The sequence below is a fragment of the Peromyscus eremicus genome, chromosome 13, assembly GCF_949786415.1.
Source record: "Peromyscus eremicus chromosome 13, PerEre_H2_v1, whole genome shotgun sequence".
In the NCBI taxonomy this organism is placed as follows: Eukaryota; Metazoa; Chordata; class Mammalia; order Rodentia; family Cricetidae; genus Peromyscus; species Peromyscus eremicus.
The window spans coordinates 63,596,099-63,740,277 of NC_081429.1; the positions used below are offsets into that span (position 1 = coordinate 63,596,099).

At 38.2% G+C, this 144,179-nt stretch overlaps 2 protein-coding genes across 4 annotated transcripts; one reads left to right on the top strand and one right to left on the bottom strand.

The window, feature by feature from the left end:
- The first annotated feature begins 6,755 nt into the window (after nt 1-6,755).
- Nucleotides 6,756-14,062, top strand: Mettl21c (methyltransferase 21C, AARS1 lysine). The gene is made up of 4 exons (XM_059278142.1): nt 6,756-6,828; nt 9,208-9,359; nt 12,670-12,787; nt 13,243-14,062. The coding sequence occupies exons 1-4, from the start codon at nt 6,756-6,758 to the stop codon at nt 13,635-13,637; spliced, it is 738 nt and encodes a 245-aa protein (XP_059134125.1). The 3' UTR covers nt 13,638-14,062.
- A 10,678-nt stretch (nt 14,063-24,740) lies between these two features.
- Nucleotides 24,741-97,712, bottom strand: Tpp2 (tripeptidyl peptidase 2). Of its 3 annotated transcripts, XM_059278839.1 has the most exons (30): nt 97,474-97,710; nt 88,314-88,442; nt 78,374-78,469; nt 76,619-76,723; nt 74,089-74,213; nt 72,642-72,805; nt 70,762-70,916; nt 70,074-70,150; nt 67,075-67,202; nt 66,302-66,401; nt 61,929-62,077; nt 60,592-60,707; nt 59,952-60,120; nt 58,895-59,052; nt 58,152-58,228; nt 55,772-55,878; nt 53,988-54,142; nt 52,439-52,555; nt 52,128-52,228; nt 50,858-50,954; nt 49,749-49,886; nt 48,188-48,432; nt 47,892-47,970; nt 45,888-45,926; nt 40,552-40,703; nt 33,843-33,939; nt 32,892-33,022; nt 27,260-27,467; nt 26,325-26,444; nt 24,741-25,645 (listed from the first exon to the last, which is right to left on the bottom strand). In XM_059278839.1, exons 1-30 carry the CDS (start codon nt 97,636-97,638, stop codon nt 25,556-25,558), a joined length of 3,789 nt encoding a protein of 1,262 aa, XP_059134822.1. In that variant the 5' UTR covers nt 97,639-97,710; the 3' UTR covers nt 24,741-25,555. The 3 variants fall into 3 exon arrangements, with proteins under 3 accessions (XP_059134822.1, XP_059134823.1, XP_059134824.1); XM_059278840.1 differs by lacking the exon at nt 45,888-45,926; XM_059278841.1 differs by lacking the exons at nt 24,741-25,645; nt 26,325-26,444 and having other exon boundaries at nt 27,321-27,467; nt 32,881-33,022; nt 97,474-97,712.
- Between the last annotated feature and the right edge of the window lie 46,467 nt (nt 97,713-144,179).

A 144,179-nucleotide genomic window follows, 5' to 3' on the forward strand; every position in this document is an offset into this window, starting at 1 on the left:
AACATCCAGGGAGTCTGGATCCTGTATATTAATGTCTTGTCTTTGAATTTTTCCGTTGCTGATGAACAAATGATAGCTGCTGAGAGACATTGGATTATGGAAACTGCTAAATTAAACCAACATATATTTTAAAAATGTCTTAACTTCAAAATGGCACTCAAAAAATATATTGCTCTGGGGAAAATGTTATGCTTTTGTTTCCACAGAAAACAAAAGGCTGTGGATTCATTCAAGGTTAAAGAGGATCAGGTTTGATTGGGGAAGACCCCCTGAAAATCCTGGCAAGAGAAATAAAGAAACAAACCTAGAAAAACTACATGACAGGTAACATATTTTATCTGCTCAAACATAAAACAAAAAAAATCATCTTTGGCTGGCTTGAGCACAACATGTAGCACATACTTGTGTTAATGCAGATAAGTATGTTACCTTTGAAAGTTTGTATGTTTTCAGAAAAAGAGGACCAGACACCAATGAAAAAGGTAACGCAGGTGATTCAGCCTCTCAGAGTGCCTCTGTTTCAGTTTCCTCAGAGTTTTACATCCAGAATAGTTTCAAGGCTTCTGGCTGAGATGGTCCAGCCTCACAGAATACTCTAGCCAAGACTTGACCATTATCCTAATTTTTCAGGGCCCCTTAAATATTCCAGCACCCCCAAACAGTAGGAACCAGTCTGGAGAACAAAATACCCACATCCCCAAGAGATGGGGTGAGTGGTTTTTGATTATTCACTGGGTTATGGATGTTTGTCATTGTTTAAGGGGATATAGAAATATAATATAGGATAAAAAGACAACAATTAACCTCAAATATTTTACATTGGTATGGATTTTGCTATATTGATACAAATTTAAAGTTATTTTTGTTATACTAAATGTTTGTTTCTACTCTTGTTTAAGGTATTGTACCTATGCAGCTCATTGAACAATTTAATGTAAATTTCTAGTCCTTGAAAGTTATTATTAAAAACTATTGAGGATAATAAAGAAATACAGGTTAGTAGTTAAATCACCTATAATAACCAAACTTGTAGTCATGTTAAGTATGTTTTTAAGGTCAAACAGATATATTTTAGATAGATGGATGACCTTAAAACACTTCAAAGATCTACAGAATATGGCATTTAAAATGTTTTGTTAAAATAGGGCTTTTCATGACAATGAGACACATCTGCTCTTGGCAGCACCAATTTACTTCAGAAAAGATAATGGGCATCAAAGAAACTCCATATGGAGTTTGCTTTCAATATGACAAAACTAGCCATTGGATAAGAAACTTCTCTTGCCTTGACTGCTGACAGTATGCCGTACAAACTGGACAATTAGGACACAAAGGAAAAATACTGCTGAATTTTGCTAAGACAAGGTGGGACAGTCTTTCAAAATTCCTGCTTCATAGAAAAGTCTGCCAGACATTCTGCAGGACACACAGGAAAGTGACTGCTGAACTTTGCCAAAACAAGGTGGAACAGTCCTTCAAAATTCCTGCTTCAAAGAAGAGTCTGCCAGACCTGTAAGCCAAAGATTGGATGCCCCAATATTGTAGAGAAACCTTGGGTGACTGTCCAGGCAGCCAGATATCTGTCATTTCTATAGGTTTGGAGGTGGCTTACACTGCACTTCCTGTTTACTCAGATAACATTATATCTTTCCGGGGTCTTTGATGGAGTTGAAGACTAAATAGTTACAGTTACAGTTTCCCTTTGTCATGATAACTAAAACTTTGGACTCATCAAGAAAGGATAGCTAATAGAATATTTTCTCTAAATTTACCAAATACTAATGGACTGGACATTATATATGTAATCCTTACTTGATAATTATTATTGTATACAGTTTTACTATGTTAGAGTTAAAGTCTTTCCTTTTTATTTAGACAAAAAGGGGAAAATGTGGAATAATCTTTTTGTATACTTTGAATATGTGTCACACTGACTTGTTAAAGTGAAATGGCCAATAGCTAGTCAGCATATTTCTGGACAGAGAGAATACTGGGAAGAAAGCAGAGTCTTCAGGCAGAGACAGAGGAAGCAGGAAAGCTATAGGGGCAGTACAGAGTAATGGTAATAAAGCCATGAGGCAAAAAAGTAAATTAATAGAAATGGGTTAATTTAAGTTATAAGAGCTAGTCAGGAACAAGCCCAAGCTATCGGCCAAAATTTCATAACTAATAATAAGTCTCCATGTCATGTTTTGTGAGTTAGCAGCCCAAAGAAAAATCCATCTATACCTGTCCACTGATGTGACAACCAAACATGCTTCTGCAAATTGTTCAACATCCTCTGTGGGATTGGAGGATGGAGTTTTATGAGTACCAAGGGTGGCAGAGTCATGTTCAGTCAGAAAAATCAGTGAAAATCAGATATTTGTTCTGAGGGAGAGAGTCAACCCTGTCTAAGCCTGTCATCCTCAGTGTCTTCTGACTCCAGATCTGGTCCACTTTCCATTTTGTTGGGCTTCCTAGGAACAGCTCTTCTGAGCAATGCTTGTTAGAAAGTTCTTTCTTATTGAGCCCAAACCCGACTCTGTGACCTTACCTCATCAGTGCACCCTGAAGAGTCCTAATCCTTCATGGGATGGCACTTGAAACCACAGGTGTCCCTCTTATCTTTCTGAGACCCCGTGGACCCCTGGCACACCAAGGTTCAAGCTCAAAAACAGCAACTGCATCTTCCAGGAGGTCAGTGGATGATTCTTGATCTGAGAATTCAAACCTCTGGGCTTCTTTTCAAGCCTCTGAGCAGAGTTGCCAGGGATTTTAAAGCCTCTAGAGATTTCTGACATAGTTTCCTTTGGTCCTGTGTTTAGGAGCCTCTGATCTAAGTCAGTCAAGATCCAGGAAACAGTTGTGATTTACTTCTTAAAACAGCTACAGTGGCTTTAGAAAAAACTATTACAAACAAACCCTGAGATAACAGATGTGCTCCCATTCAGATCCTTTTTGTACAATTAAAAGAAAAAAGAAAAAACAAACAAACCCCTACTCTTTCTATGTAGTTTCAAAAGCTTAAACAAAAAAGTATAGAAGATAATATAGACGCAAAATGCTTGCTAGCATTGATTAAGAACATTTAATTTTCCTCGTTCTATGTTGAAGTTTTTAGAATGACTATGTTTTATTATATGCACTACAGTCAGTTTTAAAATTTATAAACTAGGCAAGTGCTCTACTACTGACCAACACTTCTAACCCTTTATTTTTATTTTGAAATAAAATGTCCTTAATTGCTCAGGTTAGCTTCTGACTTTTGATCCTCTTTCCTTCAACTAGATTACAGGTGTGTGATACCATGTAATCTATTTTCCAAAGTTTCCTATATATTTTAAAACAAATTGTGATGATCATGTTGATATTGTTCTCATAGAGATGAAGGAAACTGGTAGAAATAAGTGTAAGAAACAATGGTGCAGTCAGAGAACTGGACTCACTGGGAGGAAGAGAACATCCAACTGATAGAGATAGAAAAACATAGCACACTGACCCTCAAATCATGAGAAAGAAGATCCAGCATACATGGGACCCCAGCAATCCAGTGAAAGATCCCAAGTCCAGAGAATGTAACAAAGTACAATAGTGATTATGTTGGCAGAGTAGTGAGTACAGAGGTTGGATAGAAAAGAAAGCATTGGTTTTTCTGTGCACCCAAGTTAAATCACTGTTTACTTTGGATAATTCATTAAGTCCAATCTGCTTTCAGCTTTACTTTTCATGACATGGATTCTATTTTAAGAGTTACTGAGCTTCCTCTCTGAGCAGAATTCCCTCTCCACTCCATAGATTTTTTTCCAGGAGGAGTCTTTCTAAAGTTCTATTCCCTCTGTCCTCACCCCAAACACCTTGTATACAGGCTTAAACCTTTAACCGTCATCCCTTCTTTTGGGTAGATGTTCTTTCTTCCCGGAAAACACTTTCTTTTCTTCTGGGCAGTGGCTCCCGTTGTTCTTGGCTGCTAGGATCAGCATCTTGGGCAGCCCTGCAGCAGGAGTGCCTCTTTAACCACAAGGAGTGTTTGCAGAACTGTGTAAAACCCCAACCCCCAAGCTACACTTCTTTTTTATTTTTAATTAAATTTCTTTTAGGTTAGCTACAAAGTATTGAGTTTCATTATGGAATTTTCCTACATATGTGCTGCACTTTGCTCCCATTCATTCCCTCCTTCACTGACCTCCCATTTCTTTCCAGAATTGCAACAGAAGTCTCCATTTCACCCTGCCCTCAGCAACAGGACACCACAGAGCTGGTCTCTTGTTTAGACATTATCGATCTTTGGGGGACATTCCATTTCATGTTGCAAGGGTTCTTCTATGTGTGCTCGATGGGGCAGGAGTGGGGTGTCTAGCAATGTGTCTGTGAGTACTCTAGGTAATGATACCATAAATAACTTGAACTCCCACTGGCTGGCTTTTGGTCATAAAGAGCTCACCATTTCAAGTGCAGTCCTATATAAAAAACACTGAAGACTGGAGGCCACACAAACTGAGATCTCTGCTACATAAGGTAAAGGCATGTTTAAACTGATAGTTTGAAAAGGTTTTGAGGGTTTTGAAGGCACTAATCAGGGATTTCTTTAAGAAAGATAAAATTCTTTAATAATATATACTAATATATGTCAAATTAATATCAGACTAAGTAAATAATAGTAGTTGTACAAGCTTGTTTTGTTTTTTTAATTCATAGCTGTCTTTGGGGAAAATCAATTTTTCATATCAACAACAGTGGCGGGAAGGGTCTCTTAATTTTGGAAGAACTGTCACCAGGTACTTATCTGAAACATGTTCTCCCTCCCCTGAGTGTGCAATAAAGAAGTGTCTTAGATTACATGTGTGGCATCCTATGGTGGCAGACAGGCACTTTGTTACAGGGGCATACTGTATTCTCATTCCATAGCCCTGGAAGTGGTTATACAGTGAGTCCACTCCATAGCGCTGGGAGTAGTAATATTGAATGTCCACTCTATCACCCTGGAGGTGGTAACAGCAGTGGGAACTGCATGTGTGAGGGGCTTTGCTGGATTATGGCTCTCGGTCCTCCAACCCCATGTGGTAGATGTCACAATTAACTGCATTTTCAAAGTACTTGTGCACAACAGGGCCAACATTCTAATACAGGCTTTTCACAACACCAAAGACCCTTTTAAACCACACAATAAGCAGTCTGCTACTTTTTAAAGGTGAAACCATTAACTTCCTGAAGTCATTGCAAAGCTGAAAAATTCAAAACAAAGATAGTAAGTGTCTACAAGGGGAAAGATACTCCTGTGAGGCACAAGGGTGGAACAGTCTTGGCTAGCTTGTTAAACTTGAGGATTGAGGTAATTACTTGATGACTTGGCACTAGAGTTGATGAAAACGCCACATTACACCCACCCACTGCAGTCTAGTTTCTTAGACACTCCTTTTACTATAGATGCCAAGGACATGCTGCCACACCACACTCCTGTGATCTCATTTGTTTGACATCCTTTTGCATAGAGACCTCAGGGTCATACAACCTCTTCAGATATAGAGTTATAAATGCTGTATGGCTGGAGCACCTCTGGAATTCACTGCTCACTCATGAGCTAGAGTGATTGAATGTCAGCAATATCAGTAGTGGTGCCTGGTCACCACCCTTGGTAGCTGAAACAGCAGGATGGGGCAGTTCTTGGGCATGACAATAAACTCAGGATGGTAAACGCAGATAATGAAAACCACAAAAGCTTGTTAGAAAGATTACAGTGTGGACTTAACATACACTAAGCACTGGGTATCGTTTTAGGAAAGCCACAGGGATCTAGGCAGCCTCCTGGACACAGTGTGGACTGCAGCTGGATGTCCACTCATACTTCTGGCTCTGTCACTGACCAACTTCACCTTTATCTTGGATTCTCTCCCCTAATCACCACTTTAACTGGACTGAACACTGGCTTGGTGCATGCGAGCCAACTGTTCTACAACTCAGCTACATCTCAAACTCTTTTTATTTTGAGGTAGAGCCTCTCTATGTTGCCAAGATTGGCCTTGAACTTGTGATCCTTTTGCCTCAGCCCCTCAGGTACCAATGGGAGTATTGTGATTTTGAAGCTATTGAATGGATACACACTGCTAGTGCTGGTTCTGTTTCTATTTTATCCCACTAACCTCCAAATGGCAGTGTCTGCTTTGCCACTTAGCAAACATCAAGTGCCCTGGATCCTCCAGGTCCAACAGGCCTGTGGCTTTTGTGCCTATAAGTGCAACAATAATTCTCTTGCTGCAAATCAGTCTTCCTGTATGTGAGTGAGGGGATTAAAGAGATGCCAAAAGGGGAATCAGATCAGTCTCTTAGCTAGAGTGCTGTGTTCCAACACAGCCTCAGAGTCTGATTCAAGCTGGGTTTCTCATCCATAGTTCCATTAACCCACAGTCCACGAGTGTCCCCAATGGTACCCAATGTTGGACAGGCTTTCTTCACTGAAATTCTGTTCCAAAAGTTATTTGAAATAATTAAAACCAGAACTTAGTAATGAGCTTCATAGCACTGGGTCATGACAGGGAACAACAGCATTTGCTCCCAGGTCCACTTGCTCTGGTTTGCATTTCTTCTTGAACATAGGGGGCCTCATTTCATTCCATAAGACCAGTTCCTTGGGTGGCTGCCTTATTCACCCCAAGGAACCAAGCTGAAAAGCAAAGGTTCTTTTCGATTCAGCAGATGATAAGGTGATAAGCAGTGCTTTCTGGAACTCTGCAAGGCTGAGTCTGAAGTGTTTTTTTCCCTCTCCTCAGGTTCTGGCTATGGACCAGTGTCTCAACACAGCACAGAAGCCCCTGTGTCCACAGGAAGATGGCTTCTCAGGACATTCAGTAGGTAAGCCCTTACAGCATTTACCAGCCACAAGAATTTATATTCCTTCTAAAGCCTAGGTTTTAAAACTGTAATAGAGAGTAGCAGAGAAATATCTTCATATAAGCAATTACCGTCTATTTTTCATTGTTAATTTACCACTTCCACAACGTTTTATTATTTGTACAGGGCTGAGAGTATTTTATGTTTGAAACAAGAACTTTAAAAACATCAAAAGACAATTCAGATGTTTTTGCTTTTTGCTCAGATGCATTTTTGGCAAATTTCTCCTATGGTGGATCCTTGTCAGGGGTATTTTCTCCTTAGAGCCATGTGGAAGTTTAGAAATATACCTGGGCATGGATTCAGAAGCAAATAAGAATAGACATAATCAAGGATGTCCTGAGAGCCATTTAAAACTTAAAGTGGTAAAAATGTTTCACCTCTGCTAAAGAGGGTGTCATTTTTTCATAAAATATAACTGTCCCTAAAAATGTTTACTATAACTATAATAAATGAAAATATTCAAAGTTTAATACAGATATTTTTCTTTTTATAGAACTTCAAGTGGTCTTATGTAAAACTATATATATGCTCATAACCATCTTAACTCTAGTTCTAGATCTGATGCCTTCTATGGCCTCTGCAGATACTGTACCATACATACCCTGTACCCACATGGTATACAGATATACCTGCACACACAAAAGCAAAATAACCATATATATGAAATAATGAAATTTAAAAACTACTTAAGTGTCACTACTTTTAAATTTTAAATAAAATTTAAAACTACTTTACACATTTCACTGTGACCTATGCTTTCCATGTTACTTCCATCTCCTCTGTTGTTGGAACACACACCACCCATGGTGTGTTTTTATACATGATCGTTGTCAAGTCCCTTGAATCCCTGTCTCTTCCTCTCTGTAGGGACTGGGAGTGCAACATTCCCCATTGTGTTCCTTGGCCTGCTATTTGTCTGAACTAGATTCAGCACCAGCTCAAGGCCCTGAGGTAGGAGTCTAGGACCTTATCAATTATTCATAAAGATGGGGCTTATTTGTCAGGTCACTGTGAGGGCTGTAGGTTTGCCTCTTGCAGCTCTACAGTGGAGAGGATGTCCCCAGGACTGAGCTGGCTCTTTATGAGCAGGTCCTGACAGCTCAGTTGAAGCTCAGCTTTTTTTTTTTTCATTGCATTCATTTTTCTTTTGAATGGTGGACATCAGAACTGTCTGCTTGTTAAAAACCATGAGATCATCTGAGGAACCAAAGGCTTCCCCTAGGTTAATTTATAAATGACTCAATCACCCTCACTGTGGTCAGAACCTGTCCCCGATATATCCTACACTGACACCATCATAAAATACAATAAACTTTGAGGAAATAAAATGAAAACATATATAGACACATAACCTGTAAAGCCCTAGTTTATTTTTAAAATTCTATGCAACAATCACTATCACCTGAAGTCACTGTAGGTCCTGCCCTGAAGGAAGCTGTCACTGAGTAGGGCTCTTTCCAAACTCACATCCTTCTTCTTCCACCTTGAGTGGCTGCTCTGACAGACATCAAATGTTCACTGATTGTTTTCCCATCAATTTCCTAGAGCCCAGATTCTATTCCTGTCAAAACCTAGTCATTTCCTAGGACACAAAGACAAGGGCCACATGTCCCTTTTGCTTCAAGACAGAATCCCCATTGTTGGTTCCACTTTAGTCTTTGGCCAACAGTGACTGGTAGGTTGTGAGCTCAGCATCCTCATCCTCCTCCTTCCTTTTGCCTCACTGCTTTTCTTAAACTCTGGAAAACCTGTGAAGATTTGTGACTGCATGATACCAGCCCCGTCAGGTGCTCTCTTCCTCATTTTATATGACATTTGAGAACTGCTATCATGGCTCATGGGGCTAAAAGAGTATTTAAAGCAGTTGTAATTTAATATCTGGAGTTCGGCCAACAGCCTCCCCAGGCTTAGAGAACTGGTTCAACTGTGGGTAGCCTGGGGGGGGGTTGTTGTTGTGGATTTAAGAGAACGTGCTCCTGCCAACATGTGGGAATATTACCTCACCCCAAGAGCTAAAAATAGGCAGATGTGTGTTTATCTAGCTCCTCCAAGTTCAGAGAGCTCACGCAGGCCACTTTGCATATAACCAGATAACAATGCTTTCCTTTGGTGGCAAAAGACAGTGGGACAAGTATTCTGTTCTCCTAAGGAAAGATCAGGGGCATCCTTTGTCATTTTGCCATATATAAAATGTCACATGTGAATTCCAGTCTCCATCAACCCCATGTAACTCAGGTTTGTGTTTTATCTAGTCAATGTTGATGGTGGCCCTCCCGTTAGAGAAAATTTCATCTATTTTCATCTTACTGAGGTCCATCTGATTTTTCTGCTTCACAGAGTCTGACAGGATAGAGTCATCTCTTCGTAGTATCCAGAAATTTGTTCCTACAGACTATGCCAGCTACACACAAGAGCATTATTGGTTTGCAGGCAAGAAGATCATCATCCAAGAATCTATTGAGAGCTATGGCACGGTGGTGTGGCCAGGGGTGAGAACTGCTACATTTATTTGTGGTCAGGCTTTCTGAAGAAAAAAAAATGTTTCATACATCTGTGTTGTCTAGGACAACTGGCCATGTGCCTTCTCATCTCTGTGCTTTTCTGATTGATGAATAATAGCCTGGTCTCCCAGGGGCTTGGGTTGTGTTTGGGCTCTGCAGACATAATAGCAATTCTTCTAGCAGCACTGGCTTTGAAGCAAAATCCTCTCCCTTTCCTGTACCTCCCTCCTCCTCTTGCTCCTTGCTGATCCTTTCTCTTCCTTCTCATCATGACAGACAAGTGTGCCATCACTGAGCTACACACACCCCTAACCCTAAACAATATTTACTGAAATACTTTCAAGTGACATATAAGTAGACCACATTGGAAATGAGATGTAAAACTGATACAACTATTACATGAAAAAAGTTAAGAATTTATAGTGTAGAATTTGCAATAGGCACCTTTGGGATCCCCCTCATTCTCAGCCACTCATTAACTTCAGACTTATTTCACATGGTAAATGGCATTTAGTTCAGAGAAAACATTCAGTAGTCATTTCTCTACCTCTCACTTCCCATGCTTGTGAGGATGGTACTGAAATAGACAAAAAAGTCCATTATTTTCAGATGTGTGGTCATGGGCAGTTTTTGTCCATTTTTCTGTATTTCAAATGTGAATTAATGGTGTAACAATGAGTTGCTGACATGCTTGTCAAGATTAATGAGCCACTACATCTAGGACCACATTAGTTTTAGTTATTGATGCAACATTATTCCTACACCTCATAGCTGAGAATACAAAGGCTCAGTAAGGTTCATAGGCTTGATAAACCTTAACCCTGGGGTGCTCTGGGTCCCAGTATTATCAGTCTTCCTAAAGCAAGCCTGTCCAGAATTAAGGATCCACAGCAGAAATTTCAGACCTTTGGAGTTATATTGAGATCTTATTGAAATGTAGATTTTGATTGAAGACTGGCTAGGGGAAGGAAGAAGGTTGTGACTATATTTCTTAAAATCTGTCTTAATAACACAGATGACATAGTGCAGGGACTCTGATCTGGGAAGCCATGATGGTGGTTCTGTGGAGCACTGAACAGTCATGAAGAGGGTCCCACAATACTCTCCAGGTGGTCCTAGGGATTGGTAGTAAATGGGAGGAGCCAGGGCTTCTGGTCTGGGGGCTCTTTTAGTATTTATACATGGGTATGATTTCCTTCCAGCAAAAGTCTTTTCTCTAACCCTAAGTTTGACAATACCACACCTCCCTGTTCCTTTCCTATTATATTAGGCAAATAGGTAACTATAGTGATGGTAAATATTAGGAAAAGGCCTCAGTCTGTTGTGCACCAAATTGGCCTCTCTTGGGATCTGTAAATGGGAAAATGGTACTACTTCCTGTGTGATTTATGGTGCAGCTGTCCATGAAAAGAGGTTACTGTTAGAGGTTTTTTGTTTTGTTTTTAAGGGATAGAGTTTGGGGTTTGAAATGTCAAAATGACACTTCAGATGACACTTATTGGAGGGCAGGGTGTCCTCAGAGGGAGGCTGGCCTTAGCCATCTTCACAAGATTGTACAGAGAATTTTTTCTGGGCCACTCTAGGTGATACTCAATACTGAAGGTCCACACAAGAACTTCTTGCCAACCCAAACCCCCTTCCTTGCCTTGGTGCTGTCTGACATCTACTACTCTCACCTGGAAGGCCACCTGCATCTTTCCTCAGCTGGCACTTCTCTCCCTGCATGAGGAAGACTGTACTGACTTCTCAGCCTCTATTCTGCTCTGTTCCACTTGTATGCTTTGCTGATGCCATGTAAACCACAGTATTTTGTAACTGGTTTACATGTCTTAGCCCTGCCACCAGAGTACCTTGACAGCATAGATAACTGCTATTATCCTTGCAGGTATCTGTTCAACAGGAACACAGGATGCAATGGGGTGAATAGGGTTACTTCGCTATTCACCTTATGGCCTGCAATGATGAAAGCATGTGTCCAGGAATTCTCTGGCCAATCATTTCTGAATAGGAAGTAGAGTGCAAACTATAGAGCTCAACTGCTTTTCATCTCCATGTCCACACTGCAATCCTGGCCTAGTAGGGTTTGCTAGTCTCTTGCACATACTTACCTTTTTAGTCTTTCCCAGGGTATTGCTAATATTTCTCTCTCTCTCTCTCTCTCTCTCTCTCTCTCTCTCTCTCACACACACACACACACACACACACACACACACACACACACACACGAGAGAGAGAGAGAGAGAGAGAGAGAGAGAGAGAGAGAGAGAGAGAGAGAGAGAGAGAGAGAGAGAGAGAGAGAGGGAGAGAGAGAGAGATGGTCCTAGCTGTCCTGGTGCTCACTACACTACATAGGCCAGGCTGGCCTTAAGCTGACATGGATCCTCCTGCCTCTGCCTCCTGAGTGCTGGGAATAAAGGTGTGCGCCACCATGCCCAGCTGATGCAAATAACACTTATTTTTGGTGAATCAATGAGGTATTATCTCATTATAGAAAAGTTTGGGGAGTAGAAACAAAGAATGAATAAACAATGAAAAGGACATTTGCTGTCATGCACAAAAACTAATTTGCTAACTCATATTGTAGTCCAGACTGGCATCATAGGGTTGATCTAAACATGCAGACCCAGACCTACAGAAGCGAAAGATCTGCATCTTTAAGAAGCTACTCTGAACACTTTGAGAAGTACTATTCTGACAGTATTTATCAGCCAAGAGGAAGGGGAGGGATGGTGCCACTTGTCCAATTAACAGTCTTAGTTAATCTGAATTTTGATGAAACAACTGGGAGAAAGGTGTTCAAATTTGTAACTTACTTGAAGCATTTAAACACTCAATATGACAAAGCTGGTAGGAATTGCTATTTTTCAGTGCACATTCCCCATTTATTCTAAGAGTGGAACTAATCTCCTTTTCCTTCTTTCTGCTTTGAGATCAGTCAGGTCTGACTCAGATGAGACTAATCTGTTTCTCCAGTTCTGTAGGTAGAATTATAACATTCATAGCAGAGATGGGTATGACATTTAATTTTTCTTTTTCTTTTCTTTTTTCTTTCTTTTTTTTTTTTTTTTTTTGGATGGGGGAAAGAGACAGAATCATAGGGTAGCTTAGGCTGGCTCAAGTTCCTCAGTGCTGTGCTTACAGGTCTGAGCATCAGTATCTGGCTATTTTGGTTCTTACAAAACACAAGCTGAAAATATTTAGGGTTACACCTTAACGTTCAACTACAAGCTTACAGTGGTTTGCTCCTGGCGTCTAATAATCCAATTCCAAAATGGAAATTGTTGTTAATGTTTTTTAGGCTACAGCTTTGTGCCAATATTTGGAAGAGAATACAGAGGAATTAAATCTCCAAGATGCTAAAATACTTGAAATTGGTGCTGGCCCAGGCCTTGTTTCCATTGTGTCCAGTCTTTTAGGTTTGTTTCTTCTTGTTCTCATTTCAAAAAGATCTCCTGTGACAATACTGATTTCTTACTACTGACAGGGTATGCATAGCTTGGCCACAATTTCATTGAGTCACTCCCAAATGTCACATGGCAGAAATCATTAGTTATTCAGAGATAACAGTCTTGGAGGAGCTAGTCAACTAATTCAATTCATTTAATTTTTATGCAAGGAAGTTGAAAGTCCAAAGGTATGAAACTGAATTCCTTTGACATTCATGAATGGGGATGGAGGTTCAAGTTGGGGTGCTGGTGACATCTAATGTGGTACACAAAGAGGAAACTGTACAGTTTAAATAATATCAGTTTGCTCAGCCTATACCAACAAAGGCAGGGTTTAGAGATGCAGATGTTAACTGTCTTCTAATAAAGGAAATTGTGGCTACTTACATGTCTCCATGAAGCATTACCATTTCTCTTTCTTTTAGGAGCTCAAGTCACGGCAACAGATCTGCCTGATGTTCTAGGAAATCTTCAATACAATCTTTTAAAAAACACACTGGAATGCACAGCTCATCTACCTGAAGTGAAAGAACTGATATGGGGGGAAGACTTGGACCAGAAATTCCCTAAGTCAAACTTTTATTACGATTATGTCCTGGCCTCTGATGTGGTCTACCACCACTACTTTCTGGATAAGCTACTCGCTACCATGGTGTACCTTTCCCAGCCAGGCACTGTGGTGCTTTGGGCAAACAAATTCAGATTCAGCACTGATTATGACTTTTTAGATAAGTTCAAGCAAGTTTTTGATACCACTCTCGTGGCTGAACATTCAGAGTCATCAGTCAAACTTTTTAAAGGTATACTAAAATGGGACTGATACGTAAAGAGCCTTTCAAAGTATTGGTGTCTTGTGAGCTATTAGAAGGTACACTGTTCCATACTGGTATAGCTAGAATTCAAGTGTAACTCAATACCACAACTTTCTAGGATGATAAGATTACATGGTCAGTCTAAGTATCTACAGAGAACACAGAAACATGAAAGCTGACTTGCAAACTTCCCAAGAATCTTACTTAGTTAAGTGCTTAACACATTTTACATAAAGAATGTAATGAACAAGTGGGTTCCTCCTTGTTTCTGCTGTAACTGCCTGAATTTTACATGTGCCAATATGCTTTTGCCATAATTATTGACACAGAACTTGACAAGGTCTTTGTAGCCCAGGGCAGCTTTGAAATAGATATGCACCTGCCTCAGCCTCCAGATTACAGGTGTGTGCCACGGTGATTGGCATACTGTGATTAGGACATTAATATGGACTGTGGCAGGGGGAGGGTAACAATGACTAAGGGTGCAAAACATGGAAACTGCTAGAATGAGGAAATAGATGTCTTAAGAACCTCTTTCGAGGTGTTAGAGATATGGCTTGGCAGTTAAGAGTACTTGCTATGCAATCATGGGGACTGGACTGCAGATCTCAGCACCCATATAACAAGTTAGTGTTCAGCAAACAACAGCTCTCAGGGATCTGATGCCCTCTTCTGGACACACTAACACATCCATGTTACTAACACACTCAGACACATACGTATCTTAACAAAAACTTCTCTAGAGAATTTATAAGTACTTTATCTCAATTACATGTGACAATTTCCCATTAGACTTCTACATTGCCTGTTTTTTTTCTCTCCACAAATTTCTGATTAAAGTTCTTGCAACATTAGAAAAGAATGGAATTACTTGTTCTCATAAAACATCATAAAAATAAAAAATAAGTATCACAGGGCTGGGCGGGGGATCAGTCAATAATGTGCTTGCCATATAAGTGTGAAGGCCTGGATTCAATCCTTCAGAACCATATAAAAAACTGGGCACAGCAGTATACTCCTGCAATACTGGTGCTGGGAAGGTAGAGACAGGAGGATCCCTAGTCTTGCTGGATAGCCAGTCTTATCCGAATTGGTGAGCTTCAAGTTCAGAGACCTCATCTCAAGAGTAAGGTAGACAGTGATTGAAGAAGATATCCAGTATTCACCTCCGGCTTCCACACAAATGTGAACATAAATAAACATGCATACTCCCCCCCATACACTAGAGTTAAGTTTTTCTTTTGAGAAAGGAAAAACAAAATTCTGACAACCATTGTTACACACACATATGAAATTATGTATCCTTTCACTAAATAAATAAAAACAACTAATCTTGACAAACACATTAGCTATACTTTCCTAAAAAAAGAGCTTTTCTGCAATACTCTGCTTTAGGATACAGAAATTACAGGATCAAGTCTCACAGGTGAAACAGTGTAGGAAAGGACAGAGTGTTTTTGGTAACTGTACAATGTATGTCAAAAACAGGGTATTTGTCTGGGAACTCTACAGTATTATTTTATTTGCTGTTATTCCCTGTTGAGTATGGGTGAGAGAACTCAATCTGGAAATCATTCGTTCTCAGTGTTAATTTCAGTAACTGAGTATGACAAAGACATGATGGCCATGATGGTGGTGGGGGTCAACGGAACAAAATACAGTTCAGAAAGACACTCCCACACACTGTCAACCAATTCCGACAAAGGTGCCATGGTCACTCAATGGGAAAGTAGTCTTTTTTGTTGTTGTTGTTTTTTGTTTTTTTCAAGACAGGGTTTCTCTGTGTAGCTTTGTGCCTTTCCTGGAACTCGCTTTGGAGACCAGGCTGGCCTCGAACTCACGCCTGCCTCTGCCTCCCGAGTGCTGGGATTAAAGGCATGCACCACCACTGCCTGGTGAAAGTAGTCTTTTAAGTCATAGATTCAAGAATAAAAAACCTGTACACAGCCATATAACACACCCTTGACTCTTATCTAATTTCATAATAAAAATTATAAAACACAACAGGGCAAAATCTTTGTAACCTTGGATCAAAGAAAGATGTCTCAGAAATCATATCTAAAATACAACTTATCAATTTAAAACTACTCTGTGGCAGGTGTGGCAACTCACACCTTTAATATTAGCACTTAGCAGGCAGAGGTAGGGGGAATCTCTAGCTAGCCTGGTCTACATAATGAGTTCCAGGCCAGTCAGGATTACATAGTGAGACCCTGCCTAAAAAAATTAAATAAAAATTGTGCAACTGGATCATACCAACCACAAAAACCTTTGCTTTTTAAAATTTACTAGCAGAAAATTTACAAAATTTACACCAACATAATACAGGGCTAGTATAAAAATACATAAAGAACTAAAATAACATCACAGTCCAAATGAAAAAGAGTGGACAAACTTTGAAAAAGGCTTCACCAAAGAAGCGACTCATGTCTAATAAGCGTATTATTTACTGTGGAAATGCAGATTAAAACCACTAGCACAACCACTACCCAGTTTAAAAGTAATAGAGAAAGATGAAAAACAAAACCACCACAACAACAAAAAAAAAATCCCCCCAAAACTCATGACCCTTACTTTATGAACAATACATTAAATTAGTATCGTCATGTTAGAAAACAATTTGAAGGGTTCTTACATTAAAAAAAAGTCCAATAAACATCAATTTTGGTCTCTGACCCAGAGTCCTGTCTCTAGGACCTAGACCCTGCAACACAGCCAGTTCCCGGGAACCCCCAACCAACTCTGTCCCAGTTGCAGGCCAGCAGGGTAAACTCCTGCAGGCAGGCTCTCCCACCAAAACCCCCCATCGGACCCTGCAATCTACAAGACCCAAGCCCTACTCCAATACCCATCCGCCTGTGACCCCAGTAACTTCCTGAGACACGGAATCTGCCAGTTCTCATTGGACCAAGAGGTGAGTGACTCTTCTCCTACTCAGAGTCCTGCCTCTAGGACCCAGGCCCTGGGACACAGCCAGTCCCCAGGAACCCCCACCCATCTCTGCCCCAGTTGCTGGCCAGCAGGGAAGATTCCTGTGGGCAGGCTCCCCCACCAAATCCCCCATTGGACCCAGCAATCTACAAGACTCACACCCTACCCCAATACCCATTGCCCTGCAACACCCACCAGTGACTTCCTGAGACACAGAATCTGCCAGCTCTGACTAGACCAAGAGCCCTGATAAGACCAAGAGAGGCTCCCTGAGTCACAGAGTCAGCTAGCTTGGATTGGACCAAGAGCAGCTCCCTGAGATACAGAATCTGCTAGCTCCAATTAGACCAAGAGCTAAGACTGGACCCAGAGGGGCCCCCTGAGACATAGACACAGCAAGCACAGAGTGGACTAATAGTTGCTCACTCAGACACAGGCACCTCTTGCACGTATTAGAGGAAGAGATGGGTAGATGTCAGTGCAAAAATACATACAACAACATAAAGAGCAATATGGCATCACCAGAACCTAGCCCTCCTACAACAGCAAGACCTGAACATCACAATGTAGAAGAAGCAGAAAGTGACCTTAAAAGTAACTGCATGAAGATGCTTAGAGGCCATTAAGGAGAAAATAAAAAATTCCCTTAAAGACAAACAAAAAATTGGAAGAAATCAATAAATTCCTTTAAAAAAAGCCAAGAAAACCATGAAAAAGCAATCAAACATATGAAGGAAACAGTTCAAGACCTGAAAAGTGAAATAGAAACAATGAAGAAGACACAAACAGAGGGAATGCTGGAAATAGAAAATTTGAGTAAATGAACAGTAAACACAGATGCAAGCATAACCAACAGAATATAAGAGATGGAAGAGAGAATCTCTGGTGTAGAGGATACAATAGAGGAAAAACATTTATCAGTCAAAGAAAATACCAAAGCCAAAAAAGTCATAATACAAAATTTCCAAGACATCTGGTACACCATGAAAAGGCCAAACCTAAGAATAATAGGGATAGAAGGAAAAGAATACCAATTCAAAGGCACAGAAAATATATTCAACAAAATCATGGAAGAAAACTTTCTCAACTTAAAGAAGGAAATACCTATGAAGATACAAGAAGATTATAGAACACCAAATAGACTAGACCCCCCCTCCCCAAAGTCCCCTTGCCACATAATAATTAAACCACTAAACATACAGAATAAAGAATATTTAAGAGCAGCAAAGGAAAAAGGCCAAGTGACTTATAAAAGCATACGCATCAGAATAACACCCGACTTCTCAATGGAGACTTTGAAAGCCAGAAAGTCCTGGACAGATATAATGCAAACACTAAGAGACCATGGATGCTGGCTTAGATTAATATACCCAGCAAAACTTTCAATCACCATAGATGGCGTGAACAAGACATTCCAGACAAAACCAGATTTAAACAAAACCTATCCACAAATCCAGCCCTACAGAAATTAGAAGGAAAATTCCAAACTAAGGAAGTCAGATACACCCACAAAAACACAGGCAATAGATAACCCCACAGCAGTAAATCCCAAAGAAGAGAAATACACACACATTACCATCAAAAGATAACAGGAATTAACAATCACTGGTCATTAATATACCTTAATATCAATGGATTTAATTCATCTATAAAAAGACATAGGCTAACAGATCATATACAAAATCAGGACCCATCCTTCTGTATATAAGAAACACACCTCAACTTCAAAGACAGACACTAACTCAAGAGTAAAAGGCTGGGAAAAGACTTTCCAATCAAATGGACTTAAGAAGCAAGCTGGTGTAGCTATCCTAATATCTAACAAAATGGACTTCAAACTAAAATCAATCAAAAGAGATCGAGAAGGACATTACATACTCATCACAGGAAAGATCTACCAAGATGAAGTTTCAATTCTGAACATTTATGCCCCAAATACAAGGGTACCCACATTATGTAAAAGAAACATTACTAAAGCTTAAATCACACATCAAACCCCACACATTAATAGTGGAAGACTTCAACACCCCACTCTCACCACTGGACAGATCTGCCACATCAAAACTTAACAGAGAAATAAGGGACCTAACATGTTATGACTCAAATGACTACAGAACATTCCACCCTAACAAAAAAGAATATACTTTCTTCTCAGCACCCCATGGAACCTTCTCTAAAATTGACCACATACTTGGTCACAAATCAAATCTCAACAGATACAAAAAAATTGGAATAACCTCCTGTATTCTATTGGACTACCATGGCTTAAAGTTAGATGTGGACCAATGGAATCGAATTGAAGACCCTGACATTAATCCACACACCTATGAAACACTTGATTTTTGACAAAGAAGCCAAAACTGTACCATGGAAAAAAGAAAGCATCTTCAACAAATGGTGCTGGCATAACTGGACATCAACATGTAGAAGATTGCAAATAGATCCATATCTATCACCATGCACAAAACTCAAGTCCAAGTGGATCAATGACCTCAATATAAAATCAGTTACACTGAACATGATAGAACAGAAAGTAGGAAGTAGTCTTGAATGCATTGGCACAGGAGACCACTTCCTAAATATAACACCAGTAGCACAGACACTGAGAGTAACAATTAATAAATGGGAACCTCCTAAAACTGAGAAGCTTCTGTAAGGCAAAGGACACAGTAAATAAGACAAAATGATAGCCTACAGAATGGGAAAAGATCTTCACCAACCCCACATCTGACAGAGGGCTGATCTCCAAAATATATAAAGAACTCAAGAAACAAGACATCAAAATAATGAACAATCCAACTAAAAAATGGGCTATAGAGCTATACAGAGAATTCTCAAAGTAAGAATTTCAAATGACTAAAAGACATTTAAGGAATTGCTCAGCATCCTTAGTCACCAGGCAGATGCAAATCAAAATGACTGAGAAATCATCTTACACCTGTCAGAATGGCTAAGATCAAAAGCACTGCAGACAACTTATGTTGGAGATGATGTGGAGCAAGGGGAACACTCCTACACTGTTGGTGGGAGTGCAAACTGGTATAGCCACTTTGGAAATCAGTATGGCTGTTTCTCAGAAAATTGGGAATCAATCTTCCTCAAGACCCAGCTATACCACTCTTGGGCATATACCCAAGGAATGCTCAATTATACCACAGGGACACATGCTTAACTATGTTCATAGCAGCATTATTTGTAATAGCTAGAAACTGGAAAACAACCTAGATGCCCCTCAACTGAAGAATGGATTAAGAAAATGTGGTACATATACACAATGGAGTACTACTCAGCAGAGAAAAACAATGACATCATGAAATTTGCAGGCAAATGGATAGAACTAGAAAATATCATCCTGAGTGAGGTAACCCAGACTCAGGACAAACATGGTATGTACCCACTCACAAGTGGATACTAGATGTAAAGCAAAGGATAACCAGACAACCCACAACTCTAGAGAAGCTAGCTAACAAGACCCAGAGGGATACATGGATTGCCCTGGGAAGGGGAAATAGATGAGATCTCCATGAGTAAACTGGGGATGAGGGATGGGCAATGGAGGGTAGGGGATAGGGGATGAGAACATAAGGGAATTGGATGGTCGAGCTGGAACGGGGATGGAGTGGGAAAGCAATGATAGAGATACATGGAGATAGAGAAATCCGGTGCTAGGGAAGTTGCCAGGAGTCCCCAAGGGTGACCTCAGCTTGGACTACTAGAAATAGGAGAGGGTGCCTGAACTGAACTGGCTTACCCCAGTGATCAGACTGGTGAATACCCTAACTGTCATCACAGAGGTTTTCTCCAATGACTGATGGAAGCAGATGCAGTAATCCACAGCCAAACACCAGACAGAGCTCCAGGAGTCCAGTCAAAGAGAGAGAAGAGGGATTCTATGAGCAAGTGCATCAGAATCATGATGGGGAAACCAAACCAAACTAGTGGGAACTCATAAAAGTTGGATCAATGGCTGTGGAGCCTGAATGGGACTGGACTAGGCCTTCTGCATGGCGAGACAATTGCGTAGCTTGATCTGCTTGGGGGGCCCCCTGGCGGTAGGATCAGAATCCATCCCTGGTGAATGAGCAGACTTTTTGGAGCCCACTACCTATGATGGGACACCTTGAGTGGTCTTGAGGTAGGGGGAAGGGCTTGGACTTGCCTCTACTGGATGTGCCTCCCCATGAGAGGCCTTGACTTCTTGTGTGTGGGGGGGAGTGAGTTGGGAGGGGGAGGCTGATGGGGCAGGAGGAGGGAAGAGGGAGATCTTTGATTGGTGCATAAAATGAATAAAAAGTTTTAAGTTGTTCTGTTTTTTATTAAGAAATTTTCCACTCACCCTACATACCACCCACAGATCCCACCTCCTCCCCCCCCCAGCCCTCCCTCCCAAGCCATCTGCCATCCCCACATTCTCCAAATCAAGGTCTCCAATGGGGAGTCAGCAGAGCCCCACACACCAAGCCAAGACAGGTCCAAGCCCCTCCCAGTCTTGCCAAGGCTGCCCAAGGTGCCACAAGGCAGGAACCGGGCTCCCAAAAGCTTGCCCATGCACCAGGGATGGATCCTGATCCCCCTGCCCAGGTGTCCCCCAAACAGTTCAGGCTAAACAACTGTCTCCCGGATCCAGAGGGCCTAGTCCAGTTCCATGGGGGCTCCACAGCCACTAGTCCACAGTTTATGGGTCTCCACCAGTGTGGCCAGTCATCTCTGCAGTCTTCCCTTCATGATCTTGACATCCCCTGCCCGCAGAATCCCTCTTCTCTCCCATCGGCTGGATTCCCAGATTATTCATCCCAAAGTAAATACAAACACCCATCAATGGGTGAGCAGATGAACAGAATGAAATATATCATGTAATAGTGTCCAAAGTGTATTAATCAGCCATGACATGCACCACAGAGCCAGCCTACAGTGTGCATTAAACTCAAGAATATTGCACTAAGGAAGAATGAAGAGATTTTGAATTTTGTCATTCCACTCTGAGAAATGGTGGAAAACTCAAAAGGGTAGTGATAAGCAGTCCATGGCTTGTTAGGGACAGGGTAGAAATGGAAATGATGATAAATGGGCAAATGATTTGTTTTAAAAACAGGTTGTGCAAGGGGGCTGGTGACATAGCTCAGGGTATAAACAAGCTTGCCTCTAAGCCTGATGACCTGAGTTCAATCTCCAGAAACCACAGGTGGATGAGAATTAACTCCCACAAGTTGCCCTTTGACCTCTGTGTATGTGATGCACATGCCACACAAATACAAAAAAAAAATTCAAATGCAGCCCAATTTCTTCTCATATGTTCTACCTTTGAAGTATATAATTTAGAAAAATAAAATTATAGCAATGAGATTCTGTCTTCTAAATATCTTCTTGGACTTACAAATGTATCTTATTTTTATTTCCAGAGTAGGACTCCAATTCCATGCTACTGTGTAAATGGACAAATATTTTTAGAAAGTCTGGATTGACTACAGTTAAGAGTAAGTAGACAAACTGCTGCCTGGTGTCCAGTACAGTTCATTACAAAGCCACTATAGCTCAACCAGGACACCAGAAACAGAACAGCCTCTTAGACCCCCATCCCTACAGGATTTCAACTCATTGAAAATCTTTTTTCTTTTCCTTTAAACTTCCACTCACTTTTCCGCTGCTGCAAATTTGAAGCAAATTACCGGAATATCATTTCTTCTGCAAGTTCAGTTTGTCTCAAAGTATGAGCCGTACCTGTATCAATGCATCTGAAACACATTTTTTTGTTTGTTTTCATCTTTCAAGACAGTGTTTCCCCATGTAGTCTTGGCTGTCTTGAAACTCACTCTGTAGATCAGGCTGGTCACGAACTCACAGAGCTCTGCCTGACTGTACCTTCCAAGTGCTGGAATTAAATGCGTGTACCACCACTGCCCAGCTTTAAAATAGAATTTTTAAAAATCAAGTAACTAAGCAATATATATGCAGTGTATAAATGTCATTGTCTCATTACATGACATTTCTAGTATCTCCACAGAGACCCTCAAAAGTTTCGTTTATTTATTTTTTTGGTCTATTTCCATCTTCTGCTCCCATACTGCTTGTCTTCTTGTAAATCATACATTCTGATGCCTCTGATTTGGAATCAGCTAGGGCAAGCCTAGACGAGATCAGCCAAGTTACAGTTATAAGCTAACACAAATTGATGCTAGAAGCTGAGTTTTGAGGCAGCTAGCTTAAGGAATCATTGCCAGCATGTGCTAGGTAAGCCCACACATGAAACCAAATGGAATTATTATAGCTCCTCTGTATCCTGTGCACATGTTTGTTAAGAGCTAACACTCTATTCTTCACTACCCCTGGTGTATGTGGCTGAAATGCACATATACTACACTAACTGCAGGACTGGCATTTCATGATTAATTACTGTATGGCCAAAGAGTGAAAAAACCATACAGCTGCTCAAGCTCATCTCACACAAGTGGGGGTTCTAGATGAAATTAAACCAGCACCTTTGTATGCCAGCAAGCAGCTAGTACTTTGTAAGAGCAAAGCTCCCATCATACCCCAACTGATGGATCTAGCAGGTCAGGAGAGCAGTTGGAAATTCTGTCAGGGAGAGTGCTGTCTCCCTTTCTTTGGTTTATATGTTCAGACTCAAGTCTAGTTTATTTACTACTTTCTTATTCTTCAAAAAGAAATTCCATTCGAGAGATTTGGGGGATGCTCTCTCACTCACCTCCTTACATGTAGGCTTCTTACTTTACATCCTACATGTAGAGGAAGAAGACACAAATCCTGGCTTATTGAAAGAACAGAGAAGAAAACATGACACAAAAACTGCAGTTAATTCAAATAAGCAATTTTTGAATGCAAGTAGCATACTGCATGGGACACAGCCATCAACTGAAGGGCTTTTGAGTGCCTGCAGGAAGATTAGACAGCAAGGGCATGTTATCCAGCTTCTGGCCAAATCATTAGGGTAATGGGCACCACAAGGGAGGTTTGAGTTTGTTTGTCTAAGGGCAGGGCTGACCTCTTCAAAGGTAAAGAATATGTAATTCTTGGATTCAGGTAAAAGTATTAAGAAGGAATAGGAAATCCCAGGATGACAAACTGTTTATAATTGGAAAGAGGATCAGGAAGTAATCCCTAGTACACTCTGCAGCTCTAATGTTTCTTTAGGACATTGCCTGTCCCTTGTTCCTCAGTTGTTTCAGTGAGAAGAGTGTAACGTAGTTACTTTCAGTCACAACCTCATCCTTGCATCTTCTTTTACATTTTCTTTTCTTTTTCTTGGTTTGAGGACATGTTCTAGTCTAGAGATTACTTGAGTTCATCTGTTCTCAAGAAGCACAGTATAATCCAGACAAAAATAGTGGGTGACATGGTAGCACCTTGACTGACCCAGCTACAGAACTGTACCAAAAAAATATTTACAAGAACAGGCTCAATGGCCAGAGTTTACTGACCCCTGTCTGAGGAACTTCAGAGGTAGGGGCAAGACCTGCTGATAAAACAGATTCTGAAATTAATAAAAGGTCACTCTGCAGAACCTTTGGGAGCTGCCCTCATCTTTCTGGGCCTTTCAATTCTGTTACTGAGCTAAGACTGGATGCAAGTGCTTGTATGTGTACAGGTGAAACTACATGTAATGATGTGAGAAGTCATGAACATGGCTATCCATGCATGGATGTTAGACTCTAGACCCTGCAGAAACTGCATGCAAAATATTTTAAAACATATTATTTGTATTTTTTTCATAAGGCTCTCTAACGTTTTTATCAGATAAAAGAAAAACAATTACAAATGACAGACAGGATTAACTAGTAGATCTTTTATAGCAGTAAACCAAGGGATGAAACACACACACACACACACACACACACACACACACACACACACACACTCACACACACATGCATGTGCATGTGTGTACGTGCATACACGCTTTGCTATTAGATTAACTATAGACTTTTTAATATTATCTCTATCTGTTTATTTTATGGAACCAGAGATACTAGACAAAAAAATAAAAGTAAAATAGTTAAACATACACAGGACTTAAACACAAGATAAGCATTGGAAATGTATTCGAATAACTGCAAACCTATAAGAAACATTATAAAATACATTATACCTCATTTTTTGGCCAATAGATTTAATAAACTGTTTGTTCTAACGCCAAGTTTAATTTATAAAAAATTAAGACCAACTTTAAGGAGCTTCAATATTTACTTTTATTATTTATAAAAAATTAAGGTATCAGAGTGCATATGGTGTACTGTGCCTGTGGTTTTGCACATTTATTCATGTGTTTTACATGATTTCAACGTTATGAACATACTGTTTTTATCTTTACAATACCTGATAGATTCAGCTGTCTGGCACTGACACATGAAATGTTAACGCATTCTGATGGACATACTTGAAGGACGCTGTAAAAACAACTTGTCTGTTACGACTCCTTGTTGAAGATCTCTGTAACAGCTGTCCTCCCTCAGTTGTCATGTGTTAATGCTACCCCACCTCCCGTTAATTGAATTTCTTTTTAGAAAAAAAAAGTCTGAAAATGAAGTTCTCTTAATTTTTAGTTAAATATATAATTTAGCTACCCCTAATGTAGCTTTTTTAAGGCCTTTATATAATTGGAAAAAGAAAAAGTTGAGCATGTTTTAACCCTTTTGATTTATAAAATAAAAAACAGGATTTGACAGTTTTACAGTTAAAATTCACAGATGAAAACCTCTCATGCATGTGAGCTGCTGCACCCAACTCATAGTGCTGGGGCTGGCAGATAGAATATGCCCTGCCCTCGCAGTGTGGGAGGCAGTAGGAAAACAGCATGATGTCAGAGGTCTAGATTTACATGTATTAAGCCACACGCCAGTGAGTTCTCTGATAAATACACATAGTTTTAATTATCAGTATTGGATAGTGGATGAAAACATGCATTAGTTAAGACTAAAAATGCCACACATTTGTTCACTATAAAATTTTTTTTTGGAAATTTAAAGTCTTGGTTCTTATTTTAGAATACACAATAATCAGGAGGATACATGATGGGGAGCCAGTTTTCAGTAAAAGATGCACAATGGGTCCATCCAAGTAATTTCATCAGCTATAATAAAACAGAGCATTAGTAAAGGAGATGGCAGTTCCAAGCCCAAAATTCAGAATATGTAGTAATATTACAGTAGTAACACACAGATAGAACCTTCCTTTTATCAGTCCATTTTCCATTAATCCATCCACCCACTGCTGTCCTTCCTTAAAACCAATCCTTTTCAGGAGCACAAGAACATAGAAACAATGACAAGAACTCCATAAAGAGTTCTCCTAACCTAGTCAAGATCCAAAGAACTTAAAATGTCTTACCATTTGGACTGACTGATGAAGGCAGACATAAAAAAAGATGACATTAAAATAATTTCTCTTTATATAGTTTCCTCTTTGACCATCTTAGAACCAAGTCAACACACATTGAGAAGAAATGCTTCCTTCAAAAAGGAAAACATTGTCTTCTAACTAAAGAAAGTAATTAATTCACTTTTGGCCTTGCTGAAAACATTCAAGGCTAATATGGGTCTCTGAATAGCAGTGAGAATGTTTTAGAAATTTGGATGGCTACATGTGATCTCTCATGCATTTATTAGACAGTTCATATTGCTGTAGTAATGGTAACAACTGGCTACAATAAAACACGTAATGTTTTATAATGAGCACAGGTGTTTTTCCCCAGTGTTCTTGTCACTATGCAGTATGGAAATGATGTACAGTATAATTCAGACACCACTTACTTGAATACAATTTTTCCAGTTTTCTTTTGTTGGTTTTTCTTCTACAAGTTTAGTTGCAAACTTAAGGCCTCTCCCATACATCTTATTTACTAATGCATGCTTGTATGCAAATGTCAAAACCTATGATATAAAACAAAGTAAAGATTACCTATAGAACATGTATATTCTAAGGCATATAGCTTCAATAATGAAATAATTAAAGCTTTCACAGAAGTATAGCTTTTTGTATGTGTAGGTATACATGTGCATGTAGAGGTCAGAGGTCAACACAGGGTATCTTTCAACTTCTCTACATCTTATTAAGGTTGATTTGGCTAGAAAGCTGGACCCATAGATCATTCTACTTCTGTCACCCCAGCTCTGGAATTAAGAGTGCATGTCATGGTGCTTAGTTTTTTTTTACATTGGTGCAGGAAATTGAACTCAATTCCTCATACTGGTGTGGCAGGCAATTTATTGACTGAGCTGTCTTCCCAGCACCTGGAATCTATAGCTTTTAAGCTGAATAGGTTGTATCAGGGAAATAAAAAAAAAAGTGTCTTTTACAAGTAATTACATAAAAAAGTATAGGAAGTAACTGATGAGAAGTCATAAGCTACTAAAATCCACTTTAAATCATTTCTTTGTGCAAAGTAAACCACAATTAACATAATTACATAAAAAGATGCAGGGAGGAAGAAGGAAGATTTCTAGAAGATAACGTTTGGGCTTCATATTTAACTGTCTTAAAAGGCTATTATGTATGTCCCCAAAATGTTTTCAAAATTATTGTTAAACACTTTAAAACAGGCAGGACAAATGCAAGGTACTTGGGGTAAATGCATCTTCTTCAGAGTGGAGCCTTATTTTCTTCCTCTTTGCAGGCAGAGCACAAGCAGGCCTGAGAGACCACCACCAAGAGCTGTACCAAGACCAACAGCAGAAGGGTAAGTTACCTTAGTGTCAAAAAGATCTGTCCACTTTGTAGTTTCCCAAAAGGTTTCTGACAGAGAGTCCAAGGTACTTTCTCCTTCCTCTTCCTTCCCTTCTGCATCTCCAGCTGCTGCCCCATCATGAGGCTGTGTGTGAAGAAGGTGGTCTGCCAGAGCACATCCTTTCCTGCAGAGGGCATCTACCAGTGTGGATTTCTGCTTGTCCATATCACTGGAGAGGAAATAAAAGAAATTTTTTTTTCATGTCAGCTAAAGGTTTTCCAAGGGGATGGTCTTATTTGAAGTACATGCATTCTTCTTCTCTAAGACTGAGCATGCATAAATTTTGTATATCCATGTGCATACATTTGTATTACATATCAAATGAGATTCTTATTCGTAAGCATCATAAGATACTGTAGTACACACAGATGAAATCAGTTAGGGCAACTATACTTGGTTGAAGCAGAATGCCATAGCAACAGAATTGAAAGACTATTCAGTTCTGTCAGCTACACAACTTTTAATAAGGAGAGTATCGTTTAAGCCTTTACATTAGGAAATATAGTAATTATATATTCAACTATATGTAATGTACAGAAAGACAAGGTTTTTGTAGTCATGAACATGATATTATGTATAAATCAAGCAAACAAATATCATGTTTACTCTGAATACACTAATAATTGCTTTAGCATTTCAGCATATGAATTCCTTCATAGTCAAAACAATTCTATGGGGCCAGTAAGGTGCTCAGTGAATAACAGTGGTTGCCACCAAATCTGATGACCCGAATCCATTATGGGAACCAACATGGTGGAGAGAAAACTGATTCCTTTAAGTGCTCCTCTGACCTCCAAGGGTACATCATGACACGTGTACACCCATACACAACACAAAATAAGCAAACTCAAAACCAGTTCTATGTATAAGACACTCCTATGGGCTGGGCGATAGTGGCACACGCCTTTAATACCAGCACTCAGGAGGCAGAGACAGGTGGATCTCTGTGAGTTCAAGGCCAGCCTGGTCTATAGAGTGAGATCCAGGACAGGCACCAAAATGACACAGAGAAACCCTGTCTCCAAAAAACAAAAACAAAATGAAAACAACAAAAAAGACACTCCCATTTTGCATAGGAGGAAACTGAAGCTCAAAGCAATTCAGGACTTGATCATGGCCTCCAATTAGGAGTAGTAGGCATAGGATTCTAAGCTTAGCAGTCTGGCTCTGCAATCTATGCTCAGTCTCTGGAGTAAATTGTCTTGTTCTGGAAAGGCATCTTGGTTTTTTTCTAAAGAAGTTTTACAGGTGCTAACATACTGTTCCAGACTAGGATATTCTCAGAGGCTTCCAAGACTATTTGATTGTGTGAGGTCATCTAAAAAGATACCTTCAACATCAAATGCACTGAAAATGAAAATATACCCATAAGACCCCTTAGTTTATTACCAAACAATATAGTTTCCTTTTTTATTTCTGAACTGACTGCTTACAATCATAAGTCAGGGGGTTCACAAACCTATGTCTAGTTGTCCTATGGTATCAGCAGACTGGTTTGATACCTACCTGCATTCCACAGAGCTCAAGAATGGAAAGGGAGTGCTTGACATGGACCAGAGTGCTCATTCTCCACATTTCCCATCTAATCCTTTTACCATTTTCAATTGTCAGCCTGAACCATGAAGTGGTAGAAGTGCTATACGCTCCTCCCACCCCTCAAGTTCAGGTCACTTGCTTATTTTATATTCCTGTGGCAACAGCCTTATTCACCAGGGTAGTTCAGTACTTGGCCTGAACCTTAACAGATAAATGCATACAGAATTTGATGGGCCACAGGACACCTCATTTATCTGTTCATTTAATCATATAATGCTTGGCAAGACTCATTAACTTGGTATCCTACATATCTGCCTCCCTCAGTAGATTAGGCTAAAACACAAATATGATTCTTCCAGGTCTCAGTTTTAAATATTTTAAGGAGTTTTTCAAAATAAACTCCACATTCCAGGCTTTGTGGTCCTTCTCAATTTAATTCTAATCTTTGTAATCTGACTCCAGAGAGAGTGTCACTACCGTCCTGTCTGGGCTCTAAGTTGACCTGAATTCTACCAGTCATCAACAGCATCGACGTTTTGAAGAACTAACCATCTTTCTCTATGTGGAAGTGCCTGGATTCTACTTTAGCTACTCGAGATTAAGAATAGCAGACTTTTGAGTCCCCTCTTGAGGCATCTACTTTCCTGCTCACTTACTGCACTGTTCTCTCATCACTTTTCAGATGCCTGGTACCATTTTTTTCTGCATTAGGGCAGCTCTAGGAGTCAGGAACAAGCATTAACCCAGCTTTTGAAGGAGACAAGTGTTTTGGAACAGACTCAATCATGAGGGCAGTTATCATCACCCACGCCAAACCCAAATGACTAGTTCCAACTATTCAGGAAGGTTTGGGGAATTCAGAAGGAAGCTGGTATTGACACAGGTGCTCTACGCTTGCCAGGAATGGATTAAGTTACCAGCAGGATTCTTTTCTGAAAGTTTTGACATCCTCTGATGCAATAATCTAAATCTCAAGTATATGGAAATATTCTGTTCCTCTCTGCCACCTTAGTACTGGATCTATTCAGGTTGAACACCTTGTTAAACTATGAAGCTTTGTCCATTCAGAATAGAGTCAAAGCTTTCTTCTTATAGGCTTTTAAAATATTAAAAATATTTACTATATTTTATCCTATCTGCCAATTTTTGTTTTTGTTGTTATTATTTTGTTTTTCTGAGACAGGGTCTCACTATATAGACCAGGCTTGCCCTGAACTCACAGAGATCCAACTGGCTTTGCCTCCTGAGTGCTGGGACTAAAGATGATATATACCCAGCTTTATCTTCCAATTTAATTTTCAGCATTAGATTAAGTTCCTTTAATTGGAAAGTCTTATTAATTTCTTAAAGTGCTTCTTAACAATAACTTACATATACTTGCTCATATCTTCTGAATTAAAACTGGTTGTTCCATTGTGGTTATCATAGCTACATTTTAGAAATTATTTGAATCCTATATTTTTTTTGAATCCTATATTTTAATGCCTAAGCAAGAAACTATTAATTCTTATCAGATTACCTAGAAAACACCAGTGTCATTTTCAAGATCATAAAATAGCAATCCTGTCTCCATTTTTCTCTCTCTCTCTCTTTCAAGATGGTCTCACTAAGTAGACCTGGCTAGCCTTAACTTACAGAGGGCTAGGAATAAAGGCATGTGCCAATACATCTGCCAAGTAATCTTGCCATTTTTTTACAAAAATGATTTAAACAAAAGCAACTTTGCATGGAAAAGAGACATCCAAGGAGGTACGCTCTGTGTGTGTGTGTGTATGTGTATGTGTTGTTCTTTTATAGACTTAACCTAATTATTTCAATGTCTCTAGAAATATAGTCTTCTTATATATTATAAATATATAAAAACAGAGTAGTTATTATTTTTGGTAGCCATTAAAAGTCAATTTCAGGTGCTTTTCAAAGCATAGAAATTCTCAACTAAAGAAAATAAGAGGCCAATACATGCCCGACTCCCTTTAACTTGGGATTATTTCTTCTATAGATGGTAAAATTTAGAAAGCATAGGGAAGGTAAATGGACCTTAATACTTACTGAAATCTCAAAATGAATCCTATATTTTTTCATATATACTTGAATTTGAGAAGATTCTATTATTATTTTAAAAGATATATATATATGTATATATGCGCGCAGTGCCCCAAAAGTCCAAAAGAGGGTGTTGGATAGCCCTAGAATAGTTACAGATGGCTATGAGCTGCCATATGGGTACTGGGAACTGAACCTGGGTCCTCTCCAAGAGCAGCAAGTGCATGAAACAGTTGCACCATCCCTCCAGCCCAGAGATTCTATTATTTTTCACAAACTATATGATGTAACACGTTTAGAAGGCACAAAGAAAAGGGAAAGTCATATAAAGCCAAGGAAGACAGCTTAACATAGTCACTGTCAGTCTCCTCCTATGTCAAGACAAACACTGGCTTTAAGGAAGTAGAACTGCAATGCAAACTAGCCTGAAAACAAGCCAGGAGCTAGGCAAAAGCAGCAATATGCAAAAGGCTATGTTTTTTCACTGAGTATGGTTATGAAGGCCAGAGACAGATAAAGTAGTTTTTTCAGAAAGGTCAGCCCCAGAGAAGGAAGTTTCCTGATACTCAAGGGGCACAGAGGCAAGCAACACACCTAGGTAGCTTATATGTTTCCCTTTGAGATAAAAATAGTTCTGCTCATATTCTCAAGAAAGGGCATTGGGCTGTGGTGGCACACCTTTAATCCCAGCACTCAGGAGACAGGGGCAGGCCTGTCAGTTCGAGGCCAGCCTGGTCTACAAAGCAAGTTCCATTCCAGGACAGCCTGGGCTACATAAAAAAGCCCTGTCTAAAAAAACCAAAACCAAAACAAAGCAAAAAGCAGAGGCTTTGGAGGCGGACCTTGGGAATCCTGATTTTCCCACTTCCTAGCACAGCACTATAGGCAAGCCAGTCATCCTCTGTAAGCTTCATTTTCCTCTCTTCTAAGAGCTGGGCAGAAATGATTCTATTTTACAGTGTCTGGAAGACTAAAGATAAATGAGACCATGCATTTAAAGTGCTCAAAATTCCCTGTACACAATCATCATTTAATGAATACCAATACACTTTCTAATATTATTAAAATTACAAAATAGCAGCCAAATGCCAATGTTTTAAAAATCATACTACTGGAAAATATGAAAGGGAACTACCAACTTCTTTTAATAAATTTTATTCTACTTGAAAACTGCTTTGATGTCAAGTCTTAAAACTCTATAATGAAACTATAACTAAAATGTAATGCCAAAAGCTCTAGCAGTTTTGCATCCAGTATTTTATGTAGAAATACATAGTGACTGATGAAAATTTTAAAGAAAACTGTAGTTCTTTTAGGTAGTCAAAATAGTCCTGGTTTATTAGCTACAACTATAAAACAATTAGGATATTTATAATCTTATAAGTCAATGAGTCCATTGTGTTGAAATAAAACCATACAATATAAGAAAAGAGTGATTTTGGGAGAATTAGTACAGGGTGATGGTAGAAGTTCACAGAAGAGTGAAGGGACTGAATCACAACAGCCATTGAAGCTCCTCCATGCACACAGAGCACCAAGCTTTATAAAAGCCAAACTATAAATGCTCCTCTGCACTTCTTTCCAATATTAATGACAAACGTCTTCCATAAAACTAACGTTGCCAAAAACTTTAACCTCATTTTATTTATTTCACAAGACATTATGAACTAGACTCTATGTTTTCCATATTATTGGTCAATAAGTAACTTAGAATTTCATGAGGTGATATATTATCTACCTAGTTCATATAACCCCAAGAGGTGGCACTGTTTGATCAAAACTATGCAGATATTCCACCTGGACAGTGATGAAGGCAAACTATTTTTGATGGGCTGTGTTTTAAAAGCCTGAAGAAAATTATTACAAAATTTCTGAGGGAGTATGAAAAAAACTGTCAATCTTGAATGTTATGTATGTTACAACAACAACAACAAAATCCTCAACACTAGTCCCTAATTTTTAAACAAGTAACTAAGAAATGAGATGCAAGAAAGATTATTTACTGGTTAGGTACTTTTTTATAGTAGCTGCATCAGGCCTGGGGTCAGTCTTCATTGCAATGTAAACTGCTAGAGCAGTTTGATCGATGTGAGAAATAACAGCATTGGCAGCATCAACGATTTCATTAAGTCTTTTCATTCGTTCCTGGGTAGGAAATAAAGGGGTGTATCAATCAGTGCATTAAAGCCTTTTCATTTCTACTGTCCCAGCCATAGACTGTCAGGGCATATGTCACTTCCTTCTAGTGCTAGAGCTCTGTGCTATCTTTTAATCTGACTTTTACAATTCCAGTATCCCTAGAAAAAGGGTTCAGATGTGACAATACCTAACTTACAGTCTGTAGTTCAAAACTTAAAACAAACATATAAAGTTTACCAAAATGTGGATTTTTTAAACAAGAGAATTTCCTTTCTATTATACCATTGATTTTAGAGATAACAATCTCTACTTTATCCTATGCCACATGAAAAAACAGAAATAAAACAAAATTCCCAAGCTTTCATTCTCAAGCAAATTCTTTCTAAACAGTCACCAAAATAAGAAAGATAAGAGTAAAAAAAGATTATAATCAAGACTCTAACTATGACTATCATGGATGGTCTACTTAGCAGTTGTTTTCTCTTCTGTCAAACTGTTTTTGAGAAGCCTCCTTTAAATACTCTATTCTAGTTTACTCCAAACCTTTGTGACTTTTAACTGATCATGGCTGGCATGCTCCTACTCACTAACCAATCAAGCACCAGTTTCATGGTTTCAACATATCCATACTGCACATCATTACTACTACTGATCTCAGTAGTGGCCAGCTCTATATTAAGGACATACATATCCAATTGCAGGAGACTCATTTTCAGTAGTCAGGAAGAAAAGACAGAGAGAGATGCACCTTTACTCAAAAATACAAACTTTAGCTACTCTTACACAAAAAATTACACAAATTATTAAAAAAATGCATATATCTAACCTTTTCAGCATCCAATTGGTGAAGCCGTGCAACATACAGAGGAAGGTAAGCAGGATATGTTTCTTTCAATTCATTGTAAATGTCACTAGAATCGAGCCTAAGAGAGACAAATTAGTGATTTTTAATTAAAAGCAAACTTTTGTTAAAAAGAAACTTAAACATTGCTTCAGTCCTAGTCATTAAAATATTTTATAATTATTAATAAAGACTAGTTACAGATAATATACCTATCTGAAAATTACTTTAGTTAAGAATTCTATAAAATGTCCAGATTAAAGTAGACATCAACATGGGTTGGAGGATATGGCTTGTTATATATATCCTTGGAGTTGTTAAGAACTCACACTGCTTTTGCAGAGGACCTGAGTTCAGTTTCTAACACCCATGTCAGGCAGCTCACAACTGCCTGCAATATCAGCTCACAGATACACATTTCATGGGCAGCACTACACTCATGCACAAATCCATATCCACACTTAAATATACACATAACTAAATATAAAGTCTTTAAAATAAGACCTCAATGGCTTGCTTACATACTAGCTATACCTAGATTTACTAAAAACAAGAACAAGATTTCTCTTAAAAAAAAAAACAACACACACACACACTTCATAAAAAAAGCTCTAGATCCATCTAGAAAATTCTAAACTTTTCTGAAAATTCTAAAGTCTTATTTTAAAATACTTCTTTTTTTTTTCTTTAAAGATTTATTTATTATGTATACAATGTTCTGCCTGCACATATGCCTATAGGCCAGAAGAGGGCACCAGATCTCACTACAGATGGTTGTGAGCCACCATGTGGTTGTTGGGAATTGAACTCAGGACCTCTGGAAGAACAGCCAGTGCTCTTAACCTCTGAGCCTAAATGAAGAGATAAACTAATGTTCCTAAATGGAGAAGCTGCATAAAACTATGCCAATTCTTCCTGATTATATTTATCAAGATAAAAATAACCCAAATTAACACCCAAGTGGTAAATAAGTAATTAGCACTACAGACAGGTCACATCAGGAAATTCACTTAAAATATTCAGAATTTCACAGAATATGAAAATAAGACTGATAAGTATTTTTTACAGAGAAATATCTCATTAAAGTACATTTAATTCTCTATAACAAAACTTAAGCCCTCCAATTTAGTACAAAGAACAAATTAGAGTCTGTTTTCTTTTTTTCCCCCAGCAATTATCCAAAAGGAAAACCAGTATTTACACCTTTTTTGAAAGTCAATTACAGGGCTGGAGAGATAGCTCAGCGATTAAGAGCACTGGGTGCTCTTCCAGAGGTCCTGAGTTCAATTTCCAGTAACTCAACCATCAATAGTGGAATCTGATGCCCTCTTCTGGAATAAAGGCATACATACATACACATACATACATACATACATACACACATACATACATACATACATAAAATAAGTAAAATCTAAATAAAAAGTAAAAAGCACAAAAAAATGAATACATGTAATAAATTTTAAAAAGTCAATTACAGTTTAATTATAGAGTTGTTCCCCACCCCCTCCCCAAGAATTATTTCAAGTTTCCATAAAGAGAACAAGAGAACTCTACTAATTCTTTGGGTTTCTTCTAAAACATATTCTGAATCAACATCCTTTTCAATTATTTTCTCCTTTTGTTTCTGAACAGTCATGCTCATCTTGGCTTTGTAAATGTTATGATTAGTTCTCTAATACCATTTGCATCAGCTACATTAAATCTTATATATTTCACTAGATTGCAAATTCATATTTTAAAAACAAAACTAAGAGGCTAGAGAGACAGATCAGTGGTTAAAGTGTATACCACTTTTGCAGAGGACCCGAGTACAGTTTCTAGCACCCATGTCCTCTGCCCTCTTCACTTATGTACATACCATATAACTAATCTATCTTTGCTGTACATTTCAAATGGATTTAGAAAACATCACACACACACACACACACAGACCAGTTAACTTAAAAAACATTTCCAAAACAAAAAGAAACTCCTAAACCATCTAGTTATCAAAACCTTCTCAAAAACTCCATATTCTAGCCCTAAGCAATCACTAATCAACTTCTGTCACTATAGCGCTCTCTAGACTGGACATTACAATGACAATCATTTAAGAGGGCTCTTTTGTGACTAGCTACTTTTGTTTAGCACAATGTTTTTAAGTTGTAACAAGTACCAGTTCTTTTCTTTCTTTCTTTCTTTTTTTTTAATGTCTGAATAGTGTTCTTATATGGATGGATATAACTTTCATTTATCAGCTAATAAGCACTTGGGTTACTTCCTTTCTTTTGGTTTTTCAAGACAAGGTTACTCTTGTCTCGCCCAGCCTGTACTTGGGTTATTTCTAAACTTCAACAATAATACTTCTGAAAACTCCTATGTGCAAGTTTCTATATGCATATATTTTTTTTTCTTCAGTATGTACATTAGTTAAATTACTGGATAATATAACAACTTGCCATTGTGTTACCTTACTGCTTTCAGGATATTATCTTTGACTGTCACCATTTTTACCATGAAAACTAATGTATGGATTAATGATGGAAACAATTTCAGAAAAATCTGTTGTCAAGGGGTTTTATCATTGTGTAGACATACATGAATCTAGAAAGAATTGGCTAATCAATGTGTCCTCTGAGGCACTCCTAAGACATTATAAAGAGGAGATGGTTGGGTGGTGGTGGCCCCAGCACTTGGGAGGCAGAGCGAGGCAGATCTCTGTGAGTTCGAGGCCAGCCTGGTCTACAGAGCAAGATCCAAGACAGGCACCAAAACTACACAGAGAAACCTGTCTCAAAAAAAAAAAAAAAAAAAAAGGATGTGTAATGCTTCTGACTGTGTTACAGAAAACTTGTTTAAGTTCAAGAACTCTCTAAAATGGGAAGCGTAGTATAGTATATATACATAATAGTACATAAACTGGTAACATGGTCACTTGCTAAGTTATATGTGGTGTACATAACTTATTTATTCTACTTTTACAGTGGTAATACTGCAACTTTATAACAGCACCACCATAAACACTTCAACATTATGGAGACTCTGAACATTATCAGATTTCAGACCTAAAAATCTCATGGAATCACTGTTATGGACACAGTCTGTGGTTGATTGAAATCCTTCCTATGTGGTGGACCAGTGACAGCTCTGTTATAATATTTCTTTGCACTTACTGTTTTTATTATTTATTTGTTTTTGTTTTTTCGAGACAGGGTTTCTCTGTGTAGCTTTAGAGTCTTTCCTGGAACTCACTCTGTAGCCCAGGCTGGCCTCGAACTCAGAGATCCACTTGCTCTGCCTCCTGAGTGCTGGGATGAAAGATGTGCACCACCACTGCCTGGCTGCATTTACTGTTTTTAGAGTTCACTAAGCAACCTGGATGAATAAATTAATGTTTTTCAATAAATATGGAGGAGTTTTAGCCATTATTTCTTCAACCATTTTCTCAGCTTTGTTTCTTTCTCCCAGTACACCACTATTTGTACTTTAGAACACTCCGAGATCCCGTATTTCTCTGAGGATCTGTTGCATTTTTTTTAACCCCACTTTCAATCTAGAGGTCTTGAGTTTAAATTTACAAATACTTTGGCTCAAATGAAGTGAGTTCTTTCGATGCCGTCATTTTTTAAAACTTTTCCCTGTCTCACCAACATAATTTCTAAGCCTGGGCTCTGGAACAGGTGGCAGGAAAACAGCATGCTTTTCTCTAAGTGACACCCACACCACCTGTAGGGATGAGAACTTTTTAATTTTTAGATTTTTATTTATGGGTAAGTATGTGTTTGTGTGAATGCCTGTCATTTGTACTTGGGTGCCCATAGAGACCAGGAGAGGGTGTTAAAAAGAAAAATCCTACGGTTGGAGTTCCAGGTAGTTGTGAGCTGTCCAATATGGATGTTGGGATCCAAATTTGAGTCCTTTGGAAGAGCAGCACATGCTCTTAACTCCTGTGCTCTCTCTCCAGTCCATGAGCTAAGTACTTTTGATGGAGGGAGAGCACATGGGGTCTTTAAGGTGGAACTAAGCCTGCAACAACCAATAAGAGTATGTGTAGACTTTGTCCAGTGACTGATGGGGGCAGATGCAGAGATCCACGGCCGGGCACCAGGCTGAGCTCAATTCTGCAGCCAAGGGACGTCGAGATCATGATGGGAGGACGTGCAGAGATGACCGGCCACACTAGTGGAAGCCCATGAACTGTGGACTGGGACTGGACTAGGCCCTCTGGATATGGAAGACGGTTGTTTGGCTTGAACTATTTGGGGGGCACCCAGGCAGGGGGATCGGGATCTGTCCCTGGTGCATGGGCAGGCTTCTGGGAATCTAGTGCCTGTGGTGTGACACCTTGCACAGCCTTGGTGCAGTGGGAAGGGGCTTGGACCTGCCTAGGTTCAGTGTGCTGGGCTCTGCTGACTCCCCATGGGAGACTTTGATTTGGGGGATGTGGGGTGGCTTGGGAGAGGGGGCTGGGGGGTGGGAGGAGGGAGGTGGGGGGAGGGGGGAATCTGTGGGTGGTATGTGGAGTGAGTAAAAAATTTCTTTATAAAGAAAAATGAAAAAAAAAAAGAATATGTGCAGAATAAGGAATGGTACAGTGATTTTTCTCTTACCGAAAGGTAAGGTACAAGGAAGACTGTGTCCTGGTGGTACCAGTCTAAATCAAAAGTTGGGAGGGAAAAGGCAGCAGTCTGTAATACTTTTACTTTTCTTAAAAAAATGTGTGAGTGTACATGTGTGTGAAGAGACATAGTTCAATTTTAGAGTTATTTCTCAGGTACCCTATACCTTTTGAGACAAGGTCTCTCACTGAATTTGAAACTTGCTGATTAGGCTAGGTCAACTGGCTGGCAAGCCCCACGAATACATGTATTACCTCCTCAGTGCTAGGATTATAAGCATGTGCCACCATGCCTGTCCTGTTTATTTTTAAAATATGGGTTCTGAGGACTGAATTTGGGTTTCTCATGCTTGTGAGATAAGTACTTTATTGAACTATCATTCTTACCCACCATATTTTACAAATATTGTTGATTAGAAGCTTCTCTGGTTTGCAGTTTGCTTTCAGAACCACTTCCAGAGGTTTTGAGAGTTCTTTTTTTTTTTTTTTTTAAACAAATTTTTTCACCACTTTCCCTGGATGGCAGACTAAGGAAGGGGCTTCTCAGGCTCTCATGAGAGAAGCCAATCTTTGCAACTCTGAAGAAATTGTATTGTCTGCTAGCTATAACATCCTAAGTGAGCCAAAGGCAGATATGGTTGACTGACACCTGGAAAGATACACTCAGGACAGCATATATGAATATGGACTGACATCATAATGGTCTAATCCTTGGGAATTCTATTCATATTATAAAGGCTTTTTTTTTGTTGTTGGTTTTTTTTGTTGTTGTTGTTTTTTGTTTTTCGAGACAGGGTTTCTCTGTGTAGCTTTGCGCCTCTCCTGGAACTCACTTGGTAGCCCAGGCTGGTCTCGAACTCACAGAGATCCGCCTGGCTCTGCCTCCCAAGTGCTGGGATTAAAGGTGTGCACCACCAACGCCCGGCTTATAAAGGCTTTTGTTCCCCCTCAGGGAACAAAAAATTCTACAAGGATTTATACAGAGAGTCTGCTAATGAGGACTCCAGAAAACCAGCAGTCAAATAAAGCAACAATTAGGAAAAAAAACAAAAAACAAAAAAATCTGATATAACCACACAGAATAAAGTTTTAAGTGGTAAAATATTTTAAGTTTTAAATGGTAATCTAAAAGCCCAAGAATAAACTGGGGAAAACAGTGATAAGTAAGAACTCATGTTAAAAAGTTTAAACTGATAACAAAAGCTTAACATTCTAATGAAGAATGGGCAAAGTACATGTTAAACTGAAACAATAGCTTGTATCTAAACAGCCCAACTGCCAACAACAGTGGCTTTTCCATCATGTCTGGATATGGATCTTACATTCACAGCAGAAAGCAATTTGAGAAACATATCAAGATAACTTTTAAAGACATCTAAACTAACAATTAGACTATACTATCTGACAGAAGTTTTAAAAATATCTTCATTAGGCTGGGTGTGCTGGTATAAGACTGTTATTGTAGCCTTTGAGCAGTGGAGGCAGGATGATCAGAAATTCAAGGTCATTCTTGTCCAACTAGAGAATTGAGACCAGCCTGGGATAAATGAAACACTATCTCAAAAAATTAAAACCAAACAGATAAGAAAACAAAGTTAAAACTATATATATAAAAAGAGTCATCATAAAATTATAGAGACAAGCTATAAACATATATTCTAAATAAATTATTAAATATATTATATTCATGCACTCATAGGACAATAAATTACACAGTCACTAAAAATGGAACTTTTAAACTATTAAATGACACAGGAAGTACCCAACACCAAAATTAACTGGAAAAGTAGGATACATAATCACTCACACTGCTACATGCTCAAACAGACAGAAAAGATAACAAAGGCAATGGTGATTTTTGGAGAGAAGAAAAAAGTTATTATTTTTTTTTCTTTTTTTTTATGCCCTCCAATAAAATTCTCTTCAGCAGCAAGTTATAAAAAAATTATAAAAGTCATAAAGTATAAATCTAAGAAAAGTTTAAAAACCTGCAATTCTATAATCCAGTCAACAGTTTAGAGTAAGGCTAATATACATACAAAAGCATTAGTTGAGAGAGACTAAGAGGGCTGAAATCCATTAAAAACAACCTACTTTGTCATCCACTGAATTTTAAGATCTCTTAATGCTTCAGTAAACTCTTCTTTCAAATCTTTCTCTTTTTCTGAATCCTTTTCTTTATCTTTGCTGCCATTCTTCATCTTTGTTGGTGGAGGTATTAGATAGTAATGAACAGGGATCACATCCTACGAAGGTGGAAGAAAGCCTTAGGTTCATACACTTCATTTCACACACTTTAAAATCATTGTCAACAGCTGAGAATATTGCAATATGGGTTGTGCCTGAGTTCTATTACACCGTATTCCAGATCTGAAGGGTCAAAAAACAGCAAAAATACCAATGCACAATTACCGAAGTTCTTCACCCCTCCACTTTTAAAAGTACTGAAGCTTTTATCCATCCCTTTAAAAGAGGTAGGAACTTTTCTCTTTGAGTGTCTTTAGTATTCTTAGTTGCACTTGACACAATAAAGACAGTGTATCCTGTCCTTTCATAATTAAATCTGAATAGAGGAGTAAAAAAAGTTAAAACTCAAAAGAGAAAACGTTTTTTTCTTCTAGCAAGAGGGCAGAGTAGACAAATATCATTCCTGCACTTATAAACACACGCTCTACCTAGAGTTAGTCAGACAATAAATACAGAAGTAAATAATTGCTGATAATGACATATGACACACACAAAAATGAAATAATATAAGGATAGCATGACTGTTGCGTAAGACAGGGAAACCATGGAAACAAAGGTCAATGAATCTAAATGACAAACATGAATGAATCTGAATAACCTAACTGAAGAGAGGAAGAAGTACCTTCCACCCCATGAATTAGCATTTGGAGTGGAGTTGAACAAATATAAAAATCTGAACCAGTATATGAAAGCAATTGTGTAAACTGATAAAGTGGAGTACATATATAGCGAGTACAGCTTGGTAGAACATGGTAAAAAATGTAAATCCCATTTTAATATATAAAAAAGTTTATCAAATATCTTATGCAAGGCAGTGGTTAAAGGCTTTTTGCTTTTTAATGACTTGATCTTGTATATATTAAAATTTGAGCTTATATTTTCATTTTTGTAACTCTTGATGATATAAGTCTTGGGAACAGACCATGAAAGGGAAAACCAGAGGTAAGAAAACAAGTCTAAGAATCCCTACATTCTGTGGAAATAAATAATAGGCTGTGGAAACAAGAGAAAATGAATAGATTTGAGATATTCTTTGAAGGCAGAACCAATAATGTTTGCCAATGGTGCTTAAAGCCAGGACATGATCAACAGGGATAAGAGACTGGAAGAGAGTAGATCTGGTATTCCTGCTTTGCCCAAAGATGCTCTAAGTCTGGGACAAAACAAAAGGAATTTGGGTTTTGAAAACCTTGAGGAAGACCATGAAGAGTGAAAGAGCAGGGATGGCAAGATGACCCGAATCTGATTCCTGAACCCATACTGCGGAAGGAGAGAACTGACTGCTGCTAGATATCTACACACACACACAGACACACACCCTGTGGAAGGAGAGAACTGACTGTAGCTAGATGTACACACACATACACACACACACACCACTCCCTACACAGAATAAATACATGAATTAAAAAAAAAAAAAAAAGAATGAAGTGATGAACTGCTAATCTAGATAGAGAAGAGATTGACCAGAAAACTTGGCTGTTAATAACCTTGGCAACAGTAGTGTACTGGGACAAAGATCAAAGAAGAGACAGAGAAAAGGGAAATAAGCCTACAGTTCTTTGAGAAAGTTCTGCTTTGAAGACAGCAGAGAAATATAGTTTAATTAGTTTATCTATGGTATATAGTCTTTCCCTATAAAAACAAACTGCTTGGGAAATGTAACCAAATGGCTAAACTTAGTTTTCGGCAAAGAACTGATTGTCCTTAATCAAGTCATTAAGTCCACTTTTCAAATTCTATTTTCAGGATTATATTGATCTTCTAAGTTAATATCCACACTCATCTTAAGTTTCTAACATTGAAACAAATTTATCTTATGAAAAGGACATATAATGCCCTCTCACATTATTTCAGAAATAACATAAATGATAAGTATTTCAAAATCCTTCTATCCCAAATAAGACTTTCAGGTACGCATACTGTATAAACACATCCATTTTAACAACATTCTGACACTCAGAATTCTGGAGTATATAGTGATTCAACAGTGTATGAGCAATTACTGTTGTAGCTCTACTATCACATCAACACAAAATATTAACCACTATCTCTTCATGACTCATTTAAAGCACAGAAAAACAGAATTGAGCAAGCCACAGAAATCTATTTGCAGACCTCTATTATGCTTTCTGAGTTAAGGGAGCCAGAGCCCAGGTACAAGGGCTCACACAAGATCTACTGTTGGGCTTGCTCCTTTAGGACCCTGCCACCTACCTATACATCCTTTTCCCCTCAACATCACCCCTCCTTTTATTTTTGAGACCAGTCTTGCAATGGGAGCCAGGCTGACTCTGAATTCATGATTTTGTCTCAGAGTCCTTCCTCTTAACCCACTGACAATGCTGGAATTATAGGCATGCTACACCATGCTCAGCTTTCTTCTCCACTGCTTGCAGGTCACTTTCCTGGGTGGGCATTGCCCCAGATAAAGCAAAAAATTATTTGAAAAACCTGAACCAAAATGCTAGCATCAAATTTTCATACAAATAGCTTCAGTATCAAGTGTTTAGTACAACTGTCTAAGAAGTAAGGATAAAAGGAGTCTCCAACATTTACTTATGTAAATATGGTTATATTGCCTTTGGAAAGAAGTTCTTCATACAACCAAGTTCTTTTGAGTGCTACACAGACTGTAGATCAACACTTGCCTGACAGTCCGATTCAGTCTAACAGTAACGTGTACCCTTTTTAGCTTCCCAGGCTAGAAAGAGGGAAACACTTCTAGGTAGATAAACCTGTTTCAGAAGGCAATTTCTCCTCTGAATTTCAAAGATAAGGCATTTGCTATTACTATTTTAGTATAGAAGACAGAAAATAGAATTTAATATGAGTATATGCTAATGTAAATAAACAACACTTATAAAAATAAAAAAATCTTATTACTAAAAGTGTAAGAGTAGAAAAGTTTATGATCTTAGGGAAAAAAATCAATAACTAGTACAATTAAAATGTTAGTAAAACCCTATAAAATACTTCATGACAAGAATTTTCTTATTAAGATTATAAAGGTAGTACTTTAAAACCCTAATCAAAAGGAAAATGGAGTTATTTTAATTTGAGTCACTATGATCACACTTTTTTAATAAGCATTTTTTTTTCAACTCACTTTTCTTTTTTTTTTTTTTTTTTTTTTTTGGTTTTTTGAGACAGGGTTTCTCTGTGTAGTTTTGGTGGCTGTCCTGTATCTCGCTCTGTAGACCAGGCTGTCCTCGAACTCACAGAGATCCGCCTGGCTCTGCCTCCTGAGTGCTGGGATTAAAGGCATGCGCCACCACTGCCTGGCTTCAACTCACTTAAGTGACTCAACTCATCTCGTGGGGTAAATTTAGTAGTAATGATTTTGTACCTTAAATCACAAATAATTGTGATTATGTTTTATAAAAGATAGTCAAGAAGAATATCCATAGTAGAAAAGTTATAAAGAGTTCTCATTAGGAGAAACTTAGTATTAAAGTTGAAAAAAAAAAAAAAACTTTCTAAGCTATCCTCAAAGTTTTGTAATAGTGTTCAAACTGAAGAATATTTTTCAGAAACTTAATGTTACCCATAAAACCAATAACTGCTCAGTAAGCAACATAACACAGCATCATTTAGATATGGTTCAAAAGACCCAATTTCTTTAGTGCTTAATGTACTAATTTAGCTATTAAATTAAAAGCTTTATACAAGTTCAACTATTTTAAAGATGAGTATCATTGATGCCACTTGTGATTTATTAAAGTAATTATTTTACATTATATGTGTAAGTATTTCTCTTTGTAACTTTATATTTGTCTTTTATACAAGAGCTGTAATGTGCCATGTACTTGTACTGATAGGAAGGAAGGGACAGAAGTAACTCTAGTTCCCAAATTTGTTACTCAAGCTTTATTCAGCCTCCAGCAATAATAATCTCATTCTTTAGTATCATTTATCATACCTTGCACAACCTTAGCCCAACAAAACTTTGCAGACCAACTAAAAAATACAAGTGGAAGAAAAGCAATGCTTAAACCCTTGTTGATATATGCTTCCTATTTTAGTGAGTTCCTGGGAAAACTTTTCAAGCTTCATGGCAACTCAAAGAAGCACACATCAATACATAAGATTTTTTAAATGCTGGGTTATGATTTATTAAACATGTTTAGATGTTGCCCAAATGGGTCAAAACATCCATTTGAGAAATACTGGTCTTCAGTTCCTTAACTAGAAAATTCTTCATGGTGCATTAGGGCTTATCCTATCAACACACTGCAAGGACATTCTGGAAGACATTTTAGTACTTTGAAACACAACTGATTCTCTCACTGTACTAATTCTTACTTGAAGAGATCACTGAAATGCTAAATATATCAGTGGCTCTTCCTCAAATGTGTCCCTTTCTCTGTACTTGGAATAGAGACCTTTTTTAAGTTAAATGTGGCTCCAGCAGTCAACATAGACTCTCATATGCTAAAGGAACCCAAGCAGAACCATTCAGAGCATCAAATCTGCCTGTATTTTTATTACAGACTTGACTTAAAAGTCATTTCCACCACTCCTTTTTGTATCTGTCCTTCCATAACTAGGATAGATGTAAGAGCAGGGACTAGTTTATCAACAAAACATCTTTTTTAAAATGGCTTTTAGATTTTAACAGTTTTTTTTTTTACATTTAAAAATATTTATTACGTGTGTGTGTGTGTGTGTGTGTGTGTGTGTGTGTGTACAGGCAAGTGCCACGGTACACATACAGAGGTCAGATGACAACTCTTTCCATCATGGGAGTCCTAGAGATTTGACTTAGGCTGTCAGATTTGTCAGCAGGTACCTTTACCATCTTGCCAGCACTAGATTTTAAAAATAATTACTTTGCTCTCTATTGCTATATTATCACATTTATCTTTTTATGGTTTTGGATATGCAAAACTTCAAACTTTTCAATTTGACATCTTATCTATAGCAAGAAATGAGAAGTAACAAAAATTGTCCATACCATTGGAAAAATAGGGGTTATGGTTTGAAAAACCTTTTATAGAAAGGCATTATGCCAATACTGCTCGTAGGTATTAACTCACAGAACTATACTGCAGAATGTAAAGAAAGGAAACTAAGGGAGAGATTCTTTAAAAATAAAGATTTATAATAGTGAGAGAAAAAAAGTTTAACTACTATGTAAATAAGGCTTTAAGACATCGTTTTTAAGAACTGACAATCAGTACCTTTTTAAATTTTCCTTGTCGTTTTGCTGCAGACTGCCCCTGGGAGTTAGAACGACATTCTGTAAGAAAACATGCATAATCTACACAGGATGGAGATACCACCTCTGCCTAACTTTCTTCCAATTTAACATTCCATTTGTATGTGTCACAGTACTCAGAGAGTCAGATCTGTGACGAAAATGGCATGCTTTAAAGAAAGCAACACTGCCATACCAATTTTTAAAAATAAAAATTTGCTCAAATATGCCATTTTAAGGCAAACCTTTTCAGCTTTTTATTTAAAATATTTAGTGATCAAATTCCATAAGCATTAAAACATTTAAAAAAACATTTAAGTTTAGCTGACAGTCTGCAGAATCTGATTGTATACAGGAGGTCATAACCATTACAAAAGCCTATGGCATTCTTTAAAAACAAAACAAAACAAAAACCACAACACTCAGGGTTACAATGAAAGGCAAAGTGAAGTAAAATCACACTTCCTTTCCAACTATCAAAATGTAAGAAGTGTAAAACTGCTGAGGAAAGTTTAAATGAAAATTTCAATGGCAATTATACTAACTCAGTAACTTTAGATTACTGCTGTCTTCTTATAAACAACCTTTCTAACTATAGTTGTCTCTAACAGTACAGTCAGGAAGTACTATTTTCTGAATTGTAAGAAAGTTCTGTCAATAATTCTTTTCTGTAACACTTTCCATGAAAAGTGAACTTCTGAGATGAGCTAATCTATCATCTTGGTCAAAAAAATCAGTTGCAGTCCCACAGAAGGAGGAGCTATGTGGGTAAATCTACAAAAGGATCTGAGGATTTATTTCCTTATTTCTTTTCCCTTTTGTCAAGACAGGGTTTTTCTGTGTAGCCCTGGTTTTCCTGAAACTCACTTTGTAGACCAGGCTAGCCTTGAACTCAGAGATCCGCCTGTCTCTGCCTCCTGAGTGCCGGGATTACAGGCATGCACTACCATGCCTGGTTATGAGGATTTCTTGAATCAGTTCAAGAACAAAGTCCAGTATCAAGTGCTGATTTACTTCAAATGACACTGAGGTATGTATGTGTAAGGAGTACACACTGAAATGCATCCTGAGAAATGTTAAGGTAAACAACTTTTTCTAAGCACAAAATCCCCAAATTATGCTTCAATGGCTGTGAATATATGACCTTGATTGAACAATGACAAGCAATAAAAATAACTTTCAAGATAAATGAGATGAGCTTATTCTGACAACAGCATTTACAGATCTCAGTATTAGGTTAAGCATACTTGCATAGTTTTGTGTGAACTAATTCTTATGAGAAATGCAAAGATGTGAGAATGACAACCCTGACTGGTATTACAATGAAATGACCTTTGATAAAGTGTGAAAGATCCACAGAAACACCATTCTAAGTAACAAATCTGTAATGAAAACAGATGGAAAAACCTGAAACAAATGCCTATAAGGCTGTAATAACAGTTATCTCTAAATTAGAAACAAAAAGCATCTTTTTCTATAAACTATAAGCACAATATCAAAAGAAATATCTTACATCTATCCACATAATATACAAGGTCTCAACAAGTTTTCACAAATGTGAAAGCTAGTATCTATTAGTAAAAATTCTTCAGACTGGTTTTTATAAACAGTTAAAGAGAAACTGACTCATTTCAATCTCTACAATATGTTGATTGAAATTCTAGGGTATGTTGTAACTTTACATATCCCATTTATTTCAGCCAATTATGATTGGGATCTCAAGAAGATTAGGTACTGAGTCAGGACAGGTTCAGGACATGAGGTACAGGCTTGTGGAAAAGAACATAAACTATTTTTCAATGACACATTTAAAAAGACACCAAATATTAACTCACCTTCACTAACAGGTCAAGAAAAAGAAAAACAACAATTACCCTGTGCCCTCCCTGGTGTCTCTTTTACCCATCTGAACCGTGCATTTAAAGCCCATCTTCAAAAGGATGAAAATTTTAAACAGGTACTTTCAGTGTAAAACACTAGTACTTACAGCTTTCTTTCCAAGCTCAGTCTTTGACAATGTCAAGGAGCCTGCAAGGTAGCATCCGGGTCCTGCCCCCTTAGGTATTCTAATGAGAGAATTAAAAAGGGAAAAAAGTAACAAAAGAAAAAGTTTCACAAAAATACTTAGAGGAAAACCATCAAAATAATTCCATACTGAAATATATCCTATGTCTAAATTTTCAAAAATAAGACTGAGAAATAACTTCAGACTAAAATGATAGCAAATTATAAATTTAGACTAATATATGAACCACAATGTCATTCATCAACATCATTACTTACTTATCATCAGGTAAGGAAGTAACAAAGAATGGCTGGTTATATTTGGGTGGTAATGTCAAACTGCTTGATTTCTTCTTTCCTAGAAGTGCAAGGCTATGATTTTCATGAATATCTAAGCTCAAGGTATTAGATAACCTATGAGAAACAATAAACGGAAGATCTTTAAGACGATCCAAATCACTGATTTGTTCATGACGAATCTGCAGTCGAATTGTATAATCTCCTTTCTCCAGTTTCAAAGAATACTAAAAAAGAAAACATTTGGAAAAAGTAAGTTTAGTTCAATAAAATAACAATAAAAGGATAAAAGAGACAGTTCCATTTACAGAATGTGTACAAGGTGTGAGACATTATCTATACACAAAATGCCTAGGGTATTGGTGAGCAGGCAGGATCAGGAATATCAACTGGCTTGCTCAGAGATACAGAGAGAGTAAAGAACGAAGGAGCTCAAGTAAGGTCTGACCCCAATGTTCTCATTCTTTCCACTACAGGATATCAACACACTCACATAATCAATATACATGACTAAGAAATGCAACATTTTTGTTCATGGGTCATCAGAAACATGAAGTAACGATCAAAATGTCAAACTGAGTTTTTATATATTTTCTAAAATAAACATTCAAATGTATGTAAACTTTAAATTTTAACTGTGAAGTGTCACACACAGTTTATGACAAGCAGGGAAAACAGGGAGCCAATACAGATCAAGAAATACAAAGCTACTACATTCAACCTTGCTAACATGCTCATGGAATAGGAATGCTATACTCTGCAGAAGCAGTGTCTTCTGAGATGGAAAAGGTAACTCAAGTATGCCTTGCAACATTCCATTTTATAGCGATGGGACTGCTGCTTGCTTGAGGGGGTAAAACTGGGATCACTCCTTAAATGACCAAATGCAAAAACTTCCATAATGATTTTCATTATTCAGCAAAAAAACAAAACAAACAAACAAAAAAACCCACAGCATTTCAGGAAAAATAACTCATTTTTTTTTTTCAAATACAACTGCAACTAGAGATGAAATTCCCAAGTAGTTACATATGAAGAGATTTTTTTTCCCCCTTCAGTGACAGTGGAAAGCACAGTGCCTGGCATGTAGTTCAATGCTCAGTACAATTTCAGATCTGAAGGTACTAATAAACTGAAACTACCGCCTTACTAACCCCAGAGTTCCACTCAGACCTGGGATCACTTTATAGTCTCATACACCTCATTCCCTATCTATATTTAAATAGGAAGAAGCAGTGTGTAGGAAGGAGAAACACTACAACAAATGAGGTCTAATCTTGTGGCAGAGTGCATGCTGAGCACATGCAAAGTCCAGGCTGCAATCTTTCTCCTCCACCAAAAATGCTCTCCTGGCCAGTGTTTGTAAGCAACATCCTCTAGTATATGGCAGAAAAGTTGTCAAGTCTGTTCCTTAATAACTACAAGAGATTTCCAAAGGTGTAAAAAGATTGAATGCAAAAAATTATGCTATCTTTAAAAACTTTTCAAATGTTTTACCTTAACATAAAATTTGGGATTTATTAATTCTTTTTACAACTTATACCTGATGTGGATAGGCATCGCCTGAGCCCATCTGTCTTTTGTTCTGGTCAAAAATAATCCACAGTTGGCTGTCAAATTCTGACTCATATAACAATTCACAAAGAAGTGGACAACTAGGTGTGACTTCTCCACTTTTGGGCTATTAAAAAACAAAAGGAACAATACTTGACATGGCTTATATATAATTTATAATACCATTATACTGTTTCATTAAGAAGTATTCAAAATACATTCTTGTAAACAATGTTTTTTCAGAGTATAAGACAGCTACCATCTTAGCATTAAATAAATTAACTCTTGTAAACTTTAAAAAATACAAACAGTGTTATTCCTACACACACACATACACACTCATTTCTAATGAATATATACAGTTCTAACATATATACTCTAATTTCTTTATAAAGACTGGAATCTAACAATTCACTGAAATATATCATTCTGTAACATTAAAACTAAATTTACATTATGTTTCAATATAGTAAGCATAACATGAACTGAAATCTCATCAATTCTAAAAATCCCCTGGATCCAACATTTACAATGGTCTCAATTACTTTCACTACTAATTCTACTTTCACTACTGATTCTTTGCAGGGGGCAAGAAGAACAGGTGTTATTGATGGAGAATTACTGTGGTCAGGATGTACAGTATCTCTCACATATGCTGAATGCTTGGTAGCCAGCTGGTGATGCTATGTTGTTTGGGAGATGGTTGAAATACTAAGAGGTAGGGCCTCAAAGGAAGTTGTGTAGCAGGGGGCATGCTCTAATTTTTAGTTCCTGGTCCCCTCCTCTCTGCTTCCTGTCCTTTATGAGTTGAGCAGCCTCTGTTAAATGTTCCTGCAGCCATTGTGTATTGCCTGACTACAGGCCAAGAAACAGCCCAGTGAGCACAAGCGAAACCCTCTGAAACAGTGTAGCAGAGCAATAACTCTTTCCTTTATGGGTTTTTTTTTTTCTGTTGCTTGTCATATTAACAAAAAAAATCCCAATAAATTACAAATAAAAACTAAATCTCAAAGACAAGTCACGTCTATCCATCTGTGATTTCATAGTATATAAAATGGGAGTTTACAGTGCAGGTATATTTTACTAGGAAACACTTACCTGATGAAAGCTGTATGTCAGAACCATCTCATAAAGTTGGCGATTATTTGGCAAAACATCTCTTGATCCTAAAGGTCTGGTTTTTGCATTTACTGGGCTGTAATAAGGCAACTGCATCACTGAATTAATTCAAAACTTCATTTAATGATACAGAATAAGCAGCTAAACATGCCAGGTGAGAAATCACTCCTGAAACTGCCTTCTACAGTAAACCACATAATATTTGAATTATTAGTATGTTCCCCAAATTGACTAAATCACTGCAAATTACAAAGATACTCTATTTATCATCAAAAACATTTTTAAGCCGGGCGGTGGTGGTGCACGCCTTTAATCCCAGCACTCGGGAGGCAGAGCCAGGTGGATCTCTGTGAGTTCAAGGCCAGCCTGGGCTACCAAGTGAGTTCCAGGAAAGGCACAAAGCTACACAGAGAAACCCTCTGAAACAGTGTAGCAGAGCAACACTGTTTGAAAAACCAAAAAAAAAAAAAAAAAAAACATTTTTAAAATGTTACCAAAAAGCGCTTAGCATAGCCAAATCCTAACACCTGGGTGATGACTACCAACAAAAGTCAAAGAACGGCTCTGATATATACACTCCCCCCCACCCTTACCCACTGGTGCTGCTGCACAGGCATGGTATGGGCCACATCATATGCCAGAGATATAGCTAGTCCTTGCCCTAAGTAAATGGCACTGCCAGGTATAAGTAGCAGAACAACAAGATTGGAAGATTCTGCTTCCACAAGGAGTTTATAGCATACACTCAGGAGACAAATTTCTTCTACCAATCAATGGGATTTTTCTGGTATTATTGAATTTTTTACAAATAGTGGACCTATGAATTCACAAAATAAAAATTGAACACTGTCAACTTGCTTTTTGTAATTGCTGAGACTAAACTGAGGGTCCTACACATGGAAAGTGAACACTATGATTAAGAAGAGACAGGGTCTCACTAATTTATCCATGTTAGCCTTGAATTTGCTCCTCCTGCGTTAGCCTCAATTACTAATGTACGTCAAAGAGTGAAATGGTCAACATACAGTGACACTAGTGATATTAGGATCAGTGAGGGTAGAAAGCAATGCTGAGCTACCTTTTGGAAACCCCAGAGGATTCCTAGGCTGAAAAATCAAACTGGATTTTTTTTTATTGCTAGCATCACATAGATAAAAATTAGAAAGAAAACAAATAAACAAAAACCCCAAACCCCACATCCATCCCATTAATACCCAGCTTTTGTAGCTCTTAAGACAGTAACAGATACCGTAGTGTTTGGACCCAGCTCTTCAAAGTTATGCAAGGAGCCAGGTCTTCATACTTCAAGGAGGATTGAACATCAAAACGATTGATTCCTTCAGATGCATGCTACAAAAGATATTTAAAAATTAATTTCTCAAACTTTAAGATAATATTTTATATCTAAAATAAGTTTATGTAATGCAAATTTTTAAAAACTCATAGATGAATAAATTCAAATTTATTGATTAGTTCACCATTAAGGTTTACATCTACTACAGAAATTATTTTTCATAACACAAATGACACTAAGAATGATGTGAATGTTATAGTACTTACAATGTTTAACTGTGGTGCAGTACACACTATCCCATGGAATGATATGGTATAATCAATATTGACATCACTGAGACTTGCCCACCAACGAGCAATACAAAATTCAATTGCTTTCCCACCCTGCAAATAAGAATGTTAAAGAATGAATTTGTTTTCTAATTCTTCTTCATATCACCAAATACTACCAGTTATAAAATTTTTATACAAAATTTTTATTTGCAGCAAGAAAACTAAACATTTTATCATTTATGCTAGATGTTCAACAAATTATAATTGCACAGATGGGTATTGGTAAGGCATTTAAATAGTTATTAATAATCCAACACTATTTTTAAATTATAAAAGATACAAGACAGCTATAAAAGCTACACACAGAAAATTAATAATTAAAAAAAAACACCTAGGACCAGTTTAAAGATAATTAAGATTAATAATGAGAAGGAATATTATAAAACTTGTAAGGCATACTCAATAGGCATGAATGAATTCTGTTTTCACAGCCACATGGCAACTGAAGTGGTATGGTCACATCCTTCTAAGAAAAACTTTAAAAGAGTATCCTAACACTGCTGTACTAGTACAGTTAAAAAAGAGATGAATAATGCTAACACTGCCCCATATAAAAGTAACAGAGACACAGGAGACACCAGGAAGAGAAAGCCCGAAGGAACAAGCAGAGCAAGCACATTCACCAACCATGAAGGAAGAACAAGTCATTCCTAACATGGTGAAAAATGGAGATCTGACAATAGTTTTGTCTGCAAATCAAACCACTTTATAGATTCTCAACAGGAGGACATTAGTAAGATAACTATAGAAAAATCTCACATAAGGAAACAATCTGAAGTATTTTGTGCTAACAATGTAAATGAAGGTCCAAATTATAAAATTGTACAAGATTAGAACTTTTCTTTGAATTAAAGAGATATGAATATTGGTTGGAGTACAGTTCAGTTGTAGAGCATTTGACTTAGATGCACAGACCTGGGTTCCATCATAGCACTTTAAGGAGAGAATAGAGGAGTAAAATTAACTACCAAAACACAGCTTAAATTTTATTTACTGGCATAGATTTGCACTATATAAATCAGGCTGGTCTTGAACAGCCTTAGAGATCTGCTTACCTCTGCCTCCCAAATGCTAGGATTACAGTTAAGCACTATGATAACTGGCTTGGTTTTATGTACTCTTTAAAAAAAAAAAGATTGTTTATGTATATGAATGTTCTGCTTGCACGTGGTGCTTACTCAGTGCAAAGTGGTTGGAGGGCATTAGGTACTTTGGAACTAGAGTTACAGATGGTTGTAAGCTGCCATGTGGGTGCTGTAAACTGAAGCAGAGTCCTCTACAAGAGCAGCAAGTACTCTTAACCCCCAAGCCATCTCTCCAGCCTTGGTTTTCAGTACTCTTCATTAAACGATCTATCATCCTACCTCATCTGATAGGCATGAACAAAATATGAATCTCTAACATGTTCTAGGCACAAACTATGAAGTCTTAGCCCATACCAAAAGAAAAGGGAGTGCTCTGAATTTTAACCTGTCAAACTTACCAGGACAGGAAAGGCTTCTATCAGTGTTCCCTTTTCTGGAAGGGAACAAAACTTATAAAATTCATGACTTCGATATGCTCTCTGCTTCACAAGCTGTACTGCATGAAGAACAAACTTTGCTGATACCTCAGAAGAACATGAACACACAGTAACTTCTAAAATGAAGAAAGAAATTAAATTTTAAAGTGGTAAAAATTAAAATGATCACAAAATATTTTTTAAATAACTTTTACCTGTTTAGGGAATAATAAAAAATAAAATATTTCTTTATTATTTTTAGATTTATTTCAATTTGATGTATATGGTGTTTGTTCTCATGTACATTTGTTTGCACATCATGTGCATGTCTGGTGCCTGCAGAGGCCTGAAGAGGTCATTGGCTACTCTGGAACTAGAGCTACAAATGGAAGCCTCCATGTGGGTTCTGGGAATCAAACCCAGGTCTCTCTGGAAGAGCAGCAAGTGCTCTTAACTATGCTTCTCTCCAATTCCTAAAATGATATTTTAAAATGAAAGCTGCAAACTTCCTCAAAACAAACAGAGTACATGTACAGATGATATTCTGTAAGAAATAAACCATTATTAAGTGAACAGTAATTCTAACTTCAGACACTAGGAAAGAACAAAGCTATTCCTGGATCTATACATAATTATCCTAACCAGGGATTTTAAAATCCCACATTTCTCTCGTTTTAACGAAAACAAGTTAATTCCCAATAAAAGGATTATAATTTTAGCAACCCCTATTTATCATGTCTAAATTCTCTTCCTAGTCTTTTACCTCTTTTTTCTCCAAAGTACCATCATCAGAACCACACATGCTTAGTTTTATTGTACCACATGGCTAGAGGTAAAGCAAAATCATGAGGCAATATTATTTAAAGAACACTTGTTCTAATTCTAGAGTACTAAAGCAATGGTCAGTTCATTTTGGTTCTTATAGACAAGGGGACAAAGAGGGGAATAAGAGTACATATATGGTATTCTGACAGTATTCTAAATGATCTGAAATAGAAACCATCAGAACCTTTCCAATCTAACACTGAAATGATATGGAAACATGTTCATTCTACACCATTCAATAATGTTTTATAACAATAACCTCTACCCAAACCCCTGCATATTTTCAACACCAACTAAATAAATCATAAGGGAATTATATTTACTGACTTATCGCTAAAAAAGTTTTTTTTCTTCTTTCTCCTTTTTAATTAAAGAAAACAGACTGTGAGTAAACTACAAAGGCTGGGCAGAAACAAGAGTAATTTCTGTGAATAAGGTTTTTACTCTTTAGTACTCTTACTGAATTGTATCAGAGCCTTGAGCTGTACAACCCCAAGGTGCCGTATGTAAATACTGCAGTACTATGCAATGACACAACTTGGCCAGAAAATAGCCCACAATGACAACTCACAATTATAGCCCCAAATAGCTTTCTGTCACTGAGTACACCAAACTCTTAAGAGTACAAAGGTGACCTTAACATAGAGGAAGCACTTTATAATTATCTATTCTTATGGACAGTATCAGTTAAGATACTTCATGCTACCTCTTTCTCAACAAGTCAGTCAAAGTCTGGAGAAGGCATTTCATAGGTGAAAAGGCCTTTAGATGTGGTCTTCCTCTAACAGCCTAGCATAGACATAGAATACAAAAAGATAGTAGTTAGGAGTAACTCCTGAGAACCCTCAAAAGGAAATCAACAAAGCAATAGTGCATTATTACCAGTGTGCAAATTCTCAAATAGATTTAAAAAAAAAAGGTCATAGTCAAATTTTACTTACCAGCCCAGGTTGCACCCTCAGGAACCTCAACAAAATGTCTTCGAATCTGACCAGGTTTAAAATGTACATCTGTAAAGGCTAGGTCATAATGTGATGACTCATTTACTCTGAAAATCAAAAAAAAATATTAAACATGATACTCTAAAAATAAAGCTACATGCAAACAATAAACTTAGTGGCACTCTAGATGTTATACAAGAGTATACACAAGAGTACAGTTCGATAGAAATAAGCCTTGGGGCTTGCAATAAGTCAGTGATAAACAGTAAGCACAATACTACCTCATACTGTAACACAGCAGCAGATACAACCTCTGACAGCAGCACACAGATGATTCTACTCACTTATTTTATATCTTGTAACAGAAACAGTAAAAAGCTTATGATGTCTCCTGTCTGATTAATAGAAGTTTACAAAATTCACAGGATTTTCTCATCACCAGATTCTCAACTAGTGATTTCTAAATATTAAAATCAACTTTTTTTGTGTGTCAGTAATAGTCTTAGAGATGTACAGTTGAAACAGATAGTAAATTAAGCCTCTGTTTACAGTTTCCAAATGCTCCAAAGACAAACTAGTTTCATAAGAAATCAAAAAAACATAAGCATCAAATGTGTAACTATATGTTGGGAAACTTCCTAAACTGCGTATTATTGGCAGTCCTATCTAAGTTGTGTAGCTTGGTCTCTTTGTAGGATTCCTAATGGCAGGATCAGGACCTGTCCCTGACACTTAGCTGGCTTTTGGGAGCCTGTTCCCCATGCTGGATTAATGTGCCCAGCCTTGACTCTAGGGGAGGAGCTCAGTCCTGCCTCAACTTGATGTGCTATGTTTCGCTCAAGCCCATGGGAGGCCTGCCCCTTTCTGAATGGAGACAGAGGAGAAGGAGAAAGTGAGAAGGGTAGATGGGAAGGGAAGAGAGGAGAGAGGGGGAAATTTCAGCCAGTATGTAAAATAAATGGAAAAAAAATATTATTTAAATAAAATTAAAAAAAAGAAAGTCCTGTCTAAATTCCCACTGGACTTATACAAAATATATAATGGAAAATTTAACTATGATGCAATTTTCCCATGTTCACGGCATGTTTTAAATTTAATCTCCTTAATTTAATGCTATAGACCTCATTGCCTGAGGCCTATGACATAATTAACTCAAACAACCCCCCAAAAGCTATTAACTTAGAATGTTTAAGATACAGTTTCTATCCCTAGAGGACTCTCAATCAAATAGTATAAATTAAAGAAATTGGAATACATCAGTCAAAGACTGTCTAGGAGCTTGTAAAAAGTGTTTATGTGCAGAGAGAAGAAACTACTTTCACATAGGATGCCCAGAATTAAGTCTGGTTATTTAAGAGACAGGCAAATGAGGCAAAGGAACCAACAGTACAAATGCATGAAAACTGAGGAAATCAGGAGTGTCAGGGCAGGAAGCTGGCTAAAATGTGCAATTTGGTATAGTCAGTGACAGGCAGCTGTCTGGGACTATAATTGTGAGTTGTTATTGTGGACTTTTTAAGGAACACAATCCTGATCCTTAATGTTTGAAGCACGAAGTGATATTATCAAAGTTGAATTCCTGATTCTAGGAAGGATAAAAGAATAATTCTGGAAACAGAAAGCTGTAGGATATTTGTACACTGTGTGAAGTTGTATTTGCTATGCTTGGTGTAATAAAAAGCTGAACAGCCAATAGCTAGGCAGGAAGTATAGGCAGGATTTCCAGGGAGAGAAAAGAAGAGGAGGAGAATCCAGGCACACAGGAGATGCCAGGAGAGGAAACAGAAAGCACAAGATGGAAGAGAGGTAATACCACGTGATAGAACGTAGATTTATATAAATGAGTTCATTTAAGTTACAAGAGCTGGTTGGGAACAGCCTAAGTTAAGGCCAAGCTTTCAAGATTAATAATAAGTCTCCATGTCATTACTTGGGAGCTGGCTGGTGAAACAGAAAAAGACTTGTTACAAAAAGTAATTAGAAAAGCATAATAACTCAGAAGAGCATAATCAGACATAGGAAAGTAAAGCAGAGTGAGTGGAAGAGGATGAAGAATCACTACTGAGTAATAGAGAAATGGGGTAAAACCAAGGCGGCCTCAATTGGGCAATATGAATTCACTGGTAGTCTGGGTAAAGACATTTCAGTGGAGGGTGAACAGATGCCATGGGTCCTCAACTACTCATAATTAATAGAAACAGCATAGCTAACTACATGCCATCTGTAATGCTAGCGAGGAGCAGAACCTGATTACCTTCTTCTGTCTTAATAATCTTTCTGGTTATTGACTTCTGGGCTAATACTCCTCCAAAAGTCTATACTATATCACACATAGGCATTAACAATTTATATGTAATAGTAAACTAAACATCTTACTTACTTTGCTGCTATAACTGCGGTGATTGGAACTCTGAATAGAGGACCTGCATTGGGGGATGCTATATCATAGCCACATACCTTGAAGAAAGAAGGGTAAGTTTCAGTATCCTTGAACAAAGTTGCAAAAAAGGAAATAAAAGGTGTAATATAAGCTCAGAATAATTTAATCTTAAAATTTAAAGGTCCTACAAGTAATTCAATACCAGATTATTGACATTAGTTCACATAATAACACAAAGTACAAATAATCACATAGCAAACCATGACTGAGACTAATGGACAATAAGGCATCATATTAAAAAGAAAAAAAATTATTTTAATTACTTTCTACTACAATCTAAAACTAGTATTATAAATACTTTTGGAGGTAGAAAGATGTTATGACACTGTGTTTACTTACAACTACCATGTTTAACAAATGTTTTGTTTAAATAATAAAGCTAACTACAGTTTGTCTAAATAGTATAGCTAACTACAATACAGGTTTAGCTACATTGTATAACTAACAAAGCAGAAAGGCCTGATCAAAAAAGCTTTGCTATCTATGTCTTCCACCAGCCTTCTTCACAGAAAGATGCAACACTATATATCTAATTGCTTAAATGGATATAGAAAAGCTAGAACATCTGGCAAGTAAAAAGGTATATAGCTGTTTTTTAATGAGAAAGAAAACACACCAGGGTTCACTTTTACCTCTTAAAACATTTCAAAGAGTAAAGAAAAAAAAAAAAGATATGCGAATACCTCTGTATAATGCAACCCTTCTCTTAAGCCCCTGGGATCCACACGTATGTTTATGTGCCGACACTGATTCATGAGCTCCAGATGGCTAGGGCACTGAACCCAAGACGAATTTGAAGTCAAAGCTAAATGAAGCTGAAGGGATATTTTTTCAGAGTTTTCTGGCATTTAGAAAAAAAGAAAAAATTAAAATCAACATTTCCCCCTTTTCCTAGAACCATTTTAAAAGTTCTATGTTCTGTCAAGAAAATTTAGCAACTTAGTTTGGTCAGCTGTACAGTGCATTAACCATGACATCCAAAATAAAAGCACAGAATCTTCCTTATATTTTAGTATCCTTGTGTGATTCATATGCATTTTCATCCAACACTGCTAAGTCTTAAAAACAGGTTAGTGGATATTTTATATTACTGCATGCAGAGAAAAGCATCCAACAAAAATAAACTGTCAGATATACAATGACAGTTTTAATTATACCCAACTGTGCTACAGTGTCTGTGTGCCCCCTGCCCCGGCCTCCCCCCCCCCCCCCCCCCCCGCTTCTATTTCTAACATTAACCTAAAGCTCTGTCTTCTACTGAAGGAATGAGATATGGGCAGAAAAGGAATCTGTAATTTTATTACAAATTTAATAAAACTTTGGGCCACTGAAGGCCTGGGTCCACTGTTTTCTTCATAGTCAAGAGGCTGCCTGAACTGCCATGGTACTGGGATCCCTAATTAACATTTTCTATCAAATCTTTTAAGCTTTAAAATAACCATTTATTAATTTGTAACTTCTCCTTAGAGCAGTGGTTCTCAACCTGTGGGTCGAAACCCCTTTGGGTCAGCTAAGACCATTAGAAAATAGATATTTACTTTACAATTCTTAACAATAGGTTATGAAGTTGCAATTTTATAGTTGGGGTTTACCACAACATAAGGAACTGTATCAAAGTGGCATTAAGAAGGTTGAGAATCACTGCTTTAGAGCATTAGACAAGCAGCATTCTTCTTTTAGTTACCATTCATTTAAGCCACTAATATAAATGCTTCTGCTTATTGCCAGCCTACTACTTACCTGTGTTCTCTGGAAATACAGGTTCAATGCCAACACCATGATCTGAAGGAGCAGCCACCTGAACAGGATCTCGGAGGTAGATGCCACGGTTATTTCCAACTGTAACTGTAAAACCTAATCTGTTAGCAAATGATGTATTCTGAATGAGGTAGTCATAGGCTTTGTCAACCTAAAAGAATATAAATGGTGAAACGTAAATGGCTAGGTCAAGAAAAATATTTTAATCAATTTAATTTTAGCTGTAGCAAAGCTAACCTCTATATTCACTTCTCTAAACTAATTACCACAGCTAAGGTGGCAAACCTATGCTTTAAAACAAAATGCCATTTTAATCATGACTTGATGGCCCTCCACTTCAGTCTACATTTACAGTTGTTCTCACATGATTCAAGGCCACTCACTAACTTATGCTTGACCAATGCTTACTTTTACCACTTTGAATTTCCAATCTCTTACATGCCATGCCCTCAGTGTTTCTTTATTTTAGTGCAGCTACTCTCTTACCTACAAAGTGTCTTTTTACCATGATTGCTAATAGTTGCCAAGTCTATAGTTTAGACAGGCTGAATCACCATCAAAAACCCAACTTTACAGCATCATCTTGATGCTTTATCATTATTTTGTACACAGACAACAATACCTGAATAATTCCATGTCCTTGAGCAAATACTTCTATATTGTCAGCTTTTATTGCAGTATTTTCTAGAGCTCTTCTGACTGAGTGAACAGTATAGTCAACGTTATTTGCTTTCAGACCTAAAATTAAAAAACAAAACCAAGAAATTAATGAAAATGAAGTCACTAGTTGAAATACCCCCCTTCACCAAGATGATAACATGTACCCTCTTCTGCTATGTCTTCTTTTAATGTTTTAAACATTTCTGAATGTTTTCTTAAAAACTAACTAAATAGTTGATTTAAATTGTTTTCATCGCATAAATACCTTTACTCAGAGAAAAATTCACTCAGGCCAATCTACAGTCACATCAATGCAGGTTACATAGATATGAAATAGATGTACCAAGCAGACATCTAAGAGGCATTCAAATGGCATTTTCCTTAAAATATTGTAGGTTCAGCACTATGGTTGGTAACAGCAATTTTCAACCAGATTATATGTTACAATCACCAGTGGAACTTAAGCAAACTAAATAAAAATCACCAGACAGGTCTCACTACAGCTCAGAATCTTTAATGACTAGGTACCAGGTGATTCCAGTGAATAGCCAGATTTCAAATGTAGAAAGCTATGGCCAACAATCTGCCAACCTATTATTCACTATTAAGGGATGAATACTATACTATTTTGTCCTCTCAGAACTCATCAAACATGTTAAAAGTAAAATATTGTAATATGCAAACAAAACAAATAGGTAGTCTATGATACAAACTAAAGAAGCTATAATTGTGTCCGTGAGAATCCAAAAGAGCAGTAGATGAGTTGACTCTTATAGAACACATGAGTTTTCAGATCCAAACCATGGTAGAAAGGATTTGCAGTAGAGAGCTGAATATTCAGAGAGAAGACATGCAACCTTGAAATGTTTGGTGAGTTTGAAGGACTAGAAATGAGTAGAGACCAAGATCTGTTCTGAGGCCTGACTTGCCCTGGCAGGTGATGTAGCACTGACTGGGAAGCAGACTATTTCTCCCCAGTGTGGCTCATTCATATTGGGTAGAGGAGACAGTTACAAGAGACAGAAATGGAGTGAACAACAGAGGCAGGTGGGAGGGACACTTTCTGAGTCCTGAGTCCTAAGTGACTTGGTGACGCCCTATTTAATACTACACAACATTTATCACCTGGTAAAGTAGTATAAACATTTTGAAATTCAATGGATTGTTATCTCGTGTATTATTTTCTACCTTACACCTTATTTTGTGTCTAGAACATCACCAATTCTATCCATGCTCTCACCATGAGAACCACAGAAAACAGTCTACAATAACAAAGAGAGTAATAAATAATACTCTTACCTGAAAGTACCAGGGCAATTCCCCCACAGGCATTGGGGGAAGACATCGATGTCCCATTCATTAGCTGAGTCCCCCTCAATGTCCAGTTAGGCACAGAAGCAATGGCACCTCCTGGTGCACTGATGCTCACACCAAGGGCCCCATCAGCACTAAACAGAAAACAGGGAGGTTTATGTAAGTAAGGATAGCTGGATATGTACAGTCTTTAAAAGGTCACAATTATAGTCCAAAATGATATGGTATTTGGAATCAACAAAAAGAGAGAGAGAGAGAGAGAGAGAGGGGGCGGGGGGGAGAAGAAAGGAAGGAAAGAAGGAAGAAAAGACCAAGATATTATTATGGGGCAGTAATGGAAGGAAAATGACTCAACACAGAAAATTTCTCACTGTACATTTATTTTTTTTTTCCTTTTAAGTGAAATTTCTGTGTGTATGTATCTATGTTTACGTGAGAAAGTCAAAGGCATCAGCTATTTGAGTGCTCGAATTCCTTATATGTGATTTTAAATTTTCTAAGGCCACATTAAAGAATTTTAAAATTACACTGTGTGTGTGCGCGCACGTGCGTGCGTGCGTGTGTGCGTGAGAGAGAGAGAGAGAGAGAGAGAGAGAGAGAGAGAGAGAGAGAGAGAGAGAGAGAGAGAGAGGGGAGAGACAGAGGGAGAGGAGAGACAGAGAGAGGGTATGGGAGGCATATGCTGGTATCATGGAATGCCTGTGTAGATCACAGGACAACATATAGGATTTTGCTCTCTCCACTATGTGGGGCCTGGAGATTAAACTCCAGTGATATGTCTTAAACACCTCTGATCACTTATCCTACCAGCTGTAAGTATACGGTAGCATCCAGCGCTTTACTCTGTCCCAAGTAAAGCTATAAGGGCATGCTATTTCATGATTCTTCCCCCTAAGTGAGTGATTTTTTTTAAAAAAACTCCCGGCTAAGACCCTAAGGCAATTTGATTGCAGTTCCACAGAAAGTGGGCGCTATCTTACTAGTGAAATGGGTTGGTGGAGGCACTTTCAGAGCCTATCTGAAATATGATTAGGCTAAGTGTCAGTTAATCTGCAAAAGCATTCATATTATATTACCGAGAGAAAACAAACGCTTTGAATTGTATCATCTCACAAATAAATTATATAATGGATGTGAAGACTTAGGGAGAATTTTCATGTTCTTGTTTATAATATCTACAGTATTGACCAACAGTCACAATGAACACTAGGTATTTAACAACTGGAAGTAACTACAAAGAGTCAAAACAGCCGGGCAGTGGTGGCGCACGCCTTTAATCCCAGCACTCGGGAGGCAGAGCCAGGCGGATCTCTGTGAGTTCGAGGCCAGCCTGGGCTACCAAGTGAGTTCCAGGAAAAGGTGCAAAGCTACACAGAGAAACCCTGTCTCGAAAAACCAAAAAAAAAAAAAAAAAAAAAAAAAAAAGTCAAAACATTCTTTTAGAAAACTAATTTCCCACTATCCTGTAAAGCATCTTTAAATGTTTAATGAGGTATCAACAAATGTTTAAAACTTAGAAAAATATTTTCTGTGGTTGCTTTTGTCACCTGGAATCTTCATGAGGAACTATCTAGTTTGGGTTGGCCTGTGGACACATCTGTAGAGGACTGTCTTGATTAATTGATATGCAAGACCCAACCTCAAAGTGTGTAGTACCATTCCTTATAGGGCCCTTGACTGAATGAAAAGTAGAGAGTGAGTTGGTGCATTACAAAGTGCACACTCCTTTCTGTTCTTGACTGTGGATATAATGTGACCACGTCTCCAAAACTTCTGAAGTTATGACTTCCCAGTTCTCATGGGCTGTACTTGGAATTGTGAGCTAAAATAAATCCTTTCTCTCCTAAGTGGCTTTTGTCAGGATCTTTTATCCATCAACAGAAAAGAAAACAGAAACTAGTACTGAGAAGTGGTAACAATACTGTGGTAATCCTCATTGTGTGGTTTTTGAACCTTTGGAATTATTATTGTTGTTGTTGAGGAATGTGTAAGATTTTAGAAATTTAGGCTAGAAAAGCCACTGAATGCTATGGCCAAAGCTTAGTGGGACCTTCTTGTGGGAGTTTGGAAGACAAAAGTGCTGAGAAAAATGCTGACTGTGGAGGTCTGGTTCATAAGTTTTCAAGGGGGAAACAGATATTCTATCAAGAACTGAGATGGTGCCATTTATGTGATATTTTGACAGGAACCATGCTGTAATTTGCCTGTGAATGGAGAGCTTCTGTGGGGTAAGTTCTGAAAGTTATAGCCTGCTTTGTTTGACATAGGAAATTTCAAGACAGAATGATATTCAGGCTGGTGCTAAAGTAAAAGTTGTAATTCATAGAGATTAGTATCTTTATAATGAAACTTATGTTATACTTGGACAATAGGAAGGATGTTCTGAGTCTACACCCTTGAGACTTCATTTTAAAGTGATCTAAAGAAAACCTAAGATGATATGGGGTTGGGGGTTTTCTTAAAAGCAACTACATGGGAAAATGTTTCTCCAGAGTCAGCACCCAGGAGGCTGATACAGTTGTGGTCCAAGGGCTGGGCTACATCTCCAGAGGACAGCAAAACTTGGCAGTGTTAGTGTTATAAATGTTGTCCATGTAGTACTGGTTCTGAAGACAAAAAAGAAAAAAAAAAAAAAAGAAAAGCAAGACTGATGGAGTTAGAGAGGACCTGAAGCCAGACACTGTAGCAAGGTTGCAATTCCTGCAAATAGGCCCTGATAGGCCAGGGTATGGAGCTTCAGTTGCTATAGAGAACCCAGAAAATCAAAAGCAGATCTATGTATCTACTATTCCATGCTGAGAAAGAGGAAGTACAGTTTTTTCAGAGAATACTACCAAATATGTCCCTCACAGTATCTTTAGTCCACATCTTATATTTCATATCTTAGTAATTTAACCAAGTATCTGCTAAAGGTATTTTATGTGTGTTGTATAGTAAATGAAGACAACTAAATTCTCAGAGGGTAGTTGGTTGTAGTATTTTATTGAAATAATTCTTTTTGTATTATTGTAGTTCATTTTGTTTTGTTTTTGGAGTTGAAGATTGAATCCAAGGCCTTACATATGCTAAGCATACATTTTATCACTGCACTATACCCCAAGCATTTAAAAAAATTCTTTAAATGTTTTATAGTAAATGACATTGGCAAAGGCTGGCTTTTGGCTTAAGTAATAGTCTTTAATACATTGGTTGTATTTTAAATATAATTTTATTTAAAATTTCAACATAAAATTTAAATCAGAATTAGAAGTAATTAATTCAATAATTTTTGAACTAGCTGAACACAAACCTTTGTGGATTTTGAATTCTTTTTTAAAATTAAAAAAATTTAATCAATTAATTTTTAAATATTTATAAGTGTGTGTGTGTGTGTGTGCGTTGCACGTGCGCGGCATGTATGTCTGTTTGAAGGGCAGAGATGTTAGGTGCTCTTACAAGTTACAGCCAGTTGTGAGCTGCCTGACATAGGCGCTGGGTCTAAACTCAAGAACTAAACTCAACTCTGCAAGAGTACTACATATTCTTGGCTACTGAACCATCTCTTCAGCTCAGACTTTAGATTCTCATCCCAAGCTATTCTTACTGACATCAGATGAATGGACAAGGGCAGCCTATGGTGATAGTACAAGACAAACTTTTCTGATCCATAAGGAAAAACCAACTGATTAGTTTAGTATAATAAATTAGTTCCACACCAAGACCTGCTTATCTTTGACATCATGCTTTCCTTCCATATAGAACTTCCTCCTGTCTCTTAACATCCTATCACTCCTTCAAGACTGACTATGACCATCTCTTCAAGGAAGGGTTTAACCAACTGCTCCTATTGTCCCACCATCCAACAACGTCATTGTGAACTCACAACATAAATTAGCCATTTGTGTCTGAACATAATGCATGTACTAAGACAGTTGTGATTCAAAATACTTCTAAATCATCTCCAAAGAAATAAAGGAGTGAATAAAAATGGGCTTTATTTTTTTATCAGGTACCAGTACTCACTGATGTCCTAATTAGGTATTGTAAAAATTAGGACTTATACAAGCTCTTAAAGAAAAAAGATTTGTTCCTAGAATCAAATATAGTTCAGATGATGTCAGAAAACCAACACTTGTCAATCACAATTTGCTTACTTATGGTCTCTCCCAAAATGCTCAAAGTAGATTATAACTTCAAAATGAATATAAGTTCTGTTATGTGATTCTTGATAAAAGTACACCATGTTTCACCAAAGTTTAAACATCAAACTTGCTGAAAACAAATCTATCACTACTTATTATCTACAACCTCCCTCTTCTCCCAAAAGTACAAAGTTTTATAAAATATATGTATTACTTCCAAGAACTACTTGTACTCACCTTGGTCCTCTAGAAGACCATGTGTATTGATTTGCAGGTAATTTCTCTCTCAGTGAATACTCTGCAACCATCATATCAGGAGAAACATAAGCTCCAACACCTATAGGATGAATTTCACCAATAACTAAAGGGAGCACAATTTTTTTCACACATCCTAGTTTTTTTTCCCAGTGAAATACATGGTTCATGTGAGTAAACTGCTTAATATCTACTCTCTCTCTTATAAAATGGAAAGGAAAGAACATTTAATGGAGAGACAAAGGAAATTTACATTATAAACTAAGTACTAAGTACATTGCTTTTGTGCATATAGAAAAATAACTTCCAGGATTATTTTGTGTACTAAAAAAACTGCCTAAAAGTGTGCACATGTTTTATTAAACCACTTTTCCTAAACTCCTAGATAACACAGTTCCTCAGACTTTCCTAAGAACACATTTAAGATCTATGTGAAGGCATGTCCAACCCACATCCCACATGACACACGCAGCCCACTATAAGCTTATTTAAAACATTATGAAGGTTAGTTTTTGTAACCCAACTTTGTAGAAAAAAACATCCTGGGCCTACAATGTTCCCCCCCTACACAATGTTTTATATATAGAATACAATACTTGATTAAACTGTGATTGTTTATTTTAATTTATGTATTTTTGAAGACAGGGTCTCTCTAGTATCATGGGCTGACCTCAAACCTGTGATCTTCCTCCTTCAATCTTCTGTTTTGCTTGTATTTAAACAAACCTTTTTCTGAAACTGTAAAGCTTACTAACCTATCACACTGGACGTAGTTCCACCTGGACAACCCACTGTAGAAAGGCATGGGCCATTATTTCCAGCACTTGAAACATAAATTGTATTATGTTTCCATACTGCTTCATTAATTACTTCACAAATTCTCCTAAAAAACAAAGAATTCCTTTGAGCAAATACAATTATTCCATATTTAATTATAACCAAACAAATCACAACAATTCCAAACTGTGTAAGTGACAGTAGCTTTAAATGAGGTGAGTATCAGATCTACTAAGTTATATGATTACATACACATTAGCAGGTAGGCTTTTAGTAGGACACAATGTCATTCCAAGTGATATACCCTAGTTGAGTTTCAGGGGATTGGGAAGTCATATGAAATGCAAGAAAAACATGAGATAAAGCCTGGCTGGTGGCACACACCTTTAATTCCTGCCCTTGGGAGGCAGGCAGAGGAGTAGCTTTGTGAATTTGAGGCCTATCTGGTCTATATAGAGACTCCAAGGCCAGCCAGCCAAGGCTATACAGTGGGACTCTGTCTCAAAACAAAAACAAGAACAAAAACAAACAACAACAACAAAAAAAAACCAAGCAAATAAAACCATACATGGAAAACACAGTATTAACAGGGTTTGTGAAGTGGAATGTTGAGAGAAAAATAAAAACCAAACAAAACACCAAAGTGACTCCTGCATGTATTTTGACCAGGGATTATTTGACTAAAAAAGCTACTTAGTATCTTTAGTGATAAAGTTAAATGGGGGAGAGACTAGGAGAAAAGTCTAAGAATTTGAAAATCAAAGAAATCTACTTAGAGACTGACAACAAACAAGAAAGTTTACTGGCATTAGTTAAGGAGGATGAAGAAAATGGAGATTATGGAAACGTCTAGCTCCAAAGGGTCCTGAAAAATCCAATGTGTGATATCTGACAAGAGATTCAAGTTCAGTTACCAAAACACTCAACACTGTGGCTCAGAACTGCCTGTGACTCAAGCTCCAGGGTTCTACTGCCCTCTTCTGACCTCCATGGACACTGTGACACAAGTCACACCCACACCCCCCCCCCCCCCACACACACACACACGACAGAGAGAGAGAGAGAGAGATTAAAAAAAAGGGTAACTGACAAAGGAGAAAAGAAAATAATGAAAAAGATAATGAGATAACAGAAGAAGCAATACTGCACTATAGAAAGAAATGGCTAAAGTAACAGGGCACATATTAAAATAAAATAATATTTCACAAGAAATCCAATTACCTAAAAAGAGTGAGCCACCCAGTAACAGTATGGCCTCTAGACTGTTAAAGCTTCCCTTTTCATAGGACCTTAAATAAAGCCTCAGATGTAGCTGTTGTTTTCTCCAGTCCTGCCCAGGCCACAGCCTCTCAGACCCAAATAAACACATACAGGCTAATATTTAAAACTGCTCAGCCATTAGCTCAGGCTTAGCTCTTTCACTGACTAGTTCTTACACTTAAACTCAGCCCATTTCTGTTAACCTATATGTTGCCATGTGTTCTGTGGCTTTACATGCTGCTCCCTGGATAGGCGGGCTGGTGTCTCCTGACTCAGCCTTCCTGTTCCCAGAATTCTCTTCTCTATTTGTCCCGCCTATACTTCCTACCTGGCTACTGGCCAATCAGCATTTTATTTATGAACCAATCTGAGCAACACATTCACAGCATACAGAACATATCCACAGCACTCAGATATGAAATAACTGGTATATATTAGTACTTTGGTGATGGGAGTAATGGAGACATTGATCACTAAGTGAATGCTCTAAATATTTCAGATATATATTAATATAAAGGAAAGGAGCTAAGTGTGGTAAATCAAGTTAAGGCCAACATTGTACTTAAGTAGAGGAAAGATATGGATGACATATGTTGTGGAACAGTTTCCTCTAAGATTGAAATTGTTCATCCTGCAGGGAAGCTCCTTAAGCAGGAAAGTAAACAGTTCAACATAGCTTCAGCAAGTCCTTGAAACTGAAAAGATTCACTAGGCCCCCTCCCTGCCAGAGTAAGCAATAAAAGCTGAGAGTCCATGTTAGAGGCGTGAAGCTATGCTGCAATGAAGACTCTCACAGAAGCTAAGTTGCAAAGAAGACTCTGAGCCCACCAGCTGCCTGCAAGAAGTAGAAATCAGCTGATCTGCCTAAAAGAGAGTTAGACCAACTAAGGCATTTGGAAAGGACAACCTGTTGAGCTGCCTGCAGGCTATGCAGTGTGCTCCAAGTTCTCAGCTTTTGTGAGCTGTCACCCACGCTGGAGTGGGCTTTAATGACACAGCTATCTTTGGGTCATTTCTGCTCCTGCAAGTAACCTCACCCATAGTACTGTAAGTTAACTCCAATAAAATTCATTGGTTTACTAAGTTAGACTCTAGTGGTATCTGTACTTTGGTCTGTTGTGGGCTTTCTATCAGGTGAGTAGATGTATGTGTGTTGTATCTCCCTAGTGAAAGTTTTGTTACAATATTACAAGAAAAAAAAGGGATGCAAGAGAGAAAGCATGGACTGAGGAGACAGGGAAGCCTAGCAAGTGGAGCCAGCACGTGTAACAACAGCAAGGTTGATAGATAAGGTCAACAGTCACTGAAGGGAACAGCAAGGTCTGTGCATATCTGAGAACCTGTCTAAGCACCACTGACAAGTCCCAGAACATTTGTGAATGAGCTATTCTGGTGACGGATGGCCCAACAAATCCAAACTGGCTGGAAAGGAAAAAATAGAAGCAGGGATCAATGCCAGAGGGTTTGGCAGGTTGTGAGTTTCAGAAGCACCATTTTGGAGGAGCAACTCTAGCTACCCATGATTGGAATGGTTTGGCAAGGTGCAGTGATTGAACCTGGCATCAAAGACATGACACAGGAGTGAGGGTCTGACGCACAAAACACAATTATTTGCCCATCACAGCTATATTTGACTGTAACTGCAATTCACTTAAACCATTTGATGCTCTTCGTTAGGTAGGTTCTATCACGTAACAACTGCCAAAAAAATACTTACCCAGAATTTGGCCAGTGAGTTGCTTCTCCATAGCTGTAGTTGACAAGATCACACTTATGATTTATAACTTCTATCATCTATTAAAAAATTAAGAATCTAGTTTAGGAAGTCATTTATAGAGACATATTAGCAAGTAAATAAGGTTTATAATTCTATCGTGTCTAGACTAATTGTATCCTAATTTATAAGGTATTTCTAGGCATACTATAATTAAAGCCAAAGGGTAGCAGGAAAAACAATTCAAAGTGAAACTATTCTCTTTAGAATGCAGAAATCATACAAGGAAATAAGAAGAGGCATTGATTCTGAATAGATTTAAAGGCACTTAAGCTTTATGACAAAGTGAATCATACAAAATATTAATTTACAAAGGGTTTTAATTTCCTTTTAGAATACTGGAGCAAGTTATGTTTTAAAAAACTATCTTGAAAAGCTTACTCAGAGATATTCTACAATGAATAAAAATATTTTTTTCTACAAAGACTTTAAGCCAAGAAACTTTTTCCTAGTGATTTTTAACTTTAAACTGAATTGATCAGCAATGGTTTACTTCTAAAAAAAAACACTGTTCTGTATACCAAAATACTATTTAATATACTCTTGATAAGCCAAGAGTGCAAACATTATATAGGTTTTTTTTTTAAGTCTCTAAATTATTAATCTATAACAAGAACTCCCAGATACTCACAGCTCTGATGAGGCCTGTGCCTGTTTCCATGGTGCTTAGCCTTGTATCACCAATCTTAATGGATAGAATTTGAGCACCAGGAGCAACTCCATTCCGTTCAGGCTCTTCTGGAAAATGCCCAGCAGCTATACTCGCTACATGGGTTCCATGAGCTCCTATAGATAGAAATAGGGTGTATGTGCACAAGATGAAAAAAAAGTCATCACATACTAAAATTTTAACCATTTCAACATGTATATTATGACAAAAATAATTAAAAAATACAACCTGATTATATATCTAATATTATCTCAAATATATCCCTACTATTCACACAACATAAACTTCAATTACATATTTTTTTCCTCTACCCTGGATCCTACTGCTTGTAATAAGTAAATACTGTAAGCCATAGAAGACAGCCAATACTGAAATACATAGAACTCACAAGTAGCTTGTATCCAAAGTATTTAAAAAAAAAAAAAAACTTCCAAACCCAACAAAGAAAGTAGAGAAAGGAGTTAGAGACACTTTGCCCACCAAGCAAAATGGTACAACATTTGAAAAATCATTTCACAAAGAGTATACAAGACATACAAATATGAAAACATGTTTTACTTCATTATTCATCTTGGAATTACAACTTATTGTCCCAATGAAGTATCTCTATATATTTTTTAATATCACTAAGATGTTGAAGGTTGACAATAGTTTAGCATACACCATACACTGTTCTTGAACATAAATTTAGTAATCTCAACTCTGCCCCAGTACCCAAAAGACAAGTGCAAACAAGTTTATCAAGGTATTCACAAAAATGTTCATGGCTGCATTATTTATGTAATTGAAAATTCCAAATAACTTAGGGTTCACTAAAAGTAAATGGATATTTAACATATTAATCCATAGAATAGAGATAAATCACTATGGATTGAATTGAAGCTTATAAAAATAAGGATGAATTAAAGTCTCATACAAAAACTGGGTTAATTTCATTTACATAATTGGAAAAAGAATAAATCATGTAGAAATGAGACTATTTTTTATCACTTCTAACAACACAAACACCCCCATATGGTTCAAAGTAATCACAGAAATGTAGTAATGAAAATCAAGACAGTAGTTAACTTGGGAGAAAGAAGTAAAGGTTATTGTTTTTTTTTAATGTTAGCATATAAAATAATAAATTTCATTATGACATTTTTATATATTTATCGTACTCTGATTTCATTCAGTCCTCATTATCTTCTTTTGAATCCTCCTATCTCTAGTCTTTCTCAACACAGTCACACCTTACTGTATTCTCTTTCTGTCTCCTCACCTGCCAAACCCTGAAAGCAGCATGGTCTTTTCACATTTTTATATCCTCAGCATAAAAACACCAAGCCTATCTACAAAATTATTCGGCATGCTCTACTGCTTTATACAAGTGTTTTATGATAGTTATGTTTTCACTAAAACTCATATTTGACATTTGTATATATTATTTTTGATTATGTAATATACACAAGTATTTACAATCTGTCTCGGATAGTTATCTAGTAGTATACTATCTAGTAGTCAACTTATTTAAACTTACACAGAATACTATAATGAGAATCTTTTTACCTAAGTCTCTGTACTTATGGGTGAATTTCTCAAGGGTTAACATTTGCAAGTAAAATCACTTCATATTTATTAATGGATTTTCTGATGTTAAGATTTTGCTTTTATTTATGAACTACCTCTACACAGTTATAACTTTAAAAGAAAAGAGATAAATCACATCAAAGTTTCTAAGCTTGGTCCTTCAGTAGGAATTTCTATAATGAATTAATTAAAGCCTTACTCTGACCTGCAGGAATTTGTCATTCAGCCACTGCATAACTATCTCTCACTAGTAAATCTGATAAACCAGATACCTCCACTGGTCACAATGGAGAGTAGGTTTCCATCATCATAAATATTAACAGAATAATTCAGCATCTCAGCTGTGCCAAAAGAGCCGTATTCTTGGGCCTCTTTGTAGTTTCTTAATACAGTAGATTTACTCAACTCTCCATTTTCATTCGAATCAACACAGGCTCTGTTGGGAAGGAGAAATAAGTATTAAAATTTACTCTTCCACCCCTTGTTCTGAAGATCACACAATACATTTTCTCAGTCATCTTCTCATGCATACTTCTTCCACTACTCAAATCCAATGACTAGATTCCTTTGTTTCAGAGTAAACAGTAAGGCTTAGGTAAGAAGTCAGTGCTAAAACCATGCACAAAGACACTGATGGTCACAGATGGTGTAGAAGAAAATCATCTGGGCAGGTGAGAAATTAAAATTGAAGCTTTGGTTGGAGTGTAGACTAGTTTAAGATGGTTCAGACACTTCCTGCTGCCATTTTTAGTGCTGGCGTTGTAAATTCAGCAGCCTCTACAGCTTCCTGATACCACATGACTATAAACTCCAAACTTTAGTCACATATAGCTTTAGGAAAACAGATTTTGTTTTTTATTTTTTAACAAAACAAAATTTCCACCTAATTTTATGGATTTATTTATTTATTTATTTATTTATTTATTTATTTATTTGAGACAGGATTTCTCTGTGTAGCTTTGATGCCTGTCCTGGATCTCTCTCTGTAGACCAGGTTGGCCTCAAACTCAGAGACCTGCCTGGCTCTGCCTCCCAAGTGCTGGGATGAAAGGTAGTGTGTCACCACCGCCCAGCCATTTTATTACTGTTAAATTTCAAAGATATGTATTTTAAATACATTATTAGTCTATTTAAATCAGTCTGATTAAAAAGTCACAAATGAAATGTATGTTATGTAAAAATCAGCCCTTTGTTTTATGTTTATTTGTGTATGTGTGTGTATTTTAAGACAGTTTTACTACACAGCCCCAAATGGCCTGATAGTCACTAAGCAGCCCATGCTGGCCTTGAACTTATGGCAATCCTCCTGTCTTAGCCTACTAAGTACCGAGAATGCACATATCCACCATTATGTCTAACCCAGGACTCAACACTTAATTACTGTGTTATGTTGCCAAGTTAACTTAATCTATCTCTATTTAAAACATCTATGCTCAAATTTTCTTCTTTTTACCCTTAACATGTTTTTAGTAAATGCTCCACACTATTTGTGGTTACTTTGCAAACTGCCCAGTTTTAACGAGGATTTCCATATATCTCAGTGATCAACCTGCCAAAATGTGGTTAAGATTTAAAAAAATAGATAAATGTAATGTTTAATGTAAAAAATACTAAGTTCAAAACATAATGATATTAAGTGACATGGTTATATAAACCAAAACTTTTTGCAGCTTTGAGAGTTTACAGTTCTTCAGGGTAGATAAAAACATTTGAGATTACCTCCAGGTCTCACCATCATGCCACACCAAGCAGTCATACACAGGGCCTGGATCACTATACTTTTTCTCAAAAGAATTAAGTAATTCCACTTGACTTTGCAGCTCTTCCTTGATAAGTTTATTGGCCTATTAACCAGAAAACAGATTAATATTATAATATTTTTTGTGTACCTGAAAGTTGTATTAACATATGACCAAAGACAGTGTTGAACAAATAGAAAAAAAAAATCACTTCACTTTGAAAAAATAATAAGAAAACAAAATGTTTTTGCAGTGTTGGAGACTGAATCTAGGGCCTCCAGTATGTAAGGCAAGTGCTCTACCACTGAGTTATATCCTCAGTCTACAATTTCACTTTTGATTATGAAAATGTATATATTAAGAATAAAAGAACAATTAAAAAGGATAAACACTAAATTGTGACTTGCTCCAGGGATGGCATAATGAAAGCTTTTCATTTGTTACTTACTAACACGCCTGGGTTGACCAAAGTTGCTGCAATTAGCATATTATTTTCACAATAAACAAAGACAAAAGGCTTACTACTAATGAGTTCACATATATAGTATATTTCATGGAAGTCCTTTGAACGCATTCTCAAGGTATAAAAAAATTTAATGCAAGGCAAGTCCCTAAATCAGCAGTGTCTAACTCTGACTCCATGAGAAGCTGTTACCTTACTGGGAGACCGGAATTTTAAATTATGTGTTCATTGAATATTTCCACAGGGTGTAGTTCTTTATAAGTATTATTAAAGTTAACTGTATTTTATTCTTTAAACAAGAATTGTACCGGGCGGTGGTGGCACACGCCTTTAATCCCAGCACTCGGGAGGCAGAGGCAGGCGGATCTCTGTGAGTTCGAGGCCAGCCTGGACTACCAAGTGAGTTCCAGGAAAGCTGCAAAGCTACACAGAGAAATCCTGTCTCGAAAAACAAAAACAAAAAAAACAAAAAAAAAAATGTTGTATTTATATTATAGTATGACGACAGCTAAAATTGTTTACAATATTATAATTTTGAAAACTATGAGAATAACCTGGGAATACTGATTTATTGTCCCTGAATCTCAGAGCAACACCTGAAAAAGTTGAAAACACTGAGAAGCTTGTTGGCGTTTTCAATGTTGTAATTCTAAATTGTTAACACTGATGATGAATAAACATATTTTGATTTTGATTTTGATAGAAACAGCATAAAAACAAACAAAAAACCACGAAGACATTATTTTCACTTATAAACTGATTAAAAAATGAAGAGGTTGGGAGCAGTTGTTAAAAGCAGTTGCTACTCTTGCAGAGGACCTAGATTTACTATCCAGTACCCACATAATGGCTCATAACTGTGTAACTTCAGCTCCAAACAATCCACTGCCCTCTTCTGGCCTGAGGACACTATGCACACATGATGTAGGCAAACACTCATAGACATAAAATAAGAACAATAAAATTAAAAAAAAAATTAATGGGTACACTTATATGCCTCTGGTGGGAATATAAACTGGCATAATCATTAAGATTTATGAAAAGCTATACCCAAAAATATTTTAAATATTTTTGTTTTTTTAAAAGATTTCTGGGTTTGGGGATTTAGCTCAGTGGTAGAGCACTTGCCTAGCAAGCACAAGGATTGGTTCGGTCCTGGGTTTGGTCCTCAGCTCTAGAAAATTAAAAAAAAAAAAATTTCCTTTGTGCCTTTAATCCCAGCACTTGGGAGGCAGAGGCAGTCAGATCTCTGTGTGAGTCTGAAGCCAGCCTAGTCTAAAAAGCGAGTTCCAAGACAACCAAGCTACAGAGAAACCCTGGCTTACAAACAAAAGGTTTATTTTGATTTGAGTGTTTTATATGTATGTATGTATGTATGTATGTATGTGTACCACCTGATGCCTGTAGAGGACAGAATGAACTGGATCTCTGGGAACTAGAGTTACAGACTAACTCTGAGTCCTCCTTGAAAGCAGCAAGTGTTCCTGAAAACACCAAAGTATTCTTAACTGCTGAGCCATTTCTTCAGCTCCTAAAATGACATTATTCTTAACACTCAAAACAAAACACAAAGCCAGTACCAATCTGCAAAATGAACCAACCGTATTATACCCATAAAAAAAGACTATCATAACAAAAGTATAATGAACTTGAATACCTAGACACGGCAGATATTCTAATATTCTCAGCAAAAGAAACTGCCTAAGAGCTCTGTATGGTTACATCTTACAAACGTCAAAGAGGAAAATCATTCTAGTGTTAGAAGACAGGATGATGACTGTCTTGGGGAGGACAAATGGGACAGTGGCTAGGGAGAGGCACAGAGGAATTTCCATGTGCAGCTGGTAAAGACTTCATGGCTATATTTTAAAATATTCATAATGTATATGTAAAATGACGTGGCATAATGATGTCAGAACTGGTAACTTTAACACACTGAGAAAAAAATTGTCAAGGGATGAACCCTATGAAAATGTAGTCTACTGAATTCTTTAGAATACTAGTATGGTTCTTTGAAACATTCAAAAAAAAAGTAAGTAGCACCAACTTGGGAAGAGCCATTGTTGGCAATATCAAATTCTTCTTGTTTTCTACAAGCTTCTGCAAGCGCAACTCTGTGAATAGGATCCCAGATTTTTTCTTTCCGTTCTTTCTGCAAAGACAAAAAAAATTCATCTTACAATCAGACAGACAAAATAGTTAGGGAAACCTACATGGTTATATTTATATCTTGCTAGCAGTTCAGATATTACAAAATTCTAAAGGCTTACAAAAACCATTTCTAGTTAAGGTTTCAAAGCAGTAGATCAATTAATGAAGTTGGTTAGGAGAACGAGCTTATCAAGTCACACCAGAATATTTTTATATTATTATTCCTCAATTTATACCCATCCTTCTCTAAAATGTAGTGTATCTTATCAGGTGCTATTATTTAGAGTAGAAAATACTCACTCCTGGACCCATACAAAATTGGAAAATGCAGATAGGCAAATACAAAGTTATGACTAAAGAAAGACTGTAGCTTCACTGGGAAGTGTAGATATCCTCAATCATTCCTGTCCAGGATGCCTCATCGTCTTATACTGGACAAGGCTCCATGCTTCTGAAATTGGTCTTAACCTTTATCTCCATTCTTCATCACATAGTATCTCCTATCAAAAGTCTTCTAGATAAGAGAAGCCTTTCAGTAAACTAATAAACTGGACTATCTACTAATAAAAAGAGCCTATGTCAACTATATGATCTATATTCGTGTATCAATTTGTTACTTATAAAAGCTGTCTGAACATAATAATGTCACATCTGTGTGTTTATATCAAACTATGTGCATTAAAATGAGTTCTGGCTCATGGATCTAAAAGGAAGAAGAATATTCTGATTAGATGACAGCACGCACATATCTATCAGGGTTACTGTCAAAACTTATACCTTGTTTTACAGTTGAAGTACTGGACTCATATCAGCAATTAGTGTCATAGCGATATTCAGAAATGGCACCATGCAATACAGTAACCCATAGCAGTTCCCTTAATAGAGCATATATTAAACACTTCAAACATTTGCATCATCATAGAAAGTTTCACTTGACAGCAACTCTTTAAAGCAAATTCCTAACCACACTTAGCTCTTCTTTTTCCAACTACAGACATGTTTTATCTTATTTATGTGCTTGTATATGTGTCTGTGTGAATTTATGTGAACTATGTGCATGCTGGTGTCCACAGAAGCCAGAAGAGGGCATCAGATCCCCTGGGTCATCTGACCTAGGTGTAGGGAACTGAATATGGGTTCAATGCAAAGGCAGTAAGTCCTCTAAGCTGCTAAGCTATCTCTCCAGCCCTACTTGTGTTTCTTATACACATACTTCAATAGCTTTAGATCTGATTAACAGAATAGTATTAAATGATGACAAACTGAGAACAAGAAGACTAGACAGCAAGATAAATGGGGCAAATTCTTAGAAAACACAAGAACAAAATAAAGAGGTCTACACTTTAAGAAAGTTCTTTAAAAAATCTAAAGCTCAGTTTATGTCATCTACTCAAAAGAACCCAAGCTTTAGTTTAGTTTTTTGTTTTAATTTCCTTTAAACTAACTACTCCAAGCATCCAAGACTAAGAACCACTTTAACAAAAAAAACATACTCTTGAACAGTTTTTCAAAGTTCAAGTCCCTCAAAGATTTAAGACCTTATGAGAGTTTACAAATGCAAAATTAAAAAAAAAAAATCCCTTTTCTTCAAGTAGGAATCAAATCTAAGCATATAAACTTGCAAGCAAACTGATACTGGGTTTCTCATTACCTGTATCCTTTCCTTGAGAGCCTTTGGATAGAAGTCATAGCCATTTTTAATGCCAATATGATATTTTCCCGAAGGATTTGTCCAACTTGCAGGAATCTGTAGATAAAAACAAATTGTCCACTAACTTTCCAATGCCAATGATACACTACTGTGAAGTCAAACTATTTCACATCTACTCTACTGGCTCACATTGGGCAAAGAGACTCATGTATATGAGAAATACTTTTAATATTCTAAGTGGTCACTTAATATCACTATGGCTTTATAGTTTATAAAACTCTTTGAAAATGTATTATTTCATTAAATCGCTAAGATTATTTAACAGTTCTTAAACACTGCTTACACCCCATCTCTCCCTTTATCACACTTGTGCCAATTAAGAAGCAATTTTCAGAACTTACTCCACACTCAGATTTCCTATTTAGAGTAAGACCGTCATTCTTCTACAACAGCACCGTACAGATAATGCACAAATATTAAACAGGGATCTTTGAACCCTTATGGACAAAGCACTATAAAATCATGTTAATTTCATTTAAGATCTGTAACACTCTCTCAAATTGTCTCATCATCTTTAAAAATAGTTTTTTTAATAGAAAGATGAAATGAAATTACTTATACAAACAGGAAGGTAAAAAATTGGAATCTAGTTCCATCATGGAAATCAAAAAATTCAGATCAAAAGATGAGATTTTAAACCAGATAAATGTGGCTGTGACTCTAAACTTCACCACTAAAGTGGGGGATTTTAACATTTATCTCCTCTTGTGTGCAAGGAAAAAAATATCCCATAATCCTAACCTTATAACTCCTTTTTGCGGGGGAAAGGCAAGCGGGAGATGTATATGGTCTCTCTATTCTTCTTGGAAGCAAAAACTAACCCTGTTTAAGAGAAGTTGATTCAGCAAAAAGCAAGCAAGCACTCCAAAGAGGGGAAGAGTCGGCTGTTTCCAAGATGAGGTGGCAGCACTGCAGCTCTAACATATATGTCTTAGAGAAGTTTCTACGAATATTTATGTGGGTGATATATTCATGGGGCAAATGAATACATCATTTACCCTCTTCTCTCCCCAAATCATGGGAGGTGAATTCAAAACCACAAAGTAAGTGAAACAATGAACCCAAGGTCTTTAGGGGTTGCAAGCCCTTCATTAGTGCATGTGTGGGAAAATACCCTGGCACCTTAGCTTCTGATATACTGAGAACAGCCAACCTATCAGCAGCCTCAAGGCCATTTAACCACAAAGGGGCATTATGAAAATGCAAATGCCAAGATACATCAGCACTTTCCCTTTGAGAATGGCTCAAGGTTCATGACTGCTCTCATGCTCTCTGTTGGTTGACATTATTTACTTCTGCAGGATTAAGACTGCTTGTCATTTTAAAGCTTGATTTATCATGAAAGCTGCGATTTGCAATAGACAGGCAGGCTGCTCAAAGAACCTGACTCTGGCTGTCTAGCTCTACCACTCGTGTCTATTTTTTACCAAACAGTGAAGCTAGGGATCATAACTCAACTTTATGATTCTTATATATAATAAAATGCAATGAGCACCAACCAGTTTAAAATATCAAAATCTATTCCTATTCATCCTAATTATGAAAAAAAAAAAAAAAAGCTGTTAGCTACCAACAACTCACATCTAGCTGGCTTGTGTCTTTAATCCCAGCACTCAGAGGCAGAGGCAGGTGGATCTCTGTGAGTCTGAGGCCAGCTTGATCTATATAATGAGTTCCAGGACAGCCAGGGTTACACAGACAGAGACCCTGTCTCAAAAACAAAAACAAACAAACAAACAAAACATCCTCACTTGTCTCACTTATACAGTATCTTTCCCCAACTCATTCCCATGTTCCATAGCAATTATTTCCCACATAAAAAACTTTTGGGTGAAAATTTCATAAAATTAGATCTATGAAAATTATTATTAAAGGCCTACATTTTAACTAATAATTTGTGAGTCAGCTGGCTGTCTATAGAAACTCATCCATCATCATAAAGCATGTTCATCATATTCTTGTAATGTCTTGACATAACAAAAACAATGGCAAAATGTTGCAACAAAATGCCACTACCAGGCAACACAAATACCCACTGTATATGTACCTTTGTAAACTTTGCCTAGTACAACTGAAAATGTTCAAAAGGCCCTGAAATGCCAACTAATAAAGAAAAGCAAAACTCAAAAGCCAATAGACATATTTAACACATTAGTTAGCATATATATATATATATATATATATATATATATATATGAAAATAATCCTGTTGTCAATTTATACTTAACTATAAATAAAACAAAAATTCTTCAGGGTCCATGGAATCACATACATCTCAAAAATTAGGATTATCTATTTTCCTTTAAAGGTAGAATAGTTATAAAAAAGTATACAAAAAACTCAGAGAAAAAATATAGCATATTCTTCATCTACTGAGCTATCTCTCCAGGTCCCCATGGACATCATCCTTATCTCTTTTTTAAAGATAGGATATTGTTATGTATGTAAACCCACTTTGCCTGGGACTCAAAATCCCTGTGTCTGGAGTACATAATCTCATTCACTATGAATTACAGTTCATTTCTGAAACTCTTCAAGAGAGGTTGCCTAACAAATGGGACATTTTTCTGTTATTTCAGTCTTGCCAGTGACATAGCACATGCCTATATACTCATTATTTGCTCTGGCTATACTACATCTAGTCACATTTTTCTGCATGCCTATTATCAACTTTTTAGAAGATTTTTCAATATTTGAGACTAAATATAGATTATTTTTCTTTCTTTCTTTCTTTTTTTTTCTTTTTAATTTGAAGCTTAGGACCGAACCCAGGGCCTTGCGCTTGCTAGGCAAGCACTCTACCACTGAGCTAAATCCCCAACCCCTAAATATAGATTATTTTTAAAAAAGGTTTAACGTAAATGTGGTAAAGTGAAACCAGCATGGTGTTCCCTTCCAAAATGCTACTAAAATTAGAATGGAGTAGAGATCTACTGGAAAACCACAGGACAAAGAGAACTAAGACATAAGACTCAAAGGTAAGCCCAACCTTTTGACATTGCTAACACAACACTGTCATACACAAAGTTCACAACCCAGAAACTCTTCTCCCTCCCACTCCATGTTTTAAATTATTTAAGTTTATGGATTCCTCTTGGGCCAAACCAATAGCTCTTGGCTCAAATGTCGCCTGTGAGTCCCAGGTTGGACATGTCTGCTAACACACTTTGAAGGTTGCAAAGTAAAATGAAAGACATAAGAATTACTGGGGAACTAATGAAATGTTAATGTGTGATGTGGACACACTAGGTTTTCTTATGGGAAAAATAAGACTCCTACTTCAAATTAAAAATAATTACTTATTAGGGCCTGAAGAGATGGCTCAGAGGTTAAGAGTACTGGCTGCTCTTCCAAAGGTTCTGAGTTCAATTCCCAGCAACCACATGGTGGCTCACTACCATCTGTAATGAGATCTGGTGCCCTCTTCTGGCCTGCAGGGATGTGTGCAGGCAGAACATTGTATACACAGTAAATAAATAAATAAATCTTAAAAATAAATAAATAAATAAATAAATTCCAAATTCTCTAAAACAAATAAGAAAAAACACAACTTTCTAGGAATACAGGGAATATCTTCATATTCATGTCATACATTTAATTAATTTTAAGAGTTTTCATTAAGTACACATGTATATGTAAAACCTGAAATTTTTAAGTATAAAATGGAAAATGGATATATAAAAGAACCCTATAAAAAGTAAGAAAACAATGGACAGCTTAGTAGTATTAAAAAAAAAACCAAACAAACAAAAACAAAAAAAAAAAAAAAAAAGAAAAAGGAAAATGGTAAATGAACTTTTAGTACTTCATAAGATATCCAAAAACCCAAATCTGTGGGGGAAAAAACAGCTGATTTCATTAGACAAATGCAAATTAAACCTACAGTGTAATATACTGAGATTCCCATCCTTTTTAAAAAATAAAAAAAAAAAACAAGAAAAAAAGTCTGAAAATACCAAGTATTTGAAGTTAAAAAGCTCACCAGGCATGGTGGTACACATCTGTAATCCCAGTACTTGGGATATAGTGGCAGGAAAATCAGGAGAATACAAGGCCAGCCTGTGTTGTGGCATAATCCTTTTCTAATACTATGAATATGTATTCTCTCATTGGTTAATAAAAAGCTGACAGGCCAGTAGCTGGGCAGAAGTTAGGCAGGAAAGCAAAACTGAGAATGCTAGGAAAGAGGAAGGGCAGACTCAAGAGGTGCCAGCAGATGCAGAGGAAGCAAGATGAAAGTGCCACACTGAGAAAAGGTACCAAGCCAAGTGGCTAAATATAGGTAAGAATTATGGGTTAATTTAAGTGTAAGAGCTAGTAATAAGCCTGAGTTATCAGCTGAGCATTTGTAAGTAATAAGCCTCTGAGTGAATTATTTAAGAAGCGGCTGCTGGGTATTTGGGAACAGGCAGGTGAGAGAGAAACTTCTACCTACATATGGCACCCATACGTTTGGCAAGAATTTCCACATAAAACCTGAGAAAGCTTAAAAAAGGATTCTAAACACACAAAAATGGACTCAAACACAGCTTCTTGGCAACTGTCTTTTCTCCGGTAGGCTGTTTGCTGGCAGCAAGCAGAGGCACAGCTCCTTTAAGAGATGGCTTCCTGACTCAGCATTAGTGGCAAAAACCATGTGGCTCTTTTAAGAGGCCCTATTACCAAACACTTAAATGGAGTTTATGAGCAGCCAGCAGCATGCTACTTGGTGGCGGCATGGACCTAAAACCTCCCCAGAGTTGGGGCTCCCACCAATACTTCCACCATGAAGCTAGACTCTCAGGAAGCAAAGGAATGGGGTGGAGCCAGCTGTTTAATCCTAGCCACGCCTGTTTAGCAGATTAAACACTCATGAAGTCAGAAAAAGATGGAGATGTGCATTAAAGACAGATCAGACAAAACAAAACAAAACAAAACAAACAAACAAACAAAAAGCCAAAACCCTCTAAATGTTTCACAGAGTGTTTAAAAATATACATAGGCTTGAGAGAGAAAAGAGAAGGTATAGACAGTCATAAAAAAGAAATACATAGTTTTAAAGTAATAAAGTCCTTAAAAGGGAATAAAGCCTTTTTTTAAAAAAAAGCCATGTAAAGATGGAAAATACACAGAGAATCTGGATACTGTATGTTATTGTGTTTCCTTTGAATTGTTTGATTGCTGTATGAGCAATAGCTGATAAGAGACATTTGATTATAAATATTGCTGGATTAATCCAACCTATATATTTTAAAAATGCCTTGACTTCAAAATTTAAGTCAAAAGATGTTACTTTGCAGAATAGGTTATGCTTTTATTTCCACAGGAAATGAGAGGCTGTGGATTCATTCTGTGTTAAGAAAAATCAGATTTGCTAAGGAAGACCCCCTGAAAAATCTCCAATGGAAACAGATGGCCCAGATGATCCAGTGTTTCAGAGCACCCGTGCTGCAGTTTCCTCTGAATTCTGCATCCAGAAAGGCTTCAAGGCTGCTACAGGCTGAGATGATCCAGCCTCACAGACTACTCCAGTCAGGACTTGACCATAATCCTAAATTTTCTCAGGGTCCCCATAGATTAACAGTGCCCCTAACTGGCAGGAAGTAGCCTAGGAAACTATGCCCACATTCCCCCCCAAAAAAATGGATTATGGATGTTTGTCTTTGTTTAGGGGGTTTGGTTACAAATAGTTATTGGTAATAGTCAATCTCTTGAAGAAAAAGAAAAAAGTGGGCTATGATATAGAAATGATGGAGAAAAAGGTAGATTATTAAATGTACTTTAATCCAAAAAACAACTGTTAATCTTACATATTTTACATCAGTATGGATTTTAGTTTATTGATACAAATTTAAAATTTATTTTGTTATACTGTATGTGTATTTCTACTCTTATTTAGGGTATTATGTTTATGCAGCGCATTTAAAATGTAATATATAATTAGGAAATGTAGACTAATAGTCATCTATAATAGCAAACTTATAGTCATGTTAGGTATGTTTCATACAGAGATATTTTTCAGATAGATGGGCAATCTTCAAACACTTCAAAGACCTACAGAATATGGCATTTAAAACGTTTTAAGAACTTAAGACTTTTCTCGACAGTGAGATACATCTGCTCCTGGTAGCACTAATTACTTCAAAGAGGATGGTGGGCATGGAAGAAACTATATGAAGTTTGTTTTCTTTATAGCAAAAGTTAGCTACTGGACAAGAAACTCCCCTTGCCTTGACTGCCGACAGTAAGTACGCTGTCCAATCTGGACAAGCAGGGCACAAAGAAAAGCAACTGCCAAACTTTGCCAAGATAGGGTAGGACAGTCCTGCAGATTTTCCTGCTTCTGAAAAAAAGTCTGTCAGACATGCTAGGCCTGTAGGCCAGAACTAGATGCCTCAATGTTGCAGAGGAACCTTGGGTGACTGGCCAGGCAGCTTGAGGACCCTGTCATTGTCATTAGGTAACATTTCACCCTTCTGGGGTCTTTGAAGGAGGTGAAGACTAGAGAGTTATAATTATAGTTTTCCTTAGTTATGATAAAAGATAAATTAGATACAACACTTTAGACTCACCAAGATAAGATAGATAATAAGTATTTTCTCTAATTTTGCAAAATGCAAATGGATTAGTGTTACTGTAATTCTTAACTATTTTTGTTGTAGATAGTTTTACTATATTACAGTTAAAAATCTTCCTTCTTAATTAGACAAAAAGGGGGAATGCTGTGGAATAATCCTTTTCTATACTATGAATACATATTACTCTCATTGGTTAATAAAAAGCTGACAACCCAGTAGCTGGGCAAGAAGTTAGACAGGAAAACCATACTGAGAACGGTAGGAAAGAGGAAGGGTGTCAATAGCAGACACAGAGAAAGCAAGATGAGAACACTACATTGAGAAAATGTACCAAGCCAAGCAGCTAAAACATAGATAAGAATCATGGGTTAATTTAAGTGTCAGACCTAGTTAGTAATAAGCCTGAGTTACCGACCAAACATCTATAAGTAATAGTAAGCCTCTGAGTCAATTATTTAAGAAGTGGCTGCCAGGTATTTGAGAACAGGCAGGCAGGAGAGAAACTTCCGCTAAAAGCCTCAGCATAAAGATAAAGATGTTATATATGTTATATATGACCTAGTAAAGCTGTATCTCCATGACTCAGCAATTCCACCTCTAGTATACATCCTGGAGACAGCCACGCACGCGCACACACACACACACACACACACACACACAGGAAATGTGCACAATACTTTCAAAAGAACTGTTAACAGTCTCAAACTGCAAGAAACAGTTCAATACAGCAGAGCAGATAGAATGTGCTATGTAGAAATCATATATTACTTAGCAATGAAACTGAACAAATTATTGTTACATTCAACAATAATAAAGACCAATCAATCTTAAATCTTGCAAACACCAACAACAGGAAGAAAAACTGATACAGAAATGAGGGCATTCATGAAAAGTTAAAAAGTAGGGAAAATTAAATAATGTACTTTATGTATCTACACAAAGATGATGTATCTGCACAAACAAAGAAATGATTATCATAGAAGCTGAAACAGACTGTGACCTGAAAAAAAGGAGTAAAGACTGTACAGAGGATTACCATCTATAGACAATGGCTACCAAGGTGTTCAAAGTATTACCTGTATTCTTCTGGTCTTAAACCAGAAGAATTAGGCTCTGTTGGTGGTTTATGAGCTATTTGGAAGAAGGAGAAACAGAGACAGATATTTACTTCACTGTACCACATGGCTAAGTCAAAGAAACTTACTGTGCTACTTTCAGAAAATGGTGTCCTAAAGAGCTAAGGAGAACCAAATAGCCATGGTACCAGTGACTAATAATTATTCCTTCCTGACTATTGAAAAACATCTCAATACCTCTGTAAGTATATTTTATGCATGGATGGAGAAAGGAAAGATTGGCAGAAAGTCTAAATGAAGGGCAATTAGTTTTCCATCATCCTATTCCACAAGCTATCCAAACTTAACCAATCAGTAGATCCCCCTATGTGGACTAGGAGGCTGGACCAAATGTCAACCTCCTGGAGAATATGCATAGCAAATGAAGCAATAAAACATACTAGAGAACAGTCTGCATGTGAGTAAAAGGCAAAATTATCAGTCTTAATTGTCTTATCTTTTTTTAAAATTTTTTTTATAATTTGATTTAATATTACATATCAGCCACGGATTCCCCTGTCCTCCCTCCTCCCGTCCCCCCCCCCCCATTCCCATCTCCTCCAGGGCAAGGACTCCCCTGGGGATTCAGCTCAACCTGGTAGATTCAGTCCAGGCAGGTCCAGTCCCCTCTTCCCAGGCTGAGCAAAGTGTCCCTGCATAGCCCCAGGTTCCAAACAGCCAGCTCATGCACTAAGGACAGGTCCCGGTCCCACTGCCTGGGTGCCTCCCAAACAGTTCAAGCTGATCAGCTGTCTCACTTAACCAGAGGGCCTGATCCAGTTGGGGGCTCCTCAGCTATTGGTTCATAGTTCGTGTGTTTCCACTAGTTTGGCTATTTGTCCCTGTGCTTTTTCCAATCTTGGTCTCAACAATTCTTGCTCATACAATCCCTCCTCTTTCTCACCGATTAGACTCCTGGAGCTTATTTATTACATATAATTTCTACCTTTGAGCACTAGTGACAATAGTTTATATGGCTTATTTAAAGCTTAGGTTATTATAGTTATCTAAAAGTAAGCAACTAAGAATAATTATGTAGGTCTAAATCTACAGGACTCACTGGAAATATGATCTACTGTCCAAGAGTAAATTAATGCACTTCAAACTAAGTCTGCTTGTTTTGAAAATCATAAAATAAAATCACTCAATTTTTTGTCATCCTCTAAATGCATTAACTAGTAACTCATGAATAGCTCTAAGCTTGTTTTACAACTATTATCTCATGCTTAGCTTACTTGTGCCTTTCTACCAAGGACAAAATAAAACAAAGCCAGTCATTTAAGTTGGAAGGATTAGGGCATAAATATTTCTTCATGATCAGGTTCACTGAGAAAATGATGAAGGCAAAACTCTATAGGTGGTTACTTTCTCTGTTTTTCTATTCACAAGTTAAAACCACTTGTTGACCTCAACTGAAAAACAAAATAAAATAAAGGACTTTACTAAACAAATAACTTCTAAGATGACCCTCATAATCCACACCTTACAGTATACATGTTGTTATAAGATACCTTTTCCATCATCATACCTACTGATTTATTGACTGATTTACAATAAACAGAATACAATGAAGAGGTGGACTGTCACTTGTAAGCTAACCTTATAAAAAAAAAAAACCCATGACTTTCACTTTGATTGTTCTCTTAGATGTCTTGCCCTGAGAGAAGATAGCTGCCATGCTATACTATAAAACAGTTCTGTCTAGAGAGCCATGTGGCAAAGAAACAAGGTGTAGTGGTGCAGCCTTTACCCAGCACTTGGGAGACAAAAGCAGGCCTGTGAGATTGAGGCCAGTCTGGTCTACCTAGAGTTATAGGACCACATAGAGAGACCCTGTCAAAAAGAATAAAATAAAACAAACAAAAAAACCCAAGTTATTCATTCATGAAACAGCCATTTTCCCAATGCTCCCTAGCTAAGCCTTTAAATGAAACCATAACCACAGCCAACAATTTACAACTTCATGAGAAATTCACAACTATAAGCATCCCTCAACATCACAACGTAGGTTCCTAGAAGACAGTAATGGAACATTTTATTTTAAACCAAGGGCTTTTGGGATAATTCGCTTTACAAGTAACAGGTAAATACTACTCTACTGCCCATTTTAGTTAAAAAACATTTGATGCTTTGAAGCAACATTAAAAAACAAGGGGGGGGGGCAACAAGCCAAAAGAACCCATTCAATAAGAAGAGAAATGTTTCAACCTTAAGCACTCTTCCAGAAAGACCAATAATTTCACCATCTTTTGGTTCTACTTCTGTAGCAGTATTCACATCACCACTTCCTGTGGTATCAATGATATCAATGATTTTTGGTTTTCCATCAGTTGTAACCTGAAAATTGAGGCAAATAAAATGAGTTAGTTTTGTCTTTAAAGAAAGTAATATAAATCCATGAGTATATATACACACTATATACATAAAATTATCTATGAAATTTTTCACTTATATTAAGAAAAAAGTCTAACAAATAAACACCAAAAAAATTAGTCATGGAAAACAATATACAACCCTCCAAGTGGTTTCATATATTTCTTTAATATTTATAATCTTTTGGGTGTTGGATACAGCAGTTGTCAGTACACAAAAATCCCTTATCTTATATATAGCATAGTAAGGAAGTAGACAATAAATAAAGATGTAAAATACTGAGAAATTAAGCAGAAGACAGGAAATAAGTAGCATGGATTTTAACTTGGTTGGGCAAAGAAGGCCTTCCTGAGAAGGCAACAATGAGCAAATATATGAAGAATGTGAGCTCTGGGCTGGATAAAAAACGGTAGTATTTTATTACTAAATGTCACACCAGTACTTCAAATTTAGTAAATTCCAAGTTCAAAGGTGCCGGGCGGTAGTGGCGCATGCCTTTAATCCCAGCACTTGGGAGGCAGAGGCAGGTGGATCTCTGTGAGTTCGAGGCCAGCCTGGGCTACAGAGTGAGATCCAGGAAAGGCGCAAAGCTACACAGAGAAACCCTGTCTCGAAAAATCAAAAAAAAAAAAAAAAAAAAAAACCAAACAAACAAACAAAAAAGCAACCAAGTTCAAAGTAACACACTCCCAAATCTGTTTTTTTCCAAATGTTATCTTTACAGATATCATACACCAGTTGTTCAAGCCAGAAACAGAAGTCTTTCTCTGATTATCTAATTTATACCTTGCACCACAGCTATTGGGAAGTACTTCCTCTAAAATGGAATTCAAATCCATTTTTCTACTTTTTATCACCATTGTGCCAACTTGCCAAACCACTATCATCTCTTCCTTTCATAATGTAGGTATCAGCTTCTTAAACTGAGCTGAAACTTTACTCTTTATGAGGATCCTGTAACTTAATGTTTGTGGTGTCACAAAAAACCTGGCAACAGTAAAAGGTTACTGAATATACATACAACTATCAAAACTTAATTCAAAACTAAATGTGCAATGAATCCAAAGTGCTTGTGGCAGCACTTATGCCAGCTGCATTTTATAAACACTGTGTCCTTGGTTTTGAACATTCAATTGTATACTTCATATTGTGCATGCCACCAAACTACAAAACTCATTGAACACTTGTTTGAAACATTCCAGGCTGACTTGATCCTATTGTATTCTATGGACTGCAGTATTTTTACTGCACGGAATTTCTACTCTTATAGAAACCCAATCGTTTAATTCTAGAAATCAAAACTTTTAATATTTTCCCTCCACCACTCCTCAGCATATAAATATTAAATTCGTTTATTTTTAAATTGGATTGTATTAAACAAGTTTATTCATCTCAATGAGTATGCACATTTGTTTTGCCTTTAGTAAAATGCTATTATATTTAACAAAAATTTTTAAAAATAATTTTAAAAAAGGTTTATTTGTATTTTATGTGTTTGCTTATATATATGTATATGTACTACATGTGTGCCTGGTGCTTTCAGAGGCCAGAAGAGGATAATGGATCCTCAGAACTGGAGTTGAAGGTTGATGTGAGCTGCCATGTGAGTTGGGAACTGAACTCAAGTCCTCTGCAGGAACAGTTTAACCACTGAAACATCTCTCCAGCTCCTACAATAAACTTCTTTATGACTTATCAGTAAATGCTTGATTTATATACTCGTTTTATTTGCCTATATACCTACGGTTGTGTAAAATTTCATGGGCAAAAAGAGGTCAGTTACAAATGAAAAACATTGAAGAAGCCCTATATAAATCACTTCCTTAAAGGTGTTCCTTCTACAGCTAAATGTATTATTCAGACAAACTGTGTTTTATTATTCCTCTCTTTTCACAGATTCATAAACATAAGAAGCTCTGTGGCACTACTTCCCATAAAAAATGGTGATCATTTTTGCCTCGACTATTTTCATATAATCCCCCTTTTTAGAATTCTCTATTCCTTCAGTTGTGTAACAGCATTTGAACATACATTTCCATTTTCTAGTAAAGTTATCACCCCTTCAGAAAAACCTCCCCAAATGATCTCTTTCATGTGTTCACCACCCTCAACTTCAAACTGCACATTGTTCACTTCACAGGACACAATCCAACTTTCAATAACACACACGAGGTGACCCTCATCAGTTTCTCCTGTTAAAGAGTGTAAGCTCCAAAGGGACAGGTTGTATCCCCATTCAACTTGCAGATACATACCCAATAACAGTGCTTGTTGGGTATTAACATTTTTTTTATTACCGAATTAGCATCAGCTCTAATTTTTTTTTTGTTTTTTTTTGTTTTGTTTTGTTTTTTTTTTTGAGACAGGGTTTCTCTATGTAGCTTTGCGCCTTTCCTGGATCTCGCTCTGTAGACCAGGCTGGCCTCGAACTCACAAAGATCCGCCTGGCTCTGCCTCCCGAGTGCTGGGATTAAAGGCGTGTGCCAACACCGCCCGGCCAGCTCTAATTTTGGTAAGGTACATTTCCTTACTAGCCATAAATTTTAATGTGAGTTACAATCTACTGCTACAGGAAACTGTAGTAGTATATTTTCATGGGAGAGCAGTTGATAAGGCTCTTCGGGGCTAGTTTTGCAAAAGCAAGTTGTTGTATTCAATATATATTGAGGAACACACATATACTTGAAGAACCTCAATACTGATTTTCATAGTGGCTGTTCTAATATATATTTTCACCAAGAGTATATAAGGATCTTACTGCAGTCCTCAACCTCATCCTCACCAGCATCTGTTGCTTTCTTAATGATAGAAACTCTGAGTTGGTTAGCTGGAATCTCAATATAACATTGACTTGCGTTGCCCTGATGGCTAAGGATACTGAATTTTTTTCATGTATTTATTGGATAGTTGTACATTTTTAAGATTAAATTGTATTTATGCTGTGTGTACAGGTATCTGTGTGAGTATAAGCATGCCACAGAGTGTGAGTAGAAGTCAGACAACAACTTGTAGGAGTTGGTTCTCTCTTTCCACCAAATGGGGTCATGGCAATTCAACTCAAGCTGTCAGGATTGGCAGCAGGCACCTTTACCACTGAGCCACCTTACAAGCACTGTTCTACTTCTTTTGAGAGCTGTCTAATTCATTTCCCATTTATTATTTATTGTCTTTTGAGATATACATGTATTAAAATGTCATAAAGAAACCCATCATTTTGTACAATGAACATATACACTACTTAAAACTCTATGTGTACACACACACAAGTATACATATATTTATACACACACACACACATCCCAGCAGGAATTAGGCATGGAAACACGAAGTCTGAAAAAAACAAAAAAGAAAAAAAACTAATAAATGTCAAGAATGTAACAAGCACAGTCTTCAGACTTTTCTTCCACCTGGAAAATTCTAAATCTTAAGACCAGGGTTAATGGCCATTACTATCATGAATCTTTTCCCCAACACAAAATATTTCCTCTATAGTATATGCAAAGTTTTGTATTTAACATATACTCAAGGAAGAAGTGACTCTTAGAGGAAGCACATTTTTTCTTCATAGGGCTAAGAAGGTACAGCTGGTGGATCACACATTGAACTGCGTCATGTTGCCCTGAAAAACTGAGAGCATGATGGTGTGAAGCTCCAAAGGGCCTGTCAGGGTCAGCTATTTTTTATTTTTTTTTTTTTAGTTTTCTTATTTATACTAGATATTTATACTAGAAGAATGCAGATAACCAGGAGGTTCAATATGACAATTCAGAAAAAAGTCAATGAAAAACATATCAAACTAGTAAAATAAACCCTCATTATCAGTATGTCAGCAAAGCCAAATGGGATTTAGTGGTTTATTTACCATGTATTATGTAAGTTTTACTTATATGAAGTACTCAGGGTCTCTCTCTCTCTGTCTCTCTCTCTCTGTCTCTCTGTCTCTCTCTCACACACACATACAGACAGAGAGAGAGAGAGAGAGAGAGAGAGAGAGAGAGAGAGAAAGACAGAGACAGAGAGGAGAGAGACAGAGAGGGGCAGAGCAAACATACAAAATACACATGCAAAAAATTTAATTTATTTACTCTATTGAAGATTTTCAAAGAGACAACAAAATTTAGAGCTGGAAAAAAATATAAGGGCAAAATCATATGAGAACTTTGCAGTAGAGGTTTGGGATAAAAAGGAAACTCAACTGGTAATAGTGGAAGTATGCTGTCCATCTTTGAGGAAGGAGGTGTGTATGAGTGAGGGCTGGCAAGCCTGGAAAATGGAATTATGGGGAAAGCCACAGTAATAAGCTTGAAGGGAAGGCAGGAAAATGTTTCCTGGATATGCTAGCTAAAAAAGAGAAACTGCCTAAAGTTTCCCCTAAATGTCAGGAATACATGTTACTTGTTTCTCCACTAGCAGGAACTGTTATGGGTAGAAGCCATTCATTAAACATTTGTAGAGAAGACCAGAACAAGAGGGGTAGGCTTGCAAACCATCAAACACAAAGTTCACTAAACAGGGAAAAAAAATGTATTTACTTGAAATTTCAAGGGAAATACTGAAAATGTACATTTAAGCAAGGGATTTTGTATGTGATTATTCCTCAGTAACTTTTACTCCAAGAACATGATCAATTTAAAAGGCTCCTTGCTTTTAGAAAGCTTATTATTAGTTGAGATAACAGATGAGTAGAGATAAGAATGCAAGATAGTAAGAGGTTCAGGAAGTAGCCATGAAATACCATAAGAACACAAAGCTCAGCTTTCAGAAACTAAACCCAAGTAAAAGACAGTTAATAAGTATATAACCAATTTTAGTGAATTAGCACATTAAAAACACTTTTTATGAGCTGGGCGGTGGTGGCATACACCTTTAATCCCAGCACTCACTCAGGAGGCAGAGGCAGGCAGATCTCTGTTAGTTTGAGACCAGCCTGGTCTGCTGAGTGAGTTCCAGGACTGTGGTGATATTTTATTTGTGTTTTAACAAATAAAACTTATCTGGGGATCAGAGAACAGAACAGCCACTAGATTAGACCTAGAGGCCAGACAGTGGTGGCACACAATCCTTTAATCCTATCACTTGGAGGCAGAGATCCGTCTGGAGTTCAAGGCCACACTGGGAACAGAGCCAGGCGTGGTGACACACACATTTAATCCCAGCACTTGAGATCTCATGCCTTCCTTGGAAAAGACACACGCCTTTAATCCTAAGAGTGATAGCAGGAAGCAGAAAGGTATATAAGGCATGAGGATAAGGAACCAGAGGCTTTTAAGCTTTTAGGCTTTTAGCAGCAGTTCAGCTGAGATCCATGAGGACTCAGAGGCTTCCAGTTTGAGGAAACAGAATCGGCTGAGAAGTTGGCCAGGTGAGGTTAGCTGTGACTTGTTCTGTCTCTCTGATCTTTATTTACCCCAATAGCTGGCACCAGGTTTTCTATTAATAAGACATTTTAAGTTTTGTGTTACACAGGACAGCCAGAATTATTATACAGAGAAACCCTGTCTCAACAGAACAAAAACCAACCAAACAAAAAACTTTTATGAAGTTACTTGTATAGATTTACCCCAAACAGTTCTTTTCCAGGAGGATATTCTCCTATTATGCATACAGGTCTTTTCAACAAAAATGCTTATTACTAGCAGATTTCATACCAAATAAATTTGATATGCTTTTTAAGAGTTTTAACCAGAAAAAAATGTAAGGAAAATAAAGGGATATTTACAACTTGAGAGTAGAACAAAAGGGAGAAAAACTGAAATCACTGCTAGCAGGGACTGACTAGCCTTATTCATCTCTGAAGCGACAAACCTTAACAGCAGAGCTAATATCTGGCAAAATGCTGAATTAAATCAGTAATGTCTTAAAAGCATGAAGAAGGAGTTTTCAGGTGACTATAGAAAGCTTTTGGGCAAACTAAGCACCACACTGCAAAGGCATATATTAGGACCTGCAACATCTAGGTGCCTTGAAAAGTGTTCAAGAGAGAAGCACAGAGTGAAGGGTGGTGCTGAGGCTACACCCAAAGGTTATAATAGAATTCAAAATTCTGGAGTTTTATTCAAAAGCAAACTGACTTCTTTTGAACAAAGATGTGTTACTACGTTTGCTTTTGATGAGTAGTAAGTTTGCAAAAGTGAAGAAGCATGGATTAGTAGCAGTGACAGTGGCCTAGACCAAGTTTTATCTTGTCATGAAACCCATCCACGATCTCACAGTCAGTCTTCCTGTCATCCTACCTTTCTATCTTTGAAACATTCAGTTTGCAGGACTTCATTATTTAACTGAACAGTAGGCACCTACTAGGTACTTGAATGCTTGCTGAGGAAATATTTAATCATTTGTGTAATTATTACTCTCCTCAATCTGTCTGCACACAGGAGTATGCTATCATACCTGGCCCTGCCCTCTACTCTGAATAAGCCAGAAGCTATGACAAAAAAGGACTTGGCCTAAGGAAGTTATTAAAGGAAGTAATTACAATTGGCTCCAAGTTCTCATTTTCTCCTCTAGTCCTTTACTTAGATCCCATTAGGCATCTCAAAAGGTCAGGTCAGCCTCCTCTTCTGTTCTTTTCTTTTTATTTCTATTTTCTTTCTTACCTTAATAATGTATATACAGAGCTTTAAAATAAATTCATTAGGTAAGTAAAAAAATTGAAGTCGCCAGGTGGTGGTGGCGGCGGCGGCAGCACACACCTTTAGTCCCAGCACTCGGGAGGCAGAGCCAGGCGGATCTCTGTGAGTTCGAGGCCAGCCTGGTCTTCTGAGCGAGATCCAGGAAAGGCACAAAGCTACACAGAGAAACCCTGTCTCGAAAAACCCAGAAAAAAAAAAAAAAATTGAAGTCACTCATGTGCTAATTTCCTTGCTGAAATTAAAAAAAAAAAAAAAAAAAAAAACTGGTCATGTTTAGAATCTGAGCATTAATGGTTGATGATCTTATGTTTTCATTTGATTTCAATATTTTATTGACTGAACATTTATGTTGTATGTAAATATCAAACTTATTTTCCCTTCAGACAATTCATAGGATAGACCTTCTATAAACTCCCCCTACTAGACATTTATTATTTATTTAAGACTTAAAAAATAGTATTTAAAACTTTTCTTCAGCACTTTAAAGTCCTATGTATTGATTTTCTCAATTGTCAAGTAATTCTACAGGGTAAAAACTGTTACTTTACAGAAACAAAATACTTTGATAAGCAGAACTGGAAATTCTACAAATGCCCACTGGTCAGTACTACTCTAAAATTGTCTGATCCTCTAACAAAAGAAGCAGTGAGCCACTTAAACTATTCTCCCAACATTCTACAAAAATTAAATACACTGCTGTGTAATGGGCAGCATTTCCACTGTGTAATAAACCCTCAATGTGGCATTGCTGTTACCATGTTTTAAGCCTTAGCAACTACAATTAATAAAATAACAACTGTAGTCACCGCGAAGGAACTCATTACCTGAACTTCTAATCAGGGGCTCTGCCAGGCAGGACCACCACTGGATGTGCTCCAGCGAGGGGAAGAAGTAACAAACCATCTGAAGCAGGACTCCCCGGGTGACCACACAGGCTTCCTTCCTATCTCTCATGTAACATGAATTGCTAAATAGTCTTATTAATAAAAACCCAGAGCCAGACATTGGTATAAAAGCTGAAAGATCAGAGAAGCAGAGCAAGCCAGCCACAAGTTCTTACCTCTGCGGAACCCTCAGTTTCAAAACAGTTCCTGTTTCCTAATGCCTTATATACCTTCTTCTGCCCTGCCATCTTACTTCCTAGGATTAAAGACGTGTGTGCTTCCCAAGCAAAGGCATGAGATCTCATGTGTTAGGATTAAAGGAGTGTGCCACCTCGCCTGGCTCTATTCCCAATGTGGCCTTGAACTCACAGAGATCCAGACTGATCTCTGCCTCCCGAGTGATAGGATTAAGGGTAAGTGCCATCACTGTCTAGCCTCTATGTCTAATCTAGTGGCTGGCTCGGTCCTCTGATCCCCAGATAAGTTTTATTGGGGTGCACAATATATCACCACACTCTTGCACTAATTCCTAACGTTTATGTCAATTATCTTACTATCCATTTATGTCAATTATCAGGCACCACAATGAAAGAACTAAAGATGGGAGAAAATCAAGGACTAGGAATAAAGGAATTACTAAGCATCCCTCTTTTGAGAGGAATGGGTTTAGGATAATATATGTCTATGTAATCTAATGCATCTATCTGATAAACAGACATAGGACTGAAAAGGAGGCAATAGTCAGAGAAGATCTTCAACAATGGTTGTAAATCATTATTAGTGGGTTTTAGTAAAAGGCTAGTTTAGTTTAAAAACAGAATGCATTTTACTCAGAGGCATTTTTTTTTTAACATCACTTTTCAGTAAGGTCCCTGACCTAACGACTTCTAACTCGCATGAAGGAAAATGAAGTCATTTGAGGAAAACACAGCTAAAGTATGTTCTCTTACGTTTTGAGGCGTTTAAAAGCATATTTTCATAAGGCCTGAATAGTTCGCCCCTAACAAATTAATTGTACTTTATGTAAAAACTAACCCAGGAGATTTCAACCTAAACAAATACATAGTAGATAACTTAAAAATACAAAAGTATCAGAAGAAATCATTCCGGAAGCGGATCGGGTTGTCTTCTGGGAACCCCGCTTTGCTAGTCTTGCCAAAACCAATCTCTAAACCTCATCACTACCAAGTTCTGTCAGGGCTGCTGCCCCATCGGTGTCACCCCCCATCCCCCCAGGGTTAAAAACTGTAAAACCCTCGCTCGGCAAGATCGGGCAAGGACCCAGAGGAGATGTGGGGCCTGGCACGCCGGGTTGTCCAGCGGGCTTCCCCGAAGCCCCGATCTCGATCAGCCACGCCGACCACGCTGCTTTTGTGTGGAGCGGGAACGGGGTCCTACGGTCGCCCCGAGCTGTCCCACCCGTCTGAGGCTTGGTCTTGGTTCGGCCCTCCCGGCCGCGGGCCCTCGGCGCCGCCTCACCTGCATGCCGGGAGCCCCGGGATCGACCCCCGTGTCCAGGACCGCGATGAGCACCCCGCGCCCGTCATACTCCGGGTAGCGGCACAGGAAGGAGGCGGCCCCGGTCTCTTTCTTCGGCAGAAGACCGTGGAAAGGGAAAGGCTCCTCGGTCGCGGCGGTGGCCATGGACGCAAGCTGGAGGACGGACGAGGAAGAGGCAAACTGCCAGGCTGCTCGCGGACCAGCGGCTCGAGGACACCCGGCGACCGCGGGCCTGAGGCGGGGAGGGGGCGGGGCCATGCCGCCAGTACCCAATCACTTGCAGTCAGAGATGCCCAGCCAATCCCATGCCTCAACGTAAACTAACGGCGCCGCTACGAGGCGCCAGATAGGAGTGTTGCTCGGGCTGCAGTGCCGGGGTGGAGTCTGCGCTGGTGCTGAGGACTCCGTGCGGGAGCAAGGTTCTTAAAGGGTCTATGCTTGGGGTGTGAAGAGACTCGGACTTGGCTTCCGAGCTGTCACTATCTGTGAGAAGCCTTGAGAGGAACAGGCCGCCCGCCTGAGGCGCGTGATGTTCGCGACGCGGATGTTGGCTTCAGTTGCTGCAGGCCCGAAGCCATGTAAAGTCAGGCTCGGAGGTCTCAGATTTAGCGGTGGAGGCTCTCCCCCCCACACACACCCGCCGCTTTTGGCGGGGTGAGGTGAATGGATAAGATGGGGAGAGGCAACCATTTAGTCAACAAGAAGAGGGTTGTCAGCTATTCTGTCGTCAGTGTTCTTGAAACAAAGCATGGGGCCGAAATGGCATCATGGCCTACTCTTGGCATCTGGGATTCCTGAAAAATATCTGCCTACTTTTCTCCATCTAAGTTCCTGTTTGCTCCTTCAGGCTTAACACTGTTTTCGAGCCATAGTTTGCATTTTTTTCCCATTAGGATGTCCAGTGATGGTAACCAACTTCTGCGTTCTGTGGTCCCTGAGTGAGCTGGCTGTGCCTCTATACCTCCCAGGGTAGTCTTAATTGCTTCATTGACAGTCTTATGAGATCTTCTCACAGCGATGTTTCTAAATGCATAAGATGAAGCCTATAGAACTATACAGGAAGGAAAACTGTTGAAATAGTTATGAAAACCCAATTTTTGTTGATAACTTCACGTAAATAATTATGTATGTGATTTGTTTTGCATTAAATAACAAGAGCCAGCGTCGAGTCTAATAAATAAAGTCTTAAAAATAAAGTCTACCATGCCGGGCGGTGGTGGCGCACGCCTTTAATCCCAGCACTCGGGAGGCAGAGCCAGGCGGATCTCTGTGAGTTCGAGGCCAGCCTGGGCTACCAAGTGAGTTCCAGGAAAGGCGCAAAGCTACACAGAGAAACCCTGTCTCAAAAAACTAAAAAAAAAAAAAAAAAAAAAAAATAAAGTCTACCATGATTTCTAAAAAATAAAGTCTACCATGATTTCTAAATCAGGAAGCAAGCATAAATGACATTTGAATATATCTAAACTGCACAGATTAGTTTAACTGGTAACAAAGCAGCAGTGCCTAGTTGTTGCCTACATTCATAATTTAAAAAGTTTCAGAGATGAAAATAATATTTCCTTATGCAGTCATGGGCCCTTTGCATTTCTGTGGACTCCAGTTTAAGAGGCGGGTACATGGAATGCCTTATAGGCCATTCTTCAAATCACAGCACTCCCAGTGACTCCTCAAACTTTGCTCTAGTGTCTGCAGTAATTCCTGCTGATTCCCTTCATTTTTCATTCTATAAGGTTAGAAGAGTTTGCTCTTGGTGGTGAGAGAAAAGCAGCAAGGTCAATGTTATCTTTATTCCCAACCGTGATTCATTACCTTTAGGAAAGAATTAAAAAGCACTTAAGTACTTGAACAGTAAAGAAAAGAGAATGGCAAACTCTCCAGAGATTTTCAGTATTGACCATGCAGTGGCAGAATGAATTGATTTGCAGCTTCACGTGAGCCTTGGCCCCACCACTTCATTTCTCATAAAGGAAATGACTTTGAAGGCCAGGGGTTACAAAACAAGTCCATGCTGAAACTACATTCCTTTTTTCATGGTCTGCTTGCAGTACTTTCTACCCTACTGTGTTGTGCCCACCAATGAGAGTATGAATGCCTATGCAGTGAGTACTTAGAATAGAACTGTTTATTATGAAAACTAATCAGCAGGATTTTTAAAAACTTAGTTTCAAGTTTTTTGTTTTGTTTTCTGCTGTGTCTCCCAGAATTTTTTTAAAAGAAAAATTAAGTATCCCTTGCTACAGTTTTAAGGTGACATCTGATACCATATCAGAGACTAGAAGATTTAAAGGACATTTCTGGTATACTTATTGTTTATATCACTCATTTCTATATAAGCCAGTTGAATGTTAATCTTTAATGCCTAACATCCTTTATTTAAAAAACACTCATACATTGAAAGTCAATCACTCTATGTCACTCATTTTGCAATTATATTTTCACTCTATACAGAATTTAATCCAGATGTGATTTACGTTTTTGGAGATGTGACTTCTATTATAAATACATCACAATAAAATACCTCATAACTACATAAGATCATAAACTGTATTAAATTGTAATTTTAAAGTATTTCTTAGGATCAAAATATTAATTTTCTCTTGTATTGTTATCTTATAACTACAAAGTTGGTGAAAACAATATGAATAAATCTTAAAGATAAAAAATGAGGAAGGGCCGGGCAGTGGTGGCGCACGCCTTTAATCCCAGCACTCGGGAGGCAGAGGCAGGTGGATCTCTGTGAGTTTGAGGCCAGCCTGGGCTACCAAGTGAGTCCCAGGAAAGGAGCAAAGCTACACAGAGAAACCCTGTCTCAAAAAACCAAAAAAAAAAAAAAGAGACAGGAAGGGGGATGAAAGATAAGGCAGCTTTTACAAAGATGTATGGCATGAATAAGCCATACTTCCATTAATAACAGGCTGCTTGAGTTAATAAGGATAAGATTACCATGTGTATGTATATCTCTTGTAAAACCAAAGCAATCAGCTGCTACCTTTAGGGAGCAAAACCGAGATACAGAAGTATTACATAACTGCCTCAAAGGTGACACGAAAACGGTCTGGGAGCACAAGCTATTCCCATCTTTCTGAACCACGCATGACAAAGGTCATCTTTTGCTATAACCTTTGTCTAAATTGCAGATAAGATGGATTTAATGAAATGGTGAAAATTAAATACAAAACACAACAGAGCACCACGTGCTGCTGTGTTTTCCTGATCATTCCCCAGCACTTACTCCACGGAAGAGATCCTGGGGTATGTTTGAAAGACTAACATTTAAGTGATGTGGTCCCTGCAATACTATCTCTGAAAAGGTAGAAGCATTTTTGGTTTTGAGCTGGAGGCCAATCTTGCCTATATAACCAGACTCTGTCTCAAAAAATGTAATTTATTCTTGATTTAAATTTTTTCTATGATTCAGGATATTGGACTTTGATTTTTTAAATTTTACAGTATTTCAGCTTGTTCATTTTGTATGCTTCCAAGGCTACTGCACCTGTAGGTAACAAAAAGCAACATTCAGAACACATGGCACCCCCACTTAAAAAGTAGAAGAACCAGTCATGAAATAGGAGGTGCAAAGGAAAATAGATATGTCCTTCCACCATAGGCACATTGTCAGGAAGTTAAGTTTAGAAAATGTTCTAAATGTGAAGCATCTGAAAATTGTGTTAAAAAAACAACCTGTGACTTTGTACTATAGTTTGAAGACTTCTATTTTATGTAATCCTGAAGCCACTCTAACTCAAATCAAAATCTCTCATTGTTCATTTTCAAGCCATGGTATTGCACATTTACACGTTTACTTTTCTTTTTTTCTTCCTCTGGTGCAATGGCATCCCTAGATAGAGGGAATTTTTTCTTCTTTGTTGAGTTAGTTTGTGCTACTTGACAACTTGACTATTGGATATAGAAAGGAAATAAGTAGAGGATATTTTGGGTGGGGAGAAACAATGAAAATATAGGTAAACAAAACAAGACTTAGATGTGAGAGAAGGAAGAGGAGGATAAGTCAAACAGGTCATTAAAACAAAGCATCTGTCTCCCTATGTGAGGTTAAGTAACAGGCTGGATGCCCAGAAATTCCCATGGAGGACTGTTTAAAGCAGGACTGCTGAGTCAGATGTAATGTGCCTTCCCCCAATACCTGCCCCATATGAGAATGCAAGCTTATTGCACTGCAGTATTACTGCATCTTGTGGTTTACAGAACATTTTATAATCAAATTTCCTCAAATAGGTAGAGACTAAGCATTTACCACTAGCCCTACAGGCTTTGAAGTCCTCCACACCATTTGCTGCAAGGCTACACCTCTCTGTGGATGGCTCATAGACAATGCCTGATTGCAGTAGAGATCTCAAGGAGGCTGGTTCCTGGGAGATGAGGGATTTCTTTGACTCTCCAAAGTCTTTGCCAAATGTTTCTTAGAGAGCATAACAATCTAAGATACAACCACTCAACCTTCTTTCCCTCTGGACTCAAAGTCACATGTACAGCATAGCCTGGTATGGATGTAATTTTAGACAGCACAACACTTCACTCAGTAGAATATTGCTTGTTTGATTCTTCTGCCTTGGCATCTGTATCTTGGAGAACCAGATACAATGAAGCTAGCTACATATATTAAATATGCACATAACCCAGAACTCTATATACTGCGATGTAAATCAAAGCTTCACAGCTGTATTTATCTTCCAAATCTCAGGACAACCTTGGCATTTGGCTATGGAGCCTCCAGAGATGGTTGCTACAGGCATCAAGGAGATTTATTCATTCTCTCTAGTATGCCATTCAGACATTCTCCTTTCCAGTGGGCGTGATGATGTAAACCCTAACAGGGAAATCTGTTTTGAAAGAATCTATTAACATGTATTTTAATTGTTCTCTCCTTATGCAGCAATCGTTTAAAACCAAAGCTATATAGAAAAATTATTTGATACAGGTTCCGTAATTTAAAAATGTATCACTTAAAAACCTGTGGCGCAAAATAGCTTATAGTAAGTTCTCCCTTGCTTTATTAGTTCTTATTAGTTGACTTGCCTAGGGTTTTTCTTTGCCATAGGTCAGTTTTTGAGCCAATTCTTGCTCATCAGAACCTGTAGCTTCTCTTTGCATGAGCTCAGTTTTAAAATGAACAATGTTTTACTGACAAAGCATGATGAGATCATTTGTTATCATAACCTGTAGGCCATGATGACATAATTTGAGTCATGAATGCCCTTTTATCCAATGTATCCACACTAGATAGTCAACCTGCTCACTAGTTACTTGAAAGCGGTTTTAATTATCAGTATATAATATATAGAGTTCAGTATTACATATAGATTCAGATGTCTATGAGGGTCTTGGGATGGGACTATGAAATTGGTAAACTAGTATATAGGAGTTGATATTTTCTAGTTTGTTAGAAAATTTTCCCAAGAGAAGCCAGAGAGTTTTGCAGAATGCATGACAGGAATGACTACGCTGCATGACTTTTCTTGTGGTCTCATGAAACAATGTACCCCAGATGGGGACATTCATGACAGACTAAAGAGGAGATGCTATTTGAGTCAAGCTTGATGAATCATGAGTTTATTGGGGTTACTTCAGAGACATGGATGAGGGGTCACTTTGAGGAGTGTGGGTGATCTAGACAGCTGCACCACCAAAAGCCCACACCAGCATAAGCAAATGACTCATGAATGCTACAGCACTGGAGTTCACACAACTTTCAGGCAGCAATTTTCCAACACCTTTAAAGCAATTCTCCTTTACTCCAGCCATGGTTCACTGTTTTATATAAAGTTGGAAAGAGGACTTAATGAGTCTGGGCAAGTTCCTTGTGGATTTTATGAGGCTCAGAATACAACCTCCTTAAGAGGGACTTTTTAATCTGGAGGGAAAAGCTACATAAAAACCTGAAAATTAAGATTATGGTCTGGGGATAGCTCAGTGGTAGAGTACTGGCCTGGTATGCATGAAGTCCTGAGTTAAATCTCAGGCACTGGAAAACAATCTTGTAGAAGCTATAAATGTATTAGCAAATGTCCTACAGTGGCTGTCTGGTGATATGATCTGGGTCTTTGCTAGTTTCTGGCTAAGTAATTTGTGAGTTCAAAATTTTAGTCCTAAACTGGTAAAATTGTACATTTTCCTCACCAGAATGTTTGTTGAGGATGCTCTGACGTCTGGCTGATCTCATTTCTCATCAAGTTATAAAGCCTCAATACAGCCATCTTTCTGAGCCTTTCTGTCAGAAGACACAGGCTTTTCCTTCTCAGATGTTTTCTTCCCTGTCTGGAGAATAACAAATGATACTCAGGTGGACGAGAACAATTTCAACATCCAGGGCCACGAGCAGATTAACCAGTGGCTCCAAGGCTTCAGAGTGGCAGCTGGGACAAATGGGTCTGAGGACATTTTATTAAAGTTTATCCAGTCCTCCAGGCAGCTTTCCATGGGGCTTTAAATTCTCTGTTGTTTCCCATCAGACTTTAGAAAACATGCAACCTGTTGTAAGCTCTCAGTTACTAGGAATGTGAATGGGACCTGCAACAGCATGACTGAGTTCCAAAGAACTATGAGAAGCTGGAACAGTCCAGCTCAGTACTGCTAGGTTTGGGAGCTGCTTCTGCAATAGCATTCTCCACATTGGTGTGGATTTATTTGGGGGCAGAGGAACAATTTTTTAATAGATGGGTCTGGAGAGATAGCACAGTATGTCAGAGGACTTGAGTTTGGATCTCCATCACCCAAAAATAACTGGGCATGGGGGCACATGTCTGTAACACTAATGCCAGCAAGGCAGACAGGTGGATTTCTGAAGTTTGTTGGAAAGCCGATTAGTGAGCACTAGGTTCGGTGAGAGACTCTGTTTCAAAAAATAATGTGGAGAGCAATAAATGAGAATGCCTAATGCTTACTTCTGTCCTTCAAAACACACACACACACACTGTGCATCAGTTTCACAGAGGTGTGCTTAGTTGCCACTTCATGTTAGGAAATTTTTTTTTTTTTTTTTTTTTTTTTTGGTTTTTCGAGACAGGGTTTCTCTGTGTAGCTTTGCGCCTGTCCTGGAACTCACTTGGTAGCCCAGGCTGGCCTCGAACTCACAGAGATCCGCCTGGCTCTACCTCCCGAGTGCTGGGATTAAAGGCGTGCGCCACCACCGCCCGGCTCGTGTTAGGAAAATTTTAAAATGTCTTTCAGAACAGAGAAGGGAAGATATATTATTAATATTAGGCTAGCATTATTATTAGCAAAATAAAGCCAATGTTATAAGAATAGAAAAAATATTTTGTGTGTGTTGCACAGTGGATGCCTTTAAAAGCTTTGCTATTACTTGGGGATTGTAAAAGTTCTCTGGTTCAGGTAAACAAACCACACTGGCTACAGACATGTCCCATTTTGTGGAGGCAAACTGTTCTTTCTCCTTCTCCAGACAATAGCTCTGATACTTGTTCCTGAGCCCAAAGATTCATCTCTTTCCTCTGAAGAATGCAAAAAGCTGGGTGGTGGTGGTCTATGCCTTTAATTCCAGCACTCGGGAGGCAGAGCCAGGCAGATCTCTGTGAGTTTTAGGCCAGCCTGGTCTACAGATCGCACTGAATCCCTAGTCAGTCAGTGTGCTGTGGAAACACGTAAGTCCAAGTTTCTGTGATGTAAAGTATTTCTCATTGATGCTATATCTCCATTCCAAATTGATTGGAGGCCCTGAATCTAGAAACTCTCAGTCTTGGTGTCAGGCTAAAGCAGCAGGATAATTTGTACTGTGGCTGAGTGCCATGTCAGAAAAAATAAGAACATGGTGAACATGCATTGGCTTCTAAAGTTTTCATCATTTCTGCTTACATTTGGCTGATGAGAGTAAGTGTAACAACTATGCCCAGGTTTAAGAGGGCAAAAAAGTGTCATTTCATCATGAGCTTAAGGGAACCCTCTTAATTTGTTTAGGCTATTTGAAACACCATGGGATAAGTGGTTTGTGAACAGCAGAAATTTCTCATAACTTTATAGGCTGAGAAGTAAAGTATCAATTTTTAAAAAAGTTCAGTGTCTGGGAAGGGTCCATTTTCTGGTTCATGGGTAGCTGCATTTTCAATATAGCCTTCCATAGGGAAAGGGTAAGGGAGGTCACCAGGACCTGTTTTACAAGGGGATTTATATCATTCATGATGGCTCCATTTCATGACTTAATAACCTCCCAAAGGTTCACCTCTAATAATTGCTTCTTTGGTGGATTAGATTTCAAGGTATGACTACCAGGAACACAAATATACAGTCTATGACAAGAATAATGAGCAAGCTATTTGAACAGTCTTAATACTGCCACACCATCACCACCATTACTTTGTTTTTAACTCTAGTGAAACACTGATAGTATGAAGTCTACAACAAGAAGCAACTTCTTTCTGTGGTCAGTGTCCCTGTATGAACTTCTAGGCAGACTGTGATGTTGTGTGCTCACGGATGGTCTCCTAAAGAGATTACAACCAACACTCCAGGTCTCCTGTGTCATACATTTCTAAGTATGTACCTAGCACAAATGTTTCACAAATAATAGATGAACTGTGACAGGTCTTTCCTGGGTAAAGACCTGAGTTCTGTTAGTGCCCAGGTGTCTCTCATATTGCTTCAACTCTGAACATGTTCTCATATCTCTGTGCACAAGTCAACTTCACATTATTTGGCTACTACTGATTTCATAGTCTCTTGAGTTTCAGTTCTTTGTTGTTTTTATAAGTGATAAAAATGAACATATTAGAAAAATTAAAAAACTTATAATCTTTGCCCTACCATAGGAAGGACACATTCCAGCTCAAAGATTAAAGATAAATTACATATCTTTCAGAAACACCTTACACATACAAGGAACATGTGTGTTATGTGTTTTCTCTTTTACACAAATGTTGGCATATTATATTATTCTCACTGACTTCATTTTTATTTCACGTCTCAATACCTCAGTTTTATCTGAGTTTTTAATTTTTTATTTATATTTTTTGAGAATTTCATACACAAGTTCTATATTTTTGTAATTTCCATCCCTCTCCTACTCCTCCAAACCTTCCCATATCTTTCCCCCATTCCCTTTCAGATTCAAGATCTCTTCTTCTATAATTATATATATATATATATATATATATATATATATATATATATATATATATATATATACAGAGAGAGAGAGAGAGAGAGAGAGAGAGAGAGAGAGAGAGAGAGAGAGCCAATTTAGTGTTGCTGTTTTAGGGTGGCCATTTGGAACTAGATAACCTACCAGGGAGCTTATTCCTGGAGAAAACTGCTTCTCCTCTCTCAACAGCTATTGATTGCCTATAGCTGTACATCTAGGGGTAGGACCTCGTGAAATTCCTCCCATCCATGTTTGCATGTCTACCATCATCATTGTGTAGGTATTGTGTAGGTACCCACATTGTTGAGATCTCAGGGGTGTGGCATCTGTGTCATGTCTAGAAGACGTGGATTTGGACTGCCAGCCCCCAAATCATGATGCAGAGACTTGTTAATTGTAGTGGTATTGTGTTCCCCAAAATACTGGGCACCCTAATAAACTTATCTGAGGTCAGAGACAGAACAGCCACTAGATACAAAGGCTAGAAAATGGTGGCACTCACATCTTTAATCCTAGCATTCCAGAGGCAGAGATCCCTCTGGATCTCTGTGAGTTCAAGGCCACATTGGAAACAGCCAGGCATGATGACACACGCCTTTAATCCCAAGAAGTGAGCCTTTAATCCCAGGGAGTGATGGCAAAAACAGAAAGATATATAAAGCATGGAGACCAGAAACTAGCAGCATGTGGCTGGTTAAGCATTTGGCTGGTTAAGCTTTCAGGCTTTCGAGCAGCAGTTCAGCTGAGATTCTTTCTGAATGAGGACTCAGAAGCTTCCAGTCTGAGGAAACAGGATCAGCTTAGGAACTGGTGAGGTGAGGTATCTGTGGCTTGTTCTGCTTCCCTGATCTTCCAGCATTCACCCCAATAACTGGTCTCAGGTTTGATTTTAATAATAAGAACTGTTAAGATTTCTGCTACAATTAATTATGAATACTCAACCTTAGCTTAGGCTTGTTTCTAGCAATTTTTTTTTAACTTAAATCAACCCATTTCTATTAATCTATGTGTTGCCCCAAGGCTCGTTTACCTCATCTATGTACTGTCCATTCTGCTTTCCTGATTCCTCCCTGTCTGTCTGTCTGGCCCCCAGCTAGCTGGTCCCTGGCTGGCTGACTCCCTTTTCCTCTCTGCTCTGCCAGCCCTGCCTATCCCTCCACTACCTAGCTATTGGGCATTCAGCTTTTCTTAGACCAATCAGGTGCCTTAGACAGGCAAGGTGAAACAGCAACACATCTTTACATAGTTAAACAAATGCAGCATAAACAAATGCAATACATCTTTACATAGTTAAACAAATATTCTATTTCACAACAAGAGACTATCTTGTCATAGATGTCCTGGTCATTTGACTGTTAGAATCTTTTGCCCCTTCTCCTAAGATATTCCCTGAACCTTAGATGTAGGGATAGCTTCTCAATACTTCTTGGTAAATATTATTACATAGAATTATTCTTCTAAAAATCATACATATTATTAATGTGTTTAGACAGGCTATTATTATTTTTAACCCCATGGATGTTGTGAAACTGGCAACAAGAGCTTTCTTGAAGGGCAGTTGTTTTTAAAACACATTTTTTTGTGTGCAAACAATCTTATTCCGTGTTGACAAAGTCAGATTTTCACATACAGCTTACATAAGTCTCATTCATTTTTTAGAAGGATTCACCATGTGGTATGAGCAGAAAGGCTCTGCCCCATATGCTTTCTGGCAATAGGTGAAACAGAAAGAACAAACAGAAAAGCAGGTAATATGCAGAGGATGCTTAGACTGCAGATTATAGAAGTTAGATTCCCAGGGCTACTGTTGAGCTGTGGCTATGCTATGGCTCTATTCTCAGAGCAGCCCAGGCCTAGGGAACATTTGCTTTTGAATTACATGTAATACTCTTACTTAACTTACTTTGCAATTTTCTTTAACTAAAACAACTTTAAGAAGAACAAGGCATGGCCGGGCAGTGGTGGCGCATGCCTTTAATCCCAGCACTTAAGAAACAGAGGCAGGTAGATCTCTGTGAGTTTGAGGCCAGCTTGGTCTACAGAACGAGTTCAGGACAGGCTCCAAAGCTACAAAGCAAAACCCTGCCTTGAAAATTCGAAAAAAAAAAGAAAAGAAAAAGAACAAGTCATATTGTATGTTAGCTTTCTATTACTATACTAAATACCTGATATGTTCAACTTACAAAGAGAAAAGTTTTCCTTTGGTTCATTGTTTCAATGGGTTGCCTTGTGTCACTATTTGTGGTGGTTTAAATGAGAATGACCCCAAATACTCATAGATTTGAATACTTGGTCACCAGGAAGTGGCACTATTTGAAAGGATTAGGATGTGTGGCCTTGTTGGAAGAACTGTGTTACTTGGGGGTGGACTTTGAGGTTTCAAAGCCCATGCCAAGCTCAGAGTCTCTCTCTCTCTTTCTTCTCCCTGCTCATCCAGATGTAGAACTCTCAGCTGCTTCTTTAGTACCGTGTCTACCTGTATGCTGCCATGATTCCCGCCATGATAATATTGGACTAAACTTCTGAAACTGTAAGCAAGCCTCAATAAAATGCTTTCCTTTATAAGACTTGCTGTGGTCAAGTTATCTTTTCATAGCAATGGAACACTGACTAAGACAATAGTAGAACGTGATGACAGAGCTGGTTGGTGGAGCAGAACTACTCACCTCATGGCCAACAAATGGAAGAGAAGGAGGACAGGGGTGGGAGTCCTCCCACAAGCTCTACCTCCTAATGGTTCTACTCTTCCTCCTTAGCCCTATACTGGGGACCAGTCCTCTACCACAAGGGCTTTTAGGGGACACATAGTATCTAGAGCATAACATTGGATTTGTTGGGATTCGCCCAAATCACTGGTATATTTTAACCAGCAAAAACATATGCCTACTGAATTTTTTGGCAGCTAATTACCACGATCAAAACAACATCCGTATTATTTGAGACAGTGAGGGGTTTGTTCATGGTATGATTCTTGCTGTCCCTGTGTTACCTGCACAAAATACTTTAGAACCTTGGGTCTCTGTGGGCTCAGGCCTGGGCCTGCATAAGTGGGACTGCTGTCTTTTGTAGTCCCGTGCAGGTTTTCACATACCATTACCATTGGCCCACACCTTGTAGTGCCAGAAAAACATGTTTGGCTTATGACTCCACTTAAAAATGCATCCCAGTGATGATCCAAGCATCCTTGATTGAGCAAGAGTGTCAAGGAGTATGTTGAAAAATGTTTAGACAGAAGTTGAAGGACTTTGTTCTGTTGAAGAGTTAGTTCTGCCACTTGTCAGGAGCCATTGTCACAAGCTATGGCAGGTTATGACACAATTACAGTTTATAGCAATTGATAATTCAGATGTTAATCCACCAGCAGAATGTTCTCTGATGGAAGTTAAACCTGTCAAGCAAGGCTTGCAGGCCACTGACTCTGAATACTGTTTCTTTCACCTATAACTTCTTGTGCAATAACAGCTATGATATCTCCCCATTACCATGCATTTTCATAAAATCTGTATATGTAATCTCATGACTACATCTCAATCTTATGGGCACATGTATCTGTGGGTGATCAGGAGGATGACTTTTCATTTAGCTGTATAATTTTGACATATAGAAAATATACTAGGATATGCTTCATAGCCAGATCCATTGTCCCAGGAGACAGTAAACACTTAAAGCCTGCTTTGTTCCTTTTGCTCAGACTAACACAGAAAATAATAATCTCTCCTCAGTGTAACACAAACTGCACATATTTAGCTCATTTTTACCTCAGAGCAAGTTTAAACTAGACTAAAGACCTTTGTAAATAGATCCTAAGTTTAAAACTTTACAGTTATGCACGAGGTTAGAGTCACAGTTGTCTTATCAAGGTTACTAACACAAAGCACCCTAAGAAAAGCCTGCAAATTCTTTACTTGCCAAGTCTACTGATTAAAAAGCTATGTCTCAGAGTTTGTTGCATGGGGCATTGCGTCCCCTCCCTCTGGTCCTGAGACCTTGGAACCTTGAGTTACCATGGTAATGGCTCTGCTCCTTATTGTCTATTTTAGGAACGTGCTATGACCTTGAGCGTTTTGAAACTTTCCAAAGGATTGCAAGGAGTCTCATGTTAGAAACATATGGATAGTCAGGCAAGAGAGGAGCTAAGAATGAGAGCTGAAAAGAAACTGTAGATTCAGAGAAGCAAGAGAATAAAGAGACATGGATAGAAAGAGCAGGTTATGAGTAGATTCATTCCATCTCTCAGATTAGTTCCTTTGCTGGTTGTAGAGTCTCCTTTGAACTCTGGGAGTTTGAGTCCAGCACTTAAAGGCTTTTGTTAGCCACTTATTAGCTACTGACCTATAACAAGTTCCCTGTTTCCTCTATTACAAATTGTGGGTTTATAACAGTGAAATGCAGAATTTTCACAATGATGTTACATAACTGTTATCATTATGCCAAGCCTGGTATATGTACAGATAATACACAAACCAATCATTTAGTATTCTGCTACTCCAAGTTTAAGACTTTGCGAATAGGCAACGTGATTTTTAAAGGACTATTACATTTGCTAGAAATTATTTTAAAAACAAGTTTAAGCATATAGTAAAGGCACTTTACATGCTTCTTTAAGTTGTATCAGTTTATAATTTGTGGAATATTATTGACAAATGTCCGGTTTCTAGAATTTAATTTGTTGTGGTAAAATACTTCTCTGATTTCACAGAATTGTTCTTTTTTTCCTTTAATAAAAGAATGTCTAGGACTGGAGAGATGGCTCAGTGGTTTATATATATATAATCAATGTATTAGGGTAGCTGAGAACTCTCTAGTCTTCTGAAACTGTTTGTATTTGTTAGGATAATCCAACTCCAATAAATCCATAAAGCTTTTTGGAGTACTTTGGAAGAAGAAAGATCAGTGAAAGGTAAAAACAAAAGACTGAGTTTAAAATAAATGAATTTTCAATTCTTTTTTTTTGGGGGGGGGGTTCGAGACAGGGTTTCTCTGTGTAGCTTTGCGCCTTTCCTGGGACTCACTTGGTAGCCCAGGCTGGCCTCGAACTCACAGAGATCTGCCTGGCTCTGCCTCCCGAGTGCTGGGATTAAAGGCATGCGCCACCACAGCCCGGCGAATTTTCAATTCTTAATTAACAAGTTTCTCAAGGATTTTAATGCATACTTAATGATTTCAAACAAAATAATATAATGAACTATATTTAGACATATGCATGTCACATATCATTAAACTTAGATTAATATTAAAATTAAGGCAACGCAGTTATGATTCGAATACTGAGAAAACTATTTCCTCAACTAATGTTTACAAACTTGCCAAAAGATCTAAATGATACAGTATTCTTAGTAACAGTATAGAGCAGGGACTTAAGAGATGACTCAGTCAGCAAAGTGATTGTCCTACAAACATGGGGAACTGAATTTGGAGTCTAACACCCAGGTAAAAGCCAGGTATGACCATGCACCCTTATAGTCCCAGCCCTGGGGACAGAATGATACAGAAGGATTCAAGGTCTTTCTGGCCAGCTATTCTAGCTGATCTGGCAAGCTTTGGGTTCTGTGAGAGACCCTGTCTCAAAAAATATGGTAGAGAGTGATTGCATAGAAAATACTAACACACTTGAATACATACACATGTATATAACACACACACACACACACACACACACACACACACACATATATATATATATATATATATATATATATTCAGAGACAGAGACAGAGAGAGCACATTACTAAGATATCCCAATCACTATCTCTTAGTCTCTTAGGGGGAGTCCAAAATAATTTGTATTTTAAACAAAGATTCCAGGTAAGTTTTATCGTTAGGGAAGGTTGAGGGCCGTTAAGCTCAACTTTACTTAGTCATTAAATGTGGTTCTAAGAGAACTCTGTTATGTGTATAGAGAAATAAAATGGTAAACATTTTCTATGTATATGTTTGTGTTTATGTGTGTGCAGGTGGACATGTGTGTGTGTTGGTAAATGTTTATGTACATGTAAAGGTAGAGAACAGCATCAGGTGTCCTTCCTCTAGTGCTGTTCACTATTTTTTTTTTCTTTTTCTTTTCTTTCTTTCTTTCTTTTTTTTTTTTTTTTTTTTGAAACAGGTCTCTCACTGGCCTGGGACTCACTAAGGAGGCTATGCTGGCTTGCCATGGCACCTCAGTGATGTGCCTACTCCCCAGTGAAGGGGTTACAAGCATACACTATGATGCCTTGCTTTTTTTTATATGGATTCTGAAGACTGAATTCAGGTCCTCATGCTTTCTTTTTTTAAATAACATAATTCTTTGTTGATTCTTTGGGAATTTCACATCATACACCTCAATCCTGCTCACCTCCTAGTCCTGCCATATCAGCCCTCACCCCTGCAGTATCCCCCTCACTAAGAAAACCCAGAAAACTAATTAATTTAAAACAGACAAAAAAAACCACCTTGCTCCTCCATCTTTTCTGTCTCTTCAGCATCTTTTCATTCCTCCTAGTGGCATTGGGAGCTCCAGTGTGTCACAGCAGTACACCCTTTTGTCCAATCATCCCCACCCACAAATGTTCATTGCAATGTGTCATTGGTCTGGTTCAAGGCCTCTGGCCTCTGGCACATTATCATCACCAGATCCTTACCAAAACTCCCCTAGGATATCCTGCTGTTGACCCGAGTCATGGAGCTCCTGCAGCTATCATTCCTCAAGACCAGTTCCTTCACAATCTCTAGCAGGTCATAGATGGTGTGGGCCAACTCAAGGCCTAGGATGTGGTCCTGGGTGGTAGTTGAGCTGGTCAGTCCAGGCTGCTGGGACCTCTCCACTCCTCAGAGGGGCAGGGCCAGCTCTCCCATGCCCCCTTGCCATAGAGACCAGCTCTCCACACCTCCATGACATTGAGACTAGCTCCACCATGTCTGTGGTAAGGAATGGGGCCATCTCTCCTGAATGATGAGGGGCAACTCTCATGGGGATGCAGTGTCCAGGGAGGGGCAGGGCCAGCTATCCCAGGGTCAATGAAGGGTGGGGCCAGCTCAGCAGAGCCCTCGTGTTTCAACATGCATGGTTCTTATGGCCCCTGTGGTAACATGGGCCATGGACATCAACACAGACCCAGCTGCAACAGGACCATGGACCCAGACATGGTCTTTGGCAGCAGCCTGGGCCTAGACATTACCCTGGTCCTGGGTGGCAAGCAGGCCACCCACATCAGCTTGTTCCTTACTTCCTCCATTTCTTCAGTTCTGTCTTTTTCCACAGCACGTGAACTTCTCTGCTTCTCTTTCTCTCCTATTTCTCCACTATATATTTGCTCATCATAATGGCATGCTGTCAGGCAGGCCGTGGATGTCTTCAGCAAGCATGGACTGTGAGGACCTGGACCAAGCAGCCAGTGCTCTTGTTTTCAAGGCAAGTTATTTTACTGACTGAGCTATCTCCCCATCTCTTTTGAAGATTTAAAAAAAAAAAATCCCTTTGGGAAGGGTGCCGGTTATCAGTCTATTGCCTCTCAGCCTCAAATCCACCCTTCTCTCCTTCTCTTCCTTGGGATGCCGAAGCAGGACCCTTGCCAGCTGGCTCCATTTTAAGCTTTGACAAATTTCCATGCTTGTTTACCATTAATCTTCTCTATTTTCTTAAGAACACTGGGATTAGGCCTTTTTTTTTTTTTTTTCTTATGAAAGCAGAAACTCAGTTTCCTTTGAAACTAGGTTCTTGGAAACCCTCCTGAGGATGAAGCTTTTCCTTTGAAACTATTCCTTAAAGGGCAACTATCATGTAAAACCTGAATGCTGCTTCTCATCTTTCTTACTTGACTGTTATTGGGAGCATTTGACAGTCAAACTGCTCCCAGTTTCTTCTCTGGAAGGCTTTCACTCGCTAGCTGTCAGAACAATGCTGTTTCTCAATGGCTTCCTGTTTCAGTCTCCTCTGCTATTTAGTCCTTTTCTGGTGACCTCTGATGACAGCATACTCTTGGATTTAGTCTCCATTCACCTGGCTTCCCTGATGTTGAAATTTAGTTGCATGGTTCCCAGCACTCTCCTTAACGTACCAAAACTTGAGTCTTTACTTGAACTTATCTCCAAAATGTCAACTGACTGTTATCTCTACTTGGATACCAAATGGGAACATCAAACTTTGTGCATTCCAAACTTAACTGTCAGTCTTTCCCACTCTATTTCTCTTTCAACACCACTGTTATTATCAGTCCCTAGGAACATCATGTTCCCAACTGCTCAGACCCCCAAATCTTATGTCATCTTATGCCCAGATCCCTCTGTCATTCTACTTCACTCCATCAGCAAAGTGTATTGGCTGTGTTGTTGTGTATCAACTCTACTGATAAGTTCTTTATCCAAGGTAACATGATGTTTTGGTTAGACTGTACAGCAGCGGCCTGTATCTATAGAGGATAAGCTATGTTGTAGTGAAAATTATCCCTCAAATCTTTATGGCTTGCAGCTTGTTACCTCCCTCTGCCACAATTATCATTGCATCACTTCTATATTTTCTGGTCTGGCCCTGGCTTGTGGAGCAGCCAGAAACCAGCATATTGGTAGCTATGTGTTTAGTGGAAAAGCAAGAACGGTAGATACTACTGTGGCTTGGAAATCTCTGTGTGGACACTAAATAGTACCCCTCTACTTCCTATTCATTGGTCAAACCATTGACATGCCTGAATTCAACACAGCAGCTGATTAGTGTTATTCATAGCTTTGCTCTATGAGGAGATAGCAAACTCCAAGTTAGTACATACCGAGCTGTTGCTCCTCAGCTAGGAAATAAAGGGTCAGTTTCCTGCGGATCTCTGGTTGCAAGATTCTTATCAACTCAAACACCACTTGCCATTGTAAAACAAATTAGTCTTATCGGTGTTAGAAATGTGCTCTTCCACACAGTCCTTTTCTTGTATAACATCAAGCAGATTTTGTTCGTATTTGTGGTTTTATTGTATTTGTGGTGTTATTTTGGGGAATACCAACACAATTAGGTACTATACTGAAACATATCCAAAGGCAGCTTCTTGTTTTATGGAGTTAAGAAAGACACTGAAGAAATAAAATGTTACTGAAAGAATCTAGGTGTAGCTAATTTGTATGACATTATAGGCAGGCAGTATTAAGTGTGAAATCGATCCATTGTTGTTCTTAGCTTCAGACTGTATCTAGGAACCTGGGCAGAGAAACATATCCCTGCCTTTTGGGGTTGCTGAGCGTGCAGCAATGGGAAATGGCCTGGATGGCCAGCAGCCTGCCTAGCATGTTGGTGAATGGGGATGGCTGAGGCACAACTTGGAACAGACATCTTTGTAACCCAGATCAGTTGAATCCAGCTGAGTCTCATGACTCTATCTGACTGCCTTATCCAGCTGGTTTAGCTCAACTGCTTTGGCAGCTGTTTCTAAATCATTCAGCTTCTTTATATGTGGAACCTGATTCATCCATAAGCTCAATCTTTCTTCTGACATGGCTTTTGCAACAATCAAGCCACAGCACTGGGTGAGAAATGGCTTAATGTTTTCCCCACCCCAGGGAACATGACCCAAAGTTCTTTGGCTTTCAGTACCCAAATAATCCTGTCTACTGTGGCTTTTAATCGTTGGTATTTCATCCACCCACAAACTTGGCCTGTGTTTTTTTTTTTTTTTTATCTTCTTCCATTTACCATACTCTAAGGCTCTCATCAGCACTTTCAACATTGGTCTCACATGGATCTTAGGGAGTTTCCTGTTTCTTTTTCTAGAAGAACCTTATTGTTGATTGATGAACACTGAATTCACAGCAGTAGAACTTGTGCCTAGATGAAGCTTATACATGTGTGTATTTTGTGCTTAAAACTATAATGAGGATCATTTTAAACAGCAAAATCAACCACAGAAAGCACAAACATTATACACAAAAACAAAATCCCATGTGAATAAATGGAACTTGAAAAGAGCACTTGTTTATATATGAAGGTGGAAACAAGAATAGGGTGTTGCCTATTTGATCTTAGTTGGGAACTTATCTGTTGGGTGATTCAAGTTTTTTTTTTTCTGTCTTGAATACTAGCTTCATAGTTACAAATAAGTTTTAGGAAGTAGGTTAAAATTATGCACCCAACAAGCAGTGTTAGATTAGCAGTGTCAGCCTGCCCCAGGAAAAATCACTATAAACAAAAATGGAATCATTCACACATCTAACCTGTCTGCCTGAGTTGGTTTTTGCCTCACCTCTCTATTTTCACAAAGCAGTAAGTCATGTTGTTCCAAAATCACTGAACTATAACTTTTCTGCTAAAAACTTGGTAAAGACTGCTCATGGTATACAGAATAAAAATCAAGCTATTTGGGGCCTTTAAAACCCTAACTGTGCCGGGCAGTGGTGGCGCACGCCTTTAATCCCAGCACTCAGGAGGCAGAGCCAGGCGGATCTCTGTGAGTTCGAGGCCAGCCTGGTCTTCTGAGCGAGATCCAGGAAAGGCACAAAGCTACACAGAGAAACCCTGTCTCGAAAAAAGCAAAAAAAAAAAAAAAAAAAAAAAACCAAAAAAAAAAAACCCTAACTGTACCTTTGCGTTCCTCTACCCCAACACTGTTCTGTTGTAGCATCTTTATTAACTCTGCTTCATGGAAATAGCCTTACTGCCATTGTATGGCAGAGGGCTGAGATGATTCTGCCTCAGGCTTCGTCCTGCTTGTTCCTATTCCTTATCTCCTTTATTAAAATTTCCTAAATAACTGAGCTCAGTAGCACAGGACCAGCTGTAATTCTTGCTATCTAAAGGCTGTGGCCAAAAGATCACAAATAGGTTCAAGTTCTGCTTGAACTACAGCATGAGTTCATGCTTATCATGGGAAATATACTGAGTGTTATGCCCAGATAGGGACCCCAAAGACTTCACCACAGACCTTAGGTTCAGAATGCAACAGCATGGTTTATTTCTGTTTGTTTACAAGCCGCGGGCAGGGAAGCTCGATCCAAAGCACTCACTCATAGTTGTGAGGCCAGGAGGAACTTGCTTTTTCTTTGTGTGGCTAGCTTTTTAAAGGCAAAATCCACAAGCCCTTCAGGGGGGTTGGGGGAGTTTTGCACGGGTGCAACTCGGATTGGTTTATTTCTATCTCTGTTCTCTTTTACTGGTTGGTGGTTACAATTTATTGCTTTGGGGGCAGTCCAGCACAAGTCCCAGGCTTTGTCCTTGAGCCACCATGGGGGCTGGCTGGCCAAGCACGTACTGCACATAACTCTAAGATGGTGAGGGGCCCCAGAAAGTAAACATCTGACTGAACTTTGAGCAGTCAGAGTGCGTGCAGAAAGGGAGCTTCTGCAAGGACTATGTCTTTTGTTCATGGCCCTCCCAGAAACTGCTTGCTCAAGTCTCAGGAAACTGAAATTGAGGCCTGATCTCTGAGAGAAGACTGAGCAGCCAGTTATGGCATCTGCTTGGTCCTTTCACTGAGATTGTCCCAAGATTAAACATCAGTGGGGCTGCAGAGATTGCCCAGGGGTTAAGAGCACTGGCTGCTCTTCCAGAGGACTTGGGTTTGATAACCCCCCCCCCCTTCAACAAGCACTGAATAAAAACTATTGATGACTGAATACAGGTTCAGTGGGTAAGAGTAAAATGTTCAAAGGACACAGAAGTTTTAGTTAAAACTGGCCATGAGATTCAAATCCAAGAAAGTAATGTGATGTACTTTATCAGTTTTTTTTTTTAAATAGGAGAGCAACTGAGAAGAGAAAATTAGAAACACAATGGCAAAATTTTTCTCTTGGGCCATCACTGTTTTCCAAAAGCAGACAGCTCATGTTAAATAATGATTCACAGAAAATTATTTCACTTAAGTATGACTTGAAGTGAAAATATAATGCAAATTATTGCATAGGATGGTCACCTCAATCATCTCTTTCCACCTGTTATATACAACTATGTGAAATACCAGGTTACTTAACCATTGAAGCTTGGATATAACTATAACTATATAACCCTAAGCAAAAAGCTTTGACAAAAAATACAGTATTTTTATAGTCTCTGCAAGGGGTTTTATGATGACACAATAAAGGAGATGACAACTGTTCCTGCTATCACATTACTACTGTGATCCTCCCTTAAAATTGCCCAATTGGATGTTTTGGTCAGTTTTTTTTATAAATGACTGCATCTGTTGGGAACTACACAAAAGAGCTGGAAACTGTAAAATGTGTATACAGCTATACAACTTTTACATATATATATATATATATATATATATATATATATATATATATATATAATATGTATTTTTGTATACAACTTTTACATGTGTCAAGCATGTTCAGGAACCATCGTCTCCTGAAATCAACTTTCTCACTGACTATATGTAAAGTTGAAAATGACAGAGTAACTTTAAACCTATCCTACAGAACTATCTCTGCATTTTTTGGCAGTTTTGAATGGGGGAGAAATCCCTTTATGAATGTGAAGTTATCTAAGAACCATCAAAGGTCAAATTCTTGTTGATTGTAAACACCTTAGTTTGCACAGTAGGAAGACACTTGGGTCCTCTGAGTCCATACGTCTTGGTGCAGCCTCAGTCACTGACTCAGTTCACCCAGGAGACAAGCTGTGAGATTTCCAGTTAGTCATCTGGAGAAGCCTTACTTAATGCTTCTGTGTTTGCTGTGTGGAAACATCAGTGTTGAGACTGCCTTAGGGCTACATTCCTGTCCATGTTTAGCCCCTAAAGGTTGATTGTAGTGGTGTTTGCTCCACCCATGACCCTGAGCTATACACTCCAAAGGAGGCAGTGCTTGACCTCTGATAAGGAGCTGGAGAAGGGATGCTCCAGACTTCTCTGGATTTTAGTATGTGTCTCTTGTTTGATGTTATTCTTGTTGGTTGTAGTTCCATTTTTGTTTATGTTATTACTCTTTGTTTTTTATGGACAATACTTGATAATTATTCTTATTGTATATAGTTTGCATTAAGATTAGAACCTTATTATTTAGACAAAAGGTTAACTTAATCTTAGATGATCAGTTAGTGTCCTGATTGGCCACAGACCAGGAAATCAAGAATTTTGGTAAAGAACTGAACTTTCATGAAACCAAATTACTGTATTTACTCGAGTTCAGCCATAATAGACTATCTGGGTAAAATGGTGTGGTAGTGAATAACAGGGCTGTTATTTTCCAGGTTTAAGATATACAACTTGAATGAGAAGGTGTGAATAATACTTGGTGTGCTTTTGTACAAATCCATACTCTCTGGAGGACATGGATATAAAGCTTGTTCCAACTTTTCCAAATAATTTTTGGGATTATAATTACATCATTTCCACTATTTCTTTTCTGCCTCCAAGCCCAAGTGTGTCACACATTCTTGGCTTGGCCTTTATTGGTGAAATTATTAAGGCCACTCCACGTAGTTAAAAGGAGATTTATTTAATGGCGTAACTTACAAATTAAGGGATAGGTAGGTCGCGGGGTCTGGGGAAGGTGTATCACAGTCCAGCGGTGTTCTCTGGAGCTCTGCTTGGCCCACCTCCACCGTCCAGGGTCCTGGAACAGAGAGAGAGTACTAGCCCATCCAGATCTTGGGTCTCCAGGTGCCTCCCTTGGCCCCGCCTTGTAGGTGTGACAGTTGCCGAAGTCTCAATGGGGGTTGGAACTTCCAGATCAAAGCTGGAATGGCTACCCACTACATCTCCCCCTTTTTGTCTACATAAGAAAGTTCTAACCTAATACAAGACTATATACAAAGGAATGGTTATCAAATATTGTCCAGGAATAATGAGGGATAATGATCTAGATAAGATGGAACTACAACCAATGCGAACAACGTCAAGCAAGAAACACATACTAAAATCCAGAGAAGTATAGAGCATCGGTAAATGGCATGTTACAAAGATCATTCCAAAAGGTGTCCTATCCTAAAGAACCTGAATCTAATACTTAATATGTTCTATCTACTAAGTTGTAACTATAACTGCTAGTCTTCAATCCCATCAAAGACCTGAGAAGGAATATAATGGTACCTGAGAAATGGTAGATGGATGCAAGCAACTTTCGGGAATCTTGCAAGAGTAGACCGAGACAGCTGCAGCCTGGACAGTCACCTAATGTTTCTCAGCATTGTTGGTGCATTCAAATTGGCTACAGGCCTAAAGTATCTGACAGACGATTTTCAGAAGCAGGAATTCTTAAAGACCATCTTACCCTATCTTGGCAGAGTACAGTGGTCGCTTTCCTTGTGTCCCGCTTGTCCAGAAAGGACAGCATTGCATTTATACTGTCAGCCATCAAGGCAAGTTCTTTGCCCAGTAGGCCATTTTGTGCCAAGAAGACAAACTTCCAAATGGAAATGTCTTAGAAGCCCAACATTCTCTCAGGATCAAATTGGTGCAGCCAGGAGCAATTGTGTCTCATGTCAACAGAATTCTAAGTTATTTAAATGCCATATTCTCTAGGTGTATGAAGTGTTTGAAGATTACCTGTCCATCTGATCTATGTATCTGTAAATCTGGATAACCTAACTAACGTAACTATAGAGATGACAAGCATAGGTGACTATAAATCTATAAGTCTTATCTACCGAAATAACCTAAGGACTAAGGCTTCACGTAAACATGGTAAACAGTCTATAAGCAAATGTATGGTAAAGAATGATGACTTCAAAATTGTGACAATACACAAGATATTTATAACAGAGGTAGGAATATATAGTGCAATATGCAATATAACAATAATCTTAAATATATATCAATATACTGAATATCCTAAACAGAAGTAGAACATACATAAAGTATGAAGATATAAATTTACATTTGTATCAATATACAAATATTTCAAATAAGAGTAGAAATATATGTACATTATTAACAAATATAGTTCTATATTTGTATCAATATACAAATTATCTTAAACAGGAATATAAAAATAGTTTACATTTGTATCAACATATAAGAATCCATAACAGTGCAAATTACAGTGCAAATTGTCTAAGGCTGCTATTTTACTAAATTTGTTTACTAGTATATCCAATAATCTACCATAATATCTTATACCTATCCATTCCATATCTTCTTTTCCCTTTTTTCTCTCTCTTTTTTTTTTAGAATACTGAGTCTAATATTTTCTTCCACCCCCAACCCTATAACCATCATCCAAAACCATGAGAATTATGAAACCTAAGGGAGAAGGGGCGTCGTTATCTTAGAATTGCTTCCTGCTGTTTAGGGGGTGATGTTATCTCTGTTGGGTACTGTGAGAAAGCTCAGATAGTTAAATCTCAGTTAGACTAACTGTAGGTTCCGCAGCAAGTCTTAAAGTAATGGGTCAGATTGTCTGACATTCTGGCAAGAAGTGTAGTATGATGATGATTACTGTGGCATCATTCTGGATTGGGTAGAGTTGCTGTTGTTGGGGCCCCATCTTCCTTCTGGAGACTTCCGAGATTGCTATTGGAAAAACTTATTTGTTATCAAAATGGAAGGTTTGGATTTAAAGAGGATATAGCATGTAAGAAAGGATTCTGAGAAATCAAGAGTAAGCATGGAGAGAATTAGAATCTAGAAGACAATGGTCCCTTTTTATTGGTTTTCTTCTGTCCCACACCAGAGGGCTCTTCTGATATGGGACTGAAGAATCTCTCAAATTTTTCTTTTAGCAATATGCTTGGGTTTAGAGAAGGAGTGAGCCAATTTCATCTCCAAAGCCAGCTTGGCTTATAATTGAATTGGAACCACAACTTTTCTAGACTGATAGAGAGATAGATGTTAGACAGTGAGATTTTACCATGTGTAGATTGATACCAATAGATTCTTTCTTTCTTTCTGCTGTAAACATCCAGATATCCAAGGCCTTATGATTTTAATAAAATGTGATTTTAATTGTATGTTAATAAATAAAATTGTCCAGGGATCAGAGCTATTAGAGCCATAGCAAAAGCTGGGTGTTGGTGGTGCAAGCCTTTAATCCCAGCACTTGGTAGGCAGAGCTAGGTAGATCTCTGTGTGTTCAAGGATACAGCCAATAGACAGTGATGAGGCAGTCATGTGGTTGGGTTTACAACCAATGAGAAGGCAGAACAGAAAGTCTATATAAAGACAAACAGACAGGAAGTAGGTCTCTTTCAGAGAGGTCTCTTGGCTGAAGAGGCTAGCTGCAGCAGGAGGGTAAGGCTCTTAGCTCTGATCTCTTGGCTTTCTTCTTTGCATTGGTTCTGTGTTTCTTATTTAATAAGACGGTTGGTTACATCTACACCATTCATTCAAGAATTAGGAAATATGCAAACAAATCTAACAGGAACCCACTAGAAGGCAAGTAATAACAATCAAAGATGAAATATAAAATACAGAGAAATTTTTTGATGAAATCCATCATCATGATTGCCTTCATGATCAAAATCATACAGCCAATAGGACTAGAGGGAACATGTGTCTATCAAACAAAAGCTAGAGTCTTAAATCATCATTAAAAATGAGAATCTTATAGCCAACATCATCCTAAATTGAGGAAAACTTGAAGCAATTCAGAGGAGATAGGTACCCAGTGAACTCCTGCTGTTCTCCACACCTATCTAAGGGTAAATTTTGTCTGAGTGTCTTTGAGGATTTAGGAACACCTAAAACATTGTTCCCCCTTTTCCCCCAATCATCAGAGGACATATGGATGTTTGAAAGGATTTATTTTTGTTTTGTGTAACTAGGCTGCTCCTCAGACATACCTCTGAAATACTGAAATGGACTAGCCTGTTTCTATTCCCTCCTGTCTTTCATGTCTCTGTCTACTACCCACATGTCATGCCCCACTACCCACATGGCAGCCAATCAGCAGGTGACAGCCATCTATAACTCTAGTTTCAGCTAATCCACCCCCTTCTTTTGGCTTCCAAAGGCACCAGGCAATTACATGGTTTGTAGACAGGCAGGCAGGCAAAACATGCACACACAAACAAATTCCTTCTCTACTCAAACAAGACAACACACACACACACACACACACACACACACACACACACTTTCCTTTTTGTTTAACCTATCGTGTCCAATTTATTTTGCCCATGTGTTGATGGATGGGTGGCATTCAACTTCAGGATGGTCAACATGCTAGGTCCATCATTAATCTGTAGATGTAATTCAGTGTAGATGTAGCCAATGGTTTTATCAGACAGAAAACACAGAGCCGATTCAGAGAAGAAAGCCAAGAGGTCAGAGCCAAGAGACTCACCCTTTCTGATTCAGGGATCCTCCTCAGCCAAGAGAGCTCTCCGAAAGAGCAGCCCTCCTTCCTGTGTGTCTGTCTCTATAGTCTCTCTGTTCTGGCTTCTGATTGGTTGTAAACCCAATCATGTGACTGCCTCGTCACTGCCTGTATGTACCGCCCTCCAGGTCCTTAAAGGCGTACACCACCACTGCCACACACTTGCTATGGCTCTAATAGCTCTGACCCCAGGCAACTTTATTTATTAAAATACTACCACATTTCCCATTTTCTAATTTAATAAAAAGAAAAAAAAGAAAAAGGTTATAACTAACAAAAGAAAAACTACATACAAAAGTACAATAACTATATACAATGTCTAAATAATTTCTAGTCCATTTGTATTTGACAAATTCAGAGAAAATAATTTCATTATTTATCTTATTTTGTTAAGTCCAAAATGTATCTAATTCACTTTCTATCCTAATTAATCTTCAACTATAACTAACTAACTTTTATTTCTTTATATCCTAATATTTGATAATAATAACATTCAAGGATCAGAAAATTGCATCGTTAAATGAACAGTATAAGTACAATTAGAAATATACATATAGCATTTTCTAATAATATCAATTCCAATATATATAACTTGTATACAGTATAAAACAATCCAATCCAATGTAAAATACTTAAAACTAGTAATTGTCTTTTTCTTCTTCTTTCTTTCTTCCTTTCTTTCTTTTTTTTAAAAATAAGAACCTTAAATCTAATCTCCTTTGCTTAGCCTTTTTCCTAACCCTTGACAACAACTTGTAACCAACCCCCTAAACAACGAAAATTATCCCAGACCCAAAACCCATTAAAAAGATAAAAAAAACCACCTGCCCCACACCACCTCTTTGGGAATGTGGGTGTCGTATTCTTAAAATTGCTTCCTACTGGGTATGGGCGAAGTTATCTTTATCCTGAAAGAAAAATTTTAGGTTAATTGTCAAATTCTAGGAAAGGTAACCATATCCTTCATTATCCAGTCTGTGTATAATGCCAAAGTTCAGGGTTTATCTTAAGTCCTTATTCAAGTAGTCTTTGAGACTGGATCATCTCAGCTAGTCATCTCAAAATTACTCTGAGCACCTTGTAGTTCAAAGCTGATCAGTTGTCTCATTTGTCCAGTGTTCTTCAGATTCCTTAACCTCCATTCTCCTAAAAGACAAAAACAAAAACCTTTCTCCAAGACTAATTTTTGGGGATGTTCCTTTTTGGCAAGTTATTATCTGATTAAATGAAAAGACATGTGTTACTGGTATAAGTTAGTTTAAATTGGATGTTCATGTTGGTTGATGAACTATCACCTCCTCTAATTAAGAGGTTTCTCTTGTTCAAATTGAACCTTTATCAATTTTGATGGTACCCACAACTTATCTTCTCCTGTAGAAACAAAAGCAAAACCTCCTCCCCAACGTAACACATACCCTGGTTTCCATTCTGAGGTCAGCACATCCTTAAAGTATATAGGCTGATTTAATTCTGTAGTTTTTTCTATTATCCAATGTCTCTCTGCAGCTGTTGTTCCTTTCTCATTGGCATTAAGAAAATTCAAAGTTAATAGAGCATTATGCAGTCTGTTTCTGGGGGTTTTTGTTACCCCTTTCTGTTTACTTAGCATATCCTTTAGAGTTTTGTTTGATCTTTCTATAACTGCTTGACCTGTAGGATTATGTGGTATGCCTGTAATATGCTTTATATTGTAATAAAAAATTTTCTTTATGTTTTCTCCTGAATTTTCTATTCTCTCTGTTTCATCATCCTGACCAGCATGACTTATTCCAATAGGCGTTTGGTTATTTAATTGCTCTGAGTAGGGGTTTCCTCTACGACTGCAGGAAAGGTTTGAACTGGATTTGCTATTGGGGCCTGCATGAGGCCCCTCTGGGAGTTTTCCGAAGACTGAGGCAAAGGATTACCCTGTCTGTCCCTTGTTGATCTACATTCGTTGGTCCAGTGTTTTCCCTTACCACACCTTCTGCATACTCCAGAAGGAAGGGGCATTCTGTTGCCATTGTTCCTTGAGGAAACATTGTTTCTAGGAATGACCTGTTTACAGTTCCTTTTCAAATGTCCTTGCCTTCCACATCCAAAACATCTAACATTCCTCAAACCTCTTGAAATTGCTTCTCCTACCCACGTATCATCATGCTCATGAGTTTCAACATTAACCGTGTCTCTAATCCAATCTTCCAAAGGTGCAGATCTTGCCTTTAACGGCCTGATTATTGTTTTGCATGCTGCATTCGCATTCTCAAAGGCCAAAGTTTCAATTATTATCTTACCAGCTTCTGAATCCGGGACCATTCTCTTTACTGCTGAAGCCAGTCTTTGTAAAAAATCTGTGTAAGATTCTTTTGGGCCTTGTACAACCTTTGTAAATGACTCAGTTTTTTTTCCTGGTTCCTCAACTCTGTCCCATGCATTCAAGGCTGCTGTTCGACATAAAATTAGGGTTTGGACATCATATAAACATTGTGCTGGTGCTGAAGCATATTGACCTTCTCCCATAAGCTGATCCTGGCAGACTTGTATTCCTTTATCCCTCCACTGTTTTTCTATGTTTTTAGCTTTATCCTTGAACCAAGTTAGCCACTGAAGCCTTTGACTGGGTTCCAGAACAGCTTGTGCCAGCTCCTGCCAATCCTGTGGTACAATCCTATTATATGTTGACCAAGAGTTTAACATTTGCTTTACATATTGGGAATGCATGCCATAAGATACTATTGCCTCCTTAAACCTTCGTAAATCTAACATTTCGATTGGAGCCCAAATATTTTGTGTAGTCATTTGATCAGGCAACTGCTGTACGGTTACTGGACAAACTAAGGGTGACTATGTGAAAACAGGCTTTCTTTCTGTAACCCTATGATCCAATCTTGAAGCAACTTCACTGTTAGTTTCTTCTGTCTGAGTTTTTACAAGTGTATCAAGTTTTTCTAAAGCTGTCACCCTGGCACTTAAATTGACTATCTTCTTAAATAGTAAAATAAGAATAAATATAGTAATAAAATGCATAATTCTATCAACATTAATCTTCTCATATAACTGTTCCATTGTTAGACTGTCTAAAATTGCAAACAAAGCCCAATTTTCTTCTAATGAACACAGAAAACCCATTCTTTTTTTTTTTTTTAAATGTGGAAAAAAATTTCTCTTTAAATAGTTTCCTTTAAAATATTGGATAACCAAGTCCTCGTAGAACAGTACAAATCCAAGGGAATTTCAAAACAGCCACCTAGTGTCCGAGGTGTGAATCTAGCTTAGCAGTTAAACGGTTTTTAACGGATTCGCCCCACGTTGGGCGCCAAATGTAGATGTAATTCAGTGTAGATGTAGCCAACGGTTTTATCAGACAGAAAACACAGAGCCGATTCAGAGAAGAAAGCCAAGAGGTCAGAGCCAAGAGACTCACCCTTTCTGATTCAGGGATCCTCCTCAGCCAAGAGAGCTCTCCGAAAGAGCAGCCCTCCTTCCTGTGTGTCTGTCTCTATAGTCTCTCTGTTCTGGCTTCTGATTGGTTGTAAACCCAATCATGTGACTGCCTCGTCACTGCCTGTATGTACCACCCCCCAGGTCCTTAAAGGCGTACACCACCACTGCCACGCACTTGCTATGGCTCTAATAGCTCTGACCCCAGGCAACTTTATTTATTAAAATACTACCACATTAATCATTCCCTTCTAGACTGTGATTCCAAAACAGAATAGTCTATCTTTAGTTCGATATTTAATATGTACAATGTTATACCTTTTTTCAGATTGTAAGAATAATGATGGTATTTTACTTCACATAATTATATATGGCTCTAGGTCATTCTGGGTACACCAAAGTACTTCACAATTGATAGAATTATATCTGATAGACAGTTCATATTCCCTTATGAGATATCTAAGTGTAGTTGCTTTTCCAATAAACATGACGGCGTAATAAAGCCCTTGGGTTAGGATTTGGAATGAATAGATATTTCTTCATTCCTCCTCAGTGACAGTGACACACAACACTTTGGTGGTTAAATCCAATGACACAGATGTGATGCTTGCCAATGGTCTTGGACCTTTCTGATTTAAAATAATATGAAAATTTATTTAAAAATTATATGTACCCCAAAGTGTAGTTTGTACATACTTGAAAAGAGACTTATTGTCAAGTAATGCTGATGATTCAAAACAAATGTTAAATATTTTCTTATATAAAAAAGCTGAATAAGCATGTTTGTAGCCACCTAAAATTAGATATACTTACAGAATACTGCACTCAGTTTTCTAATTTTTCTTTTTTCTTCAAAAAATTTCAAGTGTATGAAGTTGGTACTACTTATAGAAAATATAACACAAATGGAAGGACACCTGAGATTGAGAAGAAATAATTGAACTGCATTAGATAGTGCGAATGTATTTTGTCATTTACTTTAATTTAGTTATAGTGTTTATGTATGTGTAAAGTAGGGATTCCCCAAACAAAAAAATAAATAAATAGTTTTTACCATATTTTCAGGATTAATTGTAAATGGCAGTCATTACTATCCTGGAAACAAGAATACACTTACAAGAATTAAATTAATGACATTAAATTTAACATTTTAGTTCATTGGAAATTTGCTAATAAAGAACAATTGTTACTATGATGTGTGAAATCATATATATATGTGTGTATGTATGTGTATTTGTGTGTGTGTGTGTGTACGTGTGCCTCACATTCTGCTTTAAATGTGCATTTTATGCCATTAATAAAAGGAACAGTAAATGATTTGATTGAAAGTGTAATCCTAAAATAAAAGTTCACGTATTGTTTTACATTTCCTCTGAAAGAGTGATACCCAACAGGAGTTATTTAAACTTTGTACATATGACTTTTTAAAACCAATATTTAATGAGATATAATGCTGATATTTTTAAAAAGTCCAACTAAATATTAATTGATAATTTTCTTTGTAGTTTTCTTAAACCACATGCTAAATTTTCAGACTGACATGAACTTCAAACCCTCACTTTCTTATCATGTCATCAGGCAAAACATTTTTTCTGCTTTATTAACAAAAAAGAGATATTAACCTATATTACAAAAATATTTTTATGATTTACTAACTGTAATTTCTCTAAGCTTCATAACATTTTTCATTGTTTCATTTTCTAACAGTTGTAAAAACGTGTTCTAGAAGCCACTTATCCACTTAGATGGAAAGAATGTGTAAACATTCCCACTTGTTTCATGATTGTGGGGTTCATGGAAGTTTTAGATGAGGAACCAAAATGATATAGAAATCTTTTTGTGTATGAACCCAGCTTTCTGGGAGAGTAGAAAATTTATTGCAAAAAATCCACAATCCTTTAATATAAGTATCTCCACCCTGACCTTTGCTCCATGATGATCTGGGATCCCCTGAAACAATGATACAAAAATAAATCACTTCTGAATTAGTTAACTGTCTAAAAATGTTTTGGTAAAGCTACAACTAGAATACTTAATATGAGTGTGAATTTAATACATTGTATACATTGTTTTTATAGTCACCAGAAAAGATAAGATACTCACATAATGAGTTGAGAGTGAAACTATCTGACTTTTGAACCAGAACTGTATACAGTTAGCATCCATAGTTTTGCCTAGACACAAAGTAAGAATCATTTGGTTTTTGTCATTCAATATTGCTTCTACATCCTTTGGCTTAAACACATGAATAATATACCTTGCGTTTCATACACTATAACGAATGGATGACTCTACTAATATGCTCAGGAATACTCTTCATACATTTCTCCTGTGATGAAATTACAAGCATAAGGCATCTTGAAATACATATACATATATATATTTGTGAATACATATATATATATATTTATAAGTGCAATACACACACATATATGTGTGTATATTAGCTTTTCACTGTAGGATACCTGGTAATACAGCTCCTCAGTAATCTAGACTTTCAGATGTTAATACTTATTTAATACAGACAATTTGTACATATCTACAGCAGGATTTGGAAAGGTAGGTACATATATTATGATGAGAATTGAAACTCTGTTTACGGCATGTATACCATCTCAATATCTCAGCCATTCTGTGTTAAACATATAACCTTCTCACTATTATAAAATATACTAGTTCCCCAAAATTGCCTTTGACTGTGAAAAAAGAAGATTCAATTGTGTTCCACAGTGTTATAAACTGATATGGACACAGTCTTTGTATCTAAAAACAAAGGACCATTTATTTTTGTCATACTTGAATCAATGATTTGAATCTCATGCTAATATCTCTAATGTATTGCTCAGATTCAGGCTTATTAATATTTAATATTAGAAAAACAAGCAACCATAGTGTATTTATATGTTTAAGAATATATATATATATATATATATATACATATACACATATATTTGTATATACCAAAAATAAATGAAAAATAGGTCATGCCTTAGAGAGCTTCCATGGGTGGCTTGTCTGTTTCTCAGGAGGAAAGTGAGAGGGATGTAGATGTAACCAACCATCTTATTAAATAGGAAACACGGAACCAATGCAAAGAAGAAAGCCAACAGGTCAGAGCTAAGAGCTAAAACCTTACCCTTACTCCTGCGGTGGTCCTACCTCTCCAAAAGAGAGCTAATTCCTGTGTTAAAGTCTTTATAAAGACTTTCTGTTCTGCCTTCTCATTGGTTGTAAACCCAATCACATGACTGCCTTGTCACTGCCTGTCTATACAGACCTCCAGGTCTTCTATGGTTGGTATTGAGATTAAAGGCATGTGTCTCCAATGCTGGCTGTATCCCTGAACACACAGAGATCTACCTAGCTCTGCCTACCAAGTGCTGGGATTAAAGGTGTGCACCACCACCGCCCGGCTTTTCTATGGCTTGCTAATAGCTCTGACCCCCAGGCAACTTTATTTATTAACATACAAATAACATTTTAGTACAAAATAAAATATCAGCATAGAAAAATATGATGTAATCATATTATACACTCACAAATAGCTAATTATAAATTCACAAAATTAAAAAGGAACTTCCACTTGAAATAGTTTTGAACTTATATTCATATTATCACTCAACAAAAATAAAAATCCAAACAGGAACGTCTAGTCGACCACTAGACACATGAGTGTATAATGCCTCAAAATATTAATGATACATACTCTTTTATCACAATTTTAGAGGTAATACTCACCAAAACTGTTACTTTTTCAATTATATTCTACTTAAATGGACTTCCATGAGAATGAACAGTATCTTTCATCATGTCAGTTCCTATATACCTGCTCAGTTTCATATGATAAGCATAATATTGGAAACTTGACTTCTGACTATTTACTTCAGTGAGAATCAACAAGACCCAACATACTTGCTTTGATGTGTTTATATAATTTTTCATTAGATAAGACCTGCATTAAAATGAAAAGGCTGTATAGTTGTGATGCGTGTCTGTAATTTCAGAACTTGTCTGATGGATGTATGAGGATCAGAGTCCAAGTGGACTCCCTTACCTACTGATGTTGAGTTGACCTTGCAGAACATGCAACTTTGATGTTAAAGAATAAACAACACAGAGATTACACCCACTTCAGATTCATTGATTTGTGGGGGATTCCTGGGAGCCGACAGCTTAAAAACAGAGCTGTATTCAAACTGTTATGTAGAGTGAACTATGTGATTTTCCAATTTCCAGCACATCCAGAGACCTGCTGCTCCCATTGGGGTCCACTACTCTCTACCTTCAGGGCCCACTGCACCCTGCCTTTTCAATATTGCCATTGCAAGTCCACTCACTGAGATAGCACATACTTGGGGGTACTACAGCTAGCAACATTCTTGAGCCAGTGATCTTGCAGCCACCCTGCCTAGGACTGCCCTGACCTCCCTGGCTATGCAGCTGCTCAACACACTTGGCAGCCCTAGCCACCAAACACTTAACCTGTCACACCCACAGTAAAATGCCACAGAATACCCTAAGCAAGCTGCTGCTGGCAGATATAGACCTCCAGATTCTCATGGGAGATGTTCAGCACTTTTAGCTTCTGTGGATCCTCCAAGATGCTGTGGGAGGATACCAGATCTCTGATACTCTTAGACCAGACAGTGCAGCCTGTGGAGGTACCTCCAGGCAGATAGAAGATCAGATCCATGGTGTTGCTGCTGCCAAAAGCCACCTGATCCTGCTGGCTAGGCTCAGGCCCTGGGACTTTTGTGAATGAAATAGAAATCTGTGGAACAAATTCTCCAAAGCAGAAAACTGAAGGCCCTAAACTTTACTTTGCAAACACACTAGCAAAGACTGTGGCAGGCAAGTGAGTGGTGTACTCCTGGGGCCTAGGTTCCTGCCAGACCATGTTCAAACCAGGGTGGGCAAACTATTTCAGTATGAGCTCAGGGGTGTCAGTATCTCAGCTTTTTCAATGGTCTTTGCTAAGGCATCTAGTTCTGTCCTGTAGGAGGAAAGCTGTCTCATAAACAAAATAAAAATAAATGAAAAGAGGAAATAATACACAAAGTCATTCATGAATATGGGTGGGCGGATTTTGCTTGCATGGAGCACAGGAATTTCTGTTCACAGTAGCTACACACCTCTACTAGCAGCTGAAGGGGTCCTTGGACTGGGACCCTTTGGACTGGGACTTGCAGCTTATATGCCCACTGTACACAATAGCTAGTTAGAAAAATAGGACAGACAAACATTAAGGACATCAGTCTAGGTAATACACAGATCGGATTATTACAAGGTGGCTGAGGACTTAGGACACCCATTTCTCAAGTGAGAAGCATGTTTTTATTTGGGGATACCAGAGTGGAGAAGTGCTGTGCGATGTCTTTCTGTATACTGTGAATATATGCTGTTCCCATTGGTTAGTAAATAAAGCTGTTTTGGCCTATGGCAAGAAAGCTTTCAGCCAGGAGGGAAATCCAGGTAGAGATACAGAGAGAAGAAGGGCAGAGTCAGGGGAGACACCAGCCTGCTACCCAAGAAGCAGCAAGAAGCTAGCAGAAACACACTTTGGCCCTAGAACCAGAGGCAGTGAAAGAAATACACCCCAGCCCTGAAACTAGAGCCAAAAGGCTGAAAAGAGCCAGTGAAAGAAACACTTTGGCCCTTAAACCAGAGCCAACTCTGCCCCTGACCAACTAAACCAACTAATCCCTGAGCAAGAAAACTAACCAATCACTGAGCAGAAAATCTCCCTGGAAAAAAGCTCCAACCCTAAGAAGCACTATATAAGCCCCTCTGCCTGTTTAGGTTATCAGCTGTTCTTTCCCACCTTGGCCAAGGCAGCCACTCTCCTTGATTCCTCCTTCCCGTATAAATCTCTCCCTTAAAAGAGTTTTGGGTGAAGATACTCTTTTGCCAGCATGGAGCAGAAGAACCTTTGCTGAGATGTTCCTTTAGGGGGAATTGAGCAGAAAAAAGTAGCAACTTGTTGCCAGAGCCAGAGCAGATTGCTACATTTCTGCAGGGGTTTCCCCTTTAGCTGAGTGAAGCAGAAATACCATCTTGGGCCAGAACAGAAGAAGAAACCAATAGCTCTGCTAGGATGTTCCCATAGGAGAACAGAGCAGAGCTCAGCTCTAATGGCTGTCTCTATGAGAGGAGCAGGATTGCTACATCCTGTGGGGATACCATTCCCCACTTCATCCCAGCTTCAGGTATAGCCTGACTTCCTGACAGGTCAGTATACCTTTCCCTCCAGAACTGTAACACTTGCAGTTCATTATTAACCCATACATTTAAAGCTTTAATGTTCCAATTTTATTTCTTCAGGTTTAGCAACTGGGAAATCTGTTAAGTCAGGATGATACTAGAATAAGATACCTCCATTTAGAAAGTGATGCTAAATTTCATTCAGTACTTTAAATTTATTTATTTTTATTTTATGTGCATTGTTGTTTTGCCTGCATGTATGTCCATGTAAAGGTGTCAGGTCCCTAGGACTGGAGCTACAGACAGATGTGAGCTATCACATGGGTATTGAGGATTGAACCTTGGTCTTCTGGAAGAGCAATCAGTGCTCTTAACCACCAAGCCATCTCTCCAGCCCCATCATTCAGTCCTTTAACTGCAATTCTAAATGGTAGCTTTAGAACTGGAGACAGTTTACTTTCTCCTTCCTTGGTGATTGGAGCTTTGATGATGGTGTTTCCCTTTTAAGCATCACTTTACTTAACTTTTGAACTTTAATAGGTTTAAAGAACGAATGCCTACAAGATTAAATTAATAAATAAGTAGCTATCCACCAAGTAACAAGTACCTATCAACTTGATCAAAACAAATAACCAAATCTTGCTATGTATCTAATGTTTCATACTGTTTTTTAAATTTTTTATCAGAAATAACACCCAACCCTATGCTTCACTGTTTCCCATATTCTTTAGCTTTATACAATAGGAAAGGTTATTTTCTGTAGATGTATGCAATGTGGTATGGAGGTATTTGATAAAAGTGTTTCAGATATGTAGTTGGAGTATAAATCAAAAATTAAGACCTAAAAATATAGAAATTTAATTGACTGGAAATTCCAGTGTATAGAGTCACAAAACTTATGGAATAAATTTCTCTCTCTCTCTCTCTCTCTCTCTCTCTCTCTCTCTCTCTCTCTCTCTGTGTGTGTGTGTGTGTGTGTGTGTGTGTGAATTTATTGGAATGACTTACAGACTGCAATCCAAAAATGGCTAGCTGTGAATGAAAAGTCCAAGAATTTAGTAGTTGCTCAGTCCCATGAGGCTGGGTGTCTCAGCTGGTCTTTTTGTATATGCTGGAATCCCAAAGAAGTAGGCTTCAATGCCAGTTCAGGAATGAATGTGCTGACAAGATGAGGAAAAGCAGCCTTTTTTCCATTGTCCTGCTAGCAGAAGGTGTGACCCAAATTAAAAGTGTGGCTTCCAGCCTGAAAGTCTGGATTAAAGGTGCATGTCATTCAGCCTCAGGATCTGGATCAAAGGCATGTTATCTTCTTGCCTTAAAATCCAGGTGGCAACTGTGCCCTCCATTTCTGAATTATAGTACATTCCATATATAGTCAAGTTGACAACCAAGAATAGTGATGATCCACCCCTTGTCAACTTGGCACAGAATTATATCACCTTATGTCATGATTAATTTCCAAATGAAAAATAATAACCATGTCATAATTATTCCTAAACACAATGTAACTATCCTACAATTGCAAATGCATTATATATTTAGAATAGTGGTAATGTTTCTTGGGGGATATCTTTCTGGTATTTCAAACTTACATCTGATAACCACTGATATTCTCTTAATTGATATTATAACATATGATAAGAAAATGGAAAGAACATACAAATATCTGTACAAATACATTATTAAGAAAATACAATAGAAGCACTCATGTCAGTTATAATCTTCATTTCTGTAACTGGTGACGTGGCCTTAGATGATATTTAGAACTACATTCCTCTACTATGCAGTCTGTATATCTTCCACCTTCTGCAAACACTTCAGAAGTCTTGGGTCTTTTCCTGGAGAAGTGACCCATACCTTCATTCCTGATGCATCTGTGCCCTTTGTCATCCTTCCTGGATTAGATTGTTGTAGTTTCCCATTAACTTTAATCACAGGGCACAATAGCACCAAGAGATGCCCTAAAGGATCTCCTGCACTCCAGATATCATCTTGCTTACCTCCATTGTAGAGAGGCAATCCAATTTCCCCATGGTAATCTGAATATATCATCCTTTCTAATGGTGTTATTCCTTTCTTAGTCTGTTTGTTTAAGGGCATTTGAAGCCCAAAATGACCAGGGGGAAGTCTGACTTCCCAGTTCAATGGAATGTTTGTTGTAGCTGGGCTCCTGGCAGAAGCACTCTCTACTCTAGAACCAAAATTTCTAGGCCATCAGAACTTAGAGTTGTGAGTACAAGAAGCAAAAACTTTTCTAGTCGGTTACTAGGGTGATAGTGACTGGAACTATTTCCTTTACCATCCCATGATTCCAGGATCATGGTGATCCTGGCTATAGGAGAAACCATACCATATATCAGATGGTGATCCAGGGCATATACTGCCTTCTGGAGAACCTTGCCCCAGCCCTAAAGATGCTGCCACCTAGTTGGTACTGTAACTGTGTCTTCAAAAGACCAAAGTCCATTACATCTCTCTATCAGGCCAGCTTCTTCAAGATGCTGTGGAACATGGAAAGACCAGTAGCTTCCATGATTGTGGGCCACTGTTGTACTTCTCTGGCTGTGAATTGAATTCTCTGGTCAGAAACAATACTGTGTGGAATATCACATTGGTGGGTAAGACATTCTATAAGTCCATTGATAATGGTTTTGGAAGAAGCATTATATGTAGGAAAGGCAAATCCATAATCAGAATAAGTATCTCCTCTGGTAAGGAAAAAGAGTTGTCCTTTCCATGAAGGAAATGGTCCAATGTAGTCAACTTGCCACTAGATTGTTGACTTGTCACCCTGGATAATGGTGTCGTATCTAGGGCTAAGTATTGATCTCTGCTGTTGGCTGATCTGGCACTCAGCAGCAGCAGTAGCCAGGTCAGCTATGGTGAGTGGAAGTTCATGTTGTTGAGCCCATGCATAGACCCCATCTCTGCCATCATGGCCATATTGCTCATGGGCCCATTGGGCAATGACATAAATGGCTAGGAAAGGAGACTGACTGTCTACAGAGTCAGCCTATCTGCTTGATTACTGAACTCCTTCTTAGCTGAAGTCACGTTTTGGTTAGCATTTCCATGGGATACAAATATCTTCATACCCTTAGCCCATTTGGAGAAAACTATCCACATACTTCTCTTCCCCAGATGTCTTTTCTCACCAATTTTCCAATCATGCTCTTTCCAAGTCCCTGACCATCCAGCCAATCCATTTGCAGCAGCCCATCAATCAGTGAATAGTTGCACATTAAGCCATTTCTCCTTCCAAACAAGCTGTATGACTATGTGTATTGCCTGAACTTCTTCAATATCTCTCCCTTCACTTCCCTTCACCAGCATCTTTCAGGGTTGTTCCAGAATGGGGTTGTAATGCTGCAGGTGTCTACTTCTGGGTGGTGCCTGCATGATGTACAGAACCATTAGTAAACCAGGCCTTAGTCTTTATCTTCCTCAGTCAACCAATCATAGGGAACACCCCATGAGGCTACAGGTGTATGCTTGGCAGCAGAAAGCATTGTAACAGAAGTAGAAACCATAGACATTTGGGCATCTTCTTCATGTATCTTGCTTGTGCCTTCAGGACCTGCTTGGGCCTGATCTCTTATATACCACTTCCATTTGATAATAGATTGCTGCTGTGCATGTCCTACTTTATGACTTGGTGGATCTGATAACACACAGCTCATGATGCGCAGTTCAGGTTGCATGGTAAAATGGTGGCCCACTGTCAAATGTTCAGTTTCTCCCAGTGGCTGGAATTAATGGCATGTGCTCACATGCTTGGCCATGTTTATTTTTGAAAATAATTCTAATGGGCACCAGTGACAGACACTTGAAATGACTTTAAGAGGTATTATATTGTCCCAATTCTCCAATGCTCCTTTTCTTGTATATTTTAATTTATCTTCTTTTCTAGGTGTGTGTGTGTGTGTGTGTGTGTGTGTGTGTGTGTGTGTGTGTGTGAACTGTGTAGCAGAGGGTTTAAAACTTACAAGGATCTTCCTGCCTCTGTGTTCAGATTGCTTGTGCTAAAAGGATGCACTACCACACACAGCTTGAAAAATAATTTTTTTTTTTTTTTTGGTTTTTCGAGACAGGGTTTCTCTGTGTAGCTTTGTGCCTTTCCTGGAACTCACTTGGTAGCCCAGGCTGGCCTCGAACTCACAGAGATCCGCCTGGCTCTGCCTCCCGAGTGCTGGGATTAAAGGCGTGCGCCACCACCGCCCGGCTGAAAAATAATTTTATTGTTCAAATCTCCTCTTCTTATTGTGGCCAGGAAGGCCAGGATATGGTGTTAGAACCCCTGATACTGGAGTTATAGATAGTAGTGAGCTTCTATATGTACTGGGAATAGAAGCTGGATAATTTGAAAGAATTTTCAGTGCTCTTAACTGCTAAGGTATTTTCCACCCTAAGTTTTCTATTCTTGATTATGTTTCCTGTCCATGGCAGCCTAGTCAGAGTCAAACAGCTGATGCTCATTAAAAAGTGGAATTTGCCTCCATTTGAGAGAGCCTCAAGCAGGGATGAGCTCCCTAGTTGTTTATCCAATACAATATGGTCAGCCCATTATCCATATATATACAACCAACCAAAATGGGTGCAGAAGGTTGTATTCATGTATTTCAGTGTTCTTATTCACCCATATTTAACAAGGAAGAGGTTGGAAGGGATTTGGGAAGGGATAGAATGAAGAGATAAAAGTGGAAAGTGATGTAATGTTTTTTAATTAACAATTTATGGAAATAAATTTTAAATAAAAAAGGACTAGATAGATGACTTAGCAATTAAGAGCACTGGGTGATTTTACAGAAGACCCAGGTTCCATTCCCAGAACCTGCATGGTAGCTAATGATTTGATATAACTCCAGTCTCAGGCATCTCTCATCTTCTGGCCTCTGTAGGTACTGTGCAGAGACACATACAAGCAAAACATCATATAACTAAAATTATTTTTTAAAAGTTAGAAAAATGAAAGAATGAAATTCTCTACAATGATGTCATAGCCCTGAGACAGACAGCAAGCCAGGGCTAGTTAAAATGAGTTCCTCTGGTCTTGCATTAAAGCAGCTGTGGCCTTCTGCTGAACCAGTCTGCTCAGAGGCAAAAGCACCTTTGTTCTGAGATTAATAGAGATTATTATAACCATTAATCTAGGAGCAGAGTATACAGTGCTTTAGGTGACTTTTCCTTGAAGTTTTCTGTATTTGTGTTCTCTATCTTTTATATCTATGAGAATTGTGGCATTGGTACAGTTATCTTTTAGATTAAACATCATGATTGACAGGTCACATAGGCTCCAAAGCAATTTACTTTCACTGTGTCATTTACTTGGTTTTCAGCTAAGACCTTGTGGTGCAAGATAAATACACCAGAGGCATTTTTTCCATCATTTTTATAATTTATATATGTTCTTGCATGACTTTGAGGTAAGAAAGTCCCTAAATGTCTCTACTTTTACATTGTAATCATGTTCAGAAGTGTATTTGTTAACTGAACATGCTTGGGAATAGGCAGAACTCTATGTAAACATGTCTAAACTCCCTAAGTAAAATCCATATGCTTCCTTTGTTTAGGAAAAGCATTGTTTTGGAAATAATTCTCATGTTCTCCTTGCCTCCTGCAGGTAAGAAATCTTTTTCATTTCTTCCATCTTGGCTGTTGTGATGGCTATTCTTGGTAATCAAACTGACTACATCTGGACTTAACTAAAACCCATAGAGTTAGATACACCTGTGAATGATCTTTCTTAAAGGTTTTGAAGTTAAAGACCCATCTTTAATCTGGATCATTTTAGGTGATATGATTCAACTTTAGCTGCTTGGTGGCACTGCACACCGTTAATCCCAGTTTTTAGGAAGCAGAGGCAGTCATATTTTCTGAGTTTGAGGCCAATCTGGTCTGCAAAATGAGTTCCAGGGCTACACAGATAAACCCTGTCTCCAAAACACCAAAACAAACAAACAATCAAACAAAGAATAAGATCCACCTTTAATCTGGATTGTACCTTCTGGTAGCAGCTGACATATATAAAGGATATTGAAGAAGGAAGTTCTCTCTTTTTGCCTGCTTGCCCTAACTCTGACTATCAAGTTCATTCCTTTGCTAGCATTAGAACCCACTTCTTTGGAATTCTGGTGTATCCTGAAGACCAGCTGAGACATCCATTCTTCACATTCTTCACATTCTTCACATTCTTCACATTCCATTGGTAGGCAGCCATTGTTGGATTACCTGTACCACAGTTTGTGAGACATTCTAATAAATCCACTTTCTACATACATGGAGAGATTTATTCTACCAGTCCTATTCATGTAGAGAACCTTAAATAATGCAGCTATTTTATTTTTTATTTATTTATTTTTCTCCACCTGTCCACCGAGGAAGATGTGCTGGCTAACAGTAGTGCTCATAAAGACATTTTCCTAGCTTTATTATTCTCTAAGTATTCAACATTCTGTGAAGCCTACTCTTTTTGTTATTATTCGTTTGTCAAGAATTTGCTCTGAATTTCAGGAATAAAACTCCTAAAGCAATGGAGCCATCATCTAGCCTTCTGATTGGAGAAAGACCTATTATCTTGTTTGAGATCTGGTTCCTGCCTTTCTTTCCTGGTTGTCTGAAGTCCCTCCAGTTCATCTGATCTCAGTATGAAACCACAGAACAAAGATCTCCTTTTGTGTCCTTAAATCTCCTTTTAATTGTTAGTATTCTGGGTACCCTTCCACCTATGCGACACGGTATCATAGTACAGTATAGTGGGCTGTGCAAGCTAACTAGCCACATTGTATCCTGGAGGAAAAAGGGAAAGTGTCTATGGAGTGCAGGAAGATAGCAGGGTCTGCTGTTGGAGGCAGGGACAAGTGCTATTGAAATGCATATCTCTGCTGATCTAGAAAATGTCTCTGTTTGTGGTGGAAGGCAGGGTCAAGAACCATTGTGCTGTGTCTTTAAGCACACTGTAACCCTATGGGAGGTGCTCTTGTCACTCAGGCCTCACTAGCCAATCAGGCCCTCTAGGCAACCTGCCAGTCAGAAGTGGTGCAGGGCTCTTCCGGGCGCCTGAATTCAGGCTTGGCTTTGAGGAGGAGCTGGCACCAGTGGTTTTGTGTGCCGTTCTGCCATTGCTGCTGCAAGGAGCTTGGATGAGCTGGGAAACCACAACATGGTAAGTGAGGGACTGCTGTCCCCAGATGGATAGGAGCAGATGGTGAGGTGCAGCAGCCAGTGTGGTGGGTCCTCCCCAGATCTGGGTGGGAACTTGCAGCCAGATTCCCTGTCCTGTGAGGTCCCATGTGGTCTTTGCAACTCCCTGGACCCAGGGGCAGGCCTCTGAGTAATTTTCCTGTGTGGGCTGAATCTGCTCATAGCATTGGGAGCAGGGAGCTCTGTGTAGAAACATTTTTGTAGTCAACTTAAACATGCTTTTGGTGCATCCATGGAAAGCAGGTTGTGAAACTTGGAGAGGCCTAGTTTCTCCAGTATCTTCTGTTGGTTACGCTGTGGTGCTGCCCCTCATGGCGGAGCGTGCTGATTAAAAAAATCACAGCCACGGTTACCTTTTTAGAGTTTTATTGGGGGGGGGAGAGACAGAGAGAAAAAGACACAAAGAGAGAGGGAGAGAGAAGAGAGAGAGAGAGAGAGAGAGAGAGAGAGAGAGAGAGAGAGAGAGACGGGGGAGGGGGGAGAGAGGGGGGCCGACGTGGGGAAGGAGCGGAAAGGAGAGGGGACAGAGAGCCCACAGAGGGCCCACCCGCTTTTTAGGCTGGGAAGCCGGCAAAGGCTGATGACATAATTAAGGACGTAAATAAGGACCAAATCCTTACATCTTCTAGATGTTCAACACTTTGCATTTAATCTTTATGTGTAAGATCCATTTATAGTTAATTTTGTGGAGGTTGTAAAGGGCATCTCAAGTGTTGTGTAGCATTCCACTAATATGCTACCATGTAGAAGAGTAGAATTGGTGATTTAAAAAATTTACCAATGCTTAGGAGATTGTAAGTCTCACAAAGTAGAATTCAGCTGAGGGAAGACTACGTCTAAAACACCCAAAAGATAAGTATATGCTAACCAGCCCTGTTAGAGATTAGAATGCTAGGATACACATTTGTTCACCAGGATTGTCCAAACATTTGGCTCCAAACCATTACAAAGAAGCCGCCCCTGATTTACAACTAGCCACTAGACGCATCCCCATATCAAAGAACAGGCTGCTAAAGGGGCATTCAGAGTCACAACCCAACCTTAAGGCCTGCTGTGCCATAAAGTTCCAGTTTTCTTGAGAAAAACATAATTCTGTCAGATGGGCAATATGAAACCAGGTGACAACTATTTGATAAGTAAAAGACTGTTGTGTTAAGTGTGGGCCCTGGTCCCCACTGTGAGTGGCTGCCGCCTTGCTTGCCGACCTTGACCAGATGTCCTCCCTATTCAGATTCCCTGCCGGTTTCCTTCTCACCTAACTGATCAATCGGAAGTTCTTTGTTCCTGTATCCTGCATTTGGTGTAAACAGCTTAGATGCAAAAATTTAGCGAACTTCTGCCCTCCGGGGATCCGCCATTGTGCTGTAAGCCTGTATTTAAGGTTTCCTCCTGCATTCGGCATTCAGCTGTGGTGAATGACTCGCTGTCTCTTGTCCCTTAGCCCCTCGCTCGGACATGGTGAACGTGTATCGGTAATGCGGGTGTTGTTGTTACAGTTAGGGACTTGCCTGATCAAGCAAAGCCTTCAGTGTGTTTGTCTGCAGGATTTCCCAGCTATGAGGCAATGGGTTGGTTGTACTGGACATTGAGTGTGTAATGAAATGTGCATACAAAGGAACCTGTGCTTTGAATGAGGAACAGGATGTGCTCTAGGAGAGTGGAAGAATGCCTACTAAAATACAAATAAATGTTCCAGACTAGGGCCATTTCTGCTGGGTTGGAAGGGCAGAGCTTGAAGGACTGTGCTATCTAAGTCATTTGATCTCTGGTCACCCAGTAGGGGAGCTGCTAATACTCTGAGGTCGAGCTGGATGGCCCTAGCCAATGAGGAATTCTGGGGAGGCTTAGCAATCAGGAGAAATAGTGGCAGGTAGCTTGTGGGTTCTTTCCAGGATTCTCCTCTGCTTCTGCTGTAGGGAGTTATAAAAAAGACCACAAGCCATACTATGGTGTGTGTAGGGTGTTCAGAGCAGGTCTGCTGAGCTGTCATTTCTGCTGAGATTTGGATGGACCATGAGGCAGACTGTGGTTCTGTTGGTCCATGTGTTGACCTGTATAGTGGCCCTTGTCCTCTGAGCCTCCCTGTGTATGGATTTCCTGGGGAAGGAGAGACTCTGCAGCCCTGACATGGGAGGATATGATGCTTGTAGTGTCACTGTCCAATGTGCACACACAGGCACTGCTTTTGGTGTGCAGTGGGAAGACAGATTGAAAAACTGAAGGTCTGGTTTCTAGAAGTTCTGAATATTGCATTCCAATTTCAGGTTTATTTTATAAATGTTACAAATAGTTTAGAAACTGGTAGAAAGATGGTGATGTGGATCACCTGTCAGCAATACATGATTAGAATGCTTTTAAATTTCTGCTACTACCAGCCACAGTGGTATGATTCGGTGAAGTTTAGTTCCAGGGGACAAAAGGAGTGTTCTGCAGAGATTTCTCAGGTGTGCATGGTGTTGGGCAGGTAGATAGGGCAGAATCCACATCTTGTGCCATAATCCATATGGCAGAAAGCAGATTTTAAATTCTTCTTTTCTGTTGTTTTGGGATTGGGCATCAGTGGGACTGGGTTTACCTGAAACCACAAAGAGGCATAAGGGGCTGCAGAGCCATAGTAAGAGATCACTCCATTTGCAAAGAGAGCTCTAGATCATGGGGCTTCTGTCTTTGAAAGAAATATCAGTAGCTGGAGGGTCAGAAACAACAGTTTAAGGGTCACTTAAAGTTAATTTTTTGAAAGTTGTGAAGTCTGTGTTTATTTAATTTCTATTCACATAGAATCATAGGTCAAGATCACACTTTTCCTGGTGAAGTTTCCTTTGGTCTTTTGATTAAAAGTTGAATGTATTTTCCTGCCTTCATTTCTGGCTTTTTCTCTCTTTCCCCTTTATTCTTTCACATATATTTTACACATTCTTGATTGTTGTATCTTTATGATAAGTATAGAAGTCATGTCAATCTGTGTACCATTTTTTTTTATAATCCCATTGAGAATTCTGAATGTTTCTACTGTGAATGTAGCTTTGTAATCAGCTTTCCTGTTATAAATTGTTGAGCACTGTTATTGGATGGTATTCATTTTATGGTGCAAGTTTATCATACAGAACATCTTAATTTTGATGCTTCATGTTCCCAAGGATCATTTCTTTACTTTATTTAGATTTTGTTGTTATTGTTTTTGTTAATCTGGGAAAGACTTTTGTTTTATTAGATAAAAGGTATTATGGGTCTTGGCAGGTGGCTTAGCACATATTCTTTTTGGTGATGGCCTGAGTTAAGATACCTACAGTTGGGAGGCTCATAACTCTCTGCTGTTCCAGATCCAGGGGCTCTGACACCCTCTTTTGTATGTCACCTGTACACATGTGGAAGACATTCTCTTGCACAAACTTATTCAAAAAAGTAGCAGCAAACTTGTTTTCAAAAGTGCTTTTGATTTATAAAACAATTAGAGTAAAAAAAGTTGCTTTAGGTGTTCCTTAAAAATCTGTTTTCTTGAATTTTGTTTTAAAAAGTTTTTATTTCCTCACTCTGATGCAGACTT

Excerpts from the sequence above, each read along its gene's own strand:
- Mettl21c (XM_059278142.1), top strand. The coding sequence starts at position 6,756 with ATGGACCAGTGTCTCAACACAGCACAGAAGCCCCTGTGTCCACAGGAA. Across the intron at positions 6,829-9,207 it reads CTTCTCAGGACATTCAGTAG|AGTCTGACAGGATAGAGTCA; the intron begins GTAAGCCCTTAC and ends TCTGCTTCACAG. Across the intron at positions 12,788-13,242 it reads CATTGTGTCCAGTCTTTTAG|GAGCTCAAGTCACGGCAACA; the intron begins GTTTGTTTCTTC and ends TCTTTCTTTTAG.
- Tpp2 (XM_059278839.1), bottom strand. The coding sequence starts at position 97,638 with ATGGCCACCGCCGCGACCGAGGAGCCTTTCCCTTTCCACGGTCTTCTG. Across the intron at positions 78,470-88,313 it reads TTTCTGGAAGAGTGCTTAAG|ATTCCTGCAAGTTGGACAAA; the intron begins GTTGAAACATTT and ends TTTTATCTACAG. Across the intron at positions 58,229-58,894 it reads AAGGGTTGCATTATACAGAG|GTATGTGGCTATGATATAGC; the intron begins GTATTCGCATAT and ends TCTTTCTTCAAG.